Here is a 132,217-nt window from a genome sequence, read left to right as displayed (position 1 = left end):
AATAAAGTGGAATTCGTGGAGAGTGGTGGAGACTGTGGGCTTCGGGGGGTGTCAGCAGCTTGGACAGATTGCTGGTCTATGTGATAGAATGATAGATCAATGACCAAACAAGAATGGAGTTGTCTTCCTTTTTCTACAGAGAATGGCCGAGGGAGCATTGAACGAAAAGTAAAAGAAACACTGAATGATGCCAGGCTATCCGAGCGCAACACACACACACGCACGCGTGCGTGTGTGTGTGTGTGTATAGAAGACAGGCTGCATTCGATGAAAGTGACAGAGTGCGAGAGAGAGAGAGAGAGAGAGAGAGAGAGAGAGAGAGAGAGGATAAGGGAAGGTCACAAATCGAGAGATACTGTAGTTTGTGTGTCTGTGTGTCTATGCGAGTGCATAGATTTGTGTGTGTGTGTGTGTGTGTGTGTGTGTGTGTGTGTGTGTTTGTGTGTATGAGTGTGAGTGTGTGCATGCGTGTGTGTGTGCGCGCATGCACAGGCAGTGGGTGGTCCGGGGTTATGCTGAGCTGCAGTGTTTGGCTTTGCACAGAGGCAGCGGTTTGCTTTCAGCCGCGAGCCGAGGGAAAGTCACTGAGCTTCCAAGGTGATCATCTCAATAAGCCACTTCCTCCCTGCAACACGCAGCGCTGCAGAGGATGCAGCATCTCCCTGCAACACGCAGCGCTGCAGAGGATGCAGCATCTCCCTGCAACACGCAGCGCTGCAGAGGATGCAGCATCTTCCTGCAACACTGGCTCTCAAAGCTTTTTTTTTGTTTGAAGGACCCCCCTCCCCACACACTGTTTCATATGTGTTGATTAGGTCACAACCCCCAAATTTATATGATTTTTCTCTGTGACCGCAATCTATAAAATCATACAGTAGCTCTGAGTGTTCAAATGGAACCCAATGTTACCGTAAGCCCACATTCCGCAAGGACCTGTGGGGGTCCCCGAACCCCAGTTTGAGAACCACTGTCCCTTCACAGAACAAGTGAACTATCTCACTCCAAAAAAAGTTATTTCCGACCTCACATTGTATCATCACAGTGTTTATACATTATTATAATTCAAGAGTTAACACACTGTATAGCAGTGTTTCCCAAACTTTACAATTTAGGCATTAGCCTAATGACCCAAAAGACAAATTAGATGTTTGTCTGGAACCCAAACCCAAAGCTAGTTAAAATCAACAAGCTCACAACGTGGCACTTCGCGCCATGTTGTGTGCTATTCGGCTATTTTCACTTCTTCTTAATCATTTGTTTTCTAATGTATAGAATTTATTTTCCTCTTTTGGGATTTTTTTTTTAAATATATATATTTTTTGACCCACTTGTGACCCAGAAATGGATCCCGACCCACTGTTTGGGAACGGGTGGGTTATGTAATCTCTTTCCCTTTGTAGGAAGAGTTTGCAGTAGAGTCAGTAGTCCTTCCCTCTCTGCAGAGCTCTGGCATGCATTACACGTTAACATTCTCCCAGTGTTCAACCTTCTGGGAGTGCGTTGTCTCATGGTGTGCCAAGAGGGCCGGAATGTGTGCCAAGCCACCACGCACAGTAGGGACAAGCGTGCGTGCGTGCGTGCGTGGGCCTGTGTGTGTGTGTGTGTGTGTGTGTGCGTGCGTGCTTGTGTGGGCCTGTGTGTGTGTGTGTGTGTGTGTGTGTGTGCGTGCGTGGGCCTGTGTGTGTGCGTGCATGCGTGCGTGCTTGTGTGATTGTGTGTGTGTGTGTGCGTGTGTACGTGCATGGGCCTGTGTGTGTGCGTGCTTGTGTGGGCCTGTGTGTGTGCGTGCTTGTGTGTGTGTGTGTGTGTGTGTGTGTGTGTGTGTGTGTGTGTGTGTGTGTGTGTGTGTGTGTGTGTGTGTGTGTGTGTGTGTGTGTGTGTGTGTGTGTGTGTGTGTGTGTGTGTGTGTGTGTGTGTGCGCGCGTGCACGCCTCCGTGTGTGTAATAGCTAACATCCTTCAAGGACAAAGCCGTTTGAGATGCTCCTCCATCAGTGAAGTGAGAGTTACGGACGTACAAATCAGCACTTCATTTTCCTAAAGCCCCAAACCTCCTGTGCATGTTTACATTATTAATTAGAATGCTTTTACACTGCGACTTTAGCCTCATTTAGCAAGCAGGCGACTTGTGTAGCACTCTGTAAATAGAACGGAATGACCGATGAACTCTCCCAAACCCCCCTCCTCCCCCTCTTTATATTGTTATGGAAACGCGACTGATCCACCACAACTGACTTGGTGCCAAAAAACGTGCATGCTGACCCACTGGGCTGGAAGTCTCCCAATGGATATGAAGAGTGACAGACATTGTGCACCAAACCAAATCATCATGTCAATGCAGGGCACGGAGTAGAGACGAGGCTTGCGCTATACTGAAGACTGTCCGACTACGCCTCAACGTTTCGCCCTCTCCATTGCCACTACTATGTACTGTACTGTAGCATGCCTTTATACTAAAAGCACATTATGCAAAAAATAAACGGTTTCCAGCTCAGTTTCAAATGCAAATCGCTAGCTTTCGTTGATTTCGCTATAGCCGTGCTGTACACACTTTCGTATTGAACTTGCTTGCGCTACTTTCTCAGAGTTGCCTAGACCTGTGAGTGTTTTATGAGACATGACACGCTCCTCCCATCTTAAGTCTTTATTTGGATGGACTGTTAAACTTTTGACTTTTTTGTATTTTTTTGCTCTGTTGTGTATTATATTTCCACTACCAGTACTGTTACTCTTGGAGTTATAGTGTCCACCAATTATTTTATGAAACAGTGTCACTATATTTCAGGGCAATTTCTTGATGCACAAACATAACTATATCATAGAATACTGTCATTTCACAGACATTTCACTTTTTGACGTCATGTAAAGTAAACTTCAGTGTATGTTTGGCATAGAAAACTGCTACAAAGTTTACAAGTACTCAAAGAAATGGATGGTTCTATGGCACAATAATTACGGGTGAAAAGACAACAAAACGCTTGCTGACTGTGTAGCCTACAGTAGACCTGCAAATATTCATGTATTGTAAGATCATTTTTTATGCTGGTGCTTCAGAAGTTCAGACATTGTACTATAGCAATAATAATAAACATATACACATTAACAATGAAGTTGGGCTTGGGGTGGAGGGGTATATTAGCAGGTTTTCCTTTGGTCACTCACTCATATACCTGGTTGTGTTAGGGAAGAACATGTTTAGCAATCTACTGCCAAAGTGGCTCTGGGGCTACCATTGGTGGAAGAAGTATGCAAATGTTTTGCTTGAGTAAAAGTATCAATACCACAATCTAGAAATTCTCTGTTACAAGTAGGTCATGTATTCAAAATTTGACTCGAGTAAAATTACAAATGTATTGGCATCAGAATAATATGCTTACTGTACCAAGGAAAAAAAGCTTCTCAATTCCTGACAAATGTTTTCAAACGTACTGTACCAGATCTACAAGACAATGCAAGAGATTAGAAAATTGTCTCTAGTCTAATAATGTTATGGCTCATTACACAGTAATGTCCTTAGTGTTCATTTAAAATAATTCAACTCAACCACTTTGTCGTAGGCCTACTAGTTAAAATAGCTGATCTACAATTAAGCTCTCAAATTTCTGAAAAGTTTGGAACATTTTTAACCTATAAATCACATGCCAAAAATAGGGGATTAAACCAGGATATATATGCAAATATGTTGGAATTCCAAGCAGCATTCCAATCTGAATTATATGATGTATTGGATGCACTTCCTATCCATGTGTGTCGACACATACACAATACAGCTGTATTGTTATCAAATCTAAATTGTGCTTCACCTTTGATACATTACAACAACCACAGAAAGCAATGTAAATCTGCCATGGAACTGTTCATTTCAGAGTGCACACAATGCTGCATGCGGATACTGTAAAGATCCAATGAAAACCATTGCATCTGTTGTTAACACAAGTCTACCGCAGTGAAATCACCATTGTTAATTGAACTCTGAGTTTGTTTATACACGCTCATCTTTCAATTACGGGAGCACGTCACCCATTTTAAATAGTTGCTCCTCGCAAAACTGCTCATATGAAAGCTCCATTTCTGGCGACTCACGTTTGACAAACTGCCCAACAACAGTTCAGAAACCCGCCTAACAATGATATCATCTGTGGACATTCCACGTAGGGATGTCCGATATTATCGGCAGATTATGGCATAAAAATGTAATATCGGAAAATATCGGTATTGGTTTTTTCGAGACTACACAAAAATCTACAGCAGAAGAATCAACTTAATTGTTTTACTGTCTGTTGTGCATTTGAGGTCTGAATTAGATATTATATTGATATTATAGCTATTTTATTTTATTGGATATGTGGTATATTACTTTTGGAGCCTGCATATCATATATCATATATATCATGCATCGGTATCATATATCGGTATAGCCTATATCATCGCTGTCTGGCAGAAACCAGCTAACAAAATGTTTCAGGTTTCAGATTTTTGTTTCTTTTTTTTAAATATAAATCAATGCTATTGAACACCCTTTATGTCTTTGTTGGTTAAAGAAAACATTGATTGAACCAATGAAAAGTGTTAAAAAGTGCTTCTGACAAAACCTCTTAACTCCACTGGACCCTCAAACTTCATTTCCTAATAAATTAATATTTTTAATTTTCTGAGAAATTAACATTTTGGACGTAGCTAGTTTCTGCACGACAGCAAAGATATATATATGATCATAACATATATCTTATATCTATCGGTTGATATCGGAATCGGAAATGTATTGTTGGATATCGGCAAAAAAGCCAATACCCAATATTGAACATCCAATATTCCAAGCCAATAGAAACCAGAAATTCCTGGAAACTTAGCTGAAATAGAAGCCATTGTTATTGCATTAATTAGAAGTGTAAAAGAAATGACTCTCACTCTTGGGCAGGTTTCTGAATGGCCCACGGCCCTCCTCTGAGACATAGAGGGGGAAGACAAAAGCCAAGCCATTTAACAAGCATTAGTGAGGAGCAGTTACTGTATATACGAAGATTGAAGTTGAAAATGGGCGAGGTGTTCCTTTAAGACTCTGTATTTGACTATGTGGTCGACGGATCAATCCTCATCTTTTCGTGATTGCTCAGGTTAATTATTTCCGTTTCTCTCTGTCACACTTTTTTTCCAACACTCTTTTTGACACTATCTCTGATCTAGTATTTTTCTATCGCCATTCCTCTCGCCCCTTTCTATACAGTATGCATATTTTACTGTTTGTAGTGCTCAATTTAATCCGCTCCCTGCTTGCATTTGCAAGGATGGACGCTGTATGCATGAATGGGCACAGACTTATTCAGACGAATTCCATTGTGTCTTTTTGTTTTGTTTTATTACCGATTGCTGTCATCCTGACAAAAGAGAATCTTTTTTGTGCCTGTGCATGCCTTAAAGTGACTGCTTCTTGAAGCATACCATACTGGGTGTTACGCCCGACACACACACATTAATCAAAGACACTGTTGATCTTGCCTACTGATATTGAGTAATCTGATTGGGAATAAAAGATACCCACTTACTAACCTGCTTCCACGTGCTAATGAGTACATCTGGCATGAACGCAGCTACATTTTTTGTATGCACCTATTCATAGTTCTACAACAGTGCAGGTCAGAGTAATGCTAAACCTTGCTGCCACCATTGACTCCAGCGCTGCAATTTATGTACCGCTGGATGCAGCCGCGTCTTTCATTTTGAAGACCCCAAAATGAACCCGAAGTAAAATCACCTATAGCTAATCTGACGATCGTAACTTTAAAAGTAATCAGAAACGTTAATATTATAACTGCAAGGATTTAGTAATGAGCCCCTAACATCGACGTTCTGTTCAAACACCTCAATCTGAGCCTCAATTCCGAGAAAAGAAACGTAATAAGCTTTATTTTATTTCGCGATTGTAATGGCGGCGGGCGGCTGGGGAATCAAGTGTTACGTAGCGACGGGGACGCTGCTAGACGGTGGATATCAGCGAGGCCATTCTGAATGTATCAATAAATACATAAAAAGACGCCAAAAGACGTTCTTGGCAACGAGACCAGAGACCCGATTCTACAAATGTCTGCTAAATCCCAACAGTTTTATGAAAAACGTATGATTCATGTCAAGGACCCCTACAATATATGTATTTGATCGCCGACCCCCAGAAGCAAAGATTTGAGTGAAAATTCTTGCTAAAAAATGTTTACATTTAAAGATTTGCACACATTTTCACTAGAGATGCACAATTAGGCTATTGAAATTATGAAATTATGAAATCTGACCTGCCCTGGTGGATAAAGTGCCCCGAGGGGCACTTTTTCTAGTTACTTGCGCAAGCAGAGCGCGCAAGTACTAGTTTCGCCCAGGACGATATTCGATGGGTATGCACCGTCCCAGCAAATGACATAATGACTAATTGTGCCTGATACGGCAGTGGTGCCAGATTACATACATGTATACATAGGAGCATTACCTTTAATCCTCCCGACACTAAAACATATCGTCATTACGTCACCATCGAAAACCAATTACACTCTGGCATTGGGTCCTTTAATCCACATCTTTATTACATCATCATTGAGAGCTAGTTATACCAGTTATACCCTGACGTCATGGGACTGGGACGGTGCATACGCATCAAAAGTGGCGCAAAGTAACCACAGTATACCGCTAATCAACTTACAAATTATATAAACAGAGGCATTTAGTATTAATATCACTATAGTCCAAGATTAAGTAAATTTAAAGCAATTGACTTTAATTGATTTTAAATAAATAATTAAATAATTATACTGTATACTTGATAACATATTTTATTTTTGTTTATATACTTTTTTTTCATCGGATATCGATGATTTATTTTTCTTTGAGAAACTAAAAAGGGATCCAGAATAATTCTAAATCGATAAAACTGTATTTCTTTTATAGACTTGTACCATACTTAATCATAATACTACTTTTTTACATGCATAAAGTAGGTAGGTAGCAAATAGCTAAACCTAATAATTCAACATTTCAAACGTTCCTTCACAGAGAAGCTGAGATTTGACAGTTTGTAGCGGTCGACAGTACTTGCGCGCTCTGCTTGCGCACTAGTAGGCCATTTATGGCCTATACTAGTGTGCAACAAGCAAGTAGGCACTCGACAGAGTGCAGTTCTGTTTTTTATGTTTTGCTGGTGAAAGTACAGTAGATGGTAAACCCCCACTAACAGCCGACGGCTGATGCTCTTGACAAGCAGCCTGGCTGCTCTGCGAGTACAAAGCCATTGACAGTCACCTTATTATTGCGTATCAATATCTGTAAAAAGAATCAGGATTATTTTGAGATCGGTTCAATACCATTATGGTATTTTTATTGGCTGATATGCTACGGATTATATTTTTCAAAAAATAGCAGATCTACAAACGTGTAGCATTACACGAAGTGACACGCTATGAGCTTGCATATCTGCTATTTTTGAATAGCCAAAGTACAAAATAATGCTTTTTAGCTCAAATTAAAATGACACAGATGCTTTCCTGGTTTTAATGGGTTATAGTTATATATACTTGGTTGTGCCATGGTGTCGCACAGCCAATCTACAAACTTACAACGCAGTGAACGCACCACGATGTGACGCCACGTTGTGAACTGCAGATTGCCAATTTTCCATGCGCGACACTATCGTATGACTAAGCGTGAATCAGCTTGAGTATAAACACTTTGTCAAACAATACTGGGCCATGGCAATTGCCATGGAATAAGCATGCTGTGAGCACAGGAAAGAACATGCTATGACATTGTCCCTGCTACAGTACACCCTCATGAAGGATGTATTTGACCGGTAGCCGGTCGTGGCATCATCTCTATTAATAACCGCTCCCTGGACACTGGTTCTGTTGGAGCCTGCTTCAAGTTCACAGTGGTCTAGCACTCAAAAAAAATCTCAAACCCTACTGTACCTTGCCTGGCGACTACAGACCTATTTCTTCCTTTCATTTCTGTCAAAGGTTTACAAGAAGGTTTTTACACTCAGTCAAATAGTTAGGAAAGTCAGGTATACAGTATATATAGGAAACGGGGAGATAGCGCTAAAGAAAGGAGAATGTACTGCTGTGCAATGTATTGTTCTCTGCTTACATCAATGACTTGACACAGCAATACATCAACTCCTATCGCTATACATGCACTTATTTGTCTCTACTACCTACTACTAAACACACACACACACGCACACACACACACACACACACGCACGCACGCACGCACGCACGCACGCACGCACGCACGCACGCACGCACGCACGCACGCACGCACGCACGCACGCACGCACGCACGCACGCACACACACACACACACACACACACACACACACACACACACACACACACACACACACACACACACACACACACACACACACACACACACACACACATATATATAAATATAATCACAGGAGTGAATGAGTGAACAGAGTTAAGCTCTCCTTAATAAACATGGGTAGCAAGAGAACCCCTTGAGACGTATCCTTTGATGACCCAGTTTAAGCAAAAAGGATTACCGAGGTAAGGTGGTTGTTAACTGTGTCAAACGCCACAGACAGGTCAAGGGGGACACGGAAGGATTGATGCGTGTCTGGCTGCCTGGAGCAGATGGCATTACACAGTACCGTTTAAGGTGGATGAGCAAGTTTAAATCCTGATTGATTAAGGCAGTGAGGTCCCACAGGTGTTCTTGAGGGGGGGTTCAATACAGGGGGTCCCCACTCCCCAGCAAAAATGATTGATAGTGAAGGAACCAAATGGACAGGTCTGTCCCTTTATTGATCCCACAGGGGGTGGGGATGATAGTTGGATGATCCAGAGGCAGCACAGCAGTTGCAGAATTACAGGTAGAGAAGGAAAGTGTCATATACAGCAGGCAAGAACCACTGTGGTACTGTACTGTACACTAAATGGGATGTCTATGGGAAAAATGCATTGGAAACTATTTCCTGGGCCTGGCGTCGTTATGAAAGGGGGCGGGACTGCGACGCTCTATTGCCATACCCTTAAAGGATCTCTTATGTTAATGAGTAGATTTGTCCAAGTTGTGTTTCCTTGAACTGAAAATACCTCAATTCCCTCAGAGAGTGTTTGTGTGCCTGTAGTAGTTCTTTCTTGACATTGAAGAGGTCCAGAGCAGTGGTGAAAAGTATAACTAAGTAAATTTACTTAAGTCTTATAGGCTAGTAAGGCTACTTAAGTACAATTTTGACTTTTTAATTTATTTATTTTAAATTTTACTTCTACTCCCTTACATCTCTGATCCAAATATTGTACTTTTTCTCCACTATATTTAGTTGAAAACTTTAGTTGCTATAGTTACTGCTATAGTAGATTTTTATTATTATTCTGCCCTATACATAACAGCCATTTGAAAATATCAGATCTACAAGCTAGATTTGCTATTTCTTTAAAAAAAAAGAAAAAAGTGTGTACTTCTTCCACCATTGGTTCTTGACATTGAAGAGGTCCACAGTTAGATTCCAGAGGTGTGGAGTGACTCTGGCAGAATTCAGGGACGCTGCAACGGTGCACGGGTGGATTGACGATGGTACAAATAATGTGAGTGGACAGTATCGTCTGAGACAGACAGACAGACAGACAGACAGACAGACAGACAGACAGACAGACAGACAGACAGACAGACAGACAGACAGACAGACAGACAGACAGACAGACAGACAGACAGACAGAGGGATACATAAGCAATGAGTGAGAGAAAGCAGGTTGGGTTTTTCTCTTTTCTTCCCACACTGTTTCTAGGAGGACGGCGTTGTCAGGGCAACGGTCGTCAAGGAGAGAGAGAGAGAGAGAGAGAGAGAGAGAGAGAGATGCCCGGGTGGGAACTGGGAAGAGACCTCCGTCTGCCTCTCCGCTGTTAATAAAGAATCTCTTTCAATTTACATTTTAAATTCCACTGAATTATTAACAGCCCCAGCCACCGTGGCTGAGAGAATGAGAGACAGAGACAGCGAGAGAGAGAGAGAGAGAGAGAGAGAGAAAGAGAGAGAGAGAGAGAGAGAGAGAAAGAGAGAGTCAAGGATGGGAAAAAGATGGAGCTATACATATTGTAGGTGATCCATGTGTGGGAGAGAGGGTAGCAAAAGTCTGACGTTGGTGAATTCTTGTCAGAAAAATGGGGAATTTGCGCGTTTGTTGTGAAGGCCTGCGTTTTGTGTGTGTGCGTGCATGTGCACTGTGCATATGCGCGCGTGCGTGCCTGCGTGCGTGCCTGCGTGCGTGCGTGCGTGAGTGTGTTCTTGTCTCAAGAAAGACAAGGGGAGATGAATGGTGCTGTTCCTGTAATGTCTAATTTATGGCCTGTCACGCGGCGGTGCGTTGCGTCGAATAGCAGATCTACAAGCTCAACGTTAGCTATAGCCTATACAGGCAGACCTATTGTGAGCTTGTGGGTCTGTTATTTCCGACACACACGACACCGCCTTGCGACGAAGTATACAGGAATCAGGCTCAGTGCAGCTGCAGTGAGACAAAGAATGAAGAGAGAGTGGCACCGTGATTCAGAAGATGAGAGAGAGAGAGAGAGAGAGAGAGAGAATAGAGCATAAAGCTTAAAGCTTGAATGCTTTCTTTTTTTTTCAATGTGCACACAGACGGAGCATTGTCCTCAGAGAGAGAGAGAGAGAGAGAGAGAGAGAGAGATAGAAGGAGGGATGGATGGCTGAGAGATGTATGGAGAAGGAGGGAACTGGGGAAGGCACCTTGACATAATGCAGTTGCATGGTGGAGAGAGAGAGAGAGAGAGAGAGAAGGGGGGGATGGGGAGGAGGACTGTGCAAGGCTATAAAACAAAAACAATGGAACCTCCCCCTACAGTATATATGCACACAGTTGGAAAGACTGCTTATGGATGTGCCTCCATCAAACCAAGAGAACAATTCAATCATTTGAATTCATTAAAGACAAAATAAAACAGACACATAAAGTTTTACATTTTGCTCTTGTGATGAATCCACAACTTTGGCTTCTTACACTTTTAGCTATATGTGTCCCTATTTTCCCTTGTTAAACAACATTTCACAATTTTCAAAAATAGCAAAAGAATAAGAAACGAAAATCGATGTCCATGCGACACGTTGTGAGCTTGACTTGTATTTGTCGCATCACAAAGCATTGCACTGCATGGCTTCGTGCGCATGCATGCAGGGCTGCACAGAGAGAGAGAGAGAGAGAGAGAGAGAGAAAGAAAGAGAGAGAGAGAGAGAGGCAGGGGCCAGCAGGTCGAAGAGAGGGCCCACCTGCAAACAAATGGATGGAATCATTCCATGTTGCAGGCATCGGCCGTGGGTGTACTGTACAAGACCTAGCTGATCTGCAGAGGGAGGGAGAGAGAAGGAGAGAGAGAGGGAGAAGAGAAAAGGGCGCAATGCACTGCAGCACAGAGAGTAAAGTCAGAGATAGCCGAGGTAGGGGGTGGGAAGGAAGTAGGGGGTGTGGGGGGGGGGGGGGGGGGGTCGACGCAGAGCGAGACCTCGAGGGGAGGTACCGTTTCGTGGGAAAATGATGCATGGCTCCTCTGCAACTGTACGGCCATAGGCGAAGGAAGAGCCTCTTTCCATCCTTCCTTCCGTGTAGTAAGGCACAGGTGCACAAGACACAAGTCCTTCTGTATGCTGATGAGAACTTTTGTCCTGTGTTTGTCATGCATCTGGGAGAGAAATAGACCCGTTGAGATCCCAGCTTCACGCTGCTGCTGGAAAAATGTGTTGTAAGCAACTGGAACAGCTCCACTTGGGCACTTGAGGAATAAGTGCATTTAGTACCCAAGGATAGTGGATAGCAGTGGTTAAGCCAAACACGTTGCTTTCTCTGGGGTTCGATAGGGGGATATCAAAAAGCCATGGGTCGGGGTCCCCCCTCCCTCCTCAGCATATGGAACCCTGACTTCCCCCCTTACTACTACAGTAGGTTTTCCCAGATTCAGCACAGTGACTTTAAGTTAAGTTGTACTTCATTATCCCCCTGGGGGAATTTTGTCCTCTGCATTTGACTCGTCCTAAATGCTTAGCAGCAGTGAGCAGCCGGCCCGGCCACATTGCAGCACCCGGTGGACAGACTCCGGTTGAAATCTCACTCACTCAGCACCTTGGTCAAGGGCAACAACAGGACGCGTGCTGTACGTGCATCCTTTTTTGGTGTGGGAGGAAAAGCCATGCGAACACAACGCAAACACACGTGTCACACATGCCAATCACACAGTATCCATGTGAATCACACGCTATAGCATGCAAATGCATGATGCAAACCACGACCGCAGAGAGTCTGGGGATCGGAAGTTCACATCCCAGACTGTCCATTACATGTGTCAAAGGGTACCTGAGCAATGCACCCCCGAATGAAGCTTAAACTGAATTTCCAGAATATAAATGTCTCTTTTTTTTCCCCTTAACTTTTTAACGTCAAATATGCAATTATGCATGTCCCTGGCCTGACCCCGAGACTTCTGTCCAGGGACGGATTAACCCCCCGAGGGCCCCTGGGCCGGTAATGTTTGCAGGGTTTTTCCGTGTTTTTATCATCTTTTTGACCTACATTTAACAAAATCAATGGCCAATGAAGGGCCCCAGGAGCCCTTTTCAGGGCGACAAACCTAGTACCTTACGGTCCAATTTCCCTGAAGGGCCCCTGAGAGCCAAGGGCCCCTGGGCCACGGCCCCACTGGCCCAATGGCTAATTTGTCCCTGCTTCTGTCGTCAACTGTTCAACACAACAAGTGGCCTTTATTACATCTCATATGTCAGATTTGTGTGTGTGTGTGTGTGTGTGTGTGTGTGTGTGTGTGTGTGTGTGTGTGTGTGTGTGTGTGTCCATGTGTGCGTGCATGCGTGCGTGCGTGTGTGTGTGTGCGTGCGTGTGTAAAGCATGATTGCTGAGATGTATGTAGTTTCCATAGTTTGCAACAGTCTATCACTTATGCTTAGCAAACAGACAGAAAACTCTAACTACGGTAGTTATAATACCCTGTCACAAACAGTTATAGTACTTGCAACAAAGAAGAACTATAGCTTTGATGAATGCAAGCTCTCCAAATATACTTATATTTCTGCTAAAACAACAAAGAAGATCTAGCTTTGCTGAATGCCAGATTGTTAGCAAACAAACAATCGTTAGCAAAGAAAGTTTTTAATTAATGGTGAAATTTCTTCTCATAGACCCGTGTTTGTTCTTAAATGAAACCTGGTGGGACAAAAAAATATAATAATCGTATGAGGGCTGCCTGGGTATAGTGGCGACAAAATACAGCATTGCAGCATATTGAGCATATTCATTTTATTGAGTCAGCGTCTTGTTGTAACTCCAATGGAGCTGGAGTATAGCACCCAAGTTAAGGACAAAACATTTCTAAATGTTTTCATAATGACTTATTTATTTTTCACTTAACATGAAATGTATAGTACCGTACCTTTAAGCTATTTTTTAAATGTTCACCATGAGTAAAAGTATTGGCTTTTTACAGCAGGCCACTCTGCCAAACTTCTTTGATGTCAGTGCTGTCCATTACTTTCATAATAAACACTTTTTGCCATCTTGGGCACCTTTGGACATTCTCAGCAGCACCCACAGTGAGGGGGCACACATATCACAAAGGCTCTATTTCAAAGACTAATACAATTTACCTGAACTGATACATTCAATTTGTTTTACCTCCATAAGTCCATTATTCCTGTTATCTGTAATATCTAAAGGATTATTGAATCTAATCTAATCTTGTTTCTGTGTGTGTGTGTGTGTGTGCGCGTGTGTGCGTGCGTGCCTGTGTTCGTGCGTGCTTGCGTGCGTGTGTGTGTGACAGCTGTGGAGGGAATGAGAACGATCCATGTGGATGAAACATATAGGCCTTTTTGATACGATACTAAAGGAAAAACGATACTAAACACCTGCTGTCTTGCTATGCCCACTAGCGTCCTTTAAAAGTGTTCGGCTCCTTAGCAACAGATTTAGTTCACATTAATCCTAGAGGTCTGCATACAGTAGTCAAACTTTTATATCAGTTTATGTAATGTGTAGGATGTAGGAAATTTGAGACAAGCTTTCAAATGCAACCAGTTTTATCTGCCTACAATCAATCAATTAGTTCAGAGGTTACAGTACGTACATTAATGTGTTAATTGATAACTGATCAGTTAGATATTGAGTCGGGGTTATCATACTGTATATTATATATACGTACGGTTAACATACTGTATATTATATATACGTACGGTTTATCATACTGTATATTATATATACGTACGGTTTATCATACTGTATATTATATATACGTATGGTTATCATACTGTATATATATATCCGTACGGTTATCATACTGTATATTATATACATACGGTTATCATACTGTATATTATAACATGAACTGCTTTTTTCAATTTCTTAAATAGGACTGATTAAAATGTGCTTTGTTTCTTCATAAATGAATGCCCTACTTCTGTTGCACACAAAACAGAAGATAGCCAATCTACAACACGTCTACTTTTGTGAAAAGCTGGAAGTGGTTTAGTCTGTCTGTGTTTTTGTTTTATATTATTAACACATTTTAAGTATTAACAAAATCAATAATAACTACACTGGATGGTTATTTTTTCCCACCCAACAGCGAAGATAAGAAGTTGCATGGACCTCGTGTTGTGTTGAGCCATTGTGGACACACTAACAGTGTTGTTTTCCCAACTAGCACCACTAGACTAACTAACAGGTGCCCTATCCTGAGCAGACAACAATTGTGCGACAAACTATCCCTTTAATAAAAGAATGTGCTGACTTCAAAGAACTTTTATATTACCTCGAGTCAGCAGTTTCATATTTCCATGACATGTCCGGAGTCAGAGATATTCATTTCTCTGCAGTGTCACACTGGAGGAGAAGAGCCATTTGAAGAGAACTTGACCTACTGGGGCGTAATTATGCATCATTTGTGGAACATTTGAGCATTACATGACACAATGCAACATTGTTTGGTAGAAAGCCACGCTGCCTTTTTTGTACATTGTAAATCACACTTTCACCTTTCACCCTTTATAAACCAGTGGTTCTCCCCCCCAAATTAAAATGTATTTGGACCCCCATCCGACATATTTTGTGCCGGGGGGGGGGGGGGGGGGGGGGCACAGAATCACGTGTGTCGAATGTGAAGTCGTGGGACAAACGGTTGTCGAGTTACACGCATACAACCATACACACGCACGCACGCTCCAGGATTTAGACTTACTAGACCTGTACGTCTGGCCCGTCTACCACTTGCCTGATTACCACCTGTACGTGCCTGTCACAGTCGGCCACCGGCCTACTTGGGAACCTAATGATATACGTTGTCATAGCACCCGTTTTAACTGTCAGTCGGTGTCCCACATGGAGATCTGTGTATGTGCCTGTGTGTGAAGAATGCAAACTGAAAAGTGTACTTGGCAATCAATTCGGCCCACTGGCAGAGCCTGATTGGTTGAGCCTCAATTGGCTGAGGCAGAGGCTGGAAATTGCACAGGTGAAAGGAGTTGGCCTCATTAGGCCCACTGGCAGAGCCTGGCCCAGGTGAAAGGAGTTGGCCTCATTAGGCCCAATGGCAAGGCCTGACCAGAGCCTTTTGTGGTGGTTCTGGAGAACCGTGGGTCCGACCGACTCGATACCTGGCCCTGCACTCCCTGTGGGGGTGTGGAACGCGTGTGTTGAATGTGAAGTCGGTGGGTCAAACTGTTCTCGAGTTACGAGGATTACAACCTTACACACACGTACGCTCACTTCAGATTTTAAATGAAATTGAAATAAAACAATCTTTTATTGAAATTCCTTATTTGTACTAAAAGCTAATAAATTAGGGTGGATAGATTCCCAATCATGTCCTGGGGAGATTGCATAAAAGGAACATTACTAGCAGACAAGCATCCAGGTCCTCCTCTAACTGTGATTTATTATGATAATCTGATCTAGTCAGTAGCCTAAGTGACACCATCGCACCACAAAGCAGGGATTAAATAAAGACGGGTCTTATTGGTGACACGTTTTTGGCTCCAAAATGAATGCTGCAGGTCAGGATCCTACCACAATTCAAGGTTAATTTGGAGTAAAAGTTTTTTAACCTCAAAATAGACAAATACATTTCTGGTGCCTGCATCATTCAAAATATAGTGCCTAGACTCTAGAGAAGTATAGCAAACAACAACCCTTGTTTAATTAAGTTACAAAGTATATGACTTAATGTAATAATGCTGCATTCACATGGAATCAGGCAAGCGGTACACGGCAAAACCTGCGGGACGGCACGGCACGGTAAAAAGATTAAATATTTTAACATTGATGCCGTTACCGTCTCCGGTTCTGGCTGCCGTGCCGTCCTGTTCCGTTTACTGCTCTCGTCCACTAAAATGACTTCCGTTTGCCGTCTGGCCCGTCTAACGCTTGCCTGATTACCATCTAAATTAATTAGAATATTGTGTAAAAGTAACTTTTCTTCCGTAATATAATTCAAAAAGTGAAACTTTCATATATTCTCAATTCATTGTGCATAAAGTGAAGTATTTAAAATCTTGATTATGGCTACAGCTCATGAAAATCTAAAAATCCCATCTCAATGAATTAGAATATTTTACGAGACCACTAAAAATGTTTGTTTCTTTTCAATGAGAAATGTCGACCATCTGAAAAGAGTATCATGCAGTTAATAATTGCTCTGGGCTACTTTTGAACAAATGATTTCATCAATGGGGCGTGGCATGGACAGTGCCTGTGGCACTGTTGAGGTGTTATGGAAGCCCAGGATTGCTTTGATAACAGCTGTAATTAATTTTATTAATTTGTATTGTTCAGTCGTATGTCTCACACCTTCCTCTTGACAATACAACCTATATTCTCTGTGGGGTTCAGGTTAGGCCAGTTGGCTGGTCAGTTAAGCACAGTAATACCATGGTCAGTACACCAGTAGTAGTTTTGGCACTGAGCAGGTGCCAAATCGAGCTGGAAAGGAAAATTAGCGTCTCCATGAAGCTTGTTAACATACTGAAGCACTGGCCTCAGTTACATGCACAAAATGTATTCAGAATGAATGAATTCATTCCGAACAGAGATTCATACCCAACTGTTTACATGGAACCTGAATACAAGTATTCCTATTCCTCAATTGTTTACATGCCCAAAGCTCGCATTCATTCGGAATATAACTTTGGACTATAGAGATGGCAACCCATAACCGTTATCCCTTAAGAAATGAATAACCGACAAACACTAACAGCTATTATCTGATAAAATAAAATAAATATATATTTTGAAGCGGTCCCTGCAACCACACTCGACCTCCACCCAAAACAACCCAGAACTAAAAAACACAGCATCCATTGATACACCCATACACTGCAATTGGCAATGGCACTGTAATTCCCACAGAGTACACCTACAGTTTTTGTCCAAACATCACGCAAATTGGTACACAGTCTCTCTAGAGCCATTCAACGAAACTGGTCTTTCAGATTTCTCAGAATCCATCCTGATTGGTTAACATTGGCTTCCAAAGTTCACAGGAGTGCTCAGTTTCAAACAAAATGCTGCAAATCATGTGAAATTGTGCACCCACATTCCCACTAGGCCGAGGACGAAATGCCACATGAACAATTTCAACTCAGCCTCAAGGTGGCGCTATAACTGGCCGAAAAGTGTTTTTACCTCTAACTGCACGGATCTGTGGATAACTTTGTATGCCAACTCCCTAGAGGCCAAGGAAAAACCTTTGCCTGGAATTTTTCACATCTGCTCCAAAACTGTGGAATGCACTTCCCATTGCAGTCAGAACTGCAGCATCACTCCCAATCTTCCGCCGTAGCCTGAAAACCCACCTTTTCAGACTCCATCATGGCCCATAGCACTTACCCTAACCCCTTAGATAGAATTTCTGTTGGCTTAGATAGCATTTGACTTAGACTTATAGCATGTTATGTAGACAGCACTATAATTGTATTGTATATAGTCATAGCACGCCATAGTACATATGTATAGCATAGTAGTGAATATGTATAGTTTATTATGTATAGTGTATGTATAGTTTCATCATATAGATATTCCACTGTTACCTTCTTAGCTTACGCATGTTTCATGATAAATGCTTTTATGTGATGTATTCCCATGCTTTTGTTCTTGCCTAAATGTAAGTCGCTCTGGATTAAGAGCGTCTGCTAAATGCCTAAATTGTAAATTGTAAATTGTATAGCGCCACCAGGAGGCCGACATATGTAAAACACATTTTCTATTATTACTCTTTCAGATTTTATCCAAATTTCACGCAAATCGGTACACATGATCTCCATAGTCATGTGATCAAGACAGGTTTGTTTGATTTCTCATATTCCATCCTGATTGGCCACGATTGGCTCCTACAGTTTTCAGGAGTAGCCCGCTTTGAACAAATCGCCACAACTCCTCAACGCAGAGTCCGATTGCGATGAAACTGTGCACGCATATTCCCACTAGGCTGAGGAAGAAATCCTGGTGGAGACCTGTGCCCAGAAGGGCACTTTTTCTAGTTTGGTTTGATTTTGCTCATGGAGGCTACAGACAGACAGATGGACACAAACAGACCCTCCCCCCCCCCCCCCACACACACTCCTGTAGAGTGGACTTGAATCAGAGTGAGTGTATACATGAGTCCAAAATTGTCGGATTCAAGATTGGAATAAACCGGTCAGTTACATCGGATTGGATTTTCAATCAGATTGGCCATTCTTTTGTAGGTGTTTACATGACAACTTTTAATAGGATTGAACCATTATTCTTTTTTTTTTTTTTTAAGATATTTTTTTGCGGCTTACGCCTTTTATTGATTTTTTTGAAGGGACAGACAGTAGGCTGACAGGAAACGGGAGAGAGAGATGGGGGGATGACATGCAGTAAAGGCCGTGTCGGGTCCGGGAGTCGAACCCGCGGCACACTGCGACTGGATTACCAGTCCGGTGCCCAGACCGTTACGCTACGGCCTGGGCCTGAACCATTATTCTGAATGAAAAGGGTATTTAACTGTCCATGCATGTAAACATACCGGCAGGCAGGCAGGCAGGCAGGCAGGCAGGCAGGCAGGCAGGCAGGCAAACAGACAGACAGACAGACAGACAGACAGACAAGGATCCATACAAGATAAAGAGAGAACATTGGAAGAGACACATGGGAGAGAATTAGTCAACGTTGAGGGATTTCATTAGCCTCTCCTGACTGAATTATCTGATCGATAAATTGAATCAGAGGGACACCGCTGCCGTGCATTCCGCATGCATTCTGCATGACTGCAGTCACTGACACTCCATATGTGTCTGCACTGATGCCTGAAGCACATATCAGACAATCAGAAATAAGTGGGAAGGAGACTGGCAAAACAAACATTTTCCCCAATGCCCTATACTTTGTCGTATGACTATGTGGTGGCAGCTGTCGTCCAATGATCTGTGGGTCTGCGGTTTGAATCCCACCCAAGTGTACTTGGGCAAGACACCGAACCTCACATTGCCTCCAATGAATCGGTTGGTGCCTCGCATGGTAGCTTACCACGATTGATGTGGAACTGGGAAGTGAGGACGCTGGCATTGACTGTTTGCCGCTTCACCTTCCAATGAATGAATGGACCATTGAGAAAACACTCTGTACATAGAAAAGCACTCTAAAAATGCAATCCATTATTATGTATTATATAAGAAATAGGGAAAATAGCCGATCCGCATGCTGACGGCGCTTCACGGCCCGACACATTGTGAGCTTGTAGATCTGCTATTTTCACCGTTTTGGAAATTGAGCTAACATGTTCGTAGACTCTTAGGAGGAAACATGTCTAAATGAAAACAGCGGATTGTGCTGTAGTGTGTAATCGGGTAGATTCCTAAATAATACATTAACAAGGGCATGACTCAGCATGACTAATACATGAATATGTCACTATTAGTTAAGGTGATAACCTTTGGGGTGTACTGTGTGTGTGTGTGTGTGTGTGTGTGTGTGTGTGTGTGTGTGTGTGTGTGTGTGTGTGGCGACTTTCCCTGCACTTTACAATTTGAAGAACATTCACCCGATGGTGGAGTAAACCATGACAGACACCAACCTGCTCTTTGGGAACAGTTTCAGTGTCTTGCTCAAGGACACCTCGAGCACACGGCCAGGATGAGCCGGGGATTCCAAGACGGACGCTCTACCTCCTGAGCTACTGTCGCCCCCCCCACCATGATCAGTTCTTGTTTGTTTGCATGTTTACTATTATGTTGGATTCATGTGCATTTGTATTCTAAAATTATTGCAAACAAAACAAATAGTTATACAAACCTTTGATGTCTCCTCTCTGTAGTAACTCCGAGGACCCCCTAGGGGCCAGGGGGTCCTCTCTGTAGTAATTCTGAGGACCCCCTAGGGGCCAGGGGGTCCCACGACACAGTGGTTCTCAGGTCACCCCTGTAAATAACATTTTGATCCACAGCACCCCTGAATTACTTTATAGCACCCTTTGTCATGTTAAATGACTAAATGTATGATTAGACTCTATAGCCTATACTTAGTAAAACAACCTGAGATAAAATGTAGGCTACTCTATAGTATAGAGGGTCTAATTAAGTGGTTAAACTGAAGTGTTGATACATTCCAAATATTATCAAAGTATTCTGAGGCACCCCTAGACCCAGCCCCCACTTTGAGAAACCCTGCACTACACTACTATAATATAATTATTCTAGCCTATATAGCCTGTCGTAGGCTATATTAGGATGTAGGTTATACTATCAGTGTGTTGAGCACACGCATGCGCGCGCGCACGCACACTCACACGCACACGCACACAATTTACAACTTATGAAACGCTATAAATTAGACTCTTAAATAGATCTGACAGATGGATTTATGCTATGCTGTGTTGTTGACTTATTGTTCATTTGTGTAAAAGGCAGAGCTCCTCATAAAATTGGAATTTGATAATGGATGTTGTCTGGCTGTCACCCCTGTATCCCTTTCTAATTTCTATCTTTGATTAAAATAACAAAGCTGAAACTACCGCCACCCTGTGGTGAGTGCGGTTCATCGCATGGATATTATTGTCTCGTTTTTCTTTTCTTTTAATTTCCTTCTTCGCCCCAAGAAGTAAAAGTGTAGCCTGGCTTAGATTCCTCCCCGCTATGAGGCTGGCCAAGCCAGGCTAGTAAAAGTGAGCATGCATCTGCTGGTCTGCATGCCCATCCCATGAGTGTTAAGCTTACAAAGTAAGCCCGCCTAGTGGCGAAAAATAACACTTCTGGGAACTCAGATTTACAAAGTACAAACCCCACTGATATAGGCCTGTTAATACTAGTCACTATAGTCAGTGACTACTAAGTGAATACATTCACTACACACTATGAATGAGAATATGAATGTAATTGTGCATACTATTACATCAGTGAAACGTGAATATTAAGTCAGAGAATGCTAATAATATATAGTGAACACACACACACACACACACACACACACACACACACACACACACACACACACACACACACACACACACACACACACACACACACACACCCTCACACACACACACACACACACACACACACACACACACACACACACACACACACACACACACACACACACACACACACACACACACACACACACACACACACACAGTAACAAGTGAGTGAATAGTGAATATAGTGTTAGTAGTCAGGCCTCTCGATCCCAACAGAAAACCTCCATATTTTCCACATCTAACAAGTTGGTTAAAAATTTAAATGCTAATGTAATTGTTAAGCTACCTCGTGTCATTTAATATTAAAAGTAGGCATAGGCCTATGCAGTAGATCAGGCTGAACTATTCAGCACCTTTATAACTGGACAGCTCCATTTTTACATAATACACAGTAATAAAAAATACATATTCATTTCATTGAACAAGTCTGAGATTGAGAATCACTGGTGTATTGCAACGATTGCAATTTGTACCCCCTGTCTGAACCCCCGCTCCCCTACAAAACAACAAAAACAAAACTATAGTACCAGAGTTTGCCAGCATACCTCCCGGGCGCACCAGCACAGGAGACAGGAGTCAGCAAATACAAGCTAGTACTTCCGTTTCCGTGTGTTTTTAGTTTATTTTCTTCTTCGTCCCTTTGCTTGGAGAGGGAGAGAGAGCCGAGGTGTGTATGTTGTGTTGTGTTGCGTGTGCGTGGATCTGGATGGTGTGATCAAAGATGACCAAGCTGCAGCTGTTGAACGCCTACCTGACGGAGCGCTTGGCGGCCGTGGTGCGGGAGATCGTGGACGTGGTGGGCGACACGGTGACGGAGTACCGCGAGGAGACGGCCCGCACCAAGCAGGAGAACGAGAGCCTGCGGAGACAGCTGCGGGACATCCTGCTGCTGGAGGCCGAGACGGACTGGCTCAGTAAGGATGGAGCTGGAACTTTAAATCAGTGGCTTTCAACCCTTTTTTTCCTATCAAGGTTATAGATTCGGCATCTGAGCCGCCCACGAACCACCATTTGATGAGATGTATAGCCACTCAGACTTGTCTACAATTCCACGCTGTGTTCATTGATGTGGTACAATTAGGAGAGACAGAAGGCAAACGTTGATCAAAATAACAATTCTTCTACATTATCATGTAGACTTGTAAATTAAGTAAAGCAGATGTTTTTTAGTTTTTTAAGCAAAGCAGTTGTTTAACAATGATTTTACTCTTGAGAACGTAAAATGAAACCAAACGGGCCATTTGTTTTCATTTTACACTCCATCATTTAGCTGAGACCACCTAGAACCCCCTCAAGGACCACTGGTGTTCGTCGGACCACTGGTTACAAACCACTGCTTTAAATACATTGTGATTGTTGCAGCGTGCATGTAGGATGAGGATCACCTAATCTTTCCACATTGCGTGCCTATTTTGGACATGGCACTGCACTGCAGACTATCATGTATTTTTATTGAGTCTGACTTTCATAGTCGATGAAATACATATATGCTAGTCTTCCTCCAAGTCTAACTGCAGGCATGTCACTATCTACAAGCTTAGTAGTGAGCAATGAGCATACAAAGTCAAAGTCATACGATTTGTCACACACGTTACCGCAGTGAAATTTGTTCTCCGCATTTGACCCATCTCTTGGAGCGGTGAGCCGCAGCCAAGGAGCGGTGAGCGTCGCACTCGGGAATCATTTGATTAGTAGATTTGACCCCCAATCCAACCCTTTGATGCTGAGTGTCAAGCAGGGAGGCACTGGGTCCCATTTTTACAGTCTTTGGTATGACCCGGCCGGGGATCGAACCTCGACCTCCCAGTTTCAGGGCGGACACTCTAACCACAAGGCCACTGAGCAAATACTAAAATGAAGAGAAATGCATATTTCTTAGAGCAATATAGGTCGGATCATCTAGCTGCAAGTATCTAACCTAATCTATTTTCTGTCATAAGGAAAAACAAATCACACCCGTGTGAAGTGAGGGGTGCTCTTAGCATCATACATCTCATTTCGGCCAATCACAATTTGTGTCATTGTCAATGGCATTCAATGTTTGTGTTTACGCAAACAGTCAAAACGGCCATTCATTATACAGGTTTAATGTTTGTTTTTAGTTAAATGTTTGTTTTAAAAACGCCATTGACAATAAAGAGAATTTAACTTTCTGTCAACGTCGTCTACCGACGATATTGTCTGTCGGGTGGAAACCAAACCAAAATGGTTACAGATTCAAATTCAATACAGCAAAAGTAGCAGGAAAAAAACTGGAGAGAGGGGGTTTCTGCCCGACGACAGAAATATATATTTAATTTTCTTCTCATTACCATAGGGTCCACCCGCTCAACTCTCCTGTTCTCTGGTCCAGAGGAAAGCAGAGATCCAGAGCTGAGGTCATGTCCAGTGGAACCAGAGCAGAGCCAGGTACCGGGCGGCTCCCTCGTCCCGCAGAAAGAGGAGACGCTGGTCTCTGTCCAGCTTCTGTCTGTCCAGAGCAAGACCCCTCCTCCGGCTCCACCACCCCCAGACCCCCTGGAGGCACAGGGACATGTCGAGGCCAAGCCCAGCTATCAGGAGACGCTGTCTAAATCCGAGCCCGTGGCCCAGCTGGAGGCTTTCAGCAACGCCTGCTCGCTCAGCCTCTCGTGTTCCCTGAACACTGTTGCCAAGAGCTGCGGTGAGAGCCCGCCACGCGGCGAGGAGCTACCTCCTCCGCTTCAGACGCTGATCAAAACGGAACCAGAGGAGTATGAGCCCATCGCTCCTCACCCTGCGAGCCATGGGGACCCTGTCACCTCCGACTCCACCGCATGCCACAGCGGTGACGAGGCCCGGCTCGGAATCGCCGAAGAAGCAAACCGGCTAGCTCTAGACCCACAATCATCACCCGGCGGTACCCGTGACTGGGTGGTGTCTGGCATCACGACGGCCAACGATGGCTTCGGCAACAATCGGCGGGAGACTGCTGGCGGTGACTATCGCTGCTCGCGCTGCGGTGAGTCGTTCTCCCACGCCGGCGGCCTGCGGCTGCACGCGGAGCAGAAGCGCAAGGCCTACGCCTGCGACTGGTGCTGCAAGTCCTTCGCCCAGTCGGCCGACCTGCGGCGGCACCTGCGCACGCACACGGGCGAGCGACCGCACCGCTGCACCTTCTGCTCCAAGAGCTTCAGCCAGCGGGGGAACCTGCGGCGCCACCTGCGTATCCACACGGGTGAGCGACCGTACAGCTGCCCGTACTGCTACCGGACGTTCAGCGACGGCGACACCATGAAGAAGCATGTGCGCACGCACTCGGGCGAGAAGCCCTACCGCTGCCTGCAGTGCTCCAAGACCTTCACCACCGCCAGTGGCCTGCAAGTCCACCTGAAGAAAGAGATGTGCTTCGTGTCCACGTAGCAGCCTTCTGCTTAGGGGGGAGTTCTACTTGGTCTAAGTGCCAGTGTCGCGCACCGGAAAGAGCTTATCTACACCAGTGGTTCTCAAACCTTTTCCCTCAAATGAATGTATTTGCCCGTGGACCCTCACCCGTGAAGGTTTTGTGCTGTGAGCTTGTTGTAGATCTGCTATTTTTTTATAGCCAACATAGAAATGAGAACCAACGATCTATATATGTTGTATATCGGCTATTTTCGGTGCACGACACAGCCTGCAACAAAGTGTACAATAAGGCATTGGGCTCCACAGACAATACACTATGAATGGCTGTAGTCCCGAGTTTTTCCGAAGGTGGCATAGCTGTTTTCCGCACCTGTTCAATAACTGTTTGATTGGCTCTGCGGCAGGCTTGAACCGGAAACGCATATGCCGCTTTCACCCGTGTCCAAGATGGAAATAGCAAGAAGTGGGTGGACGCCTTTTTAGGAGTCGGGAAGCAGGTTGGAGTCTATATTCATTCCAATGGGTGACCGTGAGCATGGGGTGCATACTTAGTTTAGACTAGTAGTCATTGGTTAGACATGGGTTAGGTTTAGGTGTGTTGCCCCGTGGGAGGTTAGGGTGAGGGTTTGAGATAGATTGTAGTTGTAGGACTAATGACTGGTCTAACCAATGACTAGTCTAAACCAAATACTGTCTAAACTGGGGTGCATACTTAGTTTAGACTAGTCATTGGTTAGACATGGGTTACGGTTAGGTTTAGGTGTGCTGCCCCGTGGGAGGTTAGGTTTAGGGTGAGGGTTTGAGATAGGTTGTAGTTGTAGGACTAATGACTGGTCTAACCAATGACTAGTCTAAAACAAAAACTGTCTAAACGAAGTACTGCACCCTCTAAACTAAGTACTGCACCCAGGAACACACTCTCGCGGGATCTAGCACCAGTAACCATAGGACGTAAGATTTGTGTACCATGTCGCCTCTAGTGGCTCCAATCGGGATGGTGAATATTCCTAAATTGACCATCTTTCTCTTTCCTCATGTGCTAAAGATGAGCCAATCAAATGAAGCTATGGGACGATGAACCCAGAAACGGGAAACTAGTTTGCCACCTTGTGGAAACCCTGGGATTAACAGTTCTGTACAGAGGCCACTCTAGGCACAGCATGGCCTGCTGCTTTCACATGCATTTATTTATTTGTTTATTTATTTGTTTATTTATTAATACTCTTTTCCTTTACTTGTCTTTCTGCCAGAGGAACAGACGTGACAGACAGACAGATTTCAGAGTACGACTTTGGAGCAGTGATTCTCAACCTTTTTAATTACAAGCTGAGTCATAGAGTATAGACAGAGTTACGCAAACTCTGTTCACTTCATGGGGCCAGTCCAATGGCGGCTCTTCTACAAGGCTCCACATAGGGACAACCGGAAGTTTACAGAATGCATTGGAGTCTATGGGCTCGCGCGAGTACATGAACCACGTGACCAGGCTGTTTTCTGCCCCCTCAATATCGCAACTCTTCTATTAGATGGCTCTGATTACGAGGACCCTCAGTTTGATTTGCATTAGACCACATGTTGATAACCACTGCTCTACAGAAAATGTATTGAGGCGCATGAAGGGAGTGTGAAAGTATTTAATGAGGCTCTGTCTGTGTTCTGTCACAGTTTTCTATTCATGTTTTTATCTCGTGGCACCCCTGTAAAAAACGTTTTCATCCACGGCACCCCTGTATTACAATGTTACTTTACAGCACCACGTTACTCTATCTGCTCCCTAAGATGCAATATGTCACAAGGAGAACTTGAAAAGATATTTTTCCATTAGGGCAGATTGAAAATGACATTGACTTGACATCTAACCATTCAAAACCCAGCATTCCTATTCCGGGGTGAACATCTGACAAAATATAGTAAATCTGCAAGCTTGCAACGTGTTGTAACAAGTGAGCTTGAAGATCAGATATTTTTGGCGAAGAGATTTGGTGTTGATTGACAAAGAATGCACCAAGGACAGTACAACTCCTGTCCATTTTACCAAGTTATAGAGGGTCCAAGAAATAGATAAAACAAAGTGATATTGGTAAATCGATTAATTCCAAATATTATCAAAGTATTCTGCAGAACCCGTGGACTTTTGTCACGTCACCCTGCTCTATATGATGTTTCATGGCCTTGTGTGAATTGACAACGGTAGTACTTAGTCTCACAGACTCACTTGAAGTGACAGCCTTATTACAAATAGTCTCGCAAGCTCAAATAACAAGCTACTAGTGGTGTCAAAGTATCCCTTTAACACTGCTGAATTCAAATTTCATTTATTTTACCATGTGTGTCGGCACAGTTTCATATTTCCATAGGTTGACTGTATAACGTCTCTGTCGGGTGGAAACCTCATTATGTCCAAGCCTTACCTGTTACCTTTCAGGATTCAAATGAAAAAGCGTCAAAAGTAGATCTACAAGCTCAAAGCACCGCATTGTGATCTGCTACTTTTGTGTGACGCTGTAGTATAATCAATAGGTCATAGCCTCGGTACCCAGGCTTTTATTTTCGTTCGCATTCGGCTCAAAAATGAAAGCCTAGGGGAACAACACACATTTCCTGGTCTAGCAGTGGGAGTGAACTACAGTGCAGAGGGGTGTCACTCAAAATATTGTGACGTCACTTTTCTTTGCTGTTTTCTTCCGGGGAGGGGTGGAGGGGATCAAGGGCGGGCGCTCTGATCCGTGAGCCAATATTATCCAGTGCTTGAGCAATGCGCTACCCGCCCCTCTAGACCAGAAAGCACACTGGCTAGGCCAGGCTAATTACCGTAGGTACCGGTAATTAATTTACGAAAAAACAGTTTATGGAGATAAGAGGTTTCTGCTCTACAGCGACTATGAACTAAATGGCCAGAGTATGCACAGTTATGACCCACCCACTTATAGATAACTTTGAACTAAATCATTGTGGAACATTTTTTTTTTTTACACCACACAGTGGCTACAGAGACACTGCAACATTGTTTGGTAGAAAGCCATGCTGCCTTTTTGTACAACGTGCAACTACTGCATCCACAGTCACACTGGTACCTCGATCACCCTCTATAAGCAATGTTTATACAGTATGTCTACATTTTAGGTTGAGTTTTTGTCTATCAGGTTATTTTATGTCAATAAATGAAATGTAACTCGGCAAACTATTTTATACTTGTAATGTTTTCGACAATAACAACTTTCTAAATAACTTTAAAAGCTCACAATGTGTCATGATGAGAGGTGTTTCAGGAAGGCCACAGAGGCCATGACTGTCGTTGCCCCTCAAAAAATTCTCTGAGGACACAGTGGCTTTAATTCCCCAGCGTACTAATATCTAAATCTATCTTGTCAATTTGTAGACACCAGTGTTAGGTCTTAATTGCGTCCCCGTCTTTAAAAGGCCAAGTGACCTTGCCCCTAAAATGATGGAATACCAGGCCTGGTTGTGAGTTTTTGTTTTATTTTTATTTGTATATTTAAAGTAAGGAATGAAAAGTAGTTAAACTTCAAATGTGAAGCTGAGTTGGCCATTATCAGTTTGTTTTGAATCAATGAGATATTGGAATGAGATGTTTAGAATTACATCTTAAAGTCACATTAATCCTAAACTGGGAACCCATTTGGTCAAACGGGAACTTTTTGTGTTTATTCCTACTAACAGTTACATATTTGGAGTTCTCCCTGTGTCACCTAGGGTAGGTACCCTCACAACAAACGTGCAGTAATCCTGGTCTCTAAACGACCTCCTGGCCAGCCGGGGCGCCTGATGGAGGGGAAAGGAACTGGTCGGAATAACGTGTTCCTTCCACGCACTAAGTCTGGCCGGGGAAATTCCCCCATGTCGGGCGTATAGCGCCCAGGATCCCTCTACGACTCATTATTAAACATAAAATGCATTTTCAGGTACCAATTTTATCCAATCAGTATAGAGAACTCACACAGATTAAACAGGTGAAATTGGAAGTCGTGACACAAATAAATGGGTAGTAATAGGCTATATAACAGAATTGGAGCTGGAACATTATAGAATTAAGCTTTTAATGAATCATATCACATCATGTAATGTCCAATCTGTGTGGTAGAGATACAATGTACAACTTGTACAATTGGGGTGGTTGTATTTTGTCTCCCTGCTCTATTGAGACCTTTAGATCGTGTCAAAGGTCATTGTCTCATCTAGACACAGGATCTCTGATCTGACATGAGTTTTGTCCTAAATGGTCAAGATTCAATTTATCCCCTGAGTAAGCAGGCTGGCTCTATTAGTTCAATGGTGAACTAGTTCAAATCCGGGGTAGAAGAGGAAAGATAAGTGCTGCTATAACCAAAAACATTTACACACGCCCAAGCCCCAACCCAAATTGTAAAATATGAGAACTAGAGGAAAATGTGTTCATTTTAGGCTGCAACTTAACCATTTTTTTGAATGAAGACTGAAAGCCACAAAGACCAAAGCTGCAATCCAAGTTTCACGTCGTGCAAAGTCAAAAGCTTTGCTGTTGAGCCATTAGTGGAGAACTAGTAGGCTACCTAGAGAAATTGTGACGTTTCCCTTTGAATTGAATGCAATACCTCTTGTCAACCAGTAGGTAGCCTACCAGACCACAGGAGCTCAGTAGAGCAGGGAGACCACCTCAACCCTCCACAGTCCACAGTTGTCTTATGTTCAACACTAGGTTCCCCCAAACAGTGGGGACCCATTTTCATGGGGTTTTTTTTATGTTTAAGTCAAAGTTAAAAGTATTTTTGAACTTAACTAAAATGCTAAAAAGTTTCAGTCATTTTCAATATCTTAAAGAAATAGTGACAATAGCAGATCCACAATCTCACAATGTGTCATATCGTGACGTATTGCCAGCTTGTAAATCAGTTCTATTATGAAGTTGTTTATTCATGAGTTGGTACGTTTGGGTCCTGGGGAGACACTGGAACCCACTTGTCGAACCACTACTCTACCATCAAGATTGGTTAATGTGTGGTTTTATCCACACAAAGGAAGTTAGATGCATTGCCGCTTTAAGCGCAATTAATGTTTTCGCTCACTTCTACTGTTTATTGTATTTCAAAAGTTTCAACCTGTCCACTGTGCAAAGGACAAGGACGTATTGGAAATAAATTGCAGCAGGCAGTCTCATTTTGAATTCCCTGGAACAATAGAGGGTATACGCGTGCATAAAGTGAGTGGCAAAGTGAGTTTAACATTGTTTAACGTTGTTTATATGGGCTGTCTAGGCCAGAAAGTAGTTTTTTGCCACTCAATAGGCGTTCCCGCATAACTTCCGGGTATGATGATGTCACGTGCATACCCTCTAGGGTGGAGTCTGAAGAGGTGAGTCTTAAGATTACGATGGAAGATTGGGAGTGAGTCTACAATTCTAACCGGGAGCCAGAAGGGTCTGGGACATATGGAGTATTGTCCCAGACTTAATGTGTTTATATGGAAGGTTCTGACAGATCACACCAAAACAGTCCTGGGTGCCAATCTGGCGACCTTTTTGCGCTTTTGGCATAGTTTACTGTAGGTTTCTCTCTAGGTCGTCCTCAGACGAGCCCTCCATCGTTGCTTCCAGTCATCCTGGTTCTCCATACATCTGGCCAGCTCGTTGGTGCTTTGCGCTCCTGCGTCGTTCTTGAGTACATCCACATATGTTAATGTAGGACGTCCTCGTGACCGGTGCCCGTGTGTTGGACTTGGTTCCCACAGCACTAGTTTGGCAGCTCTTGCGTCCGCAAGCCAGGGGTTTGAGACCGCCGCACTCGAACTAGGCTACAACTCGGGTTTAAAAGTTGAAAGGGAGCTTTCCTGTTGTGTGATGATCATGGGAACCACTGAACAGCTGGGTCAGTGTTGGGATCACATTCAGTAAGTAATATCAATAAATGCCTTGGAAGAGGTGAGACAGAGTAGTGTGAAGCTTTGCAACAACAGACTTCAAAGATATTCTGTGCAGTGTCCAGATAGTAGATACTCAGAAGGGAGAGCGGATTAAATCGGATTCCTTGTCTTCAATTAGGGTTAGGCCCTGGTGAAAAGAAAAGTTGTTGATGGTACAGTACGAGCTGTTCAGAAGACACGAGAGATGAATGCGTTTTTTATGGTTGGCTGGGATAAGATTTGTTTTGAAATATTACCAAATGCCGTCTATGGTAATCAGAAGGTCACCGGTTGGTCTCCTGTGTCGAACAGTTGAAGGGTCGCTGATGTGATGACCCATCCCATGGGGGTGTGTGTGGGGTTGGTTTGGTTGGATACTAATTGTTGTTCTCTGTCCCTGTGTAGGAGGAGAGTGCCAGCCTGCTGAGGTGTGTCTTGGGGATTGACACACCTGGTCCCAATTATCCCCTTGGGTATAAAAGCAGGCTGGCTGAGGCCGTTCTCTCTCTCTCCCCTGCACAGGTCACACTGCCTGTTTGGTTATGCTTGTTTGAAGTAGTTTCAGTTCAGTTGCTTTCTGCACTCGCACATAGTCCATGTTCACACAGCCATACACACTTTACACTACTGATGTCACTGACCACTCACACCTCATACATTTTGCACCGTTCAAGCCTTATTTTAGTTATACATAAAATAATGTTAAGTTTAATCCTGTGTGTCGTCTCCCTTTTTGTCATGATGTGAGCCAGTTCATGACACTGAGCAAGACGCGTAACCCTGCATCATGATCAGCTGGAGGAAGCTGAAACCCCCAGGATTACCAAAGGTCTCCTATAATCCATCCTTCCTTCGCTTGCCCGAATCAACACACTTGTGATGATGTTGATGAAGCAACTCTGACTCTGTGCCTCTTACTCTTCCTACAGACACTTTGGGACATTGATTTCCAAATGAAATGCAGAATCCATGTTGCTTGAAGGTTTCATGGGAGCTATGCTATGTCATCTGCTGGCGTTGATGCAGTCTGTTTTATCAAGTCCAGAGCACTTTGTGCATAATGACAAGATTCATGGAGATGCTGATTTCCTTTTCCAGCAGGACTTGGCACCACCCACCACAGTGCCAAAACTACTAGTAACTGGTGTACATCATGACCACCATACTGTGCTTGACTAGCCAACTGGCCTGACCTGAACCCAGTAGAGCAGGGGTTGTTGGCTTGTTGCAGATTAAACCCTTAATTAACCCTAAAGCTGCTATAAACAATAATATGTCAACATTTTAATGACCTTTTTGTGAGAGACTATATATATTTTTGGAGCGTTCTACCCATTGCTGGTTGTCTGAATACAAAAAAGGTAATTAAAAATGTGACATATTATTGCTTATAGCAGCTTTAACCTTTTAAACCCTCAGAGTCAACTCTTTATTGATGAAGTAACTTATTGTTCAAAAGTAGCCTATACCAAGTATTGAGAGCATAATTTACATACTTTGAGATGGTTTACAATTTAACATTTTCTGTATTATGATATACTTTTTTTTGAGTAGCCTAGTCTTAATTATTGTAATATTTTATTATTGATTAATTGATTTCCACAATAGTCTAGCCATCTGTCTGGCTAGTGTATGATTATAATTATAGATAATAATTTTGTACAAATATGATTGAAATTGAAACAAAGCTAAGTAGCTAACATAATTGAAGCCAAGGTATTAAGTAAGGTACTAATTAACGGGTCGCGCTGCTGCCTCCTGCATTCTTCGAAACAGGTGGTGGAACGCATGCCGTTCAGTGACTTCAACGAGTGCGGACTGCTTCCAAACAACAAACACTTAGAAAAAGTCACCTGCACAGAATTTCTTGACAAAGTACTGTCTATGGTGGATTTTTATGAAACAAACGCACAGGTGGTGGAACGCATGCCGTTCAGTGACTTCGACGAGTGCGGACTGCTTCCAAACAACAAACACTTAGAAAAAGTCACCTGCACAGAATTTCTTGACAGAAAGTACTGTCTATGGTGGATTTTTATGAAACAAACGCTTTGCAGATTGAAAGAGGATAATTCAAGCTTTCCCTACAGCTGCAATGTTGGTGAGTTTTACGTCGTTTATTACCCATACAAGCAGATCGCAATTAATTTGGATGAGTGCATGGGGAGTCAATGGAGGGTGTTGCAAATTAATTCATCCCATTTTCAAGTATTGTGGAAAGCCTGGTGGGCGAGGTTAATAAGTATTCCAATGTGGAATACTTCTAGACGTGATGTGGATCTGTGTTGAGCAGCTGTTGAAGGTTATGATCTATGACAGGTTGGCTGATATCGGTTCATGACTGGCTTGGTGGCAACACCTCTTGTCTATCTAGAAGATTCTAGGCCTATTCCTCTTTAATTCTCTCTCTCTCTCTCTCTCTGTCTCTCTCTCAGGATAGGAATGAGGAACCTTGCTTCAGTTTCTTGTATTTCTTTGCTTTGTCATATAGTGAGTTATTGACCCATAGTTTGAGTGAAACAAATAACTTGGTAGGCCTATTTAGCTTTTCTAACCTGCTGCTATCATAGGGCTGCAGGGATGTAAACGGTTGCTGTTCCCCAATGGCCTACATGTATTTGATTTCAGAACGGGGCATTTAGATATTAGCCACTTCATGCAAAACAGGAAAATACCATAAAATACAATAATCAATGCAAAATTACAAATGCAACACATTTGCATTGAAAATAAATTATTTGGAAGTGGTCATGTCCACCACATCCCCTTTCCTATATGAATGAACAATTTCAGCTGGCTTATCTGTGAACATTCTACACTAAAACCATATACAGTAGGTTTTCACTCTTACTTACTGCCAGTCAAACTTTTTCTTTTGCCACAAATCTGCTTAAAAGTGCCATGGGCACAATGAATGATTGATGTGTTGTTGGTAGAGAAGCTACCTGTAGGTTCTTTTCTCCCAGAATAGTAGTCAAGTTTCCTCTATAGTTTCCTTAACGGAACAGGACCTGAAGGTCTAAATGGCACTTGGAATGCCTATAGCACAAGATGAGTGTTGAAATCAGACATGGGAGACTTTGCAGTATCTCTGTCCTCCTCTTCTCTCTTCCATATCTTTCATGTCTGACTCAATCTGGGAGCCGATGTGACAACTCAGGGCCAAGGTCTTCAGGGTCTCTTGCTTCAATGTTATTCAAATAATCCATCCTGCACTGTGGCCATACCTCATGAAGGTTATATGAACTGGTTGGTCCACCGACCATTCCATCCTCCAGCAATGGGTGGTGTCACATAAAAATACTTTATGAATACATCTTTATTTGATTAAATAGTACATTTTATTGGATTTGATCGTTGCATGAAATCTCATAACTACTTTTGTGGGAAATGTTTGGGAAATGTTTGGTGCTCGATAGATGGCCTGAAAGGGTTAATATGCCACCACCTGAAAAGAAATATGCTACAGTTTCACTAATACGGACTGTAGAAAGCAAAGTTGATTCATTTGACATGATTATTGTGCATACAATCTCAAAAGATATATTTTATGGAATTTTTGGGCACGAAAGGGTTGATAAGCATTCATTAATAATTCATTAATCATAAATACAATATGTTGTGCATATCATTTGATTTTTGGCTGAACGTGGTTTCGTCAGTAAAAGTTTTTTTTCTCAACTGATTATTGTAGCTTGGGGTCACCTCTTAAGAATTAAGAGGGTGCCCACTGATATCCCTCCTTTATTACAGTATACTATACTATATTATTACAGTAGACTGCAGTATGTATGTAAGACATATAGTAGACTGCAGTATGTGGGGTTGCGGTTTAGCCACAGGATGGCGCTCCAGTGCAACGGTTTACACCTGAAATCATTTGGGACGATTCAAAGACAGTTCTGTACTATATGTATTTGTGGATACTTTCAAAGACAACTGAGCTTGTACATAATTATGATCTATTGGAATTATTATTGATATTTTGGGAAAATGTAAGAAAATGTCAACATTGTTATACAGCAATGCATTAAACAAAAATGTACTTTTTAATTTGTACTTTTGAATAATACTATTTTAAAAAGTACAGTCAAAAGTGACTGTACAACTTAAAAAAATAGTTGAGTAAGGTTTGTCTAGGAGTGGCCTATTGGGGTTGAGTACTTTGTCCACCACTGCAGTCTACTGAGTGTCTATTTCAAACAAAGTGTTTTTTGACTGGGGGGGTCATATTTTGGCAGCAGGAATTGCCTGTCATAATTTGACCTCCCAGTATCAGGATGTTGATATTCATTCATCAGCCAACACTCCCCACTCACAGGTAGTACCCCCCCCCCCCAGAGAGGATGTATAGGGCCTTAGTCCTACTCCTCCTCCCAGCCCAAATCACACCTTGGAAAGCATGAGTGTCTATTTCAAACAAAGTGTTTTTTTTACTGGGGGTGGGGGGGGGTGGGGGGGGGGGGGTGTCATATTCTGACCTGAGATCAGATTCATACGAGGTTTCCACTGGACACACACTGGTCTGATGAACCCATTCTGACCTGAGATCAGATTCTAAAAATGTCAGTCGTTCTTCGATTTTTCAAAAAATAGCAGACCTACAAGCTCGTATCGCGCCACTCGGTGGCGCGATATGAGCTTGTAGATCTGCTATTTTTAAATAGCTAAAGCATAACATGATGCTGACACCAAAATGGGTGCCTGGTCAGAATGGGTTAAAGTTATATTCAGTGATTTCACTTAATTCAAATATCACTTAGTTCCTCCCTGTCCCCAGTTAACCCCTGGGGTAAAGAATACCTTTTTGGCTAGGTGGCCCAGCCTTCATCCAATCAGGATAGAGAGGGAGTGGGCCTTTGTATGCGTGCTGTTGGCCTGTTGTGTCCCCCCACTGTAGTGCGTGCATGTGCACATCTTGTTACTGGGGCAGAGTTTTTTCCAAATCACCCAAATCACTGAATGCTCCTTTAACAGTTTTTAAATAAGTAAGCACAAGACACAAACTGCCTATGTAGGACAACTGATGTTTTTGAGAACTTTTGTCAGCACTTTTTAAACTGTAAAATATATTCCGTTACAACTGAATTTGGTTATGGCCAGAATTACTGGCTAGCATTACAACATTAGACATTAGATTATGTGGTTCATATAAAACCACCAAATTGCATCATGATGTTGTGTTGGACAAAAAACAGGCCTTAACGCCAGGAGCACAGGCACTTTTAGACCAACTGCCACTTTGGCGTGTTCAATTATACACACCTATTTTTATGGTAATGTCCCAGCTGTGACACGCTGTCACCCTGAGGCGAACTCAGCCCACTATTTTCACATTCAACTGTGCTTGGCACCTGGGCTGAATTAATACAAACAAAACTAAACAAAACATGGTATGTAGAGATATGTGGGCGGAGGGGGTAGGTCCAGATGTCTGGGTAGCTTGTTATTTGGTAGCAGGCTCACCTTTTGAATCAGAAGGTTCTGGGTTCAATTATACACACTTGACAACTCAGCATGTGAGTATCACAGCTTTGGTTCTGTGTCGTGAATAGAACGAGAACGACGACAACTAATGCTGTATAAATTGGCACAAATGACAGATCATCCCTTTAACAAAATATAATGTGCTATGGGGACTTTGAAGTAAGTCCAAGTTGAATCGAATTTTATACCAGAGATAGGAGGTGAGGTGGGGAATGCCTAAATCACTGATACTGTAGCTCTGTGTGTGAGAGCATCAGGATATATGTAACTAGATTAATAGATGTTTAGAGGAAAAGGTTTTGGATTCGTGGTTGCACAGCATGATTATAGGAGGTGTTGCGTGTTTTGCGTGTGAGAGTGGGGTCATTTGTCAACTGACTGCCTCAATGCGTGAGATCTCATAGCTCAACCAGAAACGTTCGATATTTACCTCATCAAGCTAACTTGACGGTTGACCTACCGGAACTTAGGTATTTATACTTACAAGTGTCTGAAAAACAAAAACAAACGTAGAATGTCCTGCTACATTTGCTATTTTCTGGCTTTGTTTCGTCCATGTTTATTTGCTGGCTTTGTTTCGTCCATGTTTAATCTGTGCGCAGTCTTCGCACCTCCACTGATTGTGTGTTCTTGAACCTGATTTATACATTGTCGTACTGTATGACGGTGTTGTTGACAATGTATCGTGGATGTGATGTGTTGTCAGCTTATATCGGCAATTTCCGGCACGTGACACCGCTGTGTCATGGATCATCCAGTCTACTCTCTCGATGCAGACTGTTGACTCACATGCAATTTTCGGATATTTCCGGCATACAGTGGCGGATGTCTGTCTAATAAGCAAATTAATAACATTTAACACATCTTTTACTTTCTCTAATAACAGCCTAAACATGAACCTTGGTTGAAAAAACCCAAAGTTGTCCTTTAAGTACAGTAGCCCACTTGAGTAATGTACTTTACAGTTTACAGTACACCACTGGCTTGGTAGGAGGAGATCCGATTGGAAAAGTACAGTAGTTCTCCCTTCTAATTTCAAGGACCCCCAGATTGATATGGATTAGGCCATGGACCCTCAATTACATGTTTAATCTCTGGGACCCCGATCTACACTGTATACATATCCTGTACAAAGGGAAACGAATAGTTTTATGTTGTTATAACTGTAACTTTATAATGTGAGTGAATGGCAGTCAGTTTAGACTGAAACCGTTCCCAAATATTGAGTATATGTCATAGAAAGATGACATTCCACACTGTGTGACTGCAATAATGTAAATATAATGAAGTGACTTCAAAGAGATTCTGTTCCACTTCCACACTGTTGGGCAATGGGCAGAAATCTCCTATCTCTCTTTTAACTTTTTGTGTTATTTCGTACATTAATGCCCCTTGAGCACACTAAAGCATCACACAAAAGTATATAAAATAGCAGATCTACAAGATTGGGAGTGGCCACAATGACAGTCATTCTAATAAAAGTATAGTCACATTTTACCGGTAATTAAGCGCACACCTCGGTATTGATTGCCTACACCTGGCCTACAGGGCACCGCTCCATGGATTTATCTATATTGCATCTTCTGTTGTCACTGACCCACTGACTGGACGCTCCAGTCAAAAAAATCCATAGCCACGGCCAGGAGTAATTTGTGTGTTCAACAAGCTTTAGGGCTCAACAAGCTGTGACTATCTGAACAAAAACGCACGCACGCACGCAGTGACGCACGCACACACGTAAATTAGTACGTTCTTGCGTAGTGTGGTCTTTTATGTGTATAGTTTTAGCCATTTGATTGCCATAACAGGCTCGTCTTTGCACCGCTTGAATGTAAATGGATCCAGTACGCCAATGAAGGAACCATTCTCTGCAGCTGTGGCGTCACGTCATGTGCTCCATGTGATTTGTATGAGAGCCTGCATGCTACCTCAAAGGGCAAGCTTTGTTCTGTTACTAAAGGGAGGTATGTTATTGATTGTTTACAGAGTGTCATATTGATTTTTTCCTGCTCCAGAAGGACACTGTGACCTTAAAAGCCTATGGTTTGACGGATATTACTGGATAGGATAGTAACATCATGTCATAATCATTGACCAAAAGAACGATGTGATTTAAAAAAATATATATATTTTACCTGTAATTAGGCCAATTTCTCCAAGGAGGGAACATTTTAAATAAGTAAATAATCAATCGAATACATGAATGAAATAGCAATTTATAGCAGAACTCAAAGAAGAATTTAGTCACAGTACAATGTTGTATCGTATTGCATTCCAAATTTATTGTCATATTCGTACATAAAACACCTTATAGAAATGTAAGACACATCTTGAGAGCACAAGATCCGTGTATGTAAACAACAGTTGGGGAACAAGTATTGTATAGAAAGCCACATTCATACATTCAGTCGTGCATAAAAGGACGGACACGAATACCGTAATACCGGCATAACATTGACAGTATCTTTGCGATGTGTGTCACGTCTCGCTCAAGGAATACCTTTGTACAATTGTTAGAAAACAGGCAAGGGACCGTAGATCAATATAAAGATGTATATCAACATATTGCATCATGCAACAATGAGGAAGAACCACTTTTATTCATATCAGTTGGCGGACACAAATGCATTCAATACGTTGAGACAACTGGATTTGTTTTCATAATTGCTGAACAGTGTGATGGATGCCATTAAAATAGTGGATTACTAAAGGAATAGATTGGGTATTTGGACACAAGGTGGTGATGTGAGACACTAGTATTGATAGCAATTAGGGCTGTGGATATTGATTATTTTGAAAACTTTCTTTTTTACTTTTTAAATGTATCAACGAATCAATGTGAAAAAAGTTAATACATTCTTTATAATCGACAGCCTGATTGAACCACTTTAACAACCTAATTGATACAACAAAGGGAATCTACCAATGCACCTCAAGCCTGGGGCAGCTGGTCCGGTGCATCACAGGGAGAAGGACAATAGTTGCAGAAGGAGGAGAGGACACTGGAGCAGCACGGACATTTCAAGACCTTTATTAGGCACTAGTACAAGAAAACGACGTATACGCTCTTTATCAGAGTCATCATGACTCTGAAGATCGTATAGGTCGTAACGTTTTCTTGTACTAGCACCTAATAAAAGGCTTGAAATGTCCGTGCTGCTACAGTGTCCTGTCCTCCTTCTGCAACCTATTGGAGATACTTCAGCCCTGACCTCCCAGGGGCCCTGAGCAAATACTCTTAACCCATTCTGACCTGAGATCAGATTCATACGAGGTTTCCGCCGGACACACACTGGTCCTGATGAACCCATTCTGACCTGAGATCAGATTCTAAAAAATGTCAGTCGTTCTTCGATTTTTTCAAAAATAGCAGACCTACAAGCTCGTATCGCGCCACTCGGTGGCGCGATATGAGCTTGTAGATCTGCTATTTTTAAATAGCTAAAGCATAACATGATGCCAACACCAAAATGGGTGCCCGTTCAGAATGGGTTAAGGGCTCAAAACTAACCAAGAACCTGACAATTGTACACAATCATATTATTAATGTTATCAGCTGCCTCAGGCCCATTCAAATGGGCTCACCCAGATTTTTCTTTCATGTGTTTTCAAATATAAATGACTAATTATACTATGGCTTGGCTGAGAGATGTGCATCCATATTGCTCATTATGCCAACCCTTTCAATTGTAATTTAAACCTTGACTGAGGGACCAGATAACCATTGTTTGTTTGTGCCTAGTATCATCATGCCCATATATTGTCTGGACTGGACGAGTTTCATTTCATGCAGGCGCATATGAACTCATGTTCAGGCACAACATGGTTATCTTTTTCCAAGCTGCAGTTTATCAACACTGTTGACATTCATCAAACGCAATAAATACTCTCTTATGTTTTGCCAGGCACAATATGACACAGAACACAGCCCTGGGACTGAAGACGGATATATACAGACACACCTGTCCATGCAGAAGTGTTGATTTTTACAGCAAAGTTCTCATCTGAAATGTTTTTTTTTTAGTCGACTAAATATGCGATTTTAGTCTAAATCTACAGTTTATTTCGTTGACTAAAATGTATTTTGGCAGGCCGTGATGGCGTCATAATGGCTGATTTTACACTTGCTCAAAGTAGCTCAGACCTGCTATTTTCAGCATGCAACCAAACCTAAATTGTCCTAAATGTCCTTTAGTTCTATGGGTGTCTTCTGCACTAGTCCCTTCCTAACATTTTAGTCATCATAGCTTAGTTTTTATATAGTTGTCATCATAGAAAAAGGGTAGTCGACAAAACACTGCTGCCCAGCTCTGTTAGCAAGAGACCGAGTAGCACATCAGCTTAACGTTACTGTTATTTAATGGTATCAAACTTGAGAGGAGAGAAAACAACCTGTTCCCACAGTTCTATCCTTCTGGTCACTTTTCCGTGACCAGATGGATAGTTCCACTTCATTCTCTCTGGCCCCTTTTCCACCGGTTGGTTCCCAGTGGGAACCGGTTCAGTTCTTTTTGGTTCTTAGTCCATGAGCCAGAGCTCCAAAATTGAAACGTTAATTATGAATTCCCATTGGGAACCAACCGGTGGAAAAGGGGTCTCTGTGTGCCAGAGACACGACGGGGGAAGAGGCCCTTATATGGCCACCGGGCTCTTGTTTTCAAATACTTCAATGTTGACATTGTCACTATAATATCGTATGTGACCAGTGGGCGCAGCTCACACCTACAGTCAGCATACAAAGATTGATGAATTGTTGTGTATTAGCTTGTCTGACACCTTGATGAGACTGAGAGAGCATGCACGTAGCATGCACGTAGACTAGACAAGACTACTAGACTACAGCCAGAATGATTGATTGATTGAAACCTTTATGGGAATCCAATTGAGAATGGTCATTACAGCGAGACGCAAGCATGCAGCGCCAGTCGGGAAAAATAAACGACTAAATACATCATGCCCAATAGTGACCCCACCTCCTATGTGACATTTTCAATAATGTCTAAAAATAGCAAAACATAGCTGAACACGCTGTGAGCTTGTAGATCGGATATCTTTCTCTATTTCCAAAATGTTAAATTGTAAAATAAGCAGTGATGTCATGGTCGTGGAATAGAGTACCACGGCATGGTATCAATAATGTTTTCACATCGTGTACTCGCAGTTATGCGGCACGATACGGTGCACGCACGTTAGAACGCATCCCTGATCCCCATAACAGAAGCGTAGTGTGACTAGCGTCTGTTAGGCAGCCCACCCCCAGGTAATGGAGCTCTTGCCCAGGCCATAGGCTGCTGAAAGACTGAGGCCTGGGCAAGAGCCTCAGTCTCTGCAGTGGGTAGCGTTTTGGAGCCATGCAGGGTTCCCCAATTAATTTTCCTCAAGGGCCATATTTTGACTAGCGTACCAGGCTGGGGGCCGAGTCTGCACGCGCGAGGTTGAGGTCTTGCCCTGAAAATTCATTTTCAGGGCAAGACCCCATTTGAAAAGGATGCCCAGTTTGACATGCATAGGCTACTGACCCCCATTTCATGCCATTTATATCTGGGACCCTTAAAAAAAAACAAGAAAAAAAAAAACATTTTTTTTTTTTTAAATTCTTTCATGGGCCACAAGGGGGCGCTCTGTGGGCCGCAAATGGCCCGCGGGCCGCCTATTGGGGAACCCTGGCGTAGAGCGTATAGAGCTATAAATGCTGCTATTGATGGAACCAAAAAGCAGGCCTTCTGGCGATGCATTCTCCGACAAACGTCCCCAAAACATGCTCCAAAAACATCTGAATTATCAATCATTCATAATGGCATCATCATGGCCACCTGTTGCGTGCGATTTTGGCATGCTGTTGTTTGGCTTTCATCATTTTATTGATGCTGTCGGACGGAAACCTATTATCTCCACATTAATCTTTTTGTTATTTTTGTTGTTCATTTTATTTTTCAAAAATGAATGCCTGATTTGATGCTTTGTCGTTGACAGTGTCATGCAAACAAGCTCACAATGCGTCTAGATGGCAGGAATTATGAGCTTGTAAAATCTGCATAATTTCTTTGCTATTTGAACGACATGCAGGGAGGACGACATGTTGAAAGTGTCTGTAGGTTATGTATTAACAAGAGATTGGCTCACAGTTTCCTTTTTCCATTTCCTGACAACGGTAACAGTTTTGGACGCGAAACAACGTTTCTGCCCGACGGTGACAATACTGTATATATTTGACCTCTCGGGTACCTCTTACTGACCTTGGTGACCTTACATGACTCCAACCCATAGTAAACATTAGAACTGTGTTATGATATATTCCCTGTCACTTGTTCTTCATCAAGCTAGCCCAGTGCAGCTGACGAGGAGTTTATTTTGTTGCACACGGGGGGTTAATCGTGGCATAAGGTTCTGGGCAGCTCATTGGTCAGGACGTGCCAGCGCTCCACTCTCTGGCCCTTGTTCTTTAGGCAGTCCGTCCAATGGCGGAGGGCGTCTCCCTGTGAGTGACGGCTCAGACGCACGCCACCTGATACGATACAGTTTGATTAACTTGTTGCACCCTTAAACACATGCACCAATAGGGTTGCCAAGCGTGCCTTGGAATGCGGAATCGACCCTTATTTGGAAACTGATATATCCCTTATTGAACTCATAACACTTTCTTTCTGGGAATCAATCAATGACATGTAAAGCAGGAAAACGATATGCACATCCCAGTTTCAGAATACGGTGCTGGATCCAAAAAATGACTAAATGAAGAAAAAAGTGGAATGTCCGCACACGATATAATTCTGCTCCCCGTCTTTTTTATTACAACCTATAAATACAACAATGTTTCGCCCCTCCGGGCTTTCTCAAGTTACATGGGTATGGCCTTGAAAACCTTAAATAGGTGGTGCTTATCAATTGATTGAATGTTGACACCCAGTTATGTTCCACCTATTTAAGGATTTCAAGGCCATACCCATGTAACTTGAGAAAGCCCGGAGGGGCGAAACGTTGTTGTATTTATAGGTTGTAATAAAAATTACATAATTGTGTGCGGACAATCCACTTTTTTCTTCATTTAATCAATCAATGACACTCATCTTGTGTTCAAGTTCAAACAGCTTCTATATTAATATACTATAATACAGGTTATAACCATTTAAAACCTCTTGACTCGATAAACTGGACCTGAGTTTTCTCTGTACTTGGACCGCTTCTTTCTGTCTATACCAAATCTCTTTGCAAATCTACAAGCTCCCAACATGTCTCAATGCGACACGCTGTGAGCTTGCACATCTGCTATTTTGGACTAATATTCCCCCAGAATAGGGATGCTGCGGTTCTTAGAAATAAAGGGACATAGTTCAGGTCGTTGGCAACCCTATACCACAGGATGACTTCGAGAGAAGAAAACAGTCAGCGGCCTCACCAATGAAGTCGTTGGATCGTCCTATGTCATAGTCCCATACGGTTACCTCCAGAGTCTTGTTGGTCAGCTCTGACAGGGGCATGTCATAGAAGAACTCCTGCAAAGTGGACACAGAGAGTCTGACTACAACCAACACAATGAACACATATATACAAAGTACATTTTCTTTTTAATGTCACTGTATTGAAAAGTGGTAATTTCTCCCCAGAATGTAACAGATTTTCAGAATGCAAAAAAAGAACTCTAAATCCACAAGCTAACAATGGAGCGTTAAAACTCATTGTTTTGTTCTCAAGTTTACTGATCAGCTTTTTTCACTTTTTGAAATAGGCCAGAGTGGTTACTTCATAATGTGAAACAACTTATTAGGCATCATTGGAGTTCTCCACATTTATCGATAACATTATCACTGGACTCAAAACACACATACTCTGTGATTCACACATTTGATGTAATTTGAGTCACCCACACATTGTACATTTAGGCCAAGGAGGCACCATGCTCTTCAACACTGTATATTGCGTAGCCTATACATTACATTACTATAATATGAGATGTGTTGTGCTTTATTATTTATATTGTACTGTAAATTATTGAAAATCCCCATCTTAATGGAATGAACAATTCTTTTCACTATAAGCTGCTGTTCTCTGTTACAGAAAGCTTAATTAAAAGGTATTATGCTCATTTTAACCAGCATACCAAGGCTTACATTTTCAATGCTGTTTTTATTGTCAGTATGTGCCAACTCGGTTTCCATGGCATCCAAGGCTCATTGAAAGGAATTAATCCAAATGTAATAATTTATACAAGCACTCAGCATGCAGTCTGCTTAGGCCGTTTTCCAACAAGGATATTATTTACTGTGAAAACAATAGCAACTAGAGAAAATAAGACACACACACACACACACACACACACACACACACACACACACACACACACACACATCCCTGATGTCATCACTATTGGCCAGCAACTCTACATCTGACCTCAAACCCTTAGATCTCCATATATGGATATATTTCAGAACCTGTTCTGACTTTCCATATGTTGATCCTTCCCCTCTTCGATGTCTCCCTTTTGACTTATACCGTGTCCATTCAAATTTCAAACTCTAGACAAGCGAGTTCTCAACATGCCCAGCCCTACCTGGGCCCTCATCAAACCCTGTACACTCAAATGTCCCCGCTACCACCCTTAGATCTCCATATACTGTATGGAGCTGACCTGTTCTGACATTCCATATGTTGATCTGACTCTTCTTCTCTTGCTTGCTTTTTGAAGAGGGCGGTCGCATCTTTTTCTCTCCCTCCCTGTCTGTACTCCCTGCTCAGAGCGTCTCTTCTACACTGTCTCTTCGAAACCCCTGAAACTATCAAAACATGGAACTAATCATGGACAACATTTTTTTCTCATGTAAATTGGGTTCTGGAGAGCTTGCTCAATACCCTGATGGATCTTCCCCCCAGTGCCGGCCCTGAGCAATTTGGTGCCCTAGGCAGGATTTTCCGTGATGCCCCCTTGAAAAATGACCACGGCCCCCTTGTGTTCTAAAGCACTGTGTTTGTTTTTTTTGCTTGGTGGATGCCCCCCCTCCCCTCATGATGCCCTAGGCAACTGCCTTTTCTGCCTGATGGGAGGGCCGGCCCTGCTTCCCCCGACTATCAGCGTAGAAGAGGCATTATTTGGATTTATGGTGACAAGATTTCTGCTGATTGGGCTGTGCATTGGTCTTGCGTACCGAAGAATTGGAAAAATGGCAACGCTGAACAGAGCCCCTATGCTGCCTGCCATGATAGACTCGTTGCCTTGGAGCAGAGATTGTTGGGCAGGGCACTTGGGGAGATGCATCAGAAGATGGACACGATCTTGGAACAGGCCAGCGCCCTGCAGATGCATCAGAAGATGGACACGATCTTGGAACAGGTCAGCGCCCTGAGAGCCATGACTGACAGAGAGCCATAACGGACATAGAGGAGAAATAGCCATATTGCTATCCCTCGCTCTAAACATGAATCTGGATTCCCCCCCCCCCCCCCCCAATTGACAATCTCCACAAGAAGAGACAACGTAAGAAAAATATCCTCTGCCCCCCCCCCCCACCTCAACCCACACCCTCCCTGACACCTGTTGTGTCTTCGTCTGGGCCGTGTGCGTCTCCACTGAACCCGCCATGATAACGCAGGACAATGAGGCAACGTGCCAGGAACAGTTACACAAACACATGGGAAATTAACTTTCCACCGAACTGTTCTCATGGACACACATGTCTTTACACACAGCCGCCTTCTACCCCCCCCACCACTCCCCCTGCAGCTAGGTATCTTTTTTTCCTCCCCCCGCGCAGCTCATCCCTTCGATGGCTTGCGTAGGAAGAGAGCTTTTTTATGCCTGGCCCCCGCCACCCCCACCCAGAAACGTGCCTGCACAGCCGAGTATTATCATCTTACTTGAAATGTGATGCGATGTCTTCTTACCCCTCCCCCCCTCTCCACCCCCTATGCTTCTTCTTCCTCTTTTCTTTTTTTCTGATGCAAGAAAGCTGAGGGCAGCACCGAAATATGGCTGCAGCTGTGTAGCTCTGATTGTTGTCTCTATCCCCGTAACTGCAATGAGTGCCTACACAATGACAAATTCCTATCAACTTGTTGACATGGCAAATAAATTATTGAATCTTGAATCTTGAATCTTGACCTCATCAATCCCTGTACACTCAAGACATGCTCCTTATATGGCCAGTACAGAATTCATTCCATGTTGATCTGACCCCCCATGCCAAAGCGCCAGCGCTCGCCCAGCAGTCTTCCGTCAATGAGGTGGATTGGTGCACGTGACTCGCCCTCAGGCGTCTTACTGGTAGTATAGTTTGTTGTTTACATTTACATAGTAATGGTCTTATTATTTATTTTTAGAGGTATTAAAAAAGTCTCAAAGGTCCTTAAATTGTCACTTTAGAAATGTGCAGATGCCCTGTAAACACTTAAACTGTACAGTATGGTTTTTGTTTGTTGGCTGAGAAAACAATGTTGCACAATAATCTGGGGACTCCAAAACCATTTGCCTCATTTGCCAATGGTTCCCCAGTTTGGGAACCATTAGTACCTGTAGTACAACAATTGTTAATTATTTTAATTTAAATCATTCCTGTTAGGGATGTCAGGGGTTAACCGGCTAACCGGTTAGCCGACCGTTAAGAAACATCCGGATATTTTTATCAGCTTTAACGGTTAATTTGCATAATAATAAATACGTGTTCTGATCTTAAATCTCTTTATTTTAGATCGTTTTTTTAGTAATAGTACAACATAAACATTACAAAGACTGTACTTGTCACTGTACAATACTTTAAAACAGTTGTCATGTTGCACACATGCCTAAAATTGTTCTTATTTGCGCCGCCCAGCTTGTCACACTCCAGGCTGCATGAACAGCGCTCGGGCTCGGTTTTCTGCCCCCTCAATGTCCCAAAGTTCTCTGTTGTACTTCTGGCTAGTTGGCTACAAGGGTAAATGGTAAATGGTGCATTTATATAGCGCCTTTATCCAAGGCGATTTACAGAGATTGTGCATTACATTCACCCATTCACACACACATTCATACACCGATGGCAGCGGAAACCATGCAAGGCACCAACTAGCACATCGGGAGCAATTAGGGGTTCAGTGTCTTGCTCAAGGACACTTCGACAGTAACTCTGGGGGAGCCCGGGTTCGAACTGGCAACCTTACGATTACCATCCAGGCACTCTACCCCTGAGCCACCGCCGCCCCAAGGGTAGCTTTGCGGTAGTCGAAATGTAAGCGAGTGACAGCGAGACGAGATTGAACACATGTCGACCGTATAAATGCAGAGACCTACTTGGCATTATTAATTCCATTATTGGCCAATTGGCCTGGAGGGAGAACGTTTACAGCCGCTGCCGCTTCCTCCTCCTCCTCCTCCAATCCATCTCCCCACACTGGCACGGCTTAGCCTACGGCTATCAAGTTAGCCATATGTGCTATCGATGTTTGAGGGTTTTTTCGTCAGCGAAAAGTCAACAAACAGAAGACGGTGACATGCATCCTGATCTTCATTAATAATAAAAAAAAGTCTCCATGCATCCAGTGGCTTTATAGGTATAGGTTGCTCAGATCTGGACTGGATTTATTTATGTTTTGGACTAGAACCGGCGGACCTCTGTACTGTAGACGCGCAGATGCATGCATCATGCAGATGCAATGCGTTGTTTATTGATGATTAAGCCTACAACAATTTATTTATATTGTTAAATGTTGCTTTTTTGTTTGTCTTTTAAAATGTATACCATTCGTCTACCAACTTTAATTATGTAGCCTATACATGCATATTACATTTGGGGTAGCCTATTAAAAAAAGGAAAAAAATCAACCACTATCCGTTAATGACCCGGTTAATCCTGTCGGCTAACCGGCTGGGAAACTATCCGTTACTGACATCCCTAATTCCTGTCCTCTGGTAGGGGATGACTATCACACTGAAACAGAGACACGCCGCTGAGGGAACAGATGCTTCAGGTAAAACAGTGTGTGCCTGTGGAGCAGACCTGTGTGCGCAAAGTGATCAAACAATGAATCACGGGGGGAACAAACTAATTCAAGCACATGAGTCTAATATCAAACATTTGTCTGCATTTGCCAACAAGGATCGGTGTGCCTCCGCGACTTAAATTGAAAAGTTGAGCTGTCTAACTGTCTAACTGTCTAAGAACTGTCTAAGAACTGCTAGAAAACTACATCCTATTTTCTAACTTTGGTAAAAGGAGGGTCCATAGTAATATCTAAGCTTAATAAACTCTAGCCCACTCAGATCTTTCCTGGCTATGTCATTAGATACACTCTATAGTATAGAGTATAGAGTATAGAGTCTATACCAATGTACCTGTCGCTGCCCACTTCTACTCATGCACCTCCTTGACCTTAGCTTGCTGGATTTCGAATGACTTCATCCGTAAATCCAAGTGGCCGGTTGTGCCAAATGTCATGAAATCCCCTCAAGGCGTTACTGAGGCGACCAGCATTTTCTCACCAGTGACTGACGTCAGTGGGTTAGGGCAGGCCAGGGGTTCTCCGATAATTCTTTAGCCCCCCCTTTTTATCATCTTTTTGACCTAAATTGAACCCAATCAACGGTCAATGAAGGGCCCCTGGACCCCGGCTCCAACGGCCCAATGGCTAATTTGGCCCTGAGCAGGACCCACATTAGGTTAATCTAATCTGAAACCGAGCCATATAGCATCTGAAAACTAATCCAGAATCCATGAAATCATGTTTCACAGCACTTAAGTTCTTGTAGTGGAAAAGAGCCAACAGGCAATATTTAAAACTATAGAGCTCCTATATAATGTTTGCCATTTGATTTGTTTCATATACAACTCGTCTGGTTCAATTATACCTGCTCTGCTTTCGTTATTCCTCTCCCGCACGCACGCACGCACGCACGCACGCACGCACGCACGCACGCACGCACCCACAAGAGCCAACGCACAAGAGCCAACAGGGTAGATTTAACTATCTGAGCTCCTATATAATATTTGCCATTTAATTAGTTTAGTATACAACTCGTCTGGTTCAATTAAACCTGCTTTGCTTTTGTGATTCCTCTCCTACACGCATGCACACACACACACTGACAATTTATAGAGGAGTTGGCTGGGGGGGAGGGTGTCATACCTCATTGAATTCAGGGTTAAGAGTCTTTTTTATCACTGCTGTTTTGTGCTTGGATTTCTTCTGTAGGTCAGGTTTCAGGTAGCTGGTGGAGGAAGCAGAGAAAAGGAAAAGGGGAGAGGAGAGAGTATTGGAAAATTGTAGGAGTGAAGGCACAGATAATATTGTAAAATAGCCGAACTACAAGCTCAACAACGTATCTCTATAGTAGTTTGTTGGCTACTTTTGACATAGTAATGGTCTTATACATTTTTTCTTAATTTTCTTCATTTTTAGAGGCATTAAAGTAAATCGTCCCGTTGGACGGACCGACGGTCCTCGTTTTATATGCTTGCTATACAACTGTGTCATGCAAAAATAGCCTGAAACTTTGCAATGCAATGTCACAATGCAATACGGTGTAAGCTTATGTAAGCTGCTGTTTTCATTCAAAATGTAATGACATAAAACAACTCACAAAAGTCTATTTTACACAATACATTTGTTCGATTAAATGTCATACCCCTAGTACATCTTAGGCTACTTTGAGAGGCAATCATACAGTCATATTGATCCATATAGCTGTTCAACACACTAATGACACACTGGGGGTTTTTGATTTTCAAACCACACTATGAAATTTTTATTTGCACCTCCTAAAGTGGGAGTATTGAGTGTGCATACGCATGCATCTGCATAGCATACATGCACCCTAAGCAGGTTATGTGTGTGCATATCAGGCATATAAACTGATACAATTTTTTAATTGGCTATTTAATTGGCTTCATGTCTTTAAGTTCACAGTTGTGTTTTATTTGACCACTTGTAGGGATTTGAAAGATAGCCGATCTGCAAACTCCCAACGCGTCGCTGAGTGACACGGTGGGACTTTGTGGATCGGTTGTTTTCGGTGCATGACACCCGTGCACAGGCCAAGTACAAATGAGGCAGAACTACAACCCCAACCCCTAAAGTTTAGGGGTTGGGGTTGTAGTTAGTTGGGGTTAGGATTAGGCATTTAGGGTTTAGGGCCTAAACCCTAAATGCCTAATCCTAACCGTAACCCCTCAACCTGACGTCTAAATGCTTAATCCTAGGCATTAACCATAAAATATATATACCATTGTGAGAAAATGTATACCTTGTGAGGACCAGGATAATTATCTTCCCAATGTCTAGTTCTCAAATATAAAACTAGACATAGATATTTGGGCCCCCCAGGTAGGTATACGTATATAATAGGGATGGGTCCGATTAATCGATTAATCGATTATCGTTGATAGGACCCGAAATCGATTATGAAAATTAATAATCGATAATCGTTTTTTTTTTTTTTTTTTTTTTTTTAATGAAAATCTGTTGGAAAGGCAATATTGTCATCCAAACAGGACAGGGCTATAGGCCTACCAAAGTGTGCCTGGGATGTGTCTGTGTAGCTGCATGAGAGGAGTGTGAGTGGAGATTGATTCCAATCAATATACAGGTTTGGAGGATTTAGCAGGTGTTGGGAATTTACCTAATCAGGCCTAGGCTGGGGTTGCTATGGTGATCAATTGGATCAACAGTGGTCCAGGGACCACCAGTGGTCCCATTTAAAAGATGGAGTTAGTAACCAAATGGACCCTTATTAACTCTCAAGAGTTACAATTATTGTTAATCAACTACATCAGGGGCTCCCAAACTTTTTTGACTTAGGTACCCCTTGGGGGGAAGATGTTTTTTATTTGTAGGGTTCATAAAAAAAAAAAAAAAAAAAAAGGAAAAAAAAATCCCCCCCCCCCAAAACGATTAATCGATTAATCGTTAATATTGAATTATACAAATCGATTTTCATTTTGGACACATTTACACATCCCTAGTATATAACACACACACCAGAGCACAATAAGCAACCTGGCTTTGATAAGATTGAAAGGGGAGAGATTGTGTTGCGTGCGTGCCGTGTCGCTTTGCCAATGGCGAAGTCATTGTTTTTTCACCAGTTGTTTCAGCAGATGACGCGGCAGACGTGTGGTAATGATAACGAACGCTTGCAAGCGTTGGCACCGAGGCCAACGGCTCTCCAACGTTGAAGCACTGGGCGGTAGACAAGGAAACCCGTGCAGCTGGGCTTTAATGTTGAGCGCGTTTGCACTTCCGCATTTTGGTCATTTTGATCTTCAGTGATCATTCACATCATCATTACATCACCTAATCAACATGAGTTAGACTTTAATATATTAGTGCCCCTAACTTCACACGGGTGTGAATTTTGATATGCAAATCACCATAGTATTTGATTGTTTCTGTTGGAATGTGTGATGTCTCATATGACACAGTCATTACACAGCGCTGAATTCAGCAACTTTAGTATGATTTTTTAAGCTTGTTTGTTAAATGTTAGGTTCGGCAATGTAGGCTATATAATATTGTACAATACAACGGCACACAATAACTATAGGTGGCTTGTTACTGAATGTCTATAGTGCCCAGTTGTCCAGGTGCCCAGTTATCCTACCCCTAGGTGCCCTGTTGTCCATGCCCACATATCCCTAGTGCCCAGATGGTTTTAGTGCCCAGTTGTCCCTACTAATAGTTGGTTTTGGTGCCCACCTGACCTGTTACCCTTTCTTGGGTTCAATCTTTTTAGCATTGTATTTGCAGTGGTGGAAAATAACTAAGTACATTAAGTACTGTACTTACAATTCTGAGGTATTTGTACTTTACTTTGATCTCAGATCCAAATATTGTACTTTTAATCCATTGAAGCTATTGAAGTGAATACTTCTACCTGCAGAAGTGTAATAAATGCCCATGGTTGATGGTCCCCAGTCCTCACAATATATACATTAATGAACCTTTTCATTTCAAGGACCCCCATAACTCTGAGAGTGTACACTCTGAGTTACAGACCTTCAGGGCCATTTGAACACACTCAATGACACGTAGAGTGTTTCCAGTGAGCCAAAATGCACAATAGCAGCACCCTGCTCTGTTTGACCAGAATGAAACAGAGCCTTCATTAGTATCATCAGTAACACCTGTGAACGAAGTAGGGAAGTCGCCCAAGTTCTTTCCAAAATGCCATAGAGCCCATTCCAGCACCTGATACTGGGCCATTGGTCGAAACATAGTGGTGGTCTGGTTCGGCTTTGTCTCCGAAATTTGGCACCTCTTCATGGCCACGTCTTTTGAATGCCACAGTATGCAAATAGTCTCTCATAACCTTTCCACCCTCACTCATTTTCTCAGAGCTGTGCCAGTTAGTTGATATTCTTTGAGGTCTTTCCCATCTTTCAGGGAAACAGATGGTCCCTGGAATGTTCAATCATGTTAATTCAATCAATCTGATTACTTAATTAGCTCATTTCAGTGATTCCTATATCTGTATAGTGAGGCCCTACTGTAGGAATCTTAATTTGGCATCGGCACAACTGGTTTACTGTTTTGAAATTCAAAACCCTTATTTGGAAACTAAAAGATGTGTTTCTTATTGAACTGAAGTTCAAACAGGTCATAAAGGTCACTGTACTATAAAACAGTAGAGGCTTAGTAAACTGACCAGAATTGTCTCTGTACTTTTTTCTGTCCACATTAGCTCTTTGCTACAAAACAGCAGATCAGATCTGCACACATGCAACAAACCACATTGCTACGCATTGTGAGCTTTATGTAGAGCTGCTATTTTTGCTAATGCCCCCCCCCCCCCCACACACAAAAAATTGTAACCCCTCATTTTTCTTTTCTCTCCCTGCGAGATACTCATATCCTATACAAGTGCTGACAGTATGAACAATAAACTATAAATAATAATAATAATAACATAAACTTTGTGTAGCAATTTTTAAGAACGTAGTCACAAAGTGCTTGACAAAAGAGTCCACAATACAAGAAAATATGGCAACATACATCTAAAATGACACAGATGCTTGGATGGAGAGGTATAACATCGTATAGGCTTTCCAAGAGGTCTAATGGTTTGAATATTCCAAAAAGGAATGGTTTCCACACGACAGCGACGATGGGCTGTAAAGTTGCATACAAGCCCCCCAATAAACATCAAGCACTTACAGTTTGACATAAGGGTCAGAGAAGCCGTTGACGTCCATGGCCGCCAGGTGCGCACAGCGACGCACCCCCACGCACAGCCCCCCTCCGCTGCGGCGGGGCGCCTCGCCTCCTCCTTCACCTCCTGTGGCTGCCTCCCCCTGGCTGCAGTGCTGCTCCTGGTCCACAGGGGGCACCAACTGCAGGGAGAGCAGGAGGCGACCTCGCTCCTCCAGGCTGGTCAGCTGCTCGTTCTCCCACTGTGTTGGAAGAAGCAGAGAATGTTTTTTACTTTTATTGTTTATTTTACTTGAGCTAAACAGTTTGGGAACCACAGACCACTGCTCTAGTCCAGATCCTGCTGAGTAAGGCCTAACAGCCCTAGCATCAAGCCCCCAGAATACTGCCGTCAGCTGGTGGTCAAATCTAGGATTGCAATACTTTCGCATTTGCCATTGCACATGCTTCCGTTTGAAACCCTATAGTCTTCCGCATTTGAGCACCAAAATGTGGTGCTCAAATCAAGAAAAATGCAGAAAGTAGAGTGTTCTTCTTCCTAGTGCTTCAAATGCTGGGGAGCAACTTTCATTAACATGAATAGCTGGGGGCGGGGCAGCCCATCCTCTAGTGTGTGTGTGTGTGTGTGTGTGTGTGTGTGTGTGTGTGTGTGTGTGTGTGTGTGTGTAAAAGAGACAGCGAGAAAGGGAGAGTGAAAGGACAATGAGAACGGACGACGAGATAAAGAGAGATTACTTCCTTCACAATACATCTAATCACCGTCTGGGGCATATAAAATGAAAATAAATCCTATGGCTCAGTACTCTTTTTGTTCCATTTGCAGCCCCCCTGGGCCGTGTCTCAAGATGTCTTCCCCTGCACCTCTATGCACTCAATCTGAAAAATATTTGTCATTTAAATTGCCTTGTAAGTGCCGTGCTTGTACTTAGATCGGCTATTTTAGGCAAATTAATTTGGTGTAGAGGCAGGGTAAAAGGAGAGCTGGCGAGAACTTCTGGCAACTGGGATTACAATTATAGAGCCACGGGGGACTCGGATTGTTCCGTTAGTAGTTTTTTTTAATCACTTTTGGATTGGTTTTTGTGATTCATTTCATTGTGTAGGCAGGATTATGTTCCAGTAAAACCTAATGACCCTGTGTGATTCACACACCGTCATTTGTTTTGTAGCCTAATAACATTCTAAGAATTATTTTTACCCCTTATTTACCCAGGGTAGTAGCTGAGCACAAGTGCTCATTTTCAGCAACGCCCTGCACATAGAAACACAGACAGACACACATTAAAACCTGGGAGCTGACCAGTACAACCTCAGTCTTATACTGTTGGCCACTAAGCAGCTCCACTGGAGCAGTTGGGGGTTCAGTGCCTTGTTCAAGGGCACTTCAGTGGTGTTGGGTGAGTGATGACCAATCACTTTCCCACCCAGATTTGTGATAATATAATTGTTATATTCGGGTGCATGCAATTCTTTTTTGGAAATTAGCTATCCAACAGGACTGTTTTGGAAGGTAAAATCACAGATTTAGTTCGAGATCTGCGGTTCTCAAACTTTTCTGGATCGGGAAAATGCAAAAAAAAGTATGTAGACTTTAGGCATTCATTTAGAAAAAGAAAAAAGAAGAAAAAAATAGATAAGAGGTCTCTGCCCGACAACGATATAATAGGATTCAGCTGGATGAATTGTGGACATACGTTATTAGGTTTAGTTTGGCACACTGGACTAGTTTACCCCACCTCCCCTAGGAATAATTAAAACTGCTTTAGTTTTCAACGAGGGCGGTGCAAATATCAACTATTTTAAGCATGTGTGCAACATGACAACTGTTTTAAAAGTATTGTAGTGACAACTAAAGTCTTTGTAATACATGTTTATGTTGTACTATTACTAAAGAATAAATAAAAAAAGAATGGATTTAAGATCATTAAAGCTGGGCTGTTGCCTGAGTCTAGTAAGTCCTGCCAACTTCCGGTCCAGGACTTTGTCACACTTCGCCTAGCAATTCGCCAATATAAGGTCTATGTAGAAGAGCCGCCATTGGACTGGCCACATGAAGTGAACGGAGTTGTCACAACTCTCATCTATACGCTGCTGGGTCAGATACGTAGAGTTGCTAGTCGGTTACATATAATGCAGATCTAGGTGATGATCCAGTCTTCTCCATGTATAGCTATCCAGGGTTTTGTTTGTACGAGTGTTTTTCATGCACAACTAATACTTGCAATGGATTCAGAATCATGGAAACCCCCTATAGTCTGACACGTCACATGCTACATAAAGTATAATGAAATGTTGACTATTTTGCCTTATATAGGTTGTTAATAGTACCCCAGCTGTTACTAGTTTCCCAAGAAAACTAATTATAACAAATTGATAGGTGATAAGCCCCGTTCAGACCAAAGAAGCTAGCTTCTGCTTTAGCTTCGTGGTCCCATGTTATCTCTATGCAGAGCAGCTTTTGCGTTTTGAAGCTTGGAATGAACAGCTTTTTTTTTTTTTTGCGTTTTTTTTTCTCCCCAAAACTTAACTTTAAAGCAGCTTTTAAAAGCTGAAGCTTTTAAAAGCTGCGTCTAGCCAATCAGAGCACAGCGTGGTTTGAGGAGGCGGAGTTGAGCTCATTTGACAAAACCATTTGCCTCTCCGAGAGCTGTCCGGCCCGATTCTCCGCATTTAAAAAAATACTTTTTAAATATGGGCTGTATATGAAATATGAATGGATATTTGGCAAGACCATAGCATATTTATCGATATAAATGAAAGTTTATATGAGAAACAAGTTGTCGAAGCGGTGAAAACAGGTTGTGTTCCGTGTTCCCTTTGGATTGGCACGGTTTCTGGGGAGAAGTGATCCTGCATTCCCCCCCCCCCCCCCCCCCCCCCCCGGTTCTCATCGAAGCTATGGATGGACTACTGACCAGTCCAGAACGCTATCCGTCGCTGACGCTGATTGTGGACTAAACAGTGCACACACACACGGTTGATAAATTAGCAGATATAGATAGATAGACAAACAACTAAACAATATAGTTCCAACCGGTGGTTGTGTCAGAGTTTTCCCCAAACTTTCCCAGAGAAGAGGGGAGGAGCAGCCCACTCTCAGCTCTCTGTGCCGGTCGTCGTGTGTGTGTGTCTGTCGGTATGTATGTATGTTGATTGTTGAAACTTTTGCACCGTCAATCATACCTTTAAAATAATTAATTAATAGCCTTTATATCAGTTGTTTGTACCCCCTCTATTTATGCAATATGTTGCCTGTGTTTTGTGATTGGTTTGCTGCGTTCTGAATCGATAAACACGGGGATCACTTGCGAGCCAGTTCTCTCTCAGTGCCCCTGCAGTAATTACGTCCTCCCGGCCGGTTCCCACCGACCGGAGAGGTGAACAACTGAACCTGTGCTGATGCTGTAGTGTAAACGGTGAGGGTCCGGGGGGGTGGTGGAGGAGCGGTCTCCTACTGCCACATATAGCCAGCCGAGGAGGGTCAGTGACCTTCCACGGGAGACTTGGGACTGAATGTCCGGAAACCGCACGTAAACATAAGCTGTTTTAATTGCTTTTACGACGTGCTGGATATATACAATTGTATTTCTACGGTATGCTCTTGCTAAATCAACATTAACATTACATAATGCCCGGAGGGTTTCACTCGTGGCCTGGGGGAGAGGAGAGCGGAGTGGGGTGGAGACATGAGCACTGAAGACGGGGGAGGATTGAGATCAGGTCTGTTCGGTTATTTACAAACAAGTTTACCAAGATTATATTATTTATTCATCGATAAATAGGTTATGATGAAACTAAATATATATTATAATTATTTCTCCTCTACAGTCGCTATTTTACATTTTAGACTTTCAAATGCGCATCTGCTAAAAAACTGCCTGTGTTCTCTCAAAGCCAGTCCAGGCAGCTTGAGTGACAGGTACCTTTCTAAAAAAAAAGATACGTCGAAATGAGTTTAGCTTTGCTTTATTTTCCAGCTTTTTTAGGTCTGAACGGGGCTATACACCTTTTATGAACACATTTGTGAAAGCATTTTTTGGGGGAGATTTGACACACATTTCGCAGATTTTCCCTTATTAATGGTATATGGTCACACATACATAATGGTCATACATACAATACACCTACTGTGTGTACAGTAGGTGCGTTTCAATCAAGCCACTTTAAAAATGGGAAGCGCATTTTCAGAAATTCAAAAAGAAAAGCGCATTTTGTTCGTTTCTATCCACTGAAAAAACACTTGATCTAATTACAGTAATTACAATTGTATGCCACTAACAAATACTATGAAGTTGAACTACTGGCCCCCGTTTTCTTTTATATTTAGTTCCTACAGTATCATACTTTTGTTAATTTGTCTTAAAATGGTTTTATAAATTACTACTCAAGCGATCTGACCGCTCAGCAAATACAAACGATAGCCTTTTCATGTACAGTACATTGCTTGATTTTGTTTTCCTACAAAAAATGCATCCGCCGCCACAGATAGTGACTGCCTTGTTTTTTGTCTGATTTGGTTGCTGGTTTGGATACTCTTTGGATTACTCACATTTTGGAGGATCAAGTGTATGTATAATTCACAGGATGTGGAATATATTTAATGGGAGGAAAGATAAAGCAAAGAAAAAATAATACTGTAAAGCTTCTTTTAGCCACAACAGGGATTTAAAACACACCATGGGGACAGGGAACTTCCAGTGTCTCATGGGGCCTTGCCTGAATTATGGGCATCACTCCGAGTCCTGTCATTCAATTAATTTGAGTGATCATTCTGTGTGTCAGTCAATATGAATCAGAAAGGATCACATTAGTCTACCTACTGTACCCTACAAGATCTCCCTCCACACAAACGAATATGGCTCTTGACACTTGCTCCTAGCTGTAGCCAGACCTATAGAGAGAATTGCGTCATGCTTTGAGCTCACCACAATGCGGGATGTTGCCTCCTGTAGTTCCAAACATTGGAACTTCCTCATTGAGATAGAAAGAGAACTTCCACATTGCATTCTTACAATGGAAGATTATGGTGACATACCTCTCTTTTCTCTATGGTCTGGCTGTAGCCGAACTGTCCTAGTGTCCTATGTTTCATTCTGGCTGCTGTTGCTGCTGTGCCTGCGTCTTTGCATGCGGATTAAGCGCAGCTTCATAATAAGCATTATCATTAGAATCAGCTGTGTAAAAAAAATGTATATATTTTTTACTTTCTTTGGCATCTAATGACATGTCCTTGCTCTAAAAGTGTGAAACATATTATATATATATATATATATAGTGCCAATATTTATTAGGACAGCAGGTAAGACAGAAATTAATCCATACAAACTTTCCCACCACAGCTTCCTGGTGTCCTAATATGACCTGGGTAGGCAACCTAACCTGGCAGTGATCTGCCAGGTTAGGTGCAACACTGGCTTACGATGCAGTTTGACTCAATAAAACGCGTTACCCGCTATTTAATCAAATATTCTACGCTGCCGAGATTGTACTTGATTGTACTTCCTCGGATTTCAAGGCAAATCTGTAGCCAATCTGATCCAATAAATACAAAAGTGTACAGATGGATCTTTTAGATGAAAAAATAAATAATAATACTGCATCCACGTTGCAACTAGCATCACTATCCTGTGATTTCACGGTCTCTGCAGCTCTACATATGCAGAGAGAGCTAAGGCCCATGCATATATGACAAGTTAACACATATTTTCGGTGTCAACAACACAGGTACTGTGGGAAGCAACTTGCCTGCAACTTCAATAACGGATTTTCTTTTATTAAACATGAGATGTCACATTACACAGCCCTATAGTCAAGAATATGTCTATATGTCAAGAAGCATCAAACTACTACTGTCTCATCACCGTACTTGGCAACATAGTGGGGTAGAGGGAACCAGCACCTTTTTGAGTTGCACACAAAATCCGCAGCGGTAACATGACAGCATATAGACGGATCATACAGCTAATGGGGCTGGGGAGATGGATGGGTGCCAGTAGTGTTCATTAAAATCTGACAGCTCCCGAGTTCCCGCCGGTGGAATACGTCTCATCTCAGTGCCTTTTGAATTGGACACACACACTCGGGTGCACGGCAGATGGAGAGATCAAACGGCTGATCTCCCAGCCTGGGTCTTTGTCATCCTCGTCCACCCTTCGACCCCCTGCCATGTTACAGTATGTCTTAAAGGATATATTAGCCGCTCTGTTTCTCAAATCCTCACACTTTCTCGGCATTCCTCTGCCTCTCTCGCTGCAGAAGAATGCTCGTTATAGCCGTCTGCTGCGATGAATGGACATTGGACAGACGTGGAATTTTTTTACCAGCAGACCTCCCGGTCATTCATTGGATCAGCATCATTATTCCGACCCTTCCCTATCCCTATAATCACACGCAAAGCCACGTTGTCGGACTAATGCACTGTTGGGATTACGAGCGGACCCCCTTGCATTACCCCCATCACGACACGTGCACATATATAGACATCAAAGGGGGCTTCAGCCCATGCCCTTTTGCCTGTCTGTAAAAACCTGGCCTCTCCATGAATGCAGCATTTACTATGGTGAAAGAAATGGAAATGCCCCTCTTTCCATGCCATACCCGAAGGCATCATTCAGGAGACTTCCCAGCATTTTGCGTTGAAATAATTTGTCCTGAACTTGTAGATTCGAGTCCCCCATCAATTTACATCTGTGCAGCATTATGTTCCGCTTGTTAGGCCTATATACTCGCGCTATGGACAGAAGCATCACAGGTCTAAAATCCAAGTTCATGTTCAATCCCATCTGTTTCCAAGTCATATAGCCTACAGTCAACAGCCTGCTAAATAGAGAGAGAGAGAGAGAACGCGTGTGTTGCTTTCACAATCAGTGTGGCTGCACACCTGTTGTGCATGATGGACTTGATCAAGGCACAACAGGTTGAATCAGTCATCTCCACAAACACAGAGAGAACCACTGTCTAGACAGGGGAGAGCCATCTGCTCTCCTGTGTAAAGTGTAACATTTTGAATTATTCCCTGAACTAAGAGGAATAAACCAATCTACTTAAGAAAGCTGCCCTGTGTTGTGTTGTGTCCTTCCTTGCCCTGGGTGGTGACTAGTCAGTCACAACAGGTTTGGTGCTTTTTTCTGCAAACTGTTAGCCTATTCAATCAATAAACAATATGTTTCTTCAGGAACTGTTTGGTCACCTGTTACTCACCCATAATTCACACTGACAGCTGCCAATAGATGATATTGATGAGATTATGTGAATAATAATAGACAATTAGATTCAATTCCAGTCCTGTCTTCCCGCACAGATCTGCGTGCGCCAACTGATCTGGTGTAGCCAGGATCATTTCCATGCGCATTATTTTCTCATAATGCGCATACCAACTCTCTCTGTGTAACTCGGCCGTGAAGGAGACATGATGTTATACAAGGACACAGGAGTCGCCTATACCATTTACGTCAGTATGGTCCTGGGGAACCAACCTGTGTGTGATCAACAATGCATTCAGTCCTTTTATCAGCCACATAAGAAAGCTCAGCGACAACCGTACCTGCACACAATTGGCCAGAAGAAAAACACCAAAGGCATTCAACAAGAGTCAGGGGAGCATGTTTTCGATTCCTCCCTCCCCCTGTGGATGGAACCTGCCGTCTAATTGATGAGCCATACGTTGAGGCCCTTTTCATATCTGCTGCTTTTACAAAAGATGCCGCTGCGGGGCGCAGGGGGTGGTGGGATTGTCCATCCGAATCTAGCCCACACCTAGATTCTAGCCCGCAGTGCTAGAGAGGAAAATGTCAATCCAAAGTGGGCAGCCACAGCATCTGTTCCAGGTGACTGGCTTTACCGACAGCGAGCACGTAGGCACTACAGGCCCATCGGACTGAGGGGGGGCTCCAGCTCCCAGCGTTGGCTGGAACATCACAAGAGCCGGTGTGTAGTGAAAGGTCGCAAAGGGCTGCTTGCTCTCGGAAGAGATGAAACCTCTCCGTCGCGCCACGCCCAGGTCATCAGCTTTGACTGACAGACGCTTGAAGTCTGATTACGACTGGAAGATTCCCCAGGGAGCTCAACATTGATCGCTGTCAGGCGGAAACCTTGAGGTCAGGACCTAGGTGTGGGTGGGAGCCCCTAGCTGGGCTTGAGTCACTGGTGTCATTTTGTGCGTGTGCGTAAAAGATTTTGAATTGTTGCCTACCGTAAATCCTCTTTTAGGAACCTGGGCTATTATTTGTCTCAACCGATCCCGATACCGGGCTTTTATTGAAAGGAGGCAGCTATAAGAAGGAGGAATTTATTTCAAATTTTCAAACTGATCATAATGAACAAATCACATTTTGTGTCAGTTAGAACACAGTAAAATGTATTGGGCTCATGTAGCCTATTGAAACCAAGTCCTCATGAAATATTGAACAGTGCAGTTGCAGGTGCTCAATGGTCATTTTAACTGTTTTTCCATTATTGGCATATTGCCTATGGTAAATACCATAATAACATCAACACATCAATTTAACTTGAATAACCAATGTCATTGTCATTTGAAGCTATATGATTCCCTGCTTTCATATGACATGAAAGAAATAAAAATACAATGGCAGTCCCTCAGTCAAATCTGGTCACATTCACAAATATACCGGTATATAACTTCAACTGAGATAGACTACCACAGTACTGTGGTAAAGGCCTACAGTTAGGCTACTGACAAGTTCAGATGCAAATAATAACATAAAAATAAAATGTATGATAGGCTATTTCATATACCGGTAATATCAAATCAGAACAGTGCAACACTGCAGTGCTTCAACGAGAGAGAGCGAGAGAGAGAGAGAGAGAGAGAGAGACGTGTTAGAGAGAGCGAGAGCGTCTCTCGCTAACGCGCGCGCGAGAGAGAGAGACGTCTTAGAGAGAACGTCTGAGAGAGAGACTTGTTGCTAACAGGGTCCCGTTAGCAACAAGCTAACAGCATACCGGTGGTACGTTCGTTCCATAAAATGAGAGATCCACAACGTGCATGGAGCTGCGCCATTGCGCCAGGCTGCAAAACCCCCCATGCACTCATCGATCTGCCGTTTATAGAACCAACGTTCGTTGCATGAAGGGCAGATCTGTGGGGGCTCTCTCCCGAAGTTAACTTTGTTGTTGTATTGTGTGCGAGCCGAGCACCGCGGCCACGGCATCTGGACAGTGGACGCTGACGTGACAGGCACAGCCAGCCAGAGCAGCGAAAGTAACAGATACGGCACTTGGGAAAAAAACAACACAAAAAACCCCGGCTCATAAAAGGAGGCCGGAATTTATTACTTAATTCAACGCCATTCCCGGTGATTAATAGGGGCCCGGTAATTAATAGAAAGGAGGAGTTTATTGGAGGATTTACGGTATAATAAAATGCTCAAAATAGTGTGGTTAAAAAATATATATATTTTTGGTGCATATAATTGTCTCCACCAGGCCAAAGGCATGATAGAGAGTATGTTTTGCAGTCCGTCCGTGTGTGTGTCCGTGTGTGTGTGTGTGTGTGTCTGTGTGTCCGTCCGTCTGTGGACAGCTAATCTCCAGCACTGTTGCTTGATCACAGCCATACTCTGCGCACACACACTCCCTGAATGCCACAGCTGAACCTCTGCCCCAAGGTTTTCACATTGGCCTCTTATAGCGCCACCAGGAGGCCGCTTTGTGCAAAGCCATTTTTTGGACAGTACACCTACAGATTTTGTCCAAACATCACGCAAATTGGTACACAGTCTCTCTAGAGCCATTCAACAAAACAGGTCTTTCAGATGGGGGGGAATGATCAGCAAGTATTGATATAGTAAATAATTCACTACTTTTTGCATAATTTATTCAGTACAGTATATATTGCACTACTTATGTGTGTTCGTCACCAAATTGGACTTGTGCGTACCGTTTGAGAAGCACTGGTTTGGCCAGCTGTTGCTCGAGGCTCACAGGTCTTGGCATTCATACTCGGTACATCAGCTCACTGATGGTGAAAACAATTTCTCATCTCCGTGAGCGATACACAGTGTCCCCCAGCCAGTCAACCAATCAAAGCTGTGAGTCGCTATAGGGAGCCTTTCAGGAGATGGCTCACTGCCAGGGAGAGTCCCAATGAGCCCAAACATAGGGCCTTTTTTGCATGGTCTTGTTTGGTCTTACAGCCAAAACATCTGGCACAACTGGCTCACAGGGGTTGTGTATAAATTAAGTAAGTAACACAAAGAGAGAGACATTACTTTGGGTGAACATTTGGGTGAACTTGAAATAATGTTCCAATGATGTTCCACTAATCCAGTGATTAGTGAGTAATTGCACTCACAGTGAAATTGCATTATTCTAGGCTGTGGCTCAGGAGGTAGAGCAGGTCGTCCAATTACAATTTTTACAATTACAATTTAGGTATTTAGCAGACGCTCTTAATCCAGAGCGACTTACATTTAAACAAGAACAAAAGCATTGGAATACATCACATAAAAGCATTTATCATGAAACATGCGTAAGCTAAGAAAGTAACAGTGGAATATCTATATAATGAAACTATACATACACTATACATATAAACTATACATATTTACTACTATGCTATACATATGTACTATGGCGTGCTATGACTATATACAATACAATTATAGTGCTGTCTACATAACATGCTATAAGTCTGTGTCAAATGCTATCTAAGCCAACAGAAATGCTATCTAAGGGGTTAGGGTAAGTGCTATGGGCCATGATGGAGTCTGAAAAGGTGGGTTTTCAGGCTACGGCGGAAGATTGGGAGTGATGCTGCAGTTCTGACTGCAATGGGAAGTGCATTCCACAGTCCAATGATCCCTGGGTCTGCAACGTCACTTAGGAGTAATACTTTAGAAATCCTGCGTTCGTAAACGCGATATATTTTGATAGGATGTATTATTTCCGAGATGTTGAATGTTTTTAAGATCGTTCCCATTTTCTACAAAAATAGCAGATGTACAAGCTCGCAGTGTGGCACGAAGTGACGCACTGTGAGCTTGTATATACATATAATGGATAAAGTGGTTAAAATGATTGCAATGCTGAATTAAACATTTTATATGGGGGATCCCCCCAAGGACCACTGGGGGATCCATATAGGCCCTGCCCATTTTGCATGACTACATTTTCCACCATTTTGCACACTTTGTCCTACTACTTCTGAACTCAAGGTTCAGGAGTCAAATTGGCAATTATCTCTGTAGTCACTGATATGTTTGGGTATGATCGACTTCCAAAATGTGCGGTCCAACCTGGCCTGGTAATTGTAGCTTACGAAGCAAACTAAGCTATCGTCTCTGTCTGTATTATGGCAAGTAGTATGGCATCAGGCAAAAAGTTCAAATATGGAGAGGTTTCTGCCCGACAGCATCGCTATGTTGTATTAAGTTGGAAAGATATGCTCAATGACTCATGGGATGAGTACTTACTCCACTCTTTAAATATGTACAGAGCGTTGTACTTTGATCTTTTCCGTGTTTTCCATCCTTTTTTGGCCCAAATCAAATGTTGTATGGTCACGATTCCCCTTGTAGTGTGTGTGTGTGTGTGTGTGTGTGTGTGTGTGCCCAGTTTAACATGCCCAATAGAGTGTATCATTGCTGAAGATACAGAACAGTTGAGGTCAGGACCTAGGTGTGGGTGGGAGCCCCTAGCTGGGCTTGAGTCACTGGTGGGGCCCACCCACACCACAATGTGGTTCTCAAACTTTTGTTACATTTTTAACACAAAGACTGCCGATGTGGTAAGTGACTTGTGCGCGGCCGGAATTAGGGAGATTACTACTCAAGTACTTCCGTTTTCCCCACTCGCAGACCGCCATTGTAAGGAAATGCTAATGTTAGCATTAGCTCACACTAGCTATCTAACTCGAGAAACGTTTAGATTTCAATCGCGATGCGATGAAAAATCTGAAATCGGATCCGAACCTCGGATGTCTGATCAGCACAACGGACAGCGACGTCGTTTTTGAGTAAAGAGCCAGAGAAGATCCTAATTATAACGGTAGTCTACACATGGTCTAACGATAGACCAAGTGTAGCTATATGGAATGGAAAAGTAATTAAACCCATCTTTTTATTTTTTCTTAAAATGCAAGTACAAAATGATTCAATACCGATTTATTTCTATTGTAAAACTATATGATACAAAGTCAAAATGATATCAATATACTTTGATTTTTTTTAATTAAAATCGATATTTCGAACATTGGGAACATTGGGTAGGCCAATCAGAGGCAGGTGCATGCGGGTCTTTTCGTACGCCTGCTTGAATAAATGCGTTAGAAAGCTCGGCTGCGTGATATTTGTGTACATATGAACCTTTTATTGAGAAAATAATTTAATCCTCGTGAGATAAGAAAATGCGGTTATATAGAGCAGTGGTTCTCAAAGACCACCCCTCCCCCACCCCATGCGGTTCCACTGCTACTATACTCGCGTCACGGTTGTGTCAACGGAGAGCATTGTGCATCATTTGGCCTCTGAGATCAAATGATTGCAGCAACATACAATGTCTCTGTGAGCAAGGCGAGTGGAGCAGCAGGGGATGGATGCCTGCTGATTCACACTCAACTCGGCTTACCTGCTCTGACGGCAACTAAAGCCCTACTGAAACTGAGATGATGAACAATGAAGACACAGAGTGCCCTAGCAATATATGGATCAAGATGGTGCATTGGTCTAAAGCTGTGAATCTCAATCTTCATTAGGCCACAGACCCCCTTTTCATACCTTTTATTTATTTTTTATCTCTTTGACTCTAATCGTCACAGGAATGTGTAGATGCAGTGTTAATTTAGAGAGTGTACAAATGGAACCAAATGAACCCTTAAGAGTTCACTTGGTTCCATTTGTACAGAGCCATAACGGTCCATTTGGATATTTGTTAACTCTCTCCACCGGGGTTGAACCAGTTCTGTATGTTTTTCCTGCCTAATTTTGAACCAAATGAATTGGTTCAGATCCCTAAAAGTTGGTTTGGAACTGGAACCAAAAAAGACTACTTCTTGCCCTGAAGTGGGAACCAAAGTGGGCGTGTCACTATTCAGGTTAAGAGATGCAGATGTGATATAAACCATCATAAAAAAGAATAAGAACGGAACCAGTTCTCTTCTTTTGGTGGAACATTATTCGGGTGTGAGAAGAAGGTGATGACAATATGCAGCTGCATTCTCAAGTATTCCAAGGTTTTAGAACGGGAGATTCACCTTATGGTTTAACTGCAGACTGCCTGTCAAGACAACAAACAGACTGAACTGGGTCTTTTTCATTTCCTAACTCAGCAGATGTGTTACCAAGTATTACGTGAGGATGAATCTCTAAATAAGTTTACCATCCGTCCCCTGGGAACCGCCAATTGTCTGGAGCCTGAGTGACCGTGTCCGTCTCTGTCTCTTTCTGTCTCTCTCTTTCAATCTCTCCAAACCAAATCCTGATTTATAGTTCATTGTACGACAGTGTCGCAATGGCGTATGGTACACCAAACATGTATAAGCTCAAGCTATAGTAGATGTGGCAAGTTGCGAGCTTGTGAATTGCTTATTTGTGTTGTACTTCTAGTTTATGCATAACTCTCTCTCTCTACCTTCCTTTTATCTGGCTCTTGTTAGTTTCCTGCCTAACCACAGCTCCATTATAATAATTGTACTGTATTGCGCTGGTGGGTGGCTAAATGAACTCTCACCAGGCTAAAAGAAAACAGCATATATATACTGCTGAGTTCAGACCGGGTCAAACAACGGAGATATCACATGAAACAGGATGAAGCGTCAAGTGGAGGATTATGAAATGTCAGGTCACAATGGGACTGCAGGGGAAACGACTGCACCACTTTGTGTTACTGAAATGAATCACCTGACATCACTTGACCCCCCCCCCCCCCCCCCCCCCCCCCCCCACACACACACACACACACACACACACACACACACACACACACACACACACAGGCAGTGAATATCTACTTCCTTCTGGTCCTATGTGCAGCATGTTGTCTCGCCCCATTAGTCAGATAATGTCAAATCTGGGAATACATCTCTTACCAAAAAAAATCTTCACCAATGTGTTTGTAAAGGTGTCTACTATTAACATATCCCACATTAGTTTCTATTCCGCCACCCTAGGGGATTTTGTTTTACAGCTGCTGAACGTTGGGGTACCATTAACAAACAATAGGGGGTATGCGCGTGACATCATCATCATACCCGGAAGTTATGCGGGAATGCCTACTGAGTAGCAAAAAACTAATTTCTGGCCCATACATCCAAACAGAAAAGTCCTATTTGATTGCATTAAATTACTTTAAACAACATTAAATTCACTTTGTCACTCTATCTGCCTTTTACGTTATGCATACCCTCTATATAAGGAGAAATGTTCTACATTTCATTATACTTTAAGTAGCATGTGATGTGTCAAACTAGGGGGTTTTCATGATTCTGAATCCATCCTGAATCCAAGTATTAGTTTTGCACGAAAAACACTCCTTGGGCTAAAAACAGTCAGCACATTTGGGCAAGTGGATATGGCCAAATTTAGCCCAAGGAGTGTTTTTGTGCAAAACTAATGGTTGGAATGGGTTCAGAATCATGAAAGCCCTATAGTAGATAAAATACAAACCTGCTTCTCCATTATTCCATTAACCTGCATGAGCAAGATTACGTTGGTTAGCCTATTGATTCAAAATATCAGTTTAGATGGTATTTTCGGTTAATTGCCCAGCTCCAACCACTACGACGACATCACATTGAATACCTGTTACTTGCAGTATGTTCAGAAATGTTCATTGGCTCTAATCAGCCTCGCAGTGGCATCATACAGTAATTGTTTGTATGAATCTGTATTATGTGCATCAGCTGGAGCAACTCCAATTTATTATAATCTTCCCCCCTCAGCATTGGAAGCAGCCATTAACTAAATGTTATTCCTCCATGAATTGGAGGCTGTAATTTTGACATTATTCTCTGACCTTCCAATTAGACTGGGAGGTAATTATTTCATGTCGGCCATGGAATCATTCATCAAACTAAAGAAGCTGCATCGATTCATGCTCATTCGTGGTCGGGTAAAAACCATGTACTGTATGTCCTAAACTGTCTTTTTATAAAACCATTCCTGCTGCTATTCCATCACCCTGATATGATGTGGTATGCTGTCAGGCCCACGCTTGACTCTGAGAGATGGACGTCCCTGCCATGCAGGGACTCATTCCACAAATACTGAAGGAATAAAACAAGGGGACAGATTGTGGGTACAACAAGGATCCTTCAGCTGGCTGTTTGAGCTTGATATCCATGTGGACTGTGGTGTCAATGTACAGTAAGTGCAACTGTTGTGTCATGCCACACAGATGACACACACCTTAGGCACACATGGCAGTAAGGAGCCTACAGTAGCCTATCGTTGCTGTCCGAGCAGAAACCTCTTATCGCCGTTTTTAAACTTTTAGTGTTTTTTTCGGAAATGCCCATACTTTGAATTTTAATCCTGAAAAGTAAGCATTTTGGACATTATGAGGTTTCCACCCGACAGAGACGATATCCAGCGGGCCACCACAATCTTAAACATGTCACAATAGGCAAATAGAAATAATAGAAATAGCTGAGCTACAAGCTCGCAACACGTAACGCTTGTAGATCTGCTAATTTCACTATATGTCATTCAATTACAGCCCTGACAGTACGTACAATTTTAGTTGACACTCTTATCCAAAGCGACTTACAAGTGAAAGATCAGAGTTATGCCATGAAACCTTAAACAACAACATAGCAGGGTAGTCACGTAGAGAAGACAAGAAATAAGAATAGTGCTTCAAAGAAACTAGGATACCAGGTAAACATAAAGCCTTTCATCTGTCTAGACAGCATGCTATCTAAAGAATATTCTTATAGCATATTGGCTTTATGCTGCATGTGTGATGGCTCATCTATTGAAATTTGAAAATCTATGTTTTACAGTAATCTGTGAGACTTGAGAATTTATACCTTGAAATTACTGTGATCAGACGCAGATAATATAAACGTTTCTCAGAAGACTCCTCTCGGTCTAGGCAAAAATTGCCAGGCAAACAAATTACTACAGGGATTTGTAGTCTGTCATAAGCCGTGCACCCGCTGTCGGCAATACCAGACATTATGTGTGACATCACAATGTCAACAGCCTGCATCTCTCCCACAAGTCACATTTCAGACAAAAAATAACGAACAATCTACATTGTTTGTCGCTGTGGTTGAACATCCCTCCCTCTTATCTCCATTTGCTTATCGTAGCATGAAGGCACACTTACATTCCTACAGACTATTCTCTTGAAAACCTGTAATTCTACACTGCAGTGAAGTGTTCTTGCTCATAGGCACATGCTTCAATTTTAAAGGTAGGGTACGTGATTTTCTTTCGTTAAAATTGTATGATTAAAGCGCAAGAGAGAGAAAGAGAGATAGACACAGACAGACAGAGGGTGAGAGAGAGAAAAAAAAGAGTCTTGTCTCTTCTCGTCTCCTCAGCGTGCGTGCATTTAAAATTAACCAAATGGATAATTACATTTTTACACACAATCATCAGAGTTTTAGCAGAAGCAGATGCATGTAGCCTACCGGTCTTGGCTGAATGGAATATTAACAAGGCGCGACACTCAATGCACTTATAAACAGCTCCTACTTGGCTCTCTTCTTTATCCACGTGTGGGGAATGGGATATACAGGAGTGTTGTCATGGTTGCTTTAATCCTTCTTATATTCATTTGATTTGAGCTTTGCTAGTTTGCTTTCACCTCATTGAGGTCAACACTGTTGTCGGGATCCGTGATCGTGATATAAAGTATAATTGCACGCTGTTGCACGCTGTGTTTTCATTCAAATCAGCGCAAGGCAAAACCATGCAGCACGGGGCTTGAATTGTGTGGTAAGTCTTGCGCTGCTGATCCTAAATCAGCATAATCATCACACGTAACACAGCCGTTCGTGTCACTGCAACACTAACCTGATCCTAGGACCGCTTAAATGATCACACTTTAAACAGAACTTTTTTCCCTGTTTTTCTCCTCCGCAGCGATGCGGAGCATGAGCGCACATGCAGTGGACAGAGAAAAAGAGTAGGCTATATAGCCTCAGTCAGACTGGCACACAATCACACACTGATTAACTGATTATTCATCTTAAAGGATAACCTCTCCAAAACAGCCACAATACCGAGCTGAGTGAACCATACATGTGCTGGAGGTAAAACATCAGACTTCCATTCCTTAACAATGATCTTCCTGCCCACCATTAATGCTGTTTGAATCCAGTCAGCTAGAGGTGCAGGGAGGTGTTTTAGTGGCGATGGATCACCCAGAATAAAGAGAGCCGGTGTATAAGGAATATCCTCGTTTGTGATTTGCATTATATTCTCATGAATAGCACACCATAGCGTCTGTACCCTAGGGCACTCCCACAATACATGAATAAGTGTACAGAGGTCCTCATCACACCTCCAGCAAACCGGAGTATCTCTGAGCTTAGCCTTGAACAATCTTCTCGGAGTCCAGTAGACTATATTCATTATTTTAAATTGAACTAATCTGGTTCTAAGTTCACGGGACATCTTCTTTGAGTTCCGTAGAATCATCTTCCATTCACCGTCAGTAAAGGATTGATTTAAATCAACCTCCCAAACACTCTTTACGCTTGAGGGCTGACCTTGGTGTGCTATCATAATTGAATAATATGTAGACGCCTCATGTCCAGTTCCAAATATTGCTAACACCGTTTTCAAAAGGTCAAACTCTGTCGGCAGAAATCCCTGGACGGGTGCTACACCAGAATGTTACGTGTGGTACTTAACATCAACCAGGATGAGCACATCACCAACAAGCGTCTGTACGGGGCATTACCAAGTGTAACAGAGAAGATAGCAGTAAGGAGGATGAGACTAGCTGGCCACTGCCACCGACATCAAGAACTCCCGGCCAAAAAGCTTGTACTGTGGGAACCAACACACGGGCATCGATCGAGAGGACGTCCCACACCTACCTACGTGGACGTACTATCAGAGAAGTGGTTGCATTGACTGATTATTGACGAGGAAAACTCAGTCCATTGGTGCCAGGAGTTTCACATTGAGTTTGGCACAACAATTAATTGACAGCTTTTATCAGTTTTAGAAGTTACTGCATTCCCTTCCACACTCTTCTAGCAAGATGGATGAGGCGAAGATGAGATTCTTCACTAACAGCTTTTTTCTCTTTAGTTTATTTGCTTTCCTTAGCTGCTCTGAGATGAACCCCCGAGCCAATACGAAGCCTTAACTAACCTCCCACAAACCACATTTTCTTGTCATGTGTCGGCCCATATGCATAAATAAAGCGGCGAGGAAGGGTTTGCTGCCAGCAGAACGTAATCCTACTGTCCGTGCGGAGAACTCACAGTGCTGCCTTGTTGCCCCCGATAATGAGCAAGAATACACATCCTCGCCCACGGGGTTCGGGGGTTAGGCCATCCAGAAATGCAAATGGCTGTCTGAAGCACCCTCCGCTTGGCTTCTTTCATATTCAGATTTGGCATAATTAAGCCCCAGATGGCCATCGTTCAATCAGTGAACGTGCACGCACGGGCGCATGCACACACACATTGTATTACTACACAGTATACTTGCGAGGACATCAATGTTTTAGAATGGGGCTTTTATGAATGCGTCATTATTATGGTCTGTCAGGTGGAAACCCTCATATGTCCAGAACTGTCACTTTTCAGGATTCAAATTAAATAATGCTGTAGTATGATCAAGCAGGGTGTTCATTTACAAAAAACTCAAAGTTACAATATGGAGATACAAGGTTTCTGCCCAACAGCAACTATATGAAGAGTCTTCAGCTACCAGATGAGTGCTTTAGAGTCAAGCGTGCGTACAGACGCCATTAAGCACCGCTGCTCGAGCACCTGGCTGATTGTCCTCCAACAGAGGAGGTGGCCTTTTGGGGAGCGCTAATGAATTATTTAAATCCCATTGTACGTGACCCTGGGACCCTCATTTGTCATATTTATAGTTTATGAGTTTGTGTGACTGACACCGTGCGGCCTGCTGTGCCCTGATACGAATTTCATCCAAAACACCATGTCCACCCTCGTATAAACCGTAACAATAAAACATAACAGCTGTAACACAATTAGTGGTGGACAACTACTCAATCCCAGTACTTGTTGCGACTGCAGGTCGCATTTAATAGAAATGTGTGCATTTCCTGTCAGTCAGTCACCCCCAGGCATGACCATATATGGAGATCCCTGATGTCATCAATATTGGCCAGCAACTCTACATCTGACCTCAAACTTCAAACCCTTAGATCTCCATATATTGAGCTGACCTGTTCTGACATTCCTTAGGTTGATCCTTCCCCATCGATCCTTCCTCTTCGATGTCTCTCTTTTGACTGATACCTGTCCATTTAAACTCTAGATGGGCCCGCCCCAAAGTTATTAGTGCCGTTATTAGTGTAGCGACCTCACTCTCAGGCGTCTTACTGGTAGTATAGTAGCCTGTACTCCTGGCCAAATGTTTACACGGTGAAGCTGCTCCCATTACAAGAGAAAAGTACATGCTTTAAAAAATGCTTCTATTCAGAAATACAAATTCAAAAGTAAATAGTAAATTTGAACAATAGCCAGTTTAGTGGTTACTGCAATTCATAATTGATTCCTTCCTAGAAATGTAGTGGAGCTATACAGTATATGTCTTTGAAATGTGGTGGACTGAGGGTCATAATGTTTCCAAATGTATCAGGTTAAGAATCTCACCTATTTTTTCTACTTAATCTGACCAAAGCCATAATTAGTCACAGGCTCAGTGTGGCTGCTGGGACTGTCACAAAGCCAGGAGGATAAATGCCACCAAGGGGACCATTCCAAGGCCTTAATGCCTCAAGATGGCCTGAGCCATTTGAGCTGCATGGGGAGAAATAACCTTAAATGTTTTGTGACCTTGAAGTCTATTATGGTGGGGTGCCATGCCCCCCCCCCTCCCCCCCTTCCTAGGAGGAAGATTAAAAAGTGTACAGAAAGGCCAACAGTTCATTAAAGTATACCTGGTTTCCACTTGAGCAGAAAAAGGACGAAACACGTCGGATCCGTGTGTAGGCTGTCTAACATGTGAGTAAAAGAAAAATATATATTTTTAATTACCGGATTCAATTACATAAAAGAAAGACCGATTTTTATGTTCTGGCACAGGCGGGTGGTGGAGAATAAAATGGAATTCCACGTTCTTGGCATACATTCGGTTAAAACCCAAGTGGGTCCAGCGTCTGCACTCGGCAAGGTCTGGTGGCGCAAATGTCCAATTATTTCTCTGCTGAATATCATACAGGTATGAAAATTTTAAAGGCAGTTGCTGTAGCCTGCATAATTATGCCTGTAGTTCCAACAGTCTGGAAAAATGAATGAAAGTGTTCAAAAAACGTTTTGAAAAGGTGTTTTTTTGCCAGCCCGCCTTGAATTTAACATGCAGAGACGCGCTCACAATAAGGAACAAGCTTCCATGTTAGTTCAGTACATGCTGACAAAAACAACCTGGTTTACACGGTTATAACTTATAACCCATCAATCATCATTTTACAGACCGTCGGACCAACAAACATCTGTAGGTTACCGTGACTGCTTTTATATTTACTTGCGCAAGCAGAGCGCGCAAGTAATGTGATCGGCCTGGTCCATTTGTCGTGACAGCCGTTCCGCCATTTCAGGACCCCCCCAGAAAAACATCAAATCTGTGCCCGTATTGCTGGACCAATGATGACGAAATGACCATATCTCTTACGTCATCATTTAGAGCTGGTCATACACGTATTTCTTACGTCATCATTTAGAGCTAGTCATACACGTATTTCAGGACCCCCCCAGAAAAACATCAAATCTGTGCCCGTATTGCTGGACCAATGATGACGAAATGACCATATCTCTTACGTCATCATTTAGAGCTGGTCATACACGTATTTCTTACGTCATCATTTAGAGCTAGTCATACACGTATGTGTATGACTAGCTCTAAATGATGACGTAAGAAATATGGTCATTTCGTCATCATTGGTCCAGCAATACGGGCACAGATTTGATGTTTTTCTGGGGGGGTCCTGAAATGGCGGAACGGTTTTTTTGCTGTCACGGTTTTTGGACCAGGCCGATCACAGAATACCGCTAATCAACTTACAACTACACACTTTATACAGTATAGAGTATAGAGTATATAGATATACGTATATAGTATATGCCTATATACGTATATAGATATTGTATAACTGCTCTCAGTAATGACGTATGTAATACAACATTATGATTCTGGAATGTATAAAAGTCACAACGTGTCAAAAATGTTACCATAATTATTAATATTAGTGTGGTTTGTAAAATTAAATATATATCTAAGTATATAATTATATATGCAAAAACTAAGTTATAATATCGCAAGAAGCTCAGTCATTTAACACTCTCTGAGAAAGACGCAGACAGACTTGGCCATATCAACAATCCAGATCATTTGACACGTCCACGGGGGAAGGCTAGAAAGGGTGAAAGACTCTCAGGTGTACCAGTTAGCTGGGGTGACTCTCAGCCAAAGACTCTCAGCTATCCTATGCACAGTGAAAGAAGGAAGATATTGAAACCAGGACTCTCCGAGGAAGACGCAGACAGACTCGGGCATATCAACACTCCAGATCATTTGACAATTTCACACGGAAGCCTGTTGTAAACACAGATCTAGATCAATAGGACACCTCCACACCGAAACTGACATATCAACAATCCAGATCATTTGACACGTCCACGGGGGAAGGCTAGAAAGGGTGAAAGACTCTCAGGTGTACCAGTTAGCTGGGGTGACTCTCAGCCAAAGACTCTCAGCTATCCTATGCACAGTGAAAGAAGGAAGATATTGAAACCAGGACTCTCCGAGGAAGACGCAGACAGACTCGGGCATATCAACACTCCAGATCATTTGACAATTTCACACGGAAGCCTGTTGTAAACACAGATCTAGATCAATAGGACACCTCCACACCGAAACATACAGAAAAACAATGGAACTATCTACAGATATACCTTCAAATAAAAGGATGAAGAAGGACCCCGTAATTAAAATCTCAGCATTAAGTTCATTATCATTTGGAAGTCGTGAAAGATGGAAAATCTGTGGAAAGGTAGTTACTAAAAGTGAACAACGTAAATTTACTAACGGAATATACTTCTTCTTTCGGATTACAGACAGTACAGCAACAATTAAGGTAACAGGATTTACTCAAGAATGTGACAAATATTTTAATTTGATTGAAGTAAACCAATGTTATTTCATCACTGACGGACAATTTAAAGAAATAAATGCAAAATATTCTACGGACCGCGAAAAATTTGAAATTATACTGAAATCAAGGACAGAAATTATTGTATTTGATAGAGATGTGGAAATTTTGAAACCTAAGTTTAATTTCACCAGGATACCTGACATACAGTTGTTAGAAGACAAATGTGTCATAGACGTATTGGGGATTTGCATTAATTTCTCAGAAGTAAAGACTATTTCTACAAATAATGGACCACGTAGAAAAAGGGAATTACAGTTACTGGATTCATCAAATACAAAAATTATATATACAGCTTGGGAAGAAGACACAACCATGGATACCGGTTCTCTTTACCCTATTTTAATTTTACAGGGAACCATCATAACTAGCTATAATGACAAAAAGAATCTGACTAGTAATACAGGTACTATATTATATAGGGAGCTTGATATACCAGAAGTTCAAGAATTAAGATTATGGTTTGAAAAAGAAGGAAAAAAAGTAATATTAAATGAGGAACCAACAGAAAAGTTTTCTTTTAATATGAACAACGTAAATGACTTAGAGACGGAAATATTATATAGTTATTTGGGGAGGATTATTGAGTTTAAATTGGAAGATTCGCCAACGATTTTATGTCGAACTTGTGATGAATCGGTCATTCGACTCGTGGATGAAGGTTACTTTTGTAATTCGTGTAATACAACATCTGACAATTGTAAATCAGGATTAAAGATCATATTTAAAACGCAAGATATAGCAGTGTGTGATCAATACCTTTTGATAAGTTGTCAACATGATATTATTTCTGAAATGTTGGGTGAGTCAGAAGATTATTTGATTGAATTAAATGGTAGTAATAAAAATAAGTTTAATGAACATTTAGATGCATTAAAATCAGAAATCGTGATGTTGACTACTAATGTAATGGTATCTGATGGACTAGTCAACGGTATCAGAGGATTTGTTGAGTATATTGACTTTGGGAAAAACAGCACGTATGTTACAGTAATACTCGTTAAATTCCAAGACAAATATGTTGGTCTTAATGCGAAGGCTAATAGTACCTATAAAAAATATCCAGAAGCAGTTCCAATTTACAGACATGAAGCTATCATTTTCCATGGAGGCAGAAAAACAGGATCAACAAATAGATTTCAATTCCCGTTGACATTAGCTTGGGGATTAACTATTCATAAGGTCCAAGGTTTAACTATACAAGAGATTGTCGTATCTATGAAGGGCTCACATTTTAACCCGGGACAAGCCTATGTAGCATTCAGCAGAGTAAAAAGGATAAAAGATCTATATATACTTGACTTTAATCCTACGAAGATCAAAGTAGATAAGAATGTAGAGAGAGAAATGATACGATTACGACAATCACCTCTTGAAAATCCTAATATACGTAAAATAACTCAATTACCATTAAAACATTCATTAAATATTGGATTATTGAACGTCAGAGGTTATCTACCACATTTAGAAGATATAAACTCAGATTCCCAACTCGAAATGTTGGATCTAATAGCTTTTACTGAAACACACTTAAAGAAAAATAATAACATTACTTTTAAATTAAAAACAACGAACACGAATTACAATACAATGAGGAATGACAGAGAAAAAGATATAGGTGGGGGAGTTATGTTTGCTATAAAAGAAGATATTTCCATTGAAAGAATTCCAACTGAAAGCAGGATATTAGAGAAAGTAGAACATATATGTATACATGTAAAAGATAAAAATCTATATATCATTCTTATGTACAGATCACCTAAAACAGACCTTTCAAAATTAAACACATTACTCGAATACATGATACAGTACATATCATCTCCGACTTCTGCAATTTTGATAATAGGAGATTTCAATGAAGACCATAATACTGAGATAGAAAGAAGTATAAAGACCTACATGTCAAAATTAGGCTTTAAACAATTAAATACAAATCCAACTACAGATTACGGAAATATTTTAGATCATGTATATTTTAACAAATGTGAAAGTATTATTATAGAAATTGAAGTTAGAGACACATATTACTCTGACCATGATTTAGTATTAATATCACTATAGTCTAACATGAAATAGATTTAAAATTAAAATTACATTTTTAATTCAGTTTATATACTTTTTTTTATAGGCGTTTACATACATAAATTAGATAGGTAGTAAATAGTTACACCTAATAATTACACATTTCAAATGTTCCTTCACAGAGATATTGAGATTCCACCGTTTACAGAAAAAGTATACTGTATAACATATTTTAATTCAGTTTATATACCTTTTTTTTTCAACACATATAAATGATTTATTTGTCTCTGAAAAACAAAAAATGGATCCAGAATATATCTACAACAATAAAACAGTATTTCTTATATAGATAGAAACTAGAATCATACTTAATACTAAATGATTACATGTATAGTAGGTAGCAAATAATTACATCTAAACATTAATCATTTCAAACGTTCCTTCACAGAGATACTGAAATTTGGCAGTTTACAGCGGGCGAAAAGATTACATGCGCGCTCTGCTTGCGCACTAGTTGGCCATTTATGGCCTACTAGTGTGCAACAAGCAAGTATGCACTCGACAGAGTGCAGTTCTAGTTTTAACAATGTTCAATTCAAGGATCTTACGATCTTGATGCGGTACCGAATCCCATAGATACAGTGGACAGCGAGGCAACAACACACTATTCACTCTCAAGGTTTCAGCCTCCAGGGGGTTTAATGACGTGCTGTCATGTCCTCATAGACACACAAAAAAGCACCCTATCTTTAACCACATGGAAGTCATGTGCCAAAATAGCCGACCTACAAGCTCACCATCGACGTGGTGTGAGCTTGCAGATCAGCTATTTTTGCCGAAGAGATATGGTGTAGAGGGGGAAAGGGGGAGGGGTTCAACTACAGAGACCTGAAGGACCCTGTTCTACAAAGTATAAAGGGTTTAAGTGGGTTTCAAGGCTATTTCAGTTTCCATTGTCACAGGTTTTGTTACAAATCATCAATATCAATTTGGGGAAAAAATGCCGTTCTGAGCATTACTCAAGGCCTTTTTGGTGTGGCTCATTCGAGCCTGGTGTGGACCCACGTAACATTGTCACCCGTCTACCCATGCTAGAGAAATTGTGAAACTGCAATAGTTCATACTTGACACACAGATGCTGCTTACATGTTTGTTGGTTCGTTCTTTGTGTCTTTCTGTCCTCCTTGCTTTTTTAATAAGTCTGGGTAGCTCACAGTCAGTAGAGCACTCGCTTCTTGACCATAGGTTCATATGTTCAAGTTCATAGGTTCTGTCCCGTGCACCGCCGGGCATGTAACCTTTGTTTGTTGAAAAGGTTACATAGTCCTTCAAATCCTGTTGCACATATTCAGCAAAAGAATAGGGAAGTCACAATTGAGCAGCCCTGGTGCACTATTTATAAAATGTACTTTGTGCATTTTACTTTATGTAGAAGAGACTGTCACAACACAAGTGAATAAGGAACTAACCTCTGCTGCTAAGAATGGACCCTTGTGGCTGCTTGTGGATTCTTAAGACATGATCCTTTGACAACTTAGGTCGCATTCATACCAGAGAGCTTTGCTGCGATTAAAACGAATCCTGCTGCGCATTGTCAGAAAGTGCGCTTCGTTTGGCAGGTGTGAAGGCTCATTCGAATCCTAATGCGCAGCAAATAACCGCATTTTACTCCGCCCAAAAACGTGGGTTTCGCTTCGCTTCGAATCGCACTTGACTACGATTCAGTGCAGGTGTGAATGCAATCCGCAGTAAATAAAGGAAATGAAGCAAACATAATGTGGCGGGTGAGGAGCTGAACACAGTTGGAGACGGAGAAAGGATATTTTACGCAGCGCAAAGATGTCCCGTTACTGTGGATAGACGTGGTCGAATAAGGAGACTGAAGCCCTGATCGAAATGAGGACGTGTACATTAATCAATTGCTTAAGAAAACACATAAAAACACTGCAGTGTATTATAGCCTACATAATATTCTGTCTGTCTGTGCGTGCCGTAAACATGGAGTGCTGTCACTGTGTGGGACTGGGGAGTTATATCAGTGCGCTCATGCAACGCTGTGCCTCCATGCCCAAAAGAACAGTGTGTGGCGGCTGCGTGCGTAGAGAGAGAGAGAGGGGGGGGGGGGTCCCAGACGGCACGACACATGCACGTTATGAGTGTAATTTTATCACCATAGATTTCACTGTGTAGGCTATAGTTTATGAACGGAACACATTGATAAAGGTCCCCCCTGCTGCGTTTCCAATTGCTGCGAATGACAGTGTGAAGGCAAACCCCAGCCAATTAAATATGCAAGAATTCCATTTCCCCGCCCATACGGATCTGAGTCTACCGAAGTATTAGGTGAGAATGTGACCTTAGACATGTTACAAACTTGCATCTAATTGAATGCTATCAGGCATAACACAGAGGAAAATGCAGTAATAATAATACTTTCCATTTCCAAATTCTACGATTTGGTCTTAAAACTGCGAGACAGTTATGACTGTACACTCTCAGAGTTATGGGGGTCTTCTGACTTAAAAAAAAGGTTGACCGACCTAAATAAACGCCCAATCAAGCCCCTTGAATCACCCTGAAATGGTTGATTTCTCAATAAAGAATGCCTCACTGTTGATTACCTGGCTTATTACATGCCTACTTACCACTGCTACTTTCCCAGACAGTTTGTCAATGATGACATGCCCAGAATAAGAATGCTTGATATGGCTAACTCGGCTGTCCTTTACTTTTTTACAGACTCTTTCATCACCTTCTGGTCTGGATATCCGTCGTTCCCCCCATCCCACCTCCAGAGGGACGCGTATCACTTTGACTCCTCGGTCAGGTAAAGCCACCACAAAGACAGCTAGAGCCGTCTCCTCGCCATCTGTCACTCAATCTAAACGCTGACGAGCCCCCGTTTCTCTCTCTGTGTTCCACACAGCTGTCACTCATCAGGGCATGTTACTTTCAGGTGCTGCCAATTCGCCCTGGTCTTCCTTTATACTGTACATAAAAGTCCCTCTGTCTCCCCAACGGTACATTTGATACCATCGACCAAAAAGAAAATCCCCCAGGGTGTCGAGATCTTATCGCAAAGCTTCCGTATCCATGTCCTTCAACTGGAAATGCAGACGTAGAAGAAAAGACACTGACCTGACGATGTTCTGCTGAGTGATATTTGAAAGAAGACTGTTTAACCTTGTGTAGAAACCTTGTGTAGAATACAAAGTGGAGTAACTGCGTTTTTGGACACACCGACTTATTTGTGTACATCCAAAAGGTGAAATTAGCCTTCGTGATTTTGGCGGATAAACAATTACCTCAAGAACATAATAGTGTAATATCACAAGTGTTGGGTATAACGGCGTTTAAACAAACGGCGCTACCTAACGTCGTTATTTTTTTCAGTAACGGGTAATCTAATTAATTACAATTGTCATCGTTACAACGCAGTTACCGTTACTGACAATCAGGCCCGGCGCCAGGATGAAATGACAGAGGGGGCAATCGGGGGCAGGTATTGGACATGAAGACAATGCGCCACATTTGCATATCTATAGAGGGCGGAGGCGCACGATTTCGTTGGTTTCGTCGACAATTTACTATTGTTTTGTCTGTAACTATTTGATCTAAGGGGGCAAAGAGGTTGATTTAGGGGGGCAAACGCCCCCTTTGCCCCCCTCGTGGCGCCAGGCCTGCTGACAATGAAATGTGCTCCGTTATTATGTTAAGCGTCCCCAAGCTATCGGCAAGTAGTCCCAACTCTCAAGTGTCTGCAGCCTGTCACGAGCCCCGTAATGAACTGATACGGGACGCACGTTGTTCCGTATTTTAATGTCGGGTCGGAGAATAAATACAGTATGAATGACGGCGGGATTTATTTGACAACTCTGTCCTGCTTTCTTCACGAGAAGAGAAGAGCGCTCACCGCTGCTAATATGGTAGCAGACCTGTGGCTGTCAGTTCACTTTACGGCATAGATGAGATGTGAACCTGGGTCTGGGAAGCTCAGAGCTGCAGCCATTGGCTCATGATACGAGCACACGACCAATGGGACAGATCATTCAGTGTTGCTAAGATACCACCCCCCACCACACACACACACACACACACACACACACACACACACACACACACACACACCCTTGGACGATGGGGTCTATTCTCAAACTCAGAGCCACAGCGCTCTGCTCAAAGTTAACTTGCATGAGTCTCTCAAGACTGTGTGTGTGTGTGTGTGAGTGTGAGTGTGAGTGTGAGTGTGAGTGTGAGTGTGAGTGACTGACCACTGACCAGTTGTCTTAAGTTCTGAGCCAATTTGTGTCTTTAATTAGACAGTAATGTCTACCAGTTGTCTTGTCTGAAGTTGTTGGACTTTTGAGGTCCAAAAAGTTTGAGAGCCACTGGTGTAGGCAATTACACCTGGTTTACTGTTGAGGTTCAATAAATATTATATTGAAGGGCTCCTGCCCTATGGGCCTCATGGCTCGGCAAGGCTACTTACTTATTTACTATCACTTATTTGCTGATATCACATTTTGCTGACCAGTTGAAACACTTTTGAACCCATTATTTTCCCCGTAGTTATGGCATTTTGGCTTTGTATGGCAGAATAGCTGAGTTGCAACTGTACTTCTGTTCACTCTGCACCAAATGATTGCAAGCCAAATACCATCATTCATTGTTACTGCTACTGATATGCTGTAGGTGTAGGTCTAACCTGCTGCTCTCTCTCTCCTTTCCTTTAAAACAGTATTTCCTCTCTGCATTCACACTGAAGAGTTCGCCTACACGGATTTGGAAGGATTTTTGAACATACAGTAGGCGGTTTCCACCCGACAGCGACGTTATGAAACCAACAGCTTCAGGTGTCTAATTTCAGTGTTAATATTATACAGTGACTCTACCCTATCATCCGCCCACTCCAAAAAAGTTGAAAATATACAAACAAACGGTAGCATTTACCAGACTCCTACATACTTGTGTTTCTATGGTTTACATTGGCAGTATTAACCACACAAACCCTACAGCGTGCCCTATTCCGTGCATGTCTCAAAATATGTGAATGTTCTGCAAAAATAAGCCGATCTACAGGCTCAGCCTCGTGATGCGCTGCATGTGACCCACTTTCTGATGTGACAAGAACGTCGATTCTGATTCTTTGTGGCTGTTGTTTGGTGAAGAGACTCAATGTCAAGGGGGGTAAAAAAAAGACAGGGTCAAGTATAGACCTTAGAGAGACGGCACCGGAAATCCCCTCCCATTCACTTGTATGGAGTTGCTCACCCAGCGCATACTCCCTTTTCACCCCTTCTTCCGGATTTGAAAAGTGTGACGGGCGGGGCCTATACATAGCAGATCTACAAGCTCACAATGTGTCGTAGATCTGCTATTTTCAAGATCGGCTATTTTCAAGATCGGCTATTTTCAAATATTCAACATGTATATAGAGCTGAATGGTAACGTACAAGTACAATATTTAGATCTGAGATGTAGTGAAGTAGAAGAATAAGTATTGGAAACTGGAAATAGGACAAATACCACAACAACGTTCTTATCTACAGCATTTAAAGTAAATGCACTTAGTTACTCTCCACCACCGTGTGTGTCATACCTCTCGTAAGTAGCATGATATTCCTCGCAGGGCTACGCCTGTGGCCGTTGGGGACGGGAGCTGGAAGAGCGAGAGACATGGAGAGAGGAGGGTAAGAGAGAGCAGTGGGAGAACAAGTCAACTCTGTTGTGACGTTTTGTGTGATGTTCAAAGGCCGTTGGATTCGCACACAAAACAAGAGTGTGTGTGTGTTTGAGTGTGTGTGTATATGTACATGCATGCGTCTGTGTGTGTGTGTGTTACTATAGGTATACCGGTGGCGGGTGCTCCAGGCAGGTGTGGAAGTATTTAGTCTGGTCTGACTTTAAGCGCTTCAGTGCAACCCGGGATTCCCCGATGAACTCATTATGAGTCAACTTATCCTCATCACATACTGACAACCTACCGGGGGGAGAGAGAGAGAGAGCGAGAGTCAAACACAGTACAGTGAATGCATATAAACTGAAGTTTGAGGGAGGGGGGGGGGGGGGGGCAGGAACAAAGATTAATTGCAAGTGTGGTTGCACTGCCACGAGGAATCCACTGGGAGATAGCCTGACACTGAATTTTCATTTCGTTCCACTTCATTATTCAGACTGAAAGCCCTCCCCACGGCAGCAGTTTATGGGATGGGTGTCTTGAAAGCGGCAGTCTTCGGTGATTGGTTCAACCAATCAGAATAGTAGGAAAGCAGATGATGTTGTTTTCAATCATGAGGCTATGGCTAACCCGTTTGCCAACCAGACAAACACAGCCAACGAGCGCTACTAGTATGTAAACAAAAGCGGTAAAATATGTCGGATGATGATGTTTATAAAACATCTCGTGTCTGTAAAGAAACTTTATCATACGTCGATTTAATAGCCAGATTGATACGGTCGTGAGTTACCGCAGTGGGGGCAGCCATGTTTGTTGTCTGACGCTGTTGAGTGACGGGGCTGATGGCCAATCAGCTGCTACGATCGGATTTTCGATCGAGACTGACACGGTCGTAGGGAGAGACTCTAGACCTGAATCGTCGGAACATATTTTCTTAATGATCATGGCTAGCGATTCAGGGCTGGAGCCAGGCTAGCTGGGAGATGGATTCCGTCTTGAATTCTTCATGTATTTGTTCTTCTTTCATGTGGGAAGCCATGCATTTGCACACTTGTAATTCATGGGTTTATGCTAGAAAGTTCTGTTCTTGATGCAACGTCCATTAAACTCAATGAACAAGAAGGTTAACAAAAAACTGGTTAAACAGGTTCATCTTAGCTGGCATAAAAGTTCTCGGACCTAGAACAATAAGCCTACAGCAAACTACACTAATGAAAACATAGGCTTCCTGTGCAGCACAGTGGGGATGCATGGCATGCAGCTGGAGATAAGAACAGGAATATTTAGTTGATCAACTAGGGAACGCATGAGTCACGATCAAATGGGAGGGTGTGGGGGAAGTTAAACGACAGGAATAATACATGATACAAGACTGAAGCAAATTAATGAAACCCAAGTTATTTCACTTTAGATGGCATGCAGCTGGAGATAAGAACAGGAATATTTAGTTGATCAACTAGGGAACGCATGAGTCACGATCAAATGGGAGGGTGTGGGGGAAGTTAAACGACAGGAATAATACATGATACAAGACTGAAGCAAATTAATGAAACCCAAGTTATTTCACTTTAGATGGCATGCAGCTGGAGATAAGAACAGGAATATTTAGTTGATCAACTAGGGAACGCATGAGTCACGATCAAATGGGAGGGTGTGGGGGAAGTTAAACGACAGGAATAATACATGATACAAGACTGAAGCAAATTAATGAAACCCAAGTTATTTCACTTTAGATGGCATGTCCTGGGAATATAAAATTATGTAAAAAGGAATGAGCGAAACCGAGGAATTTGACTTTAACCACCCAAAGACCAGCAATCGTGCACAACCCGATGTGAGCTTGTCGAGTTTTGAGCTCACGGTGAAACGTATATATATATATATATATATATATATATGAGGCTGGCTGATTCTAGAAATGCCTTCTAGTAGGCTAGTTTTCAAACCTTTTCGTAATTTAAAAATTTCAAGACACTAAGACACTTTCAAGATTGTTCAAAAAGGTTATAGTCAGGGCTGTACATAATTATTTTGGGCTAGTTCTCAAAGGAGCACCTGTACATGCAAGTTGGTGCGCACGGCGGGTGGGGGGGAGGGGTACGGACGTTTCAACTCTGCCACAATGTTATGCACTGCTCACACGGGCAGATGCAAAAGATAAAGATGCTCACAGACAGTGTATTTGTAGGCTAGTCGTTAAGCAGCAGGAGGACGTTTGTTAGCAGCTCAACCACTGAAACCACAACAAACGTCCAACACAGATGAAAGTAATTACTCACCTACTGCTGCAGGTTCCATGTTTAAGTAATCCCAGTGTTAGTTTTCATATTGTAAATAATATGTAACTCAGGGAAAGTGTCATAGTAGCTTGTTTACAACTGAAACGCACTTCCTGTGCACTGACTTCCTCTTCAAAATAAGAGCCACATGTAATGATTAGTCAACACTAGTTTTATGTCTATGTCTACTTACAGGACGTTAACATCACATTTGAGTTCCTTTTGAATGCCTGTCAGATTTCTCTACATAACTGTCTCAGCTGTTGGTGTGCAAATGCGCCTGGCATGCCTTTGATCTATCGCGCAGGAATCATTGTAATGACGCATGCACACTGGCGCACCTGTTGTGTGCCTCCCTGGTTATAGTATATCTGCTACTTGTGGGTCGGGACCCCCATATGGGTCCCCACATGATTTTGGCAGTTAATTGATAAGTTAAGGACATTTAAGACCTTTTAAAAAAAATACCATTGCTGCATCAAAAGTAATCAACAAACTATAATATAAAAACTGGTAAACATTGGTCAAAGGTTAAAATATAAGAAAGAGCCAACCATTGTGAAAATAGCTGATCTATAAGTTCACAACGCCTCACAGTGATTTTAGATCTGCTATAGCTATTTTCACAACATGTAATGCCTCAAACCAAATGTAATGCCGCAACTCCTACAAGTCCAAGTGAGTGTTACAGCGGGGGGGTTCCCCCAGTGATTATTTTGGGGGTCAGGGCTTGAAAAGGTTAAGAACCACTGCCATACCAGCGTAGAGGTGGCTGACCATGGCACGCCTGCTGCTATAAAACTCATACTGTATTATTTATGGACCAGAGTGAAATTGATAGGCCGTCTGAGGCAATAAAGGGCAGAACCCTATCACTCCCCTGTCAAACCCTGACACTATGCCAGTGAAAGAGGCTCCCACACATACCGATGCAATACAGTATACAGTATCTGTGTGCAACTAAGCAGTGGTTGAAACTAAGTACATGTACTTAACTACTGTACTTAAGTACAATTCTGAAGTAATTGTTCTTTAATTGAGTAGCCTACTGTATTTCCAATACTTTTACTCCACTACAGTTATTTGATTTATTTTGTTACTAATTACTCTTTAGATTTAGATTATTATTATAAAACGTACATTAACCAGTTCAGCCCTATATACATTTTGGCCACTACAAGCTCACAATGCGTCGCAGATTCGTGACACATGCCTTTTTAACCATAACATCACCCATTAATTAAATGGGTGATTTTATTAAAATGTCCTGCCCCTACAAGAGAACATTTCTCTTGTGAAGACCAGGAACACTGCCCACACTGCTATTTTACTGATAGTTGTGTGGGCATTTCATCAGAATAGTAATAAGAACAGTAATACAAGTACACACAGAGACACAGCTCATTCACGGAGTCACGGTCTGTCTGCCTAACAGCTGAATGCACGCCAATACAACGTGTGTGTGTGTGTTAAAGGTTTTATGACATTCATTTTCATTTCTTTTTCTTTTTTCTTTTAGGTTTTATGACCTCAATTACACCCAAAAAACCTGAACTTTGAACATTCAGTGGATTTTCTGTGGTCTGAAGTTTTCTTTGGGGTTTTTTGGACCTTTTGAGCTACAATGAAAACAGGCAACACAGTGAAACAGTGATCTGCTGGCAAATCCCATTGACATATATGGGATTTGCAGTAAGTGATGTCACTTACTGCCGGCAAATCAGAGCACCTGTTTGAGCCAGAAAACCCCAGATCACAGAAAATCTACTGAATGTTAAAAGTTCATGTCTTTTGGGTGCAATTGAGATTAGAAAACCTAAAAAAAACAAGAACAATTCCAAAACCTTTTTTTTAATGTCACAATCCCTTTAACTAATACAATCACACACATGGGCACGCTGCCTCATACTGTAGACAAATCACTAAAGGCCTTTTCTCTCCCCTCACACCAGAGAAAGGCCTGAGCCAGTGGCGAAACTTGGGAAATAGGTCTCTGTTGCAGAAAGGGATCATTATTGTCAGAGGCGCCACAAAGGTAATTTATCACGGATGATCTGAGGCTGAGGCCGAGGGCATCTCTGTTTCCAGTCTGTCGCGTCGGGGCGCAATGGGGGAGAGGTTCTGAAGAGGCCCTCCTGGTCCGAGAAGTGAAGAGGATATTACAAACGGAAGGGATTATTACTGCTAAATAGCCTGCCAGCAGCTCATGGGCGACAAGGGGCGATGAAAGGTAATTTCACAGAAACAGTGTCTGCCAAGCCTTGTGCAGGTGAGACTCAAGCTAATGAAACTGTGCAAATTGCACGGATACACACAAAGCGTGCACAGATTTCCTTCTGCTCGACTCATTTTAATGCATAAGTAATGACTTTGGCAAATTTTTGCCGACTTCTTTTCCATATGGCACTGTGGATAATAAGCTTTACTTTCTATGTAATTAGGCATAGCGTTTGTTTATTTTAAACTGCTTTTGGCTACAGATATGGCTGTCTGGTTTCCTGCATCGATTTGCAGCTGTCAGAAGTTTCAAAAGAAGGAAAGTCGTTTCATCATTAAGCCTGATTTACACTTCATCGGGCGACTGTGTCGGGCACCGGAAATAGCCGATGTACAAGCTCAAGACGTGTTGCGTCTGTAACGTGCTGTGAGCTTGTATATCTGTTATATTTCTGAGAATAAATTTGCCATTACGAAGGGCCAGAAGGGACGAAATGTAATCTGATTCTTTTAGCCCATATCAAGATGGCAAACAATGCTTTTTAAGCACACCGCATGATATTGTACACCGAGTAATGTCCCCCAGTTATTTGCATTTCCACCACAGTGGCTTTTAGAGAGCCATTCATCATGCAGATCATTGTTTGTTATGGTCAGATACAGGGAACCGAGGGGGGAGAGCTTGTGATTTTTTAAACTTTGGTGTTATTTTTCTCTTTTTAACACGAGGCACTTTTCCAATAGAGACAGTTCCGCTGTTGACACCTTAGTTCCCTGACGTAGCGTGTTGATTAACATTATTAGCATTCCCTGTTGACATATCACTGTTGGGGCAAAGTCACATCAAGTACACAAACACTTTGAGGGCAGAGATGAAAGCATGCATTATTTGTCATAGATCCTGAGAAAAGGAAAACATGTAACAGGGAGGGTGGCTTTCATTTCATAATTACACCTCATCGGGGTGCAAAACATAGTCGCAGCCATGCCTTTGCCTCTTCGGAGACGATAATAATAGAAAAGCATGCACAATGTTTTCTGATGGTATTCAGTATGTCCCCTGAATTATGCATTGCACTGGAGATTGCAAGTCAAGCTAAGTGTACAGCTGTTAACCTGCAATTAATTAACCAGTAAATGAAATGAATGAAACCACATTAGAACCTTTGCATCAGACATGAATGATTGTGTTGAATAAAAATCACATCAAAGTCAAATATCGGCCAAGCTATCACCTGGACTGATGATTGCTTAGTCCAAAATGACAAATGCACTTAGTTTTAACACGCACACACACGCACCTGAGTGTCTTCCTGTGCATGTCTTCGTCTGTGATTCCAACATAGGTGAGTATTTCATTCCACACTGGATTCAGGGAGTTGCGGATTGTCCTCGTTTTCAATTTGTTGGCCTGAAACACATTTTAACAGAGACATAATTTATAACCATATATTAAAACAACATCAAACTCACCAACATTGCAGCTTTACAAAAAGCTTGAATTATCCTCTTTCTATCTGCAGCGTTTGTTTCATAAAAATCCACCGTCGACATGTTATGAGCTAAATGGTAAATGGTAAATGGTGCATTTATATAGTGCCTTTATCCAAGGCGCTTTACAGAGATTGTGCATTACATTCACCCATTCACACACACATTCATACACCGATGGCAGCGGAAACCATGCAAGGCACCAACTAGCACATCGGGAGCAATTAGGGGTTCAGTGTCTTGCTCAAGGACACTTCGACAGTAACTCTGCAGGGGGAGCCCGGGTTCGAACTGGCAACCTTGCGGTTACCATCCAGGCACTCTACCCCTGAGCCACCGCCGCCCACGCCGCCCCCGCTACACGCCCACGCACACGACCACGCCGCCCCCGCTACTTTGACATTGTTTAATACAATCAGATAGGACTTTTCTATTTGGACAAATGGGCTGTCAATGGGAAATTGCACCTAGTTACCACCTTGTTGGCAAGATGGCAGCGGTGTGCATAAGGTCAATTGGTCCGTGTTGAGGGGTGGGGAGGGCGAATTTGTCACTGGACGTAATCCTATTGGCTGGGGCAGTGCCTGTCAGCAGGGAGTGTTGGGGGAGGAGCAGGACGAAGGCTCTAGTCTACGCTCTCCCGGTGGTGGCTCCTCACTGGTAGGTCAGTCCGATACAACAGCAGTGACACACTGTCTCACCTTGCAGGCTCCAGGCAGGAGATGCAGTTTGACGTAGGGGTCCGCTAGGCCGTTGAAGTCCATGGGCTTGAGACCCTGCGGAAAGGACAATGTCAGTTCTGATTAAACACCATGTGGTCAGTGTGCGTGTGCACGCACAAACACACAATACTCCCAATACAACCTGAGGATGGCTCAGGTGTGAGCCACTGTGTGGATTGTATCCCCGCTTTGTTTTGATGATTGATGCATGTCATTGTTTTTAAACTCATACACCGCCAGGAAGGCTTTTAACGCTTTTAACTTATTTTTCTTAACTCCCTGGCCCTAATAACGTCTTTACTGTGTTTGTTTTCGTAAATTAAAGCCTATTTGATCATACTAAAGGTTCACACAGAAGCATCAAAAGTAGCAGATCCACAAGCTTGAAACACGGAGTGAATGGACACGATATGAATGAATGATAACCCACCTTTTAAAGGATACAATATTAGAAATAAGACATGGAGTGAGAAGATCTATTTTATACTCTGCAGTTTCAGTAAGTCCAGTTTTCATATCAATAGGTTCAAAATAACAGCATATAGCAAATATGTATTTGTTTCCATTCAAGTGTTTATAGCTTACTGCAGTGAAGTCTTTTTTTTTTTTTACTTCTAATATATTTTTTATCCCACGATTTTGTAACCCATTTTTCACCCCTGTGTCAATCATCTAATGTGATCCTGGGCTCTACACACCCTCCGCCAACCTGGGGAGAGCAACGGACTTAACTCATGCTTCCTTCATGCTTGAGTGTCCAAGTTGCTCCTTTTCACCTGACAGGGGGGAGTTTCCCTGGTTGGACGTAGCGCGTGGAAGGAACACGTTATTCCAACCAGTTCCTTTCCCCTCCATCAGGCGCCCCGGCTGGCCAGGGGGAGGCAGTTTAGAGACCAGGATTACTGCATGTTTTTGTGAGGGTACCTACCCTACCCTACCCTTTTTTTTTTTACTTGGTTCATTTACACTACAGTAATAAATCGGCAGGTTCACACAATGTCTTTCGGGGACACTTAGGCTTACGGCATTTTAGAGACGCTGATTAAGACGCTAGTTGAGAACATTTCACAAACATGAACCACCCAACATGTCATCATTTTGCAGACTGACAATAGCAGATCTACAATGTACAACGTGTGCAATAAGATTACGCATTCTATCAGAGGGATGTATAGATTTAGATTAGCATGTTGAGAGACAATCAGGTTGTTATCCATCATTAGGAGACCAAGCAGACTTTTCCTTCAGTTAAATAATGTGTTAATTTGCTACAATGGCCATAAGTGCCATGTGTGTGTACCGATACATATCAGTAAAATTATAATGGCAACCTGAAAAGGTATTTTCATATCAAATATGCCACATGTCTCCGATCACAAATCATATTAAAACAATCCCATAATCGTATGCCAGTGATTGTCATCCTGGCTCCCCCACATTGCATCATATCCTGTGAAGTGTGCTTTCTGTTCTGGGGTAATACAAAATCTAATCTAATACAAAAGAAAGAAGAAAAGAAAAAAAATCCAATCGACATTTCCATCCAAATCCTCTCCATGAATGTGAGTTGCTTCATAGCTTTGCTATGTCAAAGTTACAAGGGCCACTTCCAAAATCAAATTTCGTCAGTCTGTTATAGATCAATTGGCTGCTTAAAATTCTACACACAAAATCCACTTTGCCTAGTGGACAGAATGTGCTCCCACTATTCCTTGGGATACTTACGATGGATTCTTTACTGTATATGAAAGCGTATGTCCTAGGGATGCACCGAAAGGGAAATTCTTGGCCGAAACCGAATACCGAATATAGGAAACAGTTGGCCGAAAACCGAATACCGAATAGCCGAATACAGCTTTGTTGTAAAGCTACCTGATTATGGCAAAATACATGATTATGGATTTTCATAATCGATTCATCGGGTGATTAGTTAAACGATTAATCGGATTATGGCCCCTTTTTTGCAATTACCTTTAAAAAAATGCTTCAAGTTATTGTAGGCATGTTGTAACTAACAATAAAGACAATAAAAATGAATACTCCTTCAAAATTTATATTTTACCCCCTTTTTAATACAATTTGATTTCATTGCCATTCCTTGTACTTGTAATGATACTGTAATCTGTAATGTTGACTGTGTATAGCTGACTGTCTTTCTTCCCATTTCTATCTCTGGGACCCCAATTTATTTTTATTTCTATTGTAAAAATCAATGTAAATTTTGAGAGTGTATTTGGTTCCATTTTTGCACTCTGTTACAGACCGGCCCCACTTGGTTTACTTCCTAACTATCTATAATTTAGCTGGAACTCCCACTATGAGAACCACTGTCCTACACAGTGTGTGGGCACGCACGCACACGCACGCACAAACACACACACACACACACACACACACACACACACACACACACACACACACACACACACACACACACACACACACACACAATGGCATGCTAGCTGATAGGGGAAAACGTTCTTATTTAGCAGCCATATTAGCATGTTCTCTAGGCTCTAGTATCACATATGCCAAAGTTAAACAGCACTGAACAACTGATCATTGTTAAGCAAAACGTTCACGGACGTTCTGCTTTTGCCCTGCCTGTGCCCACTTCAATGCGCTGCTGAGATTACACACAGGTGGAACAGATTTGAGGAGCTAACGAGCAAGCTACTGCTAGTGTTCGTCGTAGCCTGCATGCAAACTCACAGATTCAGACATTGGGGAGCATTTTTTGTCATACGACAAAAGAATAGACAGTGGCGGTGCTCACAAATACCATGTTTTGGGACCTGTTGATGAGCTCGCAGATTTCGTGGAGCGCATCGCAGCCACAGCACAGAGCAACTTGACGCTGTGTGTGTGTGTGTGTGTGTGTGTGTGTGTGGGGGGGAGACTGAAGTTGGGAGAGAGAGAGAGGTAGATGATATATTTTCGGCCTATTTGAGCCGAAACCGAATAGGCCGAAAATACATTTTTTGCCATTTTCGGCCGAATATTTTCGGTGGCCGAATTTTCGGTGCATCCCTAGTATGTCCGTATCCTCATAATGACCCATTGTGTTTAACCACTTTGAAGGGCCATAAAACCCTAGGCTGCTTTTATAGCTTTCAAGTTCATGTTAAAACTACCACAGATCAAAACCTATTACAGGCTAGTAAACAGTGCAGCTAATCAGATTCATAATGGGTGAGTTAGATGTAGGAATGCCCAGATTGAGCCAATGTGCGCACCCAATAAATATAGCACTCCCATTGTAATGTGATTAGCTGTGGCGGTGTTGGTTACATCATTATGCACTATGACAATGGTAACCTTCGGCTAGCTGTCTATCTAATCTCCTACAGAGCTTTCAGCACCACGGATAGAGACACTAGTTCCAGTCTGTGTAGAGCTTTCAGCACCATGGATAGAGTCACTAGTTCCAGTATAGCTGTGTACAGAGCTTTCAGCACCATGGATAGAGACACTAGTTCCAGTATAGCTGTGTACAGAGCTTTCAGCACCATGGATAGAGTCACTAGTTCCAGTATAGCTGTGTACAGAGCTTTCAGCACCATGGATAGAGTCACTAGTTCCAGTATAGCTGTGTACAGAGCTTTCAGCACCATGGATAGAGACACTAGTTCCAGTATAGCTGTGTACAGAGCTTTCAGCACCATGGATAGAGTCACTAGTTCCAGTATAGCTGTGTACAGAGCTTTCAGCACCATGGATAGAGTCACTAGTTCCAGTATAGCTGTGTACAGAGCTTTCAGCACCATGGATAGAGTCACTAGTTCCAGTATAGCTGTGTACAGAGCTTTCAGCACCATGGATAGAGTCACTAGTTCCAGTATAGCTGTGTACAGAGCTTTCAGCACCATGGATAGAGACACTAGTTCCAGTCTGTGTACAGATACTTTCAGCACCACGGATAGAGACACTAGTTCCAGTCTGTGTAGAGCTTTCAGCACCATGGATAGATTCACTAGTTACAGTCTGTGTACAGAGCTTTCAGCACCATGGATAGATTCACTAGTTACAGTCTGTGTACAGAGCTTTCAGCACCATGGATAGATTCACTAGTTACAGTCTGTGTACAGAGCTTACAGCACCATGGATAGAGACACTAGTGCCAGTATAGCTGTGTACAGAGCATGTTTTCTTGTATGTGTAGGCATGACATTTGCATGCAGTCATCTTTCTATAGTATAGTTGCCAACCATTGCCATATTGTCATTGTCGGGTAGAAACTAGGGATGTGAACGACTCAGTATTTGGCGAGCCAACGTGTCGCGCCCATTTACCGATGTGTCAATAGATTTTTCTCCTTTTTTTTGGCTGCGCATCAGTTGACACTTGACAGGAGAGCACAACACTGCATTGACTTTGATTTTGATTTGTATCAAAGCCAAAATGAAAAATATTTTATTTTGTAAACATGATTGTGTTTATTAAAGGTATATTCAGTGATTTCACTCAAAAAACCTTAGGTTTCGTTTTTGGCTGTGGGACCCAGCCTTTCGTCCAATCAGGATAGAGAGTCAAAAACGAAACCTAAGGTTTTTTGACCCCCAGGGGTTAACTGGGGACAGGGAGGAACTCCTTATATGGCCAGCACACTCTATAGTAGGGAGGATTATCACAACAAAACAAAAAATAAGTGATATTTGAATTAAGTGAAATCACTGAATATACCTTTAAACATAGAATCGTTGTTTAATCAGTACGCTACAACAGTAGGATTCACTAGCCTCGCATAGCCAGACAAATCTGCCATTGCAAAAAATGTGCATAGTGTGTGCAGAATTGCAGCCAAGATGATCAACGGGAAAGGCTTCCTGATGGCATTTCTCGAATCATCTTGGCCGTAAACTTTGTGCAATCTATGCGCAAGCAGCTCACTACTGGCCAATCACGGTGGATTGGCCAGTAGTGCGGTGGATCCATAATAACGCCACACAGAGTTATAAATAGACACCGACGAGAGACATGGGCCCTCATTTATCAACCGTGCGTGCGCCAAAATATGGGTGCACGCCGAAATTCCCGCAATTGTCGGCATTTACCATTTCTGCCAAAGCTTGAAATTGAACTTGAGTAGGACAAAAAGTCACGTCTGGTCGGGAGCTGTCGTACGCTTTGTCCTCGGCTGTTTTTCTGTCGTACACAAGCGGAGCAGCATTGTCTGAACTGCTGACACGCTGTCACAGGCATCTAAGCATATGTTTTCACTCCTAAAATGTTAATATAAAACTATGTAGGCTATATACATAAAAAATACATAAAAAAATAAAAGAGATTTCCAACTTTACAAGTAATTAAAATCGTGCAATTAAAAACAATATAACATGTTTACAATGTATTAGTTTGTGCTTAATCTAACACTGCTTTACTGGCCTTGTTATGCGAGCGCACTTTTGAGATGATTTGGGAGCGAAAGCGGCATGACATCAGATGCCTCATGCCTTTATATGTCACTGTACTGTGATATTATTTAAAAAAAGGCATACATGGACTGCACGCCTTTATTTCCAAGTGACAATGACAAGCATACAGCTTGCCTATTTGCAATTGTAGCAGCAGGCTATAGGCGCAAGGGGCTTAATCATTCACCATTTATAAGTGCTTTGGGGCGCAAGGGGCTTAATCATTCACCATTTATAAGTGCTTTGACAGTTCAGATAAAAGTGAGATAATTTTCGGGGGTCGGGAGGACGGGACCGCAGCGTGTGTCGCCAACACATACCAGCACACATGCAAGCGGCAAGCCTTCATCCATATGTTTATGATTCGTTCATCAATGATCAAATCACTACATAAACGTTGATTATGACTGCCTTGACGACATGATAGACTATCTCTCATGCAGGCATCACTCACCCACAGGACTTATCACAGCAGTGCGCAGTCTCGCGCCTTCGCCGTGCACTGCGCACGAATGGTAATGAATATAGGCCAGCCTACAAACGTATTCCATTCATTGCGATGCGATGTCGATGTGTCATGTAGGTGCGTGCGTGCGTGGACATGACAGCAAGGCAAGCGAGGTGAGAGGGAAACAGACAGGGTAGGCCTACAACTTTATTTAATTCATGCAGGTGTTCGTTCTTTATTTATTTAACAACACACCAGTTAGTTGGGCTTGCAAGTTGCGTGTGCGTGCGTGTGTGCGTCTGTGTGTGTGTATGAGAGGGGGGTGAGGCGGGCAGCAAGGCACGGGAGACACTTTTTTTCCCCCTGTAACCATGATTTCCAGATCGTATTGCAGTGTTCATGTCGCAAAAACGAGGGCGAGGCTCGATTTCATAGGGCGTGCCAGATATATTTCAGCCGTCACATTTATTAACGTCAGAACGAAATTAAGGATCAGCTGTTTGCGATCACTTTATAAATGCCGTGGCGACGTGGGTGTACTACGAAACCTACACTCTAATCTGTGGCAGATTTTACACTGAATTGATAAATGAGGGCCATGCAGTGTGCACAGAGATACAGACTCGTACAGTTCCCTTTAACATTTGGAATACATTTGATAATTTCTTTTAACATTATAGTAACGTTTATAACGTTTATGAAGTCATTACAAAAATGTATGTTAAAAAAGAAGACACATTTTTCTATTATTTGAGTCGAGATGAGCATGTGTCGACAATCAAGTCGATTTTTTACTTTTCCCATCCCTAGTGGAAACTAGATTGTTTTATATATATATATTTTATAAAATAGTGAAAATAGCCGATCTACAATCTCACGCAATGTAAAAAAGCAGAAATATGGAGATACAAGGTTTCTGCCCATCAGCGACGATATGCAAAATCAGCTTCCTTTCACACATATTCTCAAACATTAATATGAAATGAAAGCAATAGCCTAGTTTACAGCTGTCGGATTACTGTAAAATGACATTTGTGTAATCCACTTGTCTTCTCCTCAGCATTTGCCTTGGCTTGCAAACTGTCTCTGCTGATGTGAACAGATCACTAGGCACACGCTTGTAAATGAGGTACGAGTCAACAGTAGCTACTAGGGTTGTAACAATCCACTCAGCTCACGGCTTGTGATTCACGATCTTGGGTTCGCAATACGATTTTCTCACCATTTTCTTTAAACTAAATCTGATTCCAGACAAATTATGACCAAAAAACATTATTTAATTGTTCAATGGTTCAATGGTTCTCAGACTAGAGGAATAATATATAAAATTACAAAATAGTTTAGTTGTTGTTGTTAGAGTGCCTGGCAGAGTTGTTCTGGAGTAGTTCCAACGGATTGTGTGGCCCTGGTTTTGCACTAGTGGGACTGATTGAGGGTCGCCTGAGTGAGGGGTATGATGTTCGAGAGACCCGAAATCCCGATGACTTTGGGATACATTTACAATTTAGGCATTTAGCAGACGCTCTTAATCCAGATCGATTTACATTAAGCAAGAACAAAAAAGCATGGGAATACATCACATAAAAAGCATTTATCATGAAACATGCGTAAGCTAAGAAAGTAACAGTGGAATATCTATATAATGAAACTATACATATAAACTATACATATATACTATACTATGCTATACATTATGTACTATGACGTGCTATGACTACATACAATTATAGTGCTGTCTACATAACATGCTATAAGTCTGTATCAAATGCTGTCTAAGTCTACAGAAATGCTATCTAAGGGGGTAGGGTAAGTGCTATGGGCCATGATGGAGTCTGAAAAGGTGGGTTTTCAGACTACGGCGGAAGATTGGGAGTGATGCTGCAGTTCTGACTGCAATGGGAAGTGCATTCCACAGTTTTGGAGCCAGAAGGGAGAAGAGTTTGGGACGTGTGGAGCGTTGTCCCGGCGTTTTTAGTGACGGTACTTCCAGCTTTCCTGCGTTGGCTGATCTGAGTGCGTGGGAGGGTTTGTAGGGTTCAATCATACTTGCAAGATTTGGGGGAGCCATACCTTTGGTTGCTTTGAATGCCAGCATCAGAGATTTGTATTCTGTGCGGGCAGTGACCGGGAGCCAGTGGAGGGAGCGGAGCAGGGGGAGACATGTGATAATTTTGGCTGGTTGAAGACCAAGCGAACTGCAGCATTTTGGATCAGTTGGAGAGGCTTTAGTGCACATGCTGGTAGGCCAGTAAGGAGGGAGTTACAATAGTCGAGTTTTGACAAGACTGTTGTCTGGATTAGGAGCTGGGCTGATTCCTGGGTGAGGAACAGTCTAATTCGTCGTATGTTATAGAGTGTGAACCTACAGGATCGAGTGACAGCTGTGATGTGAGTTTTGAACGAGAGTTGACTGTCCAGGACAACACCAAGATTCCTGGCTGTTGGGACAGACGTTACCAGGGCGTTGTCTACGGAAATAGTTAGCTCCCGCATAGGGCAGGACTTAGCTGGGAAGAAGAGAAGCTCAGTCTTGTCTGGGTTCAGCTTGAGGTGGTTGGAGGACATCCACTGAGGATACGTCCCAGGTGCATCCATGCAATGTTTTTTTTGTTATAGTCTGTGATTAGGAGGTCGGGGTTCAATCCCTGGCCAAGTCGTACCAAAGACAATAAAAATGGGACCCAATGGCCCTTTCTGAAACCAGTCCCTTGACTTGAAGTGCTCTCGGGAGGTTCCCTCGTCAGGAAGTGCCCCTCCAGCTGAATCAAGTTCCCTTGATTAGGGTGCTGGGTTTAAAAAACTGTTTGGAGATACACTCGCCCTCCTTGTGAAGAAACAGGAAACAGACACTATTCGTTGCCATGGTTACCATCATGCAATTGTGTTACCTGTTATTTTGTTTGTACAGTTATACTGCATTGCATCGTGTATGTTTGTGTGACATGTGGATTTCATTAATATGGAAAAAGGAAATACAGCATGACTGTCAAAAATGACATATACATCCATGGTGTTTATAAATCATTGTGTTAAAAGTTGTTTTGTTTGTGTGGTTTCATTTATAGTTTTTCACGGTGGGGTAAATAAAGAGCCCTTATGAACATCAGTTGGAGCGTTGTCTATTCTGCATCAGATGAAGATTGTTTAGGAGGAGTTTATTCATCATTTATTTGTAGTGGTACTTCCATTTGTAGGTCGCGGTTTCCATGCGGACAGAAAGCAGGGCTGCACAAGGCAATCAAGTCTAGATCGGCACAGACTCGCTCTTGAGGGCTTTATAAGCCACTTCCACTCAAGGCTGCTTGGTTTCGGACAACACTTAATATGGCGCAGCCTTGCGTGAACGTAACATATCGAGGGCAAGTGTGTAGGGCGAGTGGCGAGGAGCTGGTTTCAGAAAGGGGGAATGCCTCCTTGGATGGCGCTCGACATCCAGGGCCAAAGGACCTTTATGGGTCTCTAACTCTGGTATAAATCAGTTAAATAAACCCTAATGATTTTGATTGGGGTTCGTCCGTGTCCTTATGCATGTCAAACTGGGGGTCCTTTGATAAAACAAATATTGTAATCTCTGCTGTAGCCTAACCTTGAGAAGACGAGAGAATGGGTGAGCTTCCTCCTCATCACCGGGGGATAACAATTACCTTCTCAGCTGGAAAAGACCGAATCCGTCACGTGACCTCTTCAACGAGACCCAGAGCAGCATGAAAGATTGCTCCTAAATATGCGACAACCGGCGTGGCATTTCACCACGGAGGAGAGCACTTAATGACACACCTGCGACAAAGGGCAGCATCTCCAGCATGCTGATGTTGTACATATTTTATCCGCTGTTCAATCACAATCACCATGTTCACATGCGAGGAACTTGATTAGGTGCGTTGCTGTCAGAACCTGCTGATGGATCAAGCGTAGTTAATATTTAGTCACAAAGGTCTTGATGATACTTTTCATTGGTTCAATATTTATAAAACCCCCACACACACCGAACGACTTTAACATTCACTTACACAAAGGAAAGAAATATCACAAATTGCAGCTTTTCAAGCTTGTATCTGCTATTTATTTTGTCTACTTTCGTGTGATGACGAAATAGGGCATTCATTTATGAACAAGGTTTCGGCTGACAACAACGATATAAAATATCCAAAAAGTATTTCTAAGAATAAAAGTAGAGGTGTGGTGGCGGAATTTATATATTGCCAAATAGATGCCTTCCACTCGATCTTATTGAATGTCCAGTCAGCAACTTTCCACACCAATGTGCTAATTCCAACTCTACTGCAGCTGTCAATCTAACAGCTGACTTCCCCCCCATGGACTGCTACGTCTCCTGCTACACTGTCAGCGGAATCTGTCTTAAGTACATACCATACAATGGATGTTCTTAACTTAACCAGCCAGGTTTGTACTGTCAGCTACTGTAGTATAGCCTGTTCATCGTTAACACAATTTAGGGAGAGCTTCTCTGGGTATGAAGAGGTGTCAAAGACGACACCAGCTCAGGGAGCTCATTGCCCTGTTGGGGCAGGGAGAGGGAGGACTTGACAGCTCTGGTCTAGCAAGCCAGGCCCTGTTTTGATGATCATGCTTCAACGAAACTTTGTCTTCATACTTGTGGAATATATAGACCTATGTCAGGTACACGCAGTATGAGCGATAACGGAAGTGTACTGGATATGCTGTCTTGGTATATATTGTATCCTCTAATGTCACAGCATATTGCACTGGTCACTTGTACTGGATATGCTGTCTTGGTATATATTGTATCCTCTAATGTCACAGCATATTGCACTGGTCACACAGGTTGCTCTCAAGCAACAATCATTTTGGTTTGCTGCTATTGTGGGGAAAGGTTTAGCTCAAAATAGCTCTACGACAAGCACACAGCGCATCGCAATGCATTTAAGTTGTTAAAGGTGGAGTAACTAACTTCCAGTCTTGTAAAATAAGCCATCTGGCCAAAAGGATAGTAATCAAATTGACCCTTATTTGGTTAAATGTATTCACCCTCAGAGTTATGTCCATGCATACTAAAGTGGGGGTCCTTGAAATTAACTACTGGTATAAGCCATTGAGTGTTTGAGAGGAGGGGGGGGGGGCACCCTGCACCCTGCAGTGACCTGATAGCTGAGTGGTTATCACCATTAATCTGCCAACTTTGGACAAGACCAGAATTATCTCTCATTTACAATATATTCCCCCGTTTTGGCTCCAGAACAGCACAGACAGACAGTGGACCACCATAATGGAACCCTCACAAACCTGCTTACCAAAGACCTCATCAAAGCTAAACTACATCCTGGCTCTTCCTTGATGCTGAAATATAAACCAGTGTTCTTGCATTAATTAAAAGAATAATGAATCGTCCACTCCACAGCCCTCCTCTGAGAGACAGACCAAGTAGACGGAAACGTTGCCATCTTATAATGAACATTAGTGAAGACCAATTACTAATTTGTTGAAAAGTCCTTTAAAGTGGATAAGACTATGTCTTGCACTAAAGGGCGAGCATGAATTATTAAGTGTGAATGAAGCACAGCTCACACGTCTCATGAAATGCGCCTAGTGCTGTATGTGAAAGAGCACAGAGGCAGGGATGTTAATAGTTAATCGTTAATCGATGAATCACTGTTAAGAAATTAATCAATTAAACTTAACAGTTAATTATTAAACAAAAGTTATTTCTGTATATCATCAAAATGTAGATTTTTATGTTAGACATTGAGGGAAATTAAGATTCTCAGATTTGTTTTAACAAAAAAAGCGAACTGTTTCAGCGAACAGCTGGGCCTGTTCTCCTTCAGTGCAAAGGTTTTGTTTGTGTCTATTGGTATCTTATGCTAATGTCTGTTTGTATTGCATTGTTTTAGTTTTAACCGTACAGCACTTTGATTGACCTGGCCATATTAAATGTTCTTTATAGACAGATCCACAGACGGATGCCCTGCTCGCAGCCAAGGGATTTCCTGTAGGTGGAGCCAACATGGCTGTTGTGTAAACAGTCAGCTCTGAATGTGAAAGTGACTTGTGTTCACCTGCTCATGTAACTCTTTTACATGACTTTTACTAACACTAACTTTACAAAGATGCCCAGAACATTGGGACTTACGTACCTGTGTAGTTTGTGGCTGCTCCAACAGTATATATGGCAGAATTCGACTTTGGATTGAAACGGAATGGTAAATACTGTAAACCTCTACGAGCGTCTGCCCAAATTTCGCTGTGCATTAAGTAATGCGGTAAAAGCTGCTCAGCGGTGGCTCCATAGAGGTATAAAAGGATAGAGGGAGGACCGGAACTACAGCAATGGAAGTTGCTCAGTGGCGTTTTGAAGCACCCTGAAGACTGCCGGAAGTACCATTTTAACTCAATGGCACGAGTGATCGTAAGAGCAGCCCGGACCTCAAATTTGAACGTCCATCCACCTCCATGAAAGTGCTGCAGTTCCACTTTTCGCTAGTAGGTAGTGGCAGCTTCAACATTGGATAGCCTTACTGGGGGCTTGGGGTGGCTCAGACGAAGCAGTGAAAGGTCCTGAAAGATACGTCGGTCTTATCCAATTTTTCTGTTGTATGAACACAAGGCTGCTGTACTTTATTCCTCATACTTTAAATGCTCTATAATAATAATAATTTGTCAAATAAATCGTAAATCTATTTGATGTCACTGTTATACTGCACTGATGTACTGAATAATATGATGTCTTGTTAATAATAGTAAAGTAATACATTCTTCTTCTTCTTCTAGCATTTAAAGTATGAGGTATAAAGTACAGCAGCCTTGTGTTCATACAACAGAAGAATTGGGTAAGACCGACGTTATGTGTCTTTCAGGGCCTTTCAGGTCACATGGGACGCTCAGCAGTGCCGCTGAGCGTCCCATGTGACCTGTCTGCCCCAGCCTATCCATCCCTGTGTTGAATGTTATTGAGTACACCTGTGTATATAGTTTCCCAGTATACAGTATATGCCCAAAGAGAGGTCCTGCAGAAGGTAGGCTCATCGTTGCTCAACAGGGACAATTTGCATCAGAGTCTGGGCACTGGTGCTACTGACTGGTGCTACCGGTTTCCCTACTATTGTCTGTTAGTGTTACTTCTACCTATAGTGCCAATATGTATCTTATATTGTAACTACTATTTTTCTTTTTTTTCCCTGCACTGTGCGCTTTCCTATGCAGGGGTCGAACTCTGAAAACGGCTGACAGGTTAATAATGTTCAGAAATACAGATCCTGACAGAACGGTTCGGGGAGAGAACAGCTCACTCACCTTGGCCCTGAGTATGGTGCATCGCAGCTCGCTGGAGCTCTGATCATAGTGCAGCTCAAACTCCAGCGACCCCAAGGCAGCTAGAGAGATGGCAAAGGCAACACATAGAAAGCTTACAACACTGGTTCTCAAATGGTTAAATGTGGCGCTTGCCCCCATTAACGCTTATAGCGTACAAATGGAACTAAATGGACCTGCTGGCCTGGGGTCCATTTGGTCCCATGTCTACGCTCTAAGAGTTACATACTGTAGGTCCCTTTGGTTCCATACATTTAGCTGGGGACCCCCTGGAACCACCTCAAAGACCCCCTTTCGGGTCCCCGGACACCACTTTGAGAACCGCTGGCTTAGAACACATCAAAGACAGGACATTAGCATGAATCAGGGGAAGGAAAATAAAGAAAACTCGTCACATCAGAAGACAACATAGCCTAAATGCCTCCCTCAGAAAAAGAATGTGTCTCATTGGATTGAAAGCATGCAGTGGGACGACAGGCATAAATCTGGCCAAACACACAGGATGCAAATCCCCTTTACTGTACCAACAGCTGTCACATCAATCTCAACACGGCACATCACTTGTCAACACGCCAACACGGAAAATCCTCTTAAAAGCGAGGTGCAAGCAAATTAACTGGAGCTCCGATACATGCGCATGCACACGGATTAGGTCCATTGTCGCTGTCGGGAAGAAACCATGTTTCGCCACGTTTCACCTTTTTAGTCTTTCTTGGAAATGGATCCACAAAAATAATAACTTAAATAAATAAATACACAGGTTGAAACAAGTGGTTAAGTCTGTCTGTGTGTTTTTCATATTCAACCGGTTTCCACCGGCCAGCGATAATAATCGTATACTGTGCATACATCCAACATGTGAACCCAGCTTACAACATACAGTATGCATGATGGCAACATGTTTAAATGGTGTTACATCAAAAAAGTATAAACAATGCTTTCTACACTACACTTTTTTTCTAGTGTCACATGGAGGAAGTAACCCTGCCAACTTTAAATCTACTTTTAGCCTATTAAGACCTGAGGCTGATTCTACAAATGTCTTCTAAATCCTAACAGTTTTCTGAAATACGTACAGTATGTTGCTATTATCAGTGGTGCTCTAACATTTTCATGCCAAGGACCCCCAACATATGTATTTGGCCGTGGACCCTCATCTCAAAATAATTTCTTCCCCCAATAGCAATGATTTGAATTAAAAATGTTAAAATATCCATCAAAAATAGCAGATCTACAAGCTTGAATATCTGCTATTTTTGAATAGTCAAAGAAATCTAAATCAGAGATGCTTTTCCCGGTTAAGGCCAACGTATAGCCTACCTGTACACTTGACAATAGCATTAGTGTGGACATGACTATACATCATGTTGCAAGTGTCAACAACAGGTAAGCAGTGCCAAGCAGCCATTGTTCATGGTTCACATGGTTATAAATGCCGCCAATATGTTCCTTCTGTCATTATTCCCGGCTTCCTAAACTCCTCGTCTCGATACAGAGAAATAATTACTAGGAAGTGAAGTTGACAGCCAAACTGCCCAAATGTCTTGTGGACGCTACCAGTAGGCCACATATAATGCCTACTATTATTTTAACATTTTCACATACGCTTCATGGAACTAAAAGACGTTTCGAGCCTTAAGGCTCTTCCACATTTTAGATTTTAGCATTGGCTATTCAAAAATAGCAGACGATATCTGCTATTTTTGAACATGTTTGAAGAATCTTGGTAGTGTGTGAAAACTACAGATTTTAGAAGGTATTTGTAGAATCGTCCTCAAGGTCTTGCTACATTGACTGCCAAGTATAATGAATGCATCCGCCGCCACTGCCAGCGTTTGTACAGTGAAGACCCTTGAAGGCCCACGGGTCCTGAGACGTGACCCGGAAGTAAACAACGGCTGTGTAAACTGTCAAGTGATCGTATTTTCTTTTACCTGGAAAATATTTTTTTGTAAACAATCATCGATTATTTAGTTATGGGCCGTGAATAAAGCTTGTTTTGACTGAAAATGCAATCTATAGGAAAATAATCTGAGATAAATGCGTTTTTGTAAATCATTGAGGCTGATGGAGACAGAGTTGTCACTTCTGGTTAATACCCTAAAATGACAAGTTAACTTTAGAGTAACATTTTAAAGGTCGCTGGTTTGACCCCTACTGCTGACACAAGGGTGCATTTTTGCACCTGGACGTTGACATTTGGTGGGTGGTATTCTCTGATCTCTTGGATGCTGTGTGTGTGTGTGTGTGTGTGTGTGTGTGTGCGTCATTTGTTTATTTAGACAGGACACTGCATATTAATGAACAAATCATATCAATGCAAATGGATTTTGCAAATATACTAATTTACGTCTGATGTATAGACAGTTTATGCCTCCCAATGATGTCATACTGATCATCTAACTTTAACTTCTAGAGTTTAGGTCACCATCTCTGCCCTGACCGCACTCAGTTAAGTGTCAACTTAAAGCTGAATGTCTATTTGCATAACAAATATAGGCAGCCTGCAATATGTGGCTGTCATCAGAGAAATCCCAGGCCAGCCAGGTGCTGTAGGCTGTTATTTATGAGTGTTAGAGTAAGTGTTCACGTCCATGTCAGGGCAAGCTGCCCTTCTCCTATGGTTGTTGTCCTCAAGTCAATACTCATGTCTTTCACAGAACGTTCAGTCAACTGTGTCTTTATCATACGCAGATGCTGCCTACTGTATGTGTCTCCTCGTTGATTCCGTCAATCCACTGATCAAGTCCTCCTTCCTTCCGCGGACATATTTCAGTACATCTTTAATAGAGCGTCCGGTGTCACCAAGATCTGCTGGCTGTCGCTTAAATGTCCTCAACACGTCACCGCGGTCATGAAAGTTCACCTCAGACTTTGCTGTTGTTGTCTAGTCCCGAGTATAGGTACGCTGGCTGTCCACGTTGAAACCAGCGGCAGTCCTTATAGTCTCAGAATGTGTAGATCGTAGTCTTGACTCTTCACTGGACGAATGCAGAAGATGCACAGCTTCAACACCTGTTAGTGGCTCAGTGTTACTCCTGGTGTACTGTGACTCGGAGGGAATAGGATTTTTTTTGTGAAATGGTACGGTGCAGCCGTAGTCATAATAGTATCATCACTGTGATTAAGGCCTTCCCTCAAACTTTGTCCCTCTTTACAGAACCTATAAAATCTCATATCATCGAATGAAGGGTATTTCTTTTGCACAATGTCCACTGGGGTTATCCATGTGTCCTTAAAAGCCATCATAACTACTAAATAAATACAAAGATAGTCTCACTGTCATAAGCTCTCAAATAGCATCACACTGTCATGCTGCATCTCCTCTCATTCACACATACTCATTTGCATATAACTGGCCCCAGGCTGCAGAAGGAACACTTCTGTCTCACTCAATCATTTTAACTCTCATCACCATCCACAAAGGAAATAAAGAAATAAAGTCAGAACTACTGACAGTCTGCAACTTAAAAGGTGCAGAAATGTTTTTTTAGAGGTTAGCAGCTGTGAACAAAGTCAGTGACTGATGGGGAATTGATTCACCCACACACTGTCTCACACCCAACTAATTACTCAAAACAACAGTGACTGTTTGTTTTTGTCCCTGTTTTTGTAAAATTACTCATGCAAAGTTTAAAAACGTAACTTAAAGGAGAATTCCATGCTAGAATGCTTTCTTACCTTTCTTTGTAGTTGTTACGTCCCCACCAAAGAGGTCCAGGTGTTTTTGTGTGCAAAAACTCCTTATTGGCTATTTTCCCTACCATAAGCCCTCAATGAATTGCATTGCATCGAATGAGAATTGAATGGGGCTATGGGGTGTTATGCTAGTTCGCTTATTTCCATCGAAAGAAGTAGTAAAGTGTGCCGCTTGGGATATTATTTACATTATGAAGAGAGGATATATACAAAGAAATTATCATTTTGAGCGATGGAAATAAGCGAATTAGCACAACACCCCATAGCCCCATTCAATTCCCATTCAATTCAATGCAATTCATTTAGGGCTTATGGTAGGGGAAATAGCCAATAAGGAGCTTTTGCACAAAATAACACCTGGACCTCTTTGGTGGGAACGTAACAACTACAAAGAAAGGTAAGAAAGCCTTTTAGTATGGAGTTCTCCTTTAATTAAAGGAGCATTCAGTGATTTGGGTGATTTAGATAACCCCCGGTCTGCCCCAGTAACAAGATATGCACATGTACGCACTACAGTGGGGGGACACGCAACAGGCCAACAGCATGCATACCAAGGCCCGCCCCCGCTCGATCATGATTGGTGGAAGGACCCTCTTTAATATGATTGGATGAAAGCTGGGCCACCTATAAAACGAAACTTAAGGTTTTTTTTACCCCAGGGCCAGGGGTTAACTGGGGACAGGGAGGAACTCCTTATAATGTCAGCACACTCTATAGTAGGGAGGATTATCACAACGAAACAATTTGAATTAAGTGAAATCACTGAATATACCTTTAATTACCTAATTGTACAAAGGATATACTGTATGAAATATACTAACGTGATAATTTCCAAAGAGAGATTTATTCTCATATTACATTCCGAATTTAGCTTATACCCCAAATTAAAGCCAATATAAATTAAACCTAAATTAAATCCCAAATTTACCTCTGATTTATTGTGTGTGTGTGTGTGTGTGTGTGTGTGTGTGTGTGTGTGTGTGTGTGTGTGTGTGTGTGTGTGTGTGTGTGTGTGTGTGTGTGTGTGTGTGTGTGTGTGTGTGTGTGTGTGTGTGTGTGTGTGTGTGTGTGTGTGTGGGTGTGTCCTCCCTTACAGAGAGAAACAAACTCTCCCCTCTATACTATAGGCCTATACCTCTATTCTATCTATCAGCCTTCTAAGGACAGGAAGGCCTTTGGCACCTGCTGTAACTGGAACGAGGAGTGTCATATTTGATGTAACCGAGTGACCAATAAGACCCTGTAACCATGACACATCACATCCACAGTGAAAACAAATGTTGATGAATAATTGCAGACACACTGTAATTTGACAATAGAATCGCAGTGAGCAGGAAAATAAATTGGCTGGTGGCGGTGTGCGCAGGCTTAAATCGGATGACTGTGGATCCAATATAGCATGGCAAGGCTTTATAAAAACAACAAATGAACACATTAAAATTTCATGTTGTTTTTCAATTCCAACCAAACACCCCAACTCTGATGTATATGTGTGTATGTACTGTATATACCTTAGCACACGTTCTACCTTAAATTATATACTAAATTCCCCATTGCTGCTGTTTTTTCCCCAAACACACGTACAAGTACTACATGCACAGTTGCACACACAGCACAGGCCATATCCGTATCCTCTCGAGTCGCCTCGCGAGTCTGTTTCAATTGCTTTGCTTCATTGCTTCAGTGAGACCCTTTTATCTATTTTTGTGTTTGTGTGTGGCACATAGTGATGATTTTTGGCTGAGCACGGAATGTGATGTATCATGATAAGAGCGCCCCTCACTTCACGCGCGTGTGATTTTTCTTTTTACAACATGCAGTGACTCTACCTAGGAAACTGCAATATTCAGACTAAATTGTATGATCTATTTTGCAATAATAAACAAAAGACTAACCTAATACAAAATATCAATATCACATCATATATCTATTATATATTAGAGAACACATGGCAAGAAACCCAAAGCCAACAGCTACGTCGCTATTGCAACACCCACAACACCATCTTACACACTACACCCACACACACTCACATGGCAGTGACGTCACACACTTACCTTCGCAGTGTGCGGGACCTATCTCCTCCTATCGCGCCCAACACTCGACACCACCCGCCAAAAAATTATCATTGCAGTGCCACCAAAGATGCCTCCCGTCCACACTCACGGCGGCAATGCATTTGTTTACTACAAACATTATCGCCCGAAGCACCCACACCCCCGGAACACTGTTGCCCTTTCACCACGCTAAATTCGCCAGGTCTATGCAAGTGAGCACAAATTACATTCACAAGCCCACAAATGCCATTCAACACACACTACGACTCGCTTACAATTCGCAAACCTGGCAACACTGCCCTGTCTTCTAATAGGCCCACACTAGCTCTCAGAATCTCATTCTGATCTCCCGCAGGAGAAGAGAAACGAGGAAGGGGAGAGGAATTGTAGCCTCACGATTTTGCTGATTCCTTCTAAATCTCTGTATTTAAAATATCGCTCTCTCAGCGAATCTCTTAGTTACATCAACATTGTACTTTGTCAGTAGTTTGTTTGTGCCTACATATTACGATTACACGGAACGCTTTGGCTATTTTCGCCTGCCAGCCAACTGCCGAGTACACACGCCTGCACACACATGCACGCCTGGCTTGCACACACGCACTCTCTCTCTCTCTCGCCACGCCTCTCTCTCTCGCCACGCCCCACACACACACACAGGCTATACACGCACGGCCGCGCCAGCGAGACAGGACGTTATAATCTTGAGTTTCATTAAATAACTGTCTTTCTCCGCACACGCACGTGCGCACACAACATTATTCAAGTGAAATGCGTAACGGCAATATTGGGCTAATATAGGCTACCAATACAGGACGTTATAATCTTCACTTTCATTAAATAACTGTCTTTCTCCACACGCGCACGTGCGCACACAACATTATTCAAGTGAAATGCATAACGCCAATATTGGGCTAATATAGGCTACCAATATGTGGGTAGCCTACAGGGTTTTACCCACGGAATGAATATATATATATATATATATATATATATTCATCTATACCAGGGCTGCCCACACTTTTTTTTTTACTTCAGAGCTACTTTCAAAACAACCAGCTCATATACCCACCAAATAAAACTATCATCCCATTGCAGAAAATAGTTACAAAATGTAATTGAGGCTACATACAGTGGTGTCCCCTTATTCTGTACTAGGCTGACTTCTATAGGTTTTGAAAGGTACCTTTCTTTTCTTTTTTTTTTTTTTCTTTTTTTTTTACCCAGGGAAGTAGCTGAGCACAGGAGCTCATTTTCAGCAACGCCCTGCACATCGAAACACACACACACACACACACACACACGCACACACACACACACACACACACGCACACGCACACGCACACGCACACGCACACGCACACGCACACGCACACACACACACACACAAAATGTCATGTCAAAGGTACCTCTGGAAGCCACACCTCTGATTGGTCGGGTTTAGTCTTAAGGGGTGTGTTTTTTTCACCCACTGTGTAATACAATGAATGGACGGTAGGTGGCAGTAGTACAGAGGCCAGAGAAACTATAAGACAAACGCACATGGAATGGGAAATAGAGGGGGGGAAATGGAAATGGTAGGGTTTTTATTTTTGGTATTTGACTTTGCTACTGATGATTGTACGCAACTATTGCTATGTGTGTTTGAGCTGACAGGCCCTTTTTTATGTCAATCAATCAAGTAATCTCAGGTCATCTCAAGCGGCAGATGCAAAAATAGTTTTTCATATTAAAATTATATATATTTTTAGGGCCATGTCATGTGCTCTACCTGCAAAGCCTTTGTGATCTATAACTTTTGGGCACCGCTTAACGTCAGAGCAGGGGTTTTGTCGGCCAGCGCCAAAAATGCTCCCCGACAGCATAATCGGAGAAACTACCGGGCAGTGTGTATGAGCCATAACGTGTTGACTACACTACACTAATAAGGACACATAATAATAACTAATAACCCATCCGTTACTACATGTGGAGTCAACTCCCGCAAAGCGGCCGCGAAATTCTAGTATATATATATATATATAACAAGCCATTTATTATTTATAGCTGAAAGGTAATTCATCAAATGACACTTGCAAAATGACCTGTTTTAATGAGTTTATGTAAATAAGTAGACATGTTGAATTGCAATTAACTTTGGTCTGCGGTGAGTCAGAATCATTCAGAGGGATGTAATCATGAGTGAGATCTTAACCCCACAGTAATGAGATGTTGACAGAAGCGCTTTGGGACGCATGCTCAACTGCCACTCTGTCCTGGAAACAAGGACGCCTGTGTCATTTACAGTTATCGCTCGTTGTAGACAATCTAGTGATTCAAAGTGACGACCTGAAGCGACAATGTGTTGTCTAGGTTGGCTCACGGTAGAATACAGAGTGCAGCAACCTTCAATGGGTCTGTTCTTTAAGACACTCAGTGCCCATTTACCTGCCATCACACCTACGTCGCACAGCCAATATGCCCATGTATGGAGGTCTCTCAAATGTAATTCAATGTCCTAAACGTACCATTTAGGATCTCCATCTGTCAGTCCTTTATGCCCATATAGGGAGATCCATGATGTCATCACTATATGCCCAATGTACAGGCTTGCCCCGTTTGTGCCCATATATGGAGCTAATGCTCCTGATGCCATGATGACACATCAAGGTTAGGCCAAGCCCTCAGAACGGCTGTCCAACGTTGAAGCTGCCACTACCCTGCTGGCCAAAACTGGAACTGCAGCACGTTAATGGAGGTGGACAGACGTTCAGTGACATCATGTGTGTAACGTGCGTCAACCCTGACCTCAAATTTGAGACTGCTCTCAACTTCCACTCGCTCGAGCCATTGAGTTATAATGGTATTTCCGGGGGCTTCAAACGCCACTGAGCAACTTCCATTGAAATGAATAGCTGGGGGCGGGGCTGTCACTCCCGGTTCGCACTCTATCCTTTTTGCCGTTTGACTCCAGTGCACTTCATTGGAGTCAAACGCTCCTAGACTCCAGTGCATTTCGTAAACATCTGGTTCAGGGCTTTGTCACTATTCACCAATAGAAGGCACAGTAGAAAACTGGCCTGATTAAGCCATAATTTATGTGCTCTGGGTTACACAATATATACGATGAAAACATCAATAGACTGGTGCCGGACTACTTGGGAACAATGCAAGTCAGAAACTTGCTGTCCCTTGTATGCCCATATACTGTAACACGCTGCCTGTCCCCTTTGCCCATATTTGGAGATCTCTGTAGCTGTGTGTCTGTGTCTTTTTTTTGCCCATGTATGGGCATAATACGACCTTGTGCTTACATTTCTGATTCGTCCATCGTGCCCCACCCGTCTGTCTCTGCCCATAATGGAGATTTCTGTATCTGTCTCTCTGTCCCTTTATTCCTAGATACTGTATATGGAGATTGCCCAGATATTAAGTGTTGCATTTTTAGATGCAACACTTCACTTAGAGATGTTATTATAATATAATTAACGTTTATTCTTAATTCATAGTATGTAATGCCAAGTTAGTAAGTTCATATTTCTAATCGCCTTCAACTTGTTCAAAATACAGCAGCTATACAGTTCTTACAAAAAGATGAGCACATTACTCCTGTTCTTGACTCACTTCACTTGATACCAGTTGTGTTCAGAATTGATTTTAAGTTAACTTGTTTGTTTTTAAATCACTAAATGGACTGGCACCTGTTTATATTTCTGACCTCCTGTCCCCTCCTACTCCTACCCGTAATCTTAGATCAGCAGACCAAACACAAAGGTGACGGAAGGTAATAGCTAGGGCTTTCACTGCTAGGGCTCCATTCCTGTGGAACCAACTACCACTGGAAATTAGACGCTTCTGTGTCCACTTTTAAAATATTTTTTAAAACTCATTATTATAGAAAGGCTTTTAACTAGCATGAATGAACATCTAGTTTCTGATTTCTCTTTTTTATTATTATTTTTTTGTTATTTTCTTTTGTTCATTTCCATTGTTGATTTGAATTGCCTGTTTATGTACTGTATGTGAAGCACTTTTTAAACCTGTTTTTGAAAAGTACTACAAACTAAATGCACTCTGTCAAGCTGCCAACTAGTGTGCAACCTACTGCTGACTGTTGTCCCCCTGCCAATCAGAGACCACTGTTCTTACCTTACCCCAATGCATGCATGCATACATACATACATACATACATACCCAGCCGATCACCCAGTCAATGAAATGTACCATAGTTACGCCATCAAAAAATCACAATCCCTGATTGGCCGAGCGACGCCACCAAAAATACACAATCGCTGATTGGCAGAGCGACGCCATGCACTCAATCACATGCACCCGTCCCAATATCCAGATTGATAACAATATATTAGAAAAGGGTCACCGTTACCACATTTCTTGGAGTCCTAATTGATGAGAAACTCAGCTGGAAAAATCATATAGCCCTTATTTCTAACAAGATAAGTAAGAATATTGGAGTCATTCGCAGAAGACGCCACCTTGTGTCTAGAAAAATCCTTATTAATTTATATTATACAATGATTTATCCATATATTTCATACTGTAACATGGTTTGGGCTAGTAATTTCACGACTAATCTTAATTGTATTTTTTTATTACAAAAACGTTTTATCAAAATGATTACTTTTTCTAGCAAATTCACCAGTTCCACTCCTCTGTTTCAGTCTTTGAAAATTCTTCCCATTTTTGATATAAACAAACTCCAAATATGCATTTTTTTATTTCAATCAATTCATAAACTACTCCCAGCCTGTTTTCAAAATGTATTCCATTTTAATAACGAAATCCACAATCATTACACCAGAGCATCCATTGATCTCCATTCTGCTTTCTTCAGGACAACATCGGCCCAATTTTCCATCAAGTTCAGAGGACCACACTTTTGGAATAACTTACCGTCTCATATCAGAATCTGTACTAGTCTCTGCTCCTTTAAGAGACAATTACTGCTATTTTTATTAACAAGCTTGGGCAACACGCCCTAGTCATGTTATTATTTGATATTTTATTTTCAGAATATTATTATTATTTACAATCCTTAGGTTTACCAATATTATTCATACCTTAATTTCTGTTATTTAAGCTCAACTGTGTAGCTTCCATATGGGAAGGCCACTCGATAAGCCCCTTTGGGTTTTTTTGGCACTTCCAGCACATGCATGTAACGAATCTTGTTTCCTATTTGAAATATTTGCTTTCTGATTTTTATTTGTGCAAATAAACTAAACTAAACTAAACCAACATAGGCAGGCGATTACAGTACTTGCGCGCTATGCTCGTGCAAGTAATAAATACGTTTATTATATTATTTTATTATAGACATGGCTTCCACATGACTTCACAGGGTGGCATGCTGATTTTTAGGGGGCATATTGATTTTGGAGCTTTCCTATTTCTGGGGCACATGAATAAGACAAACATGAAAAGTCCATAGACTTGGCTGTCACATGACGTCAAGTCTGAAAGCCAGACAAAAACATAATTTCTTTAGGTGCACTTTCTGTAATATCTATGCATTAGCATGGCCGTGAACTTATTGAAACTCTGATCGCACAGTTTGCAGTGGAAAGGTTTTTCTACAGCACGAAGAAGCCGAAGCCGGCGTGTGTTCGAGTGACATAACTCATCGACACTCTTCTCGAAGCTTTGGCAGTGGGAGGGTTTTTGTCCAGGGTGAAAACATTGCTGCTGTGACTTCAGGGAAGGTTTTAGTCCAGGCTGGACACGTTGCTGGTGTGACTTCAGGGAAGGTTTTAGTCCAGCGGGATGAACACGTTGCTTGTGTGACTTCAGGGAAGGTTTTAGTCCAGGGTGGACACTTTGCTGGTGTGACTTCAGGGAAGGTTTTAGTCCAGGGTGGACACTTTGCTGGTGTGACTTCAGGGAAGGTTTTAGTCCAGGGTGGACACTTTGCTGGTGTGACTTCAGGGAAGGTTTTTGTTCAGACTGGACACTTTGCTGGTGTGACTTCAGGGAAGGTTTTTGTTCAGACTGGACACTTTGCTGGTGTGACTTCAGGGAAGGTTTTAGTCCAGGGTGGACACATTGCTGGTGTGACTTCAGGGAAGGTTTTAGTCCAGGGTGGACACATTGCTGGTGTGACTTCAGGTGATCCGACCGCCTGAACGTCTTGTCGCACTGTGTGCACGGGAAAGGTCTTTCTCCGGTGTGAATGTGCTCGTGCCTCTTCAGCTTACTCAAGTCGCTGAAATTCCTGTCACAAGTTTTGCAGCGGAAATCCTTTTCTCCAGTGTGGAGAGGCTGGCGTCCTTTCGATGTGTCCGTCGGTGTAAAACTCTTGTCATGCGGCTTGCAGTTGATAGGTCCTTCCCCACTGTGGATAAGTCGATGTCCCTTCAATTTATCTAACCGGGTAAAACCCTTGTCACAATCTTCACACCGGAAAGGTTCTTCTCCGGTGTGTCGACACTGATGTGCCTTCAGTTTATCTATACGACTGAAACTTTTGTCACACTGTTCACAGTGAAAACGTTTTTCTCCGGTGTGGACAAGCTGGTGTCTCTCCAGTGTACTTGAATCACTGAAAGTCTTATCGCAGAGTTTACAAGGGAAGGGCTTTTCTCCGGTGTGGACTCGCCGATGTCTCTTTAGTGAAGCTAGCTGACTGTAGCTCTTGTCACAGAGTTTACAAAGGAAAGGCTCTCCTCCTCTCTCCGGGGTGGTAGTCTTTACTTCACCTCCTGGCTGAGCTAAAATCTTGGCAAGCTGTTGACAACTGTAAGATATTGCTTCATCTCCGTCTCCTTGTTCCTGGCTGGTTACAGCATTGGTTATTTGCTGACCAGCTGCTGAAGGAATCGGTCCGTTATTCTGAAGCATTTTGAGGCAGTAGCGTGTGTTGTGGCTCGTCATGTGTTTTAACAATTCACTGGTGCCTTCACGTGTATGAGTGAAAACTCAATGACGACTCGATTGTCCTCTTGTATTGTCAGTTTCTCTGGTCTGTGTCCCTTTTATACCCATATGGAGTTACGTGTCAGCCATGCCCAAATATGGAGTCCAGGCCAGTCTATTTCTACCATGATGTCATATCTGGAAACACCTGACTTTCTGTGTCCCCTTTATGCCCGCTTAGATTGTGTGTGACATCATCCTAGCCAGAAGTTATGCGGGAACTGACAGGAGTGGCAAAAAAAACTACGTTCTGGCCTATACATCCAAACAGAAAAACATTGAACTCCAAATTGCAGTCCAAACTCTGTCTCTCCAGCTCTTTAGTAAACAGGAGATTAATATATCCTGTGAGTTCTTTATCCATTCAGGATAAAGAACTCACACAGGATATAGGACAAACATGTTAAATTGGAAGTGATGACACAATTTAATAAGCAGACCCAATTGTAATGGGAACATTGAAATGGAACAAAATTGAAGCTGATAACTGGGTACGCTCTCCTGATTGACTGAAATTGACAACCCACCTGAAAATCCATTTTCTGTTTAAGAGCCAGAGAGATGGAGAAAAACTCTATAATAATGATAACTACCAGAAAATAGAGCTTTAACATTTTAACCCAGGACAGGTTGCACCGACAAATATTGTGAAAATAGCCAATTGACAAGCTCACAACGTCTCACTTTGGCGAGATCAGTTATAGATTATACTGTAGCTACATTCTTGCCTTTTTCTTATAATACTTGACAATTTGTCCAGCTTTGTCCAGTCGGCACTGGCCGAAACGGGGGATCACCTCCAGGATCCCTTATCTGAGGAACAAAATTACGACACACTTCGGCGGTCTATATAGACGGCTCCCACACGCATGCACACAACAAGACACGCACATACTGTACACACCACACACACACATAGCCTACACATTCCGACAGGCAGGCTGTGTCTCACTGCAGTCATCGCTGTCGGAGCTGGGGACCTCCACCGACATCGCGTCCACGCTGCTGGCCCCACCCGCTGTCCCGCCGTAGGGCGTCATGGCCGGCAGAAGGAGGTGGGTTCCTGTGCACGGTTATTAGAGTTAAAGGCCGTATAGACTTAAAATTAAAATATACTTAAAATATATATATAGTTTTAATTGGTCTTTTTCCCTCTAGCATCTTCTCTGGGGTGTTTTCCTGCAGACTCACACTCTCCCTTTGGCTCCTGGAGAATATCCACTAGTGTTTACAGCCAGGACGCCTCAGGGGTTTTAAACTTTTAGCCAATAACAGTTCGAGGGTGTGACGGTGTGATCAACCGCAACAGTTTCACAATGAAAACGTGATGCAATGTCTAATATACATTTCCCCTAAAATATGTTAGTTTTACCGACATTGTTCACGTGAAATAGTATGTTCATGATTATTTATTGAAATTATGAGAATCGCTATAGCGCCTGGTCTGGGTGGGGTGAAATACAGCAGCAGCAGCAGCAGGGGAGAACTCTGAGGATCTGACAGAATCCCCACCAAATCTCCTGGTTACATCAATACCGTTGATGTGAAGTGGGTTGTATGTGCTTATTTGTTGAAGTGGTGGAAGTCGCTATAGTGAGTCACCACCACCGGATGACCGCGGCTGCCTGAGCCTGCCTGGCGGGTTGAAGTGTGGATTCTATACCGTGGTGGTCGCTGTCTGCGAGAGGCACAGCGCTGACGGTGATTGAGGACCACTGTTGGTGAGATTATTTTTCCTAGCATGGTTGTACTGCCTATGCCTGCCGGGATGAAGCCTGCATTCAAGCCGTGCAAGTCGCTCACAACCATGCTAGGAAATAGAATCTCGCTTATTGTAATTTTGATCATTACAATGAATAACCGTGGACAAAGTAGTTCACATGAACAATGCTGTAGTGGCTGGGGCATTTGAGGTGCAATTTATATTTGATATGCACCGAATACAAATTAAATAATGAATATGTCTTGGCTGTGCCAGAATACACTTATTTATTACGTTTCTATTACACTGTATAGTGCGGGATATAAAAGGATGGAGATTATGTTCGTCTTTGAAGAGCCAAGAAGCATTTTTAGACGAAAATGTAATTCTCTGCTGCACAGAGAATTACATCAACCTCCCCTCAGAGCAGTGTATCAAGGCTTAAAGTTAAATATACCTATGCTTAAAGAGAAACATACCTATGATAGGGAGAACAAATGAGATTGCTGTGAATTTTATAACTGGTTTAACTTGTGAACTGTCCACCACAACACTCTTCCCCCTGGCTGTTTTGACAAATACCCATACCCCATATAACATAAAAATAACAAAAACTAATGAAAAATCAACTAAAACAAACAATACAAAAAAAACTAAACTAGCAAACCCACTTATATAACTGTAACTAATATACATAGTAAGTAAAAAGTGAAATCTAAACTATATAATAACCTTGTCCTGCTGGGCTGAGGATGAGGCTCGGAAGGGCGGTGGCATTGGGGGGCACGGCGCCCGTCGGTGAGGTGGGGGACAGCCGTGGGAAGTATGCGGAGATGGTCCGGATGGGCCGGATGGGGCCAGGGCACACGTCGATGGCCATGTTTTCCTGGATGGAGATGCTCAGCTTCTTTCCCCTGCGCACCGTCATAGAGTCTAGAGGAGAAGCAAGGGCAGAACATTTGGATTTAGTCTTTTGAATAAAATTCCATTTAGTTTTTGTCATATTTTAGTTATCTGAAATATTTTAGTTTTTATTTACATTGCAAAACGATTGAATACCGATTATTTTCATTGCAAAACGATAAGATACAAAGTCAAGCGATACAATACGATATTTGCTTTTTACATATCAATATACGTAGATTATTTTAGATAGGCATAAAGTTATTGTTACGTATCTCATTGTAATCGTAATCCTTTCTTTGGGGTGTTTTTCTCACATATGTATAGTGACCTATATTTGTTAAATTGCCAAAGAATTGCCGATCAGCAAGCTCAATGTGTCGTGTTCGCTATGCATTGTGACCTTGTAGATCTGCTATTTCTGCCAGAATATGAAAGCTGGGGTTCAAGTGGTTAAATTGTTGCCTACAGTAGTAGCATAATGTTCGTCAATATTGTAATAATAATATAACTGGTCACTGTGACCGACCGAGGGAATGACTCCCTCCCCTGCATGAGCATTGACTGAACGTATTGATTGACTTGGTTCATCCTATATTAAAGTTTCAGTGGCAAGGAAAACCCCCTTTACTGTGGAGAAACCACAATTAGAACCGGGCTCTGGTTGTTGAATTATTTTCAGTCCTACAACCATTTCAGCCGAGGTGCTGTAGGTGCTTTGAATTGATGCATTCCTGTGTCCCTTCACCGAACATTTTATGTTTCTGTGGGGCTCGAAACACATAATTATGCTTTGCATCTAAAGTATAATTTGAATTTTGCAAAGCAATTCTATGCCTGTGTTTTCCCTTTTTAAATACAGGTTCATATAATATAAACATCGTTCTTTTCCCTTTTCACGGTTTGTAAGATGCTTTCTAATTAGGTTTTCCTCGAGACACTTAGAGGATTATACAGTACATACAAACTCGTTGTAATATAAACAGAATAAACACAGACTAACCCACCACTTTGCATCGGTTCAGGTAATTAAGCAGTAGCAGTAATTAGAACGTGAAACACTCTGAAGAAGGCTCTTTGCCAAAGCATTTGTTTTTATTTTAACTCTGTCTGTCTGTCTGTCTGCCTGTAGCAGACATGGCTACTGTATACTGCTAGGTACAGTAGAAGCCCTATAAAGATTTTTTCCACATTTACTACAGACTCTTTTAGAGACAACTACTGTCTGTAAGTCGTCGTTTCTGATACAGATGGAATTCAGTGAAAGGCGGTCGAACCGGGCAGAAACCTCATCCAAATATGAAGTCACGGTTCGAGTGCATTTTATGGCAACGGCATCAGCCGTGGAACACCCGCGGCAGGCGGTAGTGTTTCTCGGCGGCATCAGTCCGACACTCTACCCCAAACTCTAAACCTAACCCTAACCGCAAGCCGCAACGCATGGCATCAGCCACGGAACACCCGCGGCATGCGACAGTGTTTCTCGGCGGCATCAGTCCGACACTCTACCCCGGCAGCTCCAGACTGAGCAGACTCCAGACTAGTCAAAACTAGTTAAGACTGTCAAAAGACTGCAAACAGACTGCAGCAGACTGAGCACTACAGTATCAACCGACCGCCGATGAGCTAATCCTGTGCAATAACTTTCCATACCAGGAGATGGCAGTAGTCTTCTGTGCGGTGCCCAGCCGGAAACAACTGCACAGTCTTGACCAAACAAATGAACAACAACACTGTCGCGTCACTGTCATCAGTCATGCCACGCTACCGCAATATTTATTTATATAGCCTACCATCTACACAATGCAATTAATAATATTTAATGCCATCCAGATCGATATATGAGCAAAGTCCTCAGAGACATGTGTCACACCGCAGCATTTTTGAAAACCTTGAGTACTGGGGAGCCAGTCACCCAAAATCTGAGAGGACCTGTGATGTCATGACATACTTTTTATTCGTGTATTTTCTATTCATTTGGGTGAGCGCTGGCGCTTTGGCATGTGGGGTGAATTCTGTATTGGTCATATATGGAGCGTGTCTTGAGTGTACAGGGTTTGATGAGGTCAGATCAACATAAGGAATGTGAGAAAAGGTCAGCTCCATATATGGAGATCTATGGATGGCAGCGGGGCAGTGTCTTGAGTGTAAAGGGTTTGATGAGGTCTGGCCATATATGGAGCGTGTCTTGGGTGTACAGGGTTTGATGAGGTCAGATAAACATATGGGGGGCAGTGTCTTGAATGTACAGGGTTTGATGAGGGCCCAGGTAGAGCCAGGCCATAAGTTTCGGGCCTGTTGAGAACTGTTGAGAGCCGGGTGCACTAATAACTTTGGGGCAGGCCTGTCTAGAGTTTGAATGGACAGGTATCAGTCAAAAGGGAGACATCGAAGAGGAAGGACGGGTCGGAGGGATCAACATATGGAATGTCAGAACAGGTCAGCTCCATATACGGATGGAGGCGTGATGTCACAAGGCGTGACCATACAGTATATGTAGGCGTAATCTCACAACTTAATGTCTCAAGACACTTTTCAGTAGGGCAACAATTTATAGTGAATACAAAATGTCTCATATATCTCGTTAGAAATCAGTAAAGCCATCGTCACAAAGCATGAAGCACAATCCAGCTGTTAGAGTCCAGATGTAAACAAGCCCTTCTCTGTGTTTCAGGGGGCCGAAACGTGGTTACCAGAGCTGTGTGCGGACTTCTTTACATAGATAACTAGAAAAAGTGCCCTTCTGGGCACAGGTCTCCACCAGGATAGGAATGTAGGACATTGCAGCTTGCCTTCATCTGGTGGTTGGATAAAAGGGCAACAAAAGTAAACTAGGGAGTTGGCATACAAAGTTATCCACAGATCCGTGCAGTTAGAGGTAAAAACACTTTTCGGCCAGTTATAGCGCCACCTTGAGGCTGAGTTGAAATTGTTCATGTGGCATTTCTTCCTCGGCCTAGTGGGAATGTGCGTGCACAATTTCACGGAAATCACGCGATGTGTTCATGATTTGCAGCATTTTGTTTGAAACTGAGCACTCCTGTGAACTTTGGAAGCCAATCTTAACCAATCAGGATGGAGTCTGAGAAATCTGAAAGACCTGTTTCGTTGAATGGCTCTAGAGAGACTGTGTACCAATCTGTTTGGACAAAATATGTAGGTGTACTGTGCAAAATCTTGTTTTGCCCAAAGCGGCCTCCTGGTGGCGCTATAACAGGCCGTTCTGGAAAGTTTGGGGCAGAGGTTCATCGTTGGCATCCAGGGAGTGTGTGTGCAAAATTTGGCATCGACCGGGTTAACGGTGGCCGAGATTAGCTGCTCACGGACACACACACGGACACACGGACGGACACACGGACGGATGGAAGGAGTGCAAAACATACTCTCCCCCCATGCCTTCGGCCTGGTGGAGACAATAACAGTAAATGGCTATAGAACAGAAAATAAGTATCGGGTAGTTTTATACAGCTCAGGCATATTTCTTGCAGTGGAGTTATGGCAAGCTTCCCCACCTACAGTATGCGGGTGGTGTTGACGTGCAACCCATACGTCCATTGTGACAGCGTATTTGCATGTCTGACTTGTCTGTTATTGGCTAGTAGTAGTACATCTCATAAGCCGTAGGGACAGGGGCTAGTTAGTTATAGTAGTAGCACTAGACCAGTTGTGCACCGGCCTACCCGGGAACACAAACACAATGCTAAATAGGGAACGCATGCTCCACCCTGTTATGCATTACCTGATATACACGTTGTCAGAGTACCCATTGACATAGATCCTTTAACTTTCTGACCTGAGATCAGATTCATATGAGGTTTCCGCCGGACACACACTGGTCCTGATGAACCCATTCTGACCTGAGAACAGATTCTAAAAATGTCAGTCGCTCTTCAATTCTTTAAAAAATAGCAGACCTACAAGCTCTTATCGCGCCACTCGGTGGCGCGATATGAGCTTGTAGATCTGCTATTTTTCAATGGCTAAAGCATAACATGATGCCGACACCAAAATGGGTGCCCGTTCAGAATGGGTTAAGGCGAATGGACAGGAACCCGATGGGCTGGTTCGCGTACATAGTCCTCATATCCCAAAGTCCAGAGGAATGATTGCTATGCAATGATTAATTCACAAAAATGACAGTTGTCATTGACAGTGGTGGAAAAAGTACTCACATTTTTTACTTAAGTAAAAGTATCAACACTGTTATTAAGTGAATGTCTGGAATTGAAACTGTAGGCCTACTTAAAAGTACAAAGGTATTGGTAACAAAATGTACAAAAATAGAAAGTGCTCATTATGCAGAATGTCCCATTTCACAAGTTTTCAAATGTATAAAAATCTTTTGAAAATAGCAGATCTAACCTACTCATCACGACGCATTGTGAGCGGGTGGTATGTATTGTAATAAATACAAAGTAACTAGGAAATAAAGTTGTTAAATAAATGTAGTGGAGTAAAGTACAATATGTGGTTCTGAGATGTAGTGGAGTACAAGTAAAAGTATTGGAAATATTCAAGTAAAGTGCAAATGCGTCAACACTGTACTTTAAGTACAAGTAAGTAAGTACTTGAGAGTAAATGCAACCCATTTGAAAGATTGGCCTATTTGGTACTGTCAGTGTGACTGTGCACCACAAATATAACAATGATCAGCCTAATACAGTGCACACTCACACATGCATGTGCACACACAGGGTGAAAAGTGAAAACATGATATCGAGTTGATAACAAACAATGTTGCATTCTCTATTCCAAGTCTCTTTGTCTTGTGCTTTCTTTGTGTTGTAGTGCTTTGCGGAATCCGCCCAAGGTGAGGTGCTGTGCGGGAAATCGTATTTGTTAATGGATCATCCGATACTGGAATGCGTTTCCTTTGAGTTCAAGTACGGGTGCTCATTGGACCTCTAAAAGCTATTATCGGAATAATGCAAAGCCTTTTATGAGTCAGTGGTTTCTCATTTTACATTCAGAGTTCCGTATTGTCCTGTAAACATTTCATTATTTCATGTGCATCCAGAGCATGTGTTCCTGCAGTAAGTAGAGCATTTATATTCCCATTGTATTCATTCTCATCATGAGCTCAATTACAGTGAGCCCATTTACGAGGCAACATCTGTAGATGTATGTAACCTCCCAGGCACATTTACAATGCATCTGCAGCACCACTTAAACCCTATGTTTGACTGGAGTCCCTCATGGCTATATACTACTAAAATGACTATCAACACTGCTGTCTGCTGACATTAGTCACTTCCAGTGGCAACATCACATTTAAATCACTTATCATTAATGAATGGGCCTAATCTATAATGAACGTGTCGTATAATTCCATGAACCAAAAGTACTATTATCAATAAGGCAGTAGAATGTCTCATCAAACTACTTTGAGATACATAGTCCCTCTGTAGACTCAGAGGAATGTTTACACTTCACACCTGAATCCGAAGCTATTGTTCTAACTGTTTGAAGCTTGCCCTCCTGGGGTGAAGAAGCTAGAGTCTTCCAGGTGACCGGCTGGTCACTCTTGGTCACTGACTTAACTCTCAGTAAACTATTCCACAGTTAAAACTTAAAGAATGACTTTCAACACTTTCGACAATAATGAGGAACGCTATGAAATTAGTAAAAGTGAGTACAATGTGTACTGATTTAAAAGGTACTATAAGATTATAGTGTTCGCTCCATTGGGTTAAACCGTGTTAATTCACTTCTTAAAATAGAATGTTCAGTTCTATTTTATAGTTCCGTTAAACATTGCCTAACTAGTCTGTTTCCGTTTCATATACTTTTAGTTATGATTAACCATGTTCATAAGAGTCTGTTCACAGTTTACATTTAAGTCTTGTTAAGTTTTAAACTATGTATTCATTATCTGTTTATCGTCTAAAAATTAGGACTCCAGTTAAAACAGGATCAGGTTCCTTTGTCCTAGGTCCCGCCTCTCTCCAACCGGAAAGAGCTCCGTATGTCCAGGAGAGGAGGGACCTAGTTACAAATATGAGGACAGGTTTGAGGGTTGATCTGGGTTCTGCTGGATCCGGTTGCTCACTTTTGGCTAAACGAGTTGCTGTGTGTTTTTAATCCAGAGTTCCCAGAGGGTTTCTTTCCTTTGTGCCTTTGTCTTGACGGTGGATTGTTCTTTTGAATGCAAATAAAGACGTCTGCTTTAAACTCACTTCATCTGTACCTGACCCGGTTTTTCCCTACATTTGCTGCACGCTGGTTTTTTTGTTCTTCAGAAAAGAAAAGATACCTCAAACGCATACTTTTGAGTCTGTATTTTGTGAGATAAAAGCATAGGCTATCATTGTAAATGTCTAGTCGAACAACGCTGTCATCTAGTTAGCAAGTGCGTGCGTCCGTGCGTGTGTTGCAGCAAGATAGAGATTAATAAGAGATCTAGCAGCAAGCAGGAGAAATGGAGAAAGTGAAATTACTGTACTGTATTATGAACTGTTATGTAACGTTGAAAATTATCTTTTTGACAGCAACTGAGTGGGTTTCACAACTTCAGCATGCTCTACTTATTAAAAAAAACATAGTACAGTACAGTACAGTATACTACATGGTACACTACAGTACACTACAGAGTAAGTACAGTATGAGTAGTACAGTAAGACTAGTACATGAGTTCAGTGCAGTAACTATAACAATAACAGTATAGTTGTAAAGCTCTGTATTGCAATCGCTGTACCGCACTGCCACTGTTGTGACGAAAAGACAGCTGAACCAGAAGGCAAAGCTCTATACCGAGCAATTCGGGTTCGGTGGGCAGGGGAGGATTTTTTTTTCTTTTTTTTTAAAGATTTATTTTCTTTTTTTAATGAACCCTACAAATAAAAATGATCCCCCCCAAGGGGTACCTAAGTCAAAAAAGACGATTAACAATAATTTTAACTCTTGAGAGTTAATAAGGGTCCATTTGGACTGGTGGTCCCTGGACCAGTGTTGAGTCAATTGATCACCATAACAACCCCAGCCTAGGCCTGATTAGGTAAATTCCCAACACCTGCTAAATCCTCCAAACCTGTATCTTGATTGGAATCAATCTCCACTCACACTCAGTCACTCACACTCCTCTCAGTCATGCAGCTACACAGACACATCCCAGGCACACTTTGGTAGGCCTATAGCCCTGTCCTGTGTGGATGACAATATTGCCTTTCCAACAGATTTTCATTTAAAAAATAAATATATATATATATATATATATATATATATATATATATATATATAGATTAGCGATTATTCATTTTCATAATCGATGTCGGGTCCTATTAACGATAATCGATTAATCGGACCCATCCCTAATTGCCAGTACATTTCTTGTTTTTTTTTACTTTGAGTCATTATTCAGCTCATGTGAGTTTCAAGGAAAGATCTGACACAAGCTTTTATTCTAACTTCTGTCATTGTGACTGTACAGAGCTGTCAGTGGCCTTGAGCAATGGCTGCCTGCCGTCTGCCGTTGAAAGTTGTTAGGATAATGTCTTCAGTTGCAAAAAGAAAATAAACATAATGATGGGATTTTAAATCCCATTGTAAGGTGGCTCCCGCATGAATGACAATTAGGTGGTGGTGTGCAGAAGGAAACAAAGGGAGCATGCCGAATCTTTTAGAGAAAACATCGCGGCACCCTACTGTATCACAGTTTCAAGTTAGATTTTCAGGAACATTATTGTTGTTTTCATCATGATTACAATGCACTAACATGTCTTGTATCTACCGGTCTAGTGCATTGCTTTTCAAAGTGGGATCCAGGGACCAGGGGCAACATATAACTTAAACTTAGCTATGGATGAAGTGATTATTGTGATAGTATTATAATGTATGCTCTGGTCATTAAAAAATAGCACATATACAAGCTCACAGTACGTGCGTGTCTTCGTGAAAAAAACAAAAATATTGTTGTCCGTCGCACGCGCGCACGCACGCACGCGCGCACGCACGCACACACACACACACACACACACACACACACACACACACACACACACACACACACACACACACACACACACACACACACACACACACACACACACACACACACACACACACACACACACACACACACACACACACACACACACACACACACACACACACACACACACAATCTACTGATGTTGTTTTTTATCTCCTCATTGAGGTTCAAATGACATCTGGTGGTGGGTGAGGAGATGTGAATATTTAGGTAGCCGGCGGCAACATCCGCACATTTCACAGCATTTCCAAGAAGCTCCCTGGAGTGGCCTTAAGCACAACACAAACTCTTGTGCGTGTGCCATTATGTTCAAATATACTCTGCCTGTAGAAGCTTTCTGAAGCAGCAGCAGCACAACTGTGCTTTTGGTGTGATTCATCATATCATATCATCATCATACTATCATCATATCATCATACTATAATTCAGTCAATGTCTGAATGTGTGTCTGTCTGTCAGAAACGCCGCCGTGTCTCCTCACCGCCTGCATCAATCGCTCCCACTTTTCACACAGGCATTGACCATAATAATATGGAGGTCTTAACGAAGCCCTTTTTCCAATTTAATAAATTATAAATTAATAATGAATTTATTAGTGAATAAAAAATGCGAAAACGCACCCAGGGCGCAGTACCCACAACGGGTAAGGGCTAGTTTCTTTAATTCTTTATTTTAGCTGAGTTCCTACTATAGCAAATAAATAATATTAAAAACACTTCGACACATGGAATGGATAGTGAGTGATCTAAAAGATACAATCAGTAACGTGCCATATCACAAAATTTTAATTTTGACAAAAATGCATTCCACCACAAGCCATCATGGTGACGACCCCTGACTAAAATTATGACTGCCTTTGAAGAACCATACCAACTATCAGTATTGTAAATTCCAATTTCACATGCAGCTTTAACCTATCCTAAAAATATTTTTTCTCTTAACACTGTTGATGGTGAGCTGACTCACCCTCAAGACAGTGTGGTAAGAAGAGGGCAGCATAATATTAATAACACCCTCGTTGTTCATTTTACTATCTCTTGAATTCATTTTCCAATAATTTCATTATTATTATTACTAGTCCTTACCCGTTCTGAATATATGAACAGCAAATCATGTTCAGTGTGCGATGACATTGTAATAGATCACATTACTGATAGGGGGGGAATTGTTTACAGATGGTCTTGGGAAGTTAGGTTGGGCACAAAAGTATAGGCTAATTAAATGCTGTAGTACAATCATAAGTACACCATTGATGTGTGATGTAAATATGGTGGTGATATTCTGCCTATAAATGGAAGTTATTGAATATTTTCAAGTTCGGTGTTGCACTTTGTAGACGGTCCCTAACCGCTCACCGTCTGCTGCCCATGGAGATATAAGCTATTAAACGGTGAACGCGGAGGTTGGCTTTTTGGGCTTCAAAGCAAGTTGTAGTTTGTTCTTTATATAATCAGGATAAGAATTTGATGTTTTGTGTGATTTAGGAACGTGTGGTTGTCATTGCATCTGTCTGTATGTATTTTGTCATTGTGTTGTTCCGACGGCACGGGATCTGTCTTCCCCAAACGACTCCATTTGGCCACCCCGAGACCCCGACAGATAAGCATTCCGTTGTGATCGTGCTGTTCAGTGTGTCACGCAGCCACGCTGGGTGCGCGCAGGGCTGTAACCTGTCGTTGTCAGTGTCCAGGCTTTCAGCGTGCATGTAGCCCATGTGTATGGCACGGCGAAGGAGGTGGTTGAGGAGGGGGCGGACAGTGTGGTCTCGAAACAGTGTGTGTGTGTGTGTGTGTTCACGTTAACATGCCTCCGTCCAACTGTCGGAGCTTTCAGGTGCCTGTGCGACGCAACCCGGCCACGATTCTTCCCCAAAGAAGAAGTTATGTCGACTGACGCAAGAGTAGCTGTACTATGGGTCCGAGTCGTTTTCCTCGTGTGGGTCTGATGCATAGGTCTGATGCCTGCCTGGGGGTGGTGTGAAAAAGGGGAAGTGCGTTGGAGAATGCAAGGGGAATGTTGCGCCGGAATGTTACTGTGTCCCAGTATTAATCTGTGCCCGTCCCAACATGCATTTCACTGGTGACACGTGATTTGCGGGGAGATGAGTTGTTGCGGTTGGATTATTATTTCATATAAATGGGTATTGTACTGTAAATATGACATGAATATGAATGCAAAGAAGTGGTTGAGGTGTGGACAGGCTAGCTGTTGGTGTTGTGCATGGTGAGATGTGTGCAAACGGTGTGGTTTAGTAGGAGAAGACGGCCAAAGGATGCAACACACACACACACACACGGCGCCAAATTGTATAGGGCACTCTTTGTTGTGTTGCGGCGGTAGCTAGAGGAAGCATGCCAGTGGGGTAACGGTGAGAACGGTGGCCTGTGATGCAGGTGTCGCTAAGGGGCGGAGGTGTGTGAGGGTGCGAGGTTAATTCACTAATAAATTCATTATTAATCATTAATGTGTCAAATCGAAAAAAGGGCTTCGTTAAGACCTCCATATTCATATGGTCAATGCCTGTGTGAAAAGTGGGAGTGATTGGTGCAGGCAATGAGATACGGCGGTGTTTCTGACATTCAGACATTTAGACATTGACTGAATTATAGTATGATTACCAGTATAAGACGGCAGTGGGGGCGAGAAGGGGTGAGGTCGCATGCACGCATCTGCCTGGGTGACAGCAGACTGTTGGGCGAGCGCTGGCACTTTGGCATGGGGGGTCAGATCAACATAATGGAATTAATTCTGTAGGCCATATATGGAGCGTGTCTTTAGTGTATACTAGGGTTTGATGAGGTCAGGCCCGTCTAAAGTTTAAATGGACAGTTATCACTCAAAAGTGAGACATCGAAGAGGATCGAAGGATGGATGGGGAAGGATCAACATAATATGTTGATCCTTGCTGTTCTGACATTCCATATTATGGAATGTCAGAACAGGTCAGCTCCTGGAGATCTAAATGATTGAGGCTTGAGGTCAGATGTAGAGTTGCTAGCCAATATTGATGAGATCAGGAATCTCCATATATGGGCTTAATATTGATGACATCACAAGTAGGCCATACTGTACACGTAGGCTATGTATGGCCTACTTGTGTGCAAGGCGCAAGTTGGCACCTCGACAGTGTGCATTTCTAATTAATATTATTATTATTTTATTGAGAACGCTTACGCCTTTCGGCAACACTCTTCCTCAGAGCAGATTAAAAAAGTGGTTTGGTTGCATTTGTATATTCTAAGAGGTGAATAGCACTGAGGAGTTTTACAGTGCATGTGCAAAGTAGACCTGGCATTACCACAGCGGGTACTTTAAGTACTGAACACCTTGAAGCGTAGCCTGGTTAATAAACCAGACTAATATCGCACGGACCGCGGGATATTAGTCTGGGGAGGCTCAGCTTGGATTTCATTTCCAGGGAAACATTTTCTCTTTGACGCAATTGGTCAGAGCTACTGTCAGTCAAAGGTCTCAAGCATTGAAAGTCACTGTACCAAAGCCCGCCCATATTGCATACCGTGTCCCGATTGGCCGCCCACATTCTCTGGTGTAGGAAATGGGCGTACAATTGAGCCTCTCCAGACCGAAATCCGCCGGCAGGCAATTTATTTTTGCCAACGGCTGATTCGGTCTGGTTTATTAACCAGGCTACTTGAAGCGGCCCTGACGATGCCCCGCAAGGCTTGTTTTATCTGGCCAGATAGACAGAGCAGAGTGTTACTGTGCCAATAGGCTGTTCCAGAAAGGAGCCAGCTGGCTATGGCTAAATATCCAGCTATTGTGTGAAATAAGGATCTTACAGGAGGAGCATACAAAAGGGAGAGGCAGCGATTGAGACTCCGCCATCACAGTACGTTCACAGACCATGGAGGACAGTAAACAAAGTTTTGAAGCCTACAGACAGTTTTGGGCCCATATTATGGTCTGGTGCATTTGTGACATCAAACATGACCAGAAAGGCATTCTGGTCTATTGGCAATAGCAAAGGTATCATTTGTTTTATTATTATTTATTTTTAATCTCTCCACATTTTCTCATGTCTAAATACCCTACTGTTTATGCAGTGCATTTAAATATGCTAATTATGGTGAAAAGGGGGTGTACAGTATTAACTAGGGATGTCCCGATACACTTTTTTCATTTCCGATCCGATTCCGATCCAACAATTTCGTTAGCCGATACCGATACTGAATACCGATACCAGAGTGCTTTAAAGAAAAGTGCAAAGTACTGTCTGTAACTTAAGTTCACTTCAAACAAGTAGGTAGGCAGCACAATTTAAGAAGCTGTACAGCAGTGGTTCTCAACCTTTTTTAACCAAGTACCACCAATATGTCCAGCATTAATGTTAAAATACAATGTTAATATTCAGCTATATGATCACACAGGAGGCAAATTTATTCCTAATAGGGATTTATTTTTTCCACAGATGTGAGCTACAATTATGCTACAATCGTGCTGTGCAAAACTGGCACTTTAACTCTCTCTCACGATTCACACACACAGACACACAGTCACACACACCCCAAGTAAAAAAAAAAAAGACAGATCTGCAAGCTCTCAAGGCGCCGCGTCCTGCCTGTTTTTGCAGCTCCGTTCGCTAGGCGTTGTAGATCAGTCTGTTTCTGCAGCGCAGCTGCGCAGCCAGGGTAACTTGCTCCCCTTGCTGAGTCCCCGCACCGGTCCGTCGGAGGCTCGGCACGGAGCCAACAAGCTGCTGCGGCCGGGCTGCTGCTGATCTACAAGATCTCAAGGCATCGCGTCCTGCCTGTTTTTGCAGTGCTGTTCGCTACGCGTTGAGAGCTTGTAGATCTGTCTATTTTTGCAGCGCTGGTGTCGGGGTTCGTTCACGTTGTCAATAAAAATAACTTCGATTACAGGCAGAGATGAAGTTCAATCAGTGGGTTGATTCAGTAGCTACACGCAAAGCTAAGCGCTAAGCTAACGAACCCCGAGCCTACATTAACACTAGTAGACAGTTTTTTTATTTTCCCCCCCGACTTCACGGGTGGCGCATTGGGATTGTGATGAGACACGAGACAGCAGTGTGCATTCTGTTGTGACTGTATATTATTAAACTGCATGGGTCTGGAGTCCGGAGCGTAAACAACATGTAGGCTACAGTACAGTAGCCTCCCTGGCTCCCTCGGCTCTGTGGTATCGGATTGGTGCGGGACGTACTTGCCGATTACAATATGACCAAATAAGGGCATATCGGAGGGCATTCCGATACAAGTATCGGTATCGGGACATGCCTATTAACATGGGATTTCAGGATTGTTATTTAGTTAAACATATTACTATAATGTGATTACGATGTGATAATGTGATATTAGGGATAACATTATTGTGATTACAACAATAATTATAATTAAAGCTGCAAGCCCTTAACTCATAAACCGCCACCATTGGCTGTGGCCCTGCGAACAGGATGCACAGGCCGGTGTCAGGGTTTTACATTTTTACATTTAAATTCACCCAAAATGAACCGGAAGCAAGTCCTTTATAACTAATGGTGCGATCAGAATTTTTTTCACCAGAGTCACCAGAAGCGTTTATAATGTAACCGCCAGGTAGCGATGTTTTTTTATTGAGCACCTAGCCTGACCTAAGCAGAGACATTTCTGGCCTAGATGGGAGGGCCGCGGCTCAGAAAAACGCGCACCCTGATTGGATCTCATCGATCTGTCCGTCACCCCCGGCCCCTC

General features: G+C 42.5%; 2 protein-coding genes across 2 annotated transcripts; one reads left to right on the top strand and one right to left on the bottom strand.

Moving 5' to 3' along the window:
• Positions 1 to 22,173: 22,173 nt before the first annotated feature.
• On the top strand, positions 22,174 to 25,514 carry LOC310869468 (uncharacterized protein). Its single transcript, XM_083780220.1, has 2 exons — positions 22,174 to 22,426; positions 23,830 to 25,514. Exons 1-2 carry the CDS (start codon positions 22,234 to 22,236, stop codon positions 24,891 to 24,893), a joined length of 1,257 nt encoding a protein of 418 aa, XP_083636346.1. The 5' UTR covers positions 22,174 to 22,233; the 3' UTR covers positions 24,894 to 25,514.
• Positions 25,515 to 42,625: 17,111 nt separating this feature from the next.
• doc2a (double C2-like domains, alpha) lies at positions 42,626 to 118,547 on the bottom strand (the record flags this gene model as incomplete). Its single annotated transcript, XM_083778923.1, has 11 exons — positions 42,626 to 42,762; positions 43,654 to 43,750; positions 49,347 to 49,428; positions 53,373 to 53,608; positions 83,314 to 83,373; positions 83,568 to 83,694; positions 89,189 to 89,298; positions 90,080 to 90,154; positions 103,235 to 103,314; positions 116,870 to 116,980; positions 118,352 to 118,547. The coding sequence occupies 11 exons, from the start codon at positions 118,545 to 118,547 to the stop codon at positions 42,626 to 42,628; spliced, it is 1,311 nt and encodes a 436-aa protein (XP_083635049.1).
• Positions 118,548 to 132,217: the final 13,670 nt, after the last annotated feature.

The sequence above is a fragment of the Protomyctophum parallelum genome, assembly GCF_964188405.1.
Source record: "Protomyctophum parallelum genome assembly, chromosome: 13".
Lineage (NCBI taxonomy): Eukaryota > Metazoa > Chordata > Actinopteri > Myctophiformes > Myctophidae > Protomyctophum > Protomyctophum parallelum.
Note: the sequence above shows the minus strand (reverse complement) of the source record. Positions and strands in the feature narration are given on the sequence as shown.

What these genes read in the sequence shown, in the direction of transcription:
- LOC310869468 (XM_083780220.1), top strand. Translation starts at nt 22,234, where the DNA reads ATGACCAAGCTGCAGCTGTTGAACGCCTACCTGACGGAGCGCTTGGCG. An exon ending in GGCCGAGACGGACTGGCTCA is followed by an intron (nt 22,427 to 23,829) that starts GTAAGGATGGAG and finishes TCATTACCATAG; the next exon opens with GGTCCACCCGCTCAACTCTC.